At 48.5% G+C, this 122,493-nt stretch overlaps 1 protein-coding gene across 1 annotated transcript; it reads left to right on the forward strand.

The window, feature by feature from the left end:
* Window positions 1-41,546: 41,546 nt before the first annotated feature.
* LOC134909762 (cystatin-like) lies at window positions 41,547-94,252 on the forward strand. The gene is made up of 3 exons (XM_063917009.1): window positions 41,547-41,807; window positions 93,317-93,430; window positions 93,989-94,252. Exons 1-3 carry the CDS (start codon window positions 41,601-41,603, stop codon window positions 94,064-94,066), a joined length of 399 nt encoding a protein of 132 aa, XP_063773079.1. The 5' UTR covers window positions 41,547-41,600; the 3' UTR covers window positions 94,067-94,252.
* Window positions 94,253-122,493: the final 28,241 nt, after the last annotated feature.

A 122,493-nucleotide genomic window follows, 5' to 3' on the forward strand; every position in this document is an offset into this window, starting at 1 on the left:
TAGGCAAATGTCCCTCTGGGCATCCCTCATATATAGGACAGCGTCTTTTATATGCCCCAGGGTCAGTAAAATGGTATCCTTGTCTAAGATATCCATTTCCTCAGACAGATTATCCGTCCATGCTGCTACAGCACTACACATCCAGGCCGACGCAATAGCCGGCCTCAGTATAGTACCTGAGTGTGCATAAACAGACTTCAGGATACTTTCCTGCTTCCTATCTGCAGGATCCTTTAGGGCGGCCGTATCCTGTGACGGCAGGGCCACCTTTTTAGATAAGCGTGTCAGAGCTTTATCTACCCTAGGGGAGGATTCCCAGCGCATCCTGTCAGTTGGCGGGAAAGGGTACGCCATAAGTAACCTTTTGGAAATCAGCACTTTCTTATCGGGGGAATCCCATGCTTTTTCACATAATTCATTTAACTTATGTGAAGGGGGAAAAGTCACCTCTTCCTTTTTCTCCCCATACATATATACCCTTTTGTCAGGGACAGGGTTTTTCTCCGGTATGTGCAATACATCCTTCATTGCTATAATCATGTATCGGATGGCTTTAGTCATTTTAGGCTGCAACTTTGCCTCATCGTCATCGACACTGGAGTCAGAATCCGTGTCGACATCTGTGTCAACCAACTGGGATAGTGGGCGCTTTTGAGACCCTGACGGCCTCTGAGCTGCAGAATCAGACACGGGTTGAGACCCTGACTGATTATCCAACCTTTTATGCAAGGAGCTTACATTATCATTTAACACCTTCCACATATCCATCCAATCAGGTGTCGGCGCCGTCGGCGGCGACACCACAGTCACTTGCACTTGTTCTGCCTCCACGTAACCGTCCTCGTCAAACATGTCGACACAAACGTACCGACACACCGCACACACACAGGGAATGCTCTAATTGAGGACAGGACCCCACAAGGCCTTTTGCGGAGACAGAAAGAGAGTATGCCAGCACACACCCCAGCGCTATATAACGCAGGGATTACACAGTAACTTAGTGTTTACCCAGTAGCTGCTGTTTATGATAATTTTGCGCCTAAATTTATGTGCCCCCCCTCTCTTTTTACCCTTTTTCTACCTTGATACTGCAGGGGAGAGCCTGGGGAGCTTCCTCTCAGCGGAGCTGTGAAGAGAAAATGGCGCTGGTTAGTGCTGAGGAAGAAGGCCCCGCCCCCTCAGCGGCGGGCTTCAGTCCCGGGTCTGTGTAATAAAATGGCGGGGGCTCGTACATATATACAGTGCCCAGCTGTATATATGTGTCTTTTTGCCAAGAGGTATCCTAATTGCTGCCCAGGGCGCCCCCCCCTGCGCCCTGCACCCTACAGTGACCGGAGTGTGTGGGTAGTGTGGGCGCAATGGCGCACAGCTGCAGTGCTGTGCACTACCTCATGTGAAGACAGGAGTCTTCTGCCGCCGATTTCGATGTCTTCTTGCTTCTGCCGGCTTCTGACTTCTGGCTCTGCGAGGGGGACGGCGGCGCGGCTCCGGGAACGGGCGACAAGGTCAGGTCCTGTGTTCGATCCCTCTGGAGCTAATGGTGTCCAGTAGCCTAAGAAGCGCAACCTAGCCTCAGTTAGTAGGTTTGCTTCTCTCCCCTCAGTCCCACGTAGCAGAGAGTCTGTTGCCAGCAGAAGCTCTCTGAAAATAAAAAAACTTAACTAAAATACTTTCTTATTAGCAAGCTCAGGAGAGCTCACTAAAAGCACCCAGCTCTGGCCGGGCACAGATTCTAACTGAGGTCTGGAGGAGGGGCATAGAGGGAGGAGCCAGTGCACACCAGGTAGTACTAAATCTTTCTTTAGAGTGCCCAGTCTCCTGCGGAGTCCGTCTATTCCCCATGGTCCTTACGGAGTCCCCAGCATCCACTAGGACGTTAGAGAAATATATATACACATATACATACATACAAATATATATATATATATATACACATATACATACATACAATTGGCAAAAATATTGTAATGCATACACCATGTACTAACCCCATGCACATGCCCGCTGCGCGTGCACTTACTTCGCCGTGCATGCACATATCCGCAATTTGCGTATGATCGCTCCCGCGTTCCTGCGCGTGGTATGGGTATTTACGGCGGAGTTTGTGAGCGCATAGAGGGTTATTAGAACATTACATATTTAACCCAAATAGTGTACATTTTAGATATAACTCCCTTGCACCACATCAGCGAGTATCAATAGTTTAAACAGTTCCAGGACTAAGGGATTCGCCTTTGCATGATAGGAAGGGTCAGACTAAGGTTAGAAGGTGATGTCTAGTATCCAGCTGTAGGGTATTTTAAGGGTAACATTCCGGTGTTGGTTAGAGAAAGATCGCATGTTCCAGCGTATAGTTATGTGCAAAAGTAGAATATAGATATTAACTGTATTTACTGTATATTATGTATGCGGCGGGAATCCAGAGGATACCACCCCCAAGAGCAGTTGAGAAAGACATCGCCCACCTTTTCAAATCAACCTATGACCTCTCCTGTAATGTAGAGACACATCTCTGTGTCCAATGGACAATGAAATTACAGTGACCATTGTATTGTGCATGTAAGTTGTGTATAAAAAGCCTGTTGTTGCCTGGCCGGTCAGAAGACTCTGAACGCTTTCCACCTGATAAGCGGAGGACTGGTCCAGGTTGCTCTTGCGAACATTCTCACGTATGTACATTTTCTGTAGCCATTATTCTGTTGTAGATTTGTCTTGTTAGCCTGTAGTGTATGATTTGTACTGTTTTACCTTCTGAAATAATCCACTGTGGCCTTAGAACCCTGTGCTTCAACTACATATCGGTGTTGTGTCCTCACTTTCCTGCAAGGGTCTAAAGCGTATTTAACTGTATAAGGTTTATAAGTATTGATAAGGTGTACGCACTGCGGGTACTTTATACCGCCAGCGCTACTTAAGGTTTAAAGTATAACATCATTACAGTGCTTTGCGGCACATGGTTTAGAGTGTAAGAATAACATTGCATTACATTACGAATAAGGTTTAAAGGTTATCAATTGTGTGCGCGCGCTGTGCGTACTCTGTACACTCAGCGCGGCGTGTGTACGCCAAGTACGTACCACGTACGGGACTCTGTACGCAAACAGCGTACAAAGTGCGTAACGCGTGTATTCAGTCTAGCGGCTCCACGGTAAAAGTGTATCTAGAGGTATAGCTTTATGGTTTAAGATAATATCGACATTATCAATTGGGGGCATCGTCTGGTTTTTCCTCATACCCACACCCTAGCAGGTTAAAGCAGACTTTATCTATCAGCAAAGGGCGGAAAGGTATCCCATATAAGCCTTCTCCTGGTTGGTGGATACACTAGTGCTGATTAGATAAGCGTCTGCCCTGCATGGTTTGTAGGGATGCTGGAGGGATCCGTAAGGTAAGAACGCAAAAGCTATTTTTAAAGTCTGTAAATTTCTGTTTGGCGCCAAATGCGCACACAACACACGCATACACCTGTATTTTGTACTTTGCATATCTGCTCGCATTATTGCCATAAGTAGCGATTATTAGATTCATTTTGACCTGTACTGAGAAAATTTGTTGCTATTTAGTTAAAATATAGTTAAATATTTAAGGAAGTAAGTGTAAGACGCACACGCAGCCTGGCCTAGTTGTAAAGGTTTATACAGAAGAAACTGTGTGTTGTGTTAAATGAGCGATTATAGTTAAATATCGCTTACATTTATGGAAGTGTGGGATTTGTAGTACTGCGGACGTACGGCCTTTGTACACGTGTCTCGGACAAAGTATGGGACTGCGTACGCAACGTAAAGGTATACACACGTGGCGTGTTTACGCAACGTGCGTAAAGGTACGACCGCTAAGTACAAATCACACAATAGCATTGTTTTAGTTTAGGCGCGAGAGGGTAGCCACGCGATAATAGCACAAATTGATCAGTTTCCGATATTTAGTTTAAAAACCTTTTTTACTGTATTACCTCTGGAACTAAGGCTGTTTTATCTGAATGAAAGTTCATTTTCTGTACAGAAAAACCAAAGTGTACATGAGTGAAAGAGCGTGAGTGTGCAAACAATAAAGGTTTTGTGAACCCAGGGAATTCGGGATCCCGTAGGAGACCACACCAGGTGAGTGGACACTTGGTGGCGTGAGACTGGCTTGCTCACGTTAACATTGATTAAAGTACAAAGGAGCAAAGTAGTAGATATCGCAGACCAAAGGTCAGCGAAGGTTTAGAGTACCGCAGACCAAAGGTCAGCAAGGTTTTTGTTTAGAGATCGCAGCCCAGGTGGTTGGCGAAGAACCCATATAGGCCCGTTCAGATACGCTCCAGCTGAGGTTTCGCAGCCTAAACAATCAATTCCATTGGTCGTACGGCGGATAAGTAACAGTTACCTATACGCTGTGCGATTGGACCGCGCGTTCGTGGGCGCAATACTTAGCACAACGTGATACCCTTTTACGAGCTTTGCGTAAAATCGCGGGATCATACGCGTTAGGTGTAGCATACGCAAATGTTATTTGTGTAACATTTTTTTTAATTTGAGGGAGTTTCTCTGGTCACTCAGGAAATCTCCAACGACCAATATTTACTGGGAAGGGTAAGTCACTCCCATATACTTCCAGTGAATAGAGGTTACACAGGGGCCCTAGGTTGGGTACGTACCGGCCCTGAGGACAGTGTTTAGGTGTATTGGCCAACGTGGGCGTGAGTGGGTGAAAGCACTCGTTGAACTTTCACCGTTACCTTATTTTGAGTGTTTTGTTTTTTTGTAGGAATTAGCTGAGAAGGCAATACCTGCAAAAGATGGGGGCCAGTTGCTCAAGTAAGGGACGATCAACCAGGGTTCAGGTTGATATTCCGCGGCCCAAGGGGTCGGCGAGGTACATAATGTGTGAGAAATATGGATCACACACAGAGGTTTTATGCAATGAATGGGAACGTATGACTGCGGAAGATAGGGAACCATTCCCTAGGGTAGGCAGTTTTAATCCAGAGGTGTTGCAGAATTTAAGGATTAGGATATGTCTGTTAAAATCCCGAAAACAAAGGGTCAGACACGCAAACTGTTTACATTTATGGCAACAAGAGGGCGATATGCAGAGGGAACTAGCTCACGCAGCCGGTTCCAACCCTAGCAGGAAACTGATGGCAACCGCACCACCACCACCGTATATTACCGGGGAGAAAGTGGCTACAGACAATGGCTTACTGATATATGATAAGAGTGAACTTGATAAATGTATTAATGCTAACCCGTGCAAGTTGTATCCCATCTTAAACTTCCCTCATGACTGCGAGCAAGAAGATGAGCCCAGCACGATATTGGCACTCTCTCTAGCAGCCACCATACAAGACACACAAGTGGGCACAGCCCAACCAGTAAGAGCAGTAGCAAAGGCCCCTAGCGGAGGGACAGGTGAAGTCGTGTCCACAGGTAAGTACGGTACCGTACATTGGAGGTCATTCCGAGTTGTTCGCTCGCAAGGCGATTTTAGCAGAGTTGCTCACGCTAAGCCGCCGCCTACTGGGAGTGAATCTTAGCATCTTAAAATTGCGACCGATGTATTCGCAATATTGCGATTACACACCTCGTAGCAGTTTCTGAGTAGCTCCAGACTTACTCGGCATCTGCGATCAGTTCAGTGCTTGTCGTTCCTGGTTTGACGTCACAAACACACCCAGCGTTCGCCCAGACACTCCTCCGTTCCTCCGGCCACTCCTGCGTTTTTTCCGGAAACGGTAGCGTTTTTTCCCACACGCCCATAAAATGGCCTGTTTCCGCCCAGTAACACCCATTTCCTGTCAATCACATTACGATCGCCTGAACGATGAAAAAGCCGTGAGTAAAATTACTAAGTGCATAGCAAATTTACTTGGCGCAGTCGCAGTGCGGACATTGTGCATGCGCATTAAGTGGAAAATCGCTGCGATGCGAAGAATTTTACCGAGCGAACAACTCGGAATGAGGGCCATTATGCAGAGACAACAGCACCTCAGATTGTAGAATCAACACAGAATGATGTAATTGAAATAAATCCTGTCAGGGTGATCGCAGTCCCCAATGGGAAGACTGACGCTCAGGGAGTCACTCCTATCAGGAACATTGCTATGCATTGTCCTTGGTCCCGGACAGAATTGAGGACAATTATGTCTGAATTTCCCGATCCCAGATAGGATCTAGCCGCATGTCAGAGGTTTATTAGAGAATTAGGTAACGCCACCGAACCCACAAACAAAGATTGGCGAACAGTGCTACGGGCATGTTTACCCTCCAATATTGACCCTGTGAAATTCATTGCTGATTGTAAATTAGACGTAGAAGTACCTCTCACTGATGAATACACTCAGGAGAATGTACGACAGATCAATCTACAATTAGGAGTATATTTCCCTACTGTTGTCAAATGGAATAAAATCTTTTCCATAAGACAAAAAGAAGGTAAAACTGCTTCTGAATATTTCCATCGAGCACTGCAGGAAATGGCTAGATACACTGGGGTCGAGGACATTAAGGAAAATGTACATCATAGAGAGGTAGCTGTGTCAGTATTAATGGACGGGTTAAAAGAAACGTTGAGAACAAGGGTACAAACCACTCAACCTAACTGGAGAGGTATTTCGGTGGCTGCATTAAGAGAGTCCGCTATCGAGCACGATCGGAACATCATTAAGCACAGGGAGTCACAGGGGGATAAGCTGATGACAGTAAGTATAAAAGCCCTGACAACGAAGCCACATCAGCCAAAACCCCAGACCCCTGATGGTAAGTCGTTTATAGTAAAATGTTATAACTGCCAGAGGGAAGGACATTACGCACGGAACTGTAATTATAAAGGCACATATAAGGTATATCGACCCCCTAGACCAGAACATGACTCACAGCATAACACACGTAATTGGGATCAGGGATCGCATAGGAGGAGTTATGAGCCACATGCAGGGGAAACAAGAAGGTACCCACCTAGGAGGGACTGGCAGACCTCTGAAAATACTCAGCTACCTCCCTCACATATTATAGCTGCCAGCGCGCTGCGGGAGGGCCACAATATACAATAGGGGTTAGGCCACACCTGTAGTCTGCAGCCAGTGAAGTTGATTGCTAGCCTTGGAAATGAACCCGAGGTTACAGTTGATTTAGCTGGTAGATCACTACCTTTCCTTGTAGATACAGGGGCGGCCAGGTCAGTGTTAAATTCAACGGTAGGTATGAAAACCACGGGTAAAACAATTTCAGCAATGGGGGTAACAGGAATAGTGCAACACTACCCTTTAAGTAGACCAGCAGAGATTAGGATAGGGCTTTTTGCAGACCAGCACTCCTTTTTGCTAGCTGCATCGGCTCCGACTAATCTACTTGGGAGAGATTTATTGTGTAAGATGAGGTGTGTCATATATTGTACTCCTGAGGGTGTCTTCTTAGATATACCTGAGAATCACGTTCAGGAAGTGCAGGATATGTTAGACACCCCACAAAGGTTAATGTCACACTCTGCTGTTATAGACAGGTGTCCATCCAAGGTAGAGGAAATGATCTCCCAGATACCGGAATCCCTCTGGACCAAAGATGGACAAGACACTGGATTAATGGCAAATGTAGCTCCTGTAGTAGTGCAAGTAAAAGATGGTAGGATAGCTCCAAAAATCCCACAGTATCCTCTAAAGCCAGAGGTGGAATTAGGAGTGTACCCAGTCATAGAGCGCTTGCTACAACAGGGCATTCTAGTTAGGACGTCCAGCACCGCCAATAGTCCCATCTTCCCTGTGAAAAAGAGTGGGGGGAGGGGTTACAGGCTAGTGCAGGATCTAAGGGGGATAAACAAGATAGTTGAGAGCCAATTTCCCGTAGTGCCAAATCCAGCTGTCATTCCCATGCAAATTCCCCCTACTGCGAAATTTTTCACTGTCATTGACCTCTGTTCTGCTTTCTTTTCGGTCCCTCTGCACCCTGACAGCCAATATTTGTTTGCATTTACATACAGGGGAGTACAGTACACCTGGACTCGTCTACCCCAAGGTTTCATTGACAGCCCAAGTATTTTCTCCCAGGCTTTGCATGACTGTTTACAGTCCTTTCAACCTGAGAGCGGGTCAGTATTAATACAGTATGTAGATGACTTACTGCTGTGTTCTGATTCACTCGAAGCGTCCTTGAAAGACACGAAACAGCTTCTGTTTCACCTTTCTAATACGGGACACAAGGTGTCAAAGGACAAGTTGCAGTAGTGCCAGACCAAGGTAAAATATTTGGGACATTGCTTGACACAAGGATTTAGACATCTCACCGCTGATAGAATACAGGCGATTCGCGACATGACTCTGCCACAAACCCAGCAACAGATCTGCACTTTCCTTGGAATGTGTGGGTACTGCCGAAACTGGATCCCAGGGTTCTCCATACTGGCTTTACCTTTGCAGGAAATGGTCTCCTCGAACAAACCAGATTGGATCTCTCACACAGATGAGTCCGAACTGGCATTTGAGAGACTTAAACAATGCCTATCACAGGCACCTGCATTAGGCCTGCCAGATTATGGGAAACCCTTCGAATTGTACGGTACGGAAAGTGCTGGGTGTGCGGCAGGTGTCCTAACCCAGAGACATGGTGATGCCAGCAGGCCGGTAGCTTACTACAGTGCACAGTTGGACACCGTAGCACGGTCTCTCCCCACATGCTTGCGGAGTGTTGCAGCGATAGCTTTGCTAGTAAGTAAAAGCGAAGACGTAGTGTTAGGACACAACCTGACCATCCATACACCTCATGCAGTGTCAGCCTTACTGAACTCTGCCCAAACCAGACATGTCTCATCAGCACGGTTTACAAGGTGGGAATTAGCACTAATGGCCCCTGTAAACATCACCATAAAGAGATGCAGCGCACTAAATCCTGCAACTTATTTGCCAGGTGTGCCTGGACAGGCACAAAGGGTGGAGGATGAGAATGATGGTGAAGGAGGATTTAGTATAGACACTGACACACATGATTGTAATGAATATCTGAACCAAACTTTCACTGCAAGACCCGACATTTATGTGACAACCCACTGGAAGGCGTAGATTTTACTTTTTACACTGACGGTAGTTGCCACAGACAGACGGACTCGGGAGACTTGTGTACTGGATACGCAGTCGTAGATGACAGAGGTATCATAGAAGCTGAACCCCTGGGCCCACCGCACTCAGCACAAGTTGCTGAGCTGGTCGCCCTAACCAGAGCGTGTGAATTGGCTAAGGGTAAGTCAGCCAATATATATACAGATTCTAGGTATGACTTTGGAGTAGTGCATGATTTCGGGGCCCTATGGCGCCTCAGAAATTTCATGACAGCAGCTGGCACACCTGTAGCGCATGCATCCCATATAAAAAGACTTCTAACAGCGATACAGGAACCTGACAGAGTGGCTGTTATCAAGTGCAAAGCCCACACTTACAGTCAAGACCCAGTGTCACTTGGTAACACCCGGGCAGACGAAGCTGCTAAATCAGCAGCCAGCACCCCCATACAAACAGATATCACACCACTGATGGTATTCAACACCGTCAACACACAAAAATTAAGTGAAATGCAAAATTTGTGTTCTCCACAGGAAAAGGCAGTCTGGAGGTCAAAAAGGTATGGCCAGGAGTCCTCAGCACTCTGGACAGATGGACAAGGTAAGCCAGTAGCCCCCAGAGCATATCTTCCAAGCTTAGCTGAGGCGGCACACGGTCTGACTCATCTGGGCAAAGAGGGTATGTGTAAGCTGGTGAGAGCCTACTGGTGTGTGCCAGGATTCTCTTCTCATGCGGGTAAGAGAGCAATGACATGTCTTATCTGCTTGAGAAAGAATATTGGAAAGTCAATACCAACAGAACCATCCCATATCCCGCCAACAGACGGCCCGTTCCAGGTAATACAGATTGATTTCATACAGTTACCACCCTGCAGAAATTTAAAATATGTGTTAGTCTGTATTGATGTGATTTCAAATTGGGTAGAAGCGTTCCCCGCTGCCACAAATACTGCTACGTTCACTGCACAGAAAATTGTGCAGGAATTTGTGTGCAGATATGGTATCCCAAGGATAATTGAAAGTGATAGGGGTACCCATTTTACAGGTGAAGTCTTTCAGGTTATGTGCAAACTGATGGGGATTAATAGCAAGCTGCATACTCCGTACCGCCCACAGGCGAGTGCGAAGGTGGAAAGAGTAAACAGCACTATTAAGAACAAGTTGAGCAAAGTGATGGCTGAAACTGGATTGTTATGGCCAGAAGCTTTGCCACTTGTATTGTACAGCATCAGAACCACTCCCAGGTCCCCCCTTAACTTATCTCCCTTTGAGATTCTTTTTGGTCGACAACCCCATGTAATGATTGAACCCCAGGATGATTTGAAATGCAATAACTGTAAAATATTTGGTTAAGATGAGCAAGCAGTTGAGGAATCAAAACAGAAATCTAAAGCTGGTGATTCCTGACCTACCAAACAGCAATTGTCATGACATTGAGCCTGGGGATTATGTAATGATTCGAAATATTCTACGCTCAGGTTGCCTCATTGACAGGTGGGAAGGACCGTACCAAGTCTTACTAACCAGCACGACAGCATTAAAGATTGCCGAAAGAGAGACTTGGGTCCACTCGTCCCACTGTAAGAAGGTCGCTGACCCAGAGAGAACCCGTGACAAAGAGCAGAGTGTAGAGGAAATCGTATCACTGGAGTGTCTGTTCCGGGAAGGTTGAGAGGCAGGACTGTTGAGCACGGAGAACTACAAGACCAGAGGCGGTTGTCGCACCAAATTTCTTTTTCCTTTTTATTATTTTCTCCATCTCCTATTACCCTCCTCCCCCCCCCCCCCCTTCTTGCTCCCTTTTCTCTCCCCTTAACAAGATGGACTTACCCCAAGAGACTGCGTTCCGGGTTTTCCTGTTGACCCTGTTGTTGACCAGAGCAGTCTGTTTCGGTGAGAGTACCAGAGAGGTCGAGAAAGGATCTGGAATGGGTTCTGATGACAAGGACGGATTTGTAGAATTCCAAGAGCAACACATCCACCGAGCAAAGGCGAGTATCAGAAAACGATCTGGTAGTCAAGAAACTAGGAGGCACTGTGAAGGGTTATTGGCTGAGGAAAATTGTATTTGTAGAAACTGTGAAAACATAGTTGAGGACGGGTGCATCCAGAGATGTCAGTCCAGCCTTAATATCAACATGGACCGTCATCCATTGAGTGATTATCACTCATTAGTGGGTAAGGTTTTAAACCAAACAGAATGCTGGGTGTGCTCACAAGTACCTCAAGGTCAGAGCAAGTCAGGACTAGTACCGTATCCTTTAACAATAGATGAGGTACTTGAATTACGGGGTGGGAGACCGGTGGACAAGAAATTTAATATTTCTAGGCCCCCTAGTTTGAAGCTCCACCAATATCATGTGGATAGATCCTTAGTATGTTTCAACATTTCCAATTCCCGAAAGCCGGGAAATTGGGAAGTGACATGGAATAACCAAACCATGGCATTTTCACACAGAGCTGACAGAATGCCCGTAGACTCTGAACTTATACGCCAAATAGCCGACGGTGGAAGGTATTTTCGGTATAGGTATACTCTAGGAAGTAAGACCATGCGGGTTGGAGAAGTATCACTAGGGTACTGTGCGCATATCATACAGCCTGATACGTGTACTGAACAGATGAGAGAGTCACTTGGAAGGTTTGCAATATGGTAATGTCATATTCTGTCCCATATGTTCTCCCCGATGATGCTTATTTCATATGTGGGAGGAAGGCGTATAAGTGGCTTGCCCCAAACTCAGAGGGATTGTGTTACATTGGAAGAGTGTTGCCAGAGGTTATGACCATAATCCATGATAAGATGAAAGACGTTCACCGCAGTGCTCAAGCTCCTTATACTCATACTCATTATGAACACATCGTTAAGAGACACCTTATAGATAGGACAGAGCACGTAGCCTCTGATTTGATCCACGAATCCACCGGGATTCAATTCCTACTCGCGTTAGACATCACCCGTACCGCCAGAGGAAATATAAATTATAGGTATATCTATGCGCTAGCGAACCTGATAGATAATATCACCAAGATGTATGATGACACCTTCAGGTATACAGGGAGGGAGTTGCAAGCTTACAAAACGGAACTGATCCAGCACAGGATGGTCCTCAATTATATCACAGCGGTGACAGGCGGGTACTGTGTCACTTTGGCAACTCAGTATGGTGTGAAGTGCTGCACGTATATTACAAACAGCACTGATGACCCAACAGAGGTCATAGATCAAAAGATGGACGATATCTTGCAGTTGAAGTGGGAGTTCCGAAGGAGACACAACCTTACCCTTACTGCTGTGAGTAATGAACTGACCGGCTGGGTCTCATGGTTGAACCCACGAAATTGGTTCTCAGGTTTAGGAGAGTGGGCCCAAAATTTTATCATGAGTGTGGGAAAGTTTCTCCTTTGTATCCTGGGAGTCGTCATAATTATTGGCTTGATATTTAGGTGTGTTCGAATTTTAACGCGGCGCAAGCACGGTACCAAAGTGATGAGTTTAAGGAGCGGGGGCATTGTTACAGCAACTGATTTAATTTATGACCCATCAATAGAGACAATGTTGTGATAAGACGTGAATCCACGGTCCGTTTCTTTCACCCGTTTCTCCTTTGTTTTCCCTCAGCAAAAATACACCCATCCGGAGAAGACTTCAATCAACACCCAAGAATGCGACGCAAATGTTATGTGAATGTATTGTACATATGTGTCTTATCTTCATCTCTACAACCTTCAGGTAGTGACACACATAGTCGACAGGTGATATCCACATATTAGCATTCACATGTGTTCCCCCTCCATGTATCATCAACTAAATGTGCACCCCATTTGTTGGAACAAGAAGCCGAAAAGAGCTCGGTAGTGTTTGTTGGCCCACTTACAGACCCTTAATACGTGATAAGAAGGATTTAATGTATACTTCGCAATACCTCAAAGCTTATCTAGAACATGTACGGCACAATGATACATGCCACTCAGACATGGATTTCATACATACATGCTTTTACTATCCCACTAGGTCCTACATTTCCCACCTACACCTCTCCTCCTACCATCCAATCATCTGTAGATATTGTATTGTATATTTTTCTGTTTAATGTTTAGATAGTGGCAGTTATTGTTGACTGCCAAAGGGTGGACTGTCAAAGTCGAAAAATATTGTAATGCATACACCATGTACTAACCCCATGCACATGCCCGCTGCGCGTGCACTTACTTCGCCGTGCGTGCACATATCCGCAATTTGCGTATGATCGCTCCCGCGTTCCTGCGCGTGGTATGGGTATTTACGGCTGAGTTTGTGAGCACATAGAGGGTTATTAGAACATTACATATTTAACCCAAATAGTGTACATTTTAGATATAACTCCCTTGCACCACATCAGCGAGTATCAATAGTTTAAACAGTTCCAGGACTAAGGGATTCGCCTTTGCATGATAGGAAGGGTCAGACTAAGGTTAAAAGGTGATATCTAGTATCCAGCTGTAGGGTATTTTAAGGGTAACATTCCGGTGTTGGTTAGAGAAAGATCGCATGTTCCAGCGTATAGTTATGTGCAAAAGTAGAATATAGATATTAACTGTATTTACTGTATATTATGTATGCGGCGGGAATCCAGAGGATACCACCCCCAAGAGCAGTTGAGAATGACATCGCCCACCTTTTCAAATCAACCTATGACCTCTCCTGTAATGTAGAGACACATCTCTGTGTCCAATGGACAATGAGATTACAGTGACCATTGTATTGTGTATGTAAGTTGTGTATAAAAAGCCCGTTGTTGCCTGGCCGGTCAGAAGATTCTGAACGCTTTCCACCTGATAAGCGGAGGACTGGTCCAGGTTGCGCTTGCGAACATTCTCACGTATGTACATTTTCTGTAGCCATTATTCTGTTGTAGATTTGTCTTGTTAGCCTGTAGTGTATGATTTGTACTGTTTTACCTTTTGAAATAATCCACTGTGGCCTTAGAACCCTGTGGTTCAACTACATATCGGTGTTGTGTCCTCACTTTCCTGCAAGGGTCTAAAGCGTATTTAACTGTATAAGGTTTATAAGTATTGATAATGTGTACGCACTGCGGGTACTTTATACCGCCAGCGCTACTTAAGGTTTAAAGTATAACATCATTACAGTGCTTTGCGGCACATGGTTTAGAGTGTAAGAATAACATTGCATTACATTACGAATAAGGTTTAAAGGTTATCAATTGTGTGTGCGCGTGCTGTGCGTACTCTGTACACTCAGCGCGGCGTGTATACGCCAAGTACGTACCACATACGGGACTCTGTACGCAAATAGCGTACAAAGTGCGTATCGCGTGTATTCAGTCTAGCGGCCATAGCGGCTCCACGGTAAAAGTGTATCTAGAGGTATAGCTTTATGGTTTAAGATAATATCGACATTATCACAATATATATATATATATATATATATATATAAAGATACAGACAGGCGGCACTCAGAAGACTTTCTCCAATTTCTTTTATTCCAGGTGAAACATCCGTAGGATGTTTCACCTGGAATAAAAGAATTTGGAGAAAGTCTTCTGAGTGCCGCCTGTCTTTATCTTTGTATTTGGGCTACGCACCCCTGGAGGGCACCGAAGCAACTACTATTTACATCACGTAAGTGCCGGGTGTGTATGAAGGATTATATATATATATATATATATATGTGGCCGGAGAGCCCAAGCCACGAGGGAAATGGCCGCCTGCAGCACTGAAGGGGTTAACCCCTAGTGCCCGGCGCCATTTTTTCAGACAATGGGCGCTTGGCGCCAGATTTGAAAATGTATTGGGCGCTAGGCGCCGTGTTGTATTAAATGTTTAAATCCTGTATTTTTAAGTGTGCCGTGGTCCCGGACCCCTCCGGAGACCACGGCAGTGAGGGCAGCCCCCAGCGCGCTCAGCAGAGTGTGCGCGCCGGGGGAGAGGGTAGCCGCTGACCGCCGGAGACCGGGAGCTCCGCTCCCGGCAGCAGTCAGTGTAGCCCCGGGCGCACTGGAGTGTGCGCGCCGGGGAGAAGGGTGAGCGCTGCGGCTGGGAGCTCGGCTCCCGCTGCAGTGCTCTCTGTGAGAGCCGCCGCTGGGGGCCGGGGGCTCTGCTCCCGGCGCCTCAGCCCAGCACAGGTGGCCAGCCGCAGCAGCTGGGACGGACGTCCCGGGCTGCTAGCCGGCGAGGGGGGGTGCACCGCAGCCCGGCTCCCCGCCGGACGCTGCGGCGAGACCACAAGTCAGCGCCGCTCAGGGGGGACCGGGCTAGCCGGCTCCCTAGCGGCGTGGGTGAACTAGGATGGTGAGCGCTGGGGTCCGGGAGCTACGCTCCCGGCACCTCAGCGCTGAAACAAGCCAGAGTCACGGCGGCCGGGACAAGTGTCCCGGGCCGCCGGGCTTTCGGTACAGGGGGGTGCGCCGCACTGTGCGGTGAGGCCACTGAGTAGTGCCACCCTGGGGGGACAGGGAGAGTCAGCTTCCTGGATCCCAGTGGCAGGCAGGCAGGCTGGAGGGTGGGGGAAGCCAGCCCCATACCTCCAGCACTGAGAGAGAGCCCTAGCAGCCAGGCTGCAGGGCTAGGGAAGCCCAGTGCTGAGCGCTGGGCACAGTAGTTAAACAACAAGACATTGTGTAAAAAATGTAATGACATACAGTGTGTTGTAAGGCACTGCAGTGCCTGAGTATGTAGAGTCTGTGCGGGGCACAGGCTCAGTGTATATTTAAAGGGAAATGTACAGTGTGATTTAAATGTGATGTATTTAAAGGTAAATTGCACTTACTTGATTGTGTGTCCCAGAAAAGGGGAATCCATGGCTGTGCAGGCTGATGGATTCTCCCAGACCTTTTCCCCAAAAAACGGAATGCTTTCCCATCCAGCCTCACATTTCCAAGGGGCACAGGGAGAAAGAGAAGCAGCTCAGCTAGGAAACAGGCTGAGTGGTTTCTTGGAGCTCCATGGAGATCACCCGTAGTGCCAAGAAACCTGGACCGGGGAGCCAGGCTGCCCAGCTCTGGAGCCCAAATCCAGGCTGCAGCCAGTGGGCTGGGCCCCGGGCAGGTTTCTGGAAGTCAGTTTAGGAGGGAAAACCTTCCCCCAGCCAGACTGAACGGCACCGGGGAGTATCCGGACTCTCCAAGATGGGAGAGTCAAAGGAGACCGACCACTCCCCTCTGTCCATAGAGGACAATGTTAGGTGTGCATGAGACCAGGGCATGCACAGCTCATGGGTAAACATTGATTGGTTGTGCACCACAGGGCGGGCTTACCCCCTGTGGTAAGGGGTCTTGGAGAGGGATAAAAGGAGGGCAGCTGGCCCATAGGAGAGTGTATTATTCCATCTTATTCTGCTGAAAACATCTGATTGTATGCTGTTACCCCTAGCAATAGGGAGGAGCCTTTTTAAAGGTTATTTGAGCAATAAACATCTTTGCCTCAAGAAGACTGCTTCATCTTGTGACCAACAGGGTTAGGCCAAACCTAGCCCCGTCCTCCGGCTGTCCAGGGAAGTACCTAGCGTCTCCAAGCTCCGCCTTCCGCCAGCTACCGGTAGAGGCCTAGCAAGTGGCTAGTGGGGATTCGTCAACACCACACAGGTGTGGTAAGGCAGTGCGTCGGCACATACAGAGCAGAACCGTGGTTCCAAACGCCACGGCAGGTTAGGAGTTTGGTGGTGGCAGCAAAAACCCGCCCACAACGCAGTGGGTGGAGTCCGTAACAGGCAGTTACTGACGGTAAGCGGGAATCCCCTATGTGGTCAGGCCTCGTGCGGCTTGACCTTCCATTCTGTGCGCAGCCAACGGGACGCGAAAGCGGCGAGTGCTTTCGTACGGTACCGTCCTGTCACAGAAATTGGTGGCATAGTGGTGGGATATTCCCAGGCGGCTTTTCATCACCCGATTGGTGAAGCCGAGTTACTCAGGAGAGGAGTAACTGCAGCGCAGGAGAACGCACAAGATGGCGGAATTCAGCGGAATGTCCAAGGAGGATCTGGAGATCGTATGCCAGGGGAAGGGTGTGGATATCCCTTCCAACGCGTCCAGAAGCATCATGAAGGCGGCGCTCAGGAGCGTGGAGGAGTCTCATCGGGCGGAGGTGGAAAGCACTGACGGCGTCAGCATCGCAGAGGACGGCCCAACAGTGGACCTTCGTAAGGAACCGGTGAGAACCACAAGCCCCGCCCTCTCTCACAGCAGCAATGTTTCCCAGCAATCCCTAGCAGGGCCAGGATCCCAACGTCCCAGGGGGGGCGGCCCGGATACCCTAGCAGATCGGCTAGCGGAATTGGGGGAAAGGGCAACGGAGCAAGAGCGCTTGATCATCATCCAGATGTGGCGTGATGAGCGGGCACCACAGGCCGTGGTACCCCGGGAGCCGTTGTCAGCTGTTGTACACAGATCAGGACGTATACAGTTTGCCAAGTTTGCAGACAGTGATGGGGACATTGATGGACATTTGCAAGTTTTTGAAAGGACTTGTAAACTACACGATCTACCCAAGTCAGAGTGGGTGAGACACCTTGTGCCCAATCTGCATGGAGAGGCCTTGGAGGCCTATCGAGGAGTGGCGACGGAGGACTGTGGGAACTACGACGAAGTCGCAAAGGCCCTCCTCCAGCGATTCTTCATCACTCCAGAGTCTTACAGGAAGAAGTTCAGAGACTTGCCCAAGAATCCTAGCAGCACCCATGAGCAGTTCGCCACCCAGCTGCGGCAGTACGTGGTGAAGTGGGTGAAGGATTCGGAAGCCACTACATGGGACGCACTGATCGACCTGATCTGCAGGGAGCAGTTCTACCGCAGGTGCGCCCAAGAAGTGAAGGAGTGGGTGCTAGATCGGGAGCCACCCAGCTTAAAAATGGCTGCCCAATTAGCCAACAAATATGTGGCAATTCGGCCACGGGGGCAGAAGCGCCCCGCCAGCAGCCAGCTCCAACAGACTGTACCACCAAGGGGACCACCCTCTTCAGCTCATCACCCCCAAAGACAAGCATCTTCCAACCCGGGTGCTCTTGGCCAGCAACCGCACCGCAGCGTCCCTGCAACTGATCAGAGATCATCGGTGCCACGACTGGAGAAGAAGTGCTACGGCTGTGGGAAAATCGGACATCTGAGGATGAACTGTCCTGCATCCCAAGCACCCCAGACTCGTGCCCCAAATCCGAGTGCTGGAGCCCGGATCGCTTGTTTGACGAGAGGAGATGAGCCTACAGAGACTGTTCCCCCTCCAGTCAGTCCGATGGAGTGTGGCGAGAGACAGGTGCACTCTGCGGAGAGAGTCACCTGCATGGCCAAATAGCCCCTACACAACATGTGGAGGCACCTGCAGCCAGTCCACGTGGGACCCCTGCAGGGAGAAGGCCTAAGAGACTCTGGGGCCTCAATCACTGTGGTGAGCCCCCACCTTATAGATCCTGCTGCAGTATTGCAGGGTCGCACTGCCACGGTCACCCTGGCAGAAGGAACAGAAAAAGCGGTTCCCATGGCAAGAGTCTACCTGGACTGGGGAGCTGGACCAGAGTTGCGAGAAGTTGCCGTCATGGATGGTCTCCCAACTGATGTGGTCCTAGGAAATGATCTGGGTGGTGGGATCGTCACTATGTTTGTTGGCGCCATTCCCCGGAGTCAAGTTCCAAAACCACCATTGACATCAGCTACTCCAGCACCGCCCAGCCCAGAGGAAAAGACTACAGCTGCTAGACAACTGCCAGCACAGCCAACCACAGCATCAACCAGCCCAGAGGAAAAGATCACAGCGGCTAGATCAGTACATCGACCCCGCATGCCTTTTGCCTCTGGTATGCCTACGTCCCCTAGCAACGCAGAGGATGTCGGTTCCAGCTCGTGTGATCCTGTGGGGGTGCCCAATGATGCTCCTGACCCAAGTGGTTTGCCAACTCCGGCGGTGAGTATGAGAAACCACACTGACTTTTCCATGACTGACCCCTACCAGACTGACCCTAGTAATCCCCACCTAGATCCCCCTGTAGAGTGTCCCAATTTAGGAGAGATTGAGGGCCACAGGCAGGAGTTTAGGGAGGCTCAACTCTCTGACCCATCCCCGAAAGGCATGAGGCGCCACTCTGGCAGTGGCCTTGACAGGGTTGGGACGTAAAGTTTGACCTGGCGGGAAGGGTTAAGGTACAGGGTAGACCGGAAAGTGGGAGGGGATAGACCAGATAGGGAATGTGTCCAACTGGTCCCCTCAGGGAACGTTCCTGCGCAACCGGTGTCGGTTGCCAGTGAAACCCCTTTGGACAGTAACCCGGGGACAGACCGTACCCTGACGTGCCTGACACAGAGCTTACCCTGGTCTGGAATGTCGGATGACGCCCAGACCAACTGTAAGGCTGGTGCAATGCGTTGGCAGCCGGGGCACTCCAGCAGTTGTGTTGTCTCTAGGCCTCTGCCCATAGGAGAACCCTTGCAGCAAGTTGCTGTGGACATAGCAGGTCCCCTGCCTGTGCGCAGTAGATCGGGGAAGACACGCAGCCTCCCTGTAGTGGATGCCACACAGGATCCAGAGGCTGGTGGTCTGGCCGCCCTCACTGTGGCACAGGTAGCGGACAAGGAGGAAGGAGTAGGCCTAGGTGACAGGGTAGGTTTCCCGAGTCATAGGTCGACGGAGGAGGATTGGAGGGCAGGTCTGACAGTTAGGGCAGACAGTTGCCAGATAGGTATGGCGGAGGTGCAGTGCCTGGGGCACCATGTGGGAGGAGACAGGGGTAGGCCCAACCCAGAGGGGGTGGAGGCAACCAGAGGCTGTCCCCGACCCACATCACCCAGACCGGTACTGACCTTAGAACCTGTAAGGCCCTACGGACATGTTGTCATTGACTTTAGTCTTGTAGTGAACCCCTTGACAGAGATGGCTAGGAAGGGCATTCCCAAGTCAGTGGACTTTGCACCCGCTTGCGAGTTGGCATTCCAGTCATTGAAAGAGGCTCGGGTACCCGCTCCAGTGCTGATGGCGCACATTCTTGACCAGGACTGTGTGTTACGAACTATTGCGCCACTGCACGGACTGGGAGCAGTACCGAGCCAGAAAGAGCCATATGGGCAGGAGCACCCTGTGGCCTGGTTGAGCAGGATACTGCTATTGTGGGAGGTGGGGTATGCCACAGTTGGGACACCGTGGGTGGCACTTGTTTGTAACCGGCCCCCCCTACGTGGTGACTTACCACCTACCTGTTAGGTGGCTGCAACCTACCTTGGGGGAATTGGACAGACTTTTGTGGTGGAGCCTTGAACTTGGACTTCAGGTGGACTATTTGAACATTGTGCACCCACGAAGAGAGGCCCACTACACTATGGATGAACTGTCTAGGCCAGAGCCTACACCCCCCAGGTAGCGTCCTCTTCACCCCAACGGACTGCGGGACCAGGACCCAAATCGTTGGGACATGGGTCCCTGGTTGACCCGCTTGAATGGGGGGGGGGAGTGTGGCCGGAGAGCCCCAGCCACGAGGGAAATGGCCGCCTGCAGCACTGAAGGGGTTAACCCCTAGTGCCCGGCGCCATTTTTTCAGACAATGGGCGCTTGGCGCCAGATTTGAAAATGTATTGGGCGCTAGGCGCCGTGTTGTATTAAATGTTTAAATCCTGTATTTTTAAGTGTGCCGTGGTCCCGGACCCCTCCGGAGACCACGGCAGTGAGGGCAGCCCCCGGCGCGCTCAGCAGAGTGTGCGCGCCGGGGGAGAGGGCAGCCGCTGACCGCCGGAGACCGGGAGCTCCGCTCCCGGCAGCGGTCAGTGTAGCCCCGGGCGCACTGGAGTGTGCGCGCCGGGGAGAAGGGTGAGCGCTGCGGCTGGGAGCTCGGCTCCCGCTGCAGTGCTCTCTGTGAGAGCCGGCGCCTCAGCCCAGCACGGGTGGCCAGCCGCAGCAGCTGGGACGGACGTCCCGGGCTGCTAGCCGGCGAGGGGGGGTGCGCCGCAGCCCGGCTCCCCGCCGGACGCTGCGGCGAGGCCACAAGTCAGCGCCGCTCAGGGGGGACCGGGCTAGCCAGCTCCCTAGCGGCGTGGGTGAATTAGGATGGTGAGCGCTGGGGTCCGGGAGCTACGCTCCCGGCACCTCAGCGCTGAAACAAGCCAGAGTCACGGCGGCCGGGACAAGTGTCCCGGGCCGCCGGGCTTTCGGTACAGGGGGGTGCGCCGCACTGTGCGGTGAGGCCACTCAGTAGTGCCACCCTGGGGGGACAGGGAGAGTCAGCTCCCTGGATCCCAGTGGCAGGCAGGCAGGCTGGAGGGTGGGGGAAGCCAGCCCCATACCTCCAGCACTGAGAGAGAGCCCTAGCAGCCAGGCTGCAGGGCTAGGGAAGCCCAGCGCTGAGCGCTGGGCACAGTAGTTAAACAACAAGACATTGTGTAAAAAATTTAATGACATACAGTGTGTTGTAAGGCACTGCAGTGCCTGAGTATGTAGAGTCTGTGCGGGGCACAGGCTCAGTGTATATTTAAAGGGAAATGTACAGTGTGATTTAAATGTGATGTATTTAAAGGTAAATTGCACTTACTTGATTGTGTGTCCCAGAAAAGGGGAATCCATGGCTGTGCAGGCTGATGGATTCTCCCAGACCTTTTCCCCAAAAAACGGAATGCTTTCCCATCCAGCCTCACATTTCCAAGGGGCACAGGGAGAAAGAGAAGCAGCTCAGCTAGGAAACAGGCTGAGTGGTTTCTTGGAGCTCCATGGAGATCACCCGTAGTGCCAAGAAACCTGGACCGGGGAGCCAGGCTGCCCAGCTCTGGAGCCCAAATCCAGGCTGCAGCCAGTGGGCTGGGTCCCGGGCAGGTTTCTGGAAGTCAGTTTAGGAGGGAAAACCTTCCCCCAGCCAGACTGAACGGCACCGGGGAGTATCCGGACTCTCCAAGATGGGAGAGTCAAAGGAGACCGACCACTCCCCTCTGTCCATAGAGGACAATGTTAGGTGTGCATGAGACCAGGGCATGCACAGCTCATGGGTAAACATTGATTGGTTGTGCACCACAGGGCGGGCTTACCCCCTGTGGTAAGGGGTCTTGGAGAGGGATAAAAGGAGGGCAGCTGGCCCATAGGAGAGTGTATTATTCCATCTTATTCTGCTGAAAACATCTGATTGTATGCTGTTACCCCTAGCAATAGGGAGGAGCCTTTTTAAAGGTTATTTGAGCAATAAACATCTTTGCCTCAAGAAGACTGCTTCATCTTGTGACCAACAGGGTTAGGCCAAACCTAGCCCCGTCCTCCGGCTGTCCAGGGAAGTACCTAGCGTCTCCAAGCTCCGCCTTCCGCCAGCTACCGGTAGAGGCCTAGCAAGTGGCTAGTGGGGATTCGTCAACACCACACAGGTGTGGTAAGGCAGTGCGTCGGCACATACAGAGCAGAACCGTGGTTCCAAACGCCACGGCAGGTTAGGAGTTTGGTGGTGGCAGCAAAAACCCGCCCACAACGCAGTGGGTGGAGTCCGTAACAGGCAGTTACTGACGGTAAGCGGGAATCCCCTATGTGGTCAGGCCTCGTGCGGCTTGACCTTCCATTCTGTGCGCAGCCAACGGGACGCGAAAGCGGCGAGTGCTTTCGTACGGTACCGTCCTGTCACAATATATATATATATATATATGTGTGTGTTTATAAAATCACATATCTGTAAACCTTTCCTGTGTTTGTCCTTGACAGAGACAGCAGCACTCATTCTCTTCACGCACAGCCCTCTCTTCCCGGCCCCCAGTACCTGCAGAAGCCCTCGGCTCAGGTAAGCTGCACCTCCTCTAGGTTCTCCTCCTCTTCCCCCTCAAAGTGTACATTACTGCAGCAGCGGTGGCTCTGAAAGATATTGGCGGCGGCAGCAGCGGCACGGAGACCGCACAGTCTCTCTGTGGAGCGGGAAGGAGCCGGAGGGACCGTCTTGCATGAGGAGCCGCGTTACACGCTGCCGGCGACGCTGCCTGGCTGTCATCCACTTTGACAGGCGCAGCGGCAACTGACAGCATCAGTAGGGTAGCGGAGCGGGGTAAGCGCCTCCCTGCACTGCATACCCTTGCTTTGCAGGTAGCGCCGGCTCTGCAGGCGCAATCCAGGGGGAGCGATGGTGGGCTGAAAGAAGGGGGAGAGTGTGTGGGCCCCTAATGTGTGGGAGCACGGGGACGACCACCCGTGTTGCCCCTAGTTGGATCCGGCCATGCATCTAATATATGCACAGCTGGCAAGGGTTCAAATGGACTCTGGGGTTTTTTAAGTGCCAGTATAAAAGGACCCTGGAAGAAGACTTATTGGACAGTCCAAAACTTACCAATGTTTGGAAACCTGCATTTCTGCTGCGGGGTACACTGGGCTTCACAAGTCTGGACAATGGGGTGTAGAGTAGGATCTTGATCAGAGGCACCATCAGGCACAAAGCTTTGACTGTTCCCAGAATGCACAGCGCCGCCTCCTATATCACCCCGCCTCCCAGCACAGGAGCTCAGTTTGTCAGTTGGTGCTGCAGTAAGCAGGCACTTAACAGAGGGGCTGCTCCAATCAGCCCTGAAAAAAGCTTTTTATGAGGTAAAAAGTGAAGACTTCAAGGGCAGCAGCGGTGGTAAATGTCTTGTGACATTCACTGCTGCAGCTCCAGCTCTCCCCAGCGGCGCTGTACACTCCCGAGCCCTGGTTGCCGGGTACCTACAGCGGAGGCTCTGGTTTTCTTCATGTTAGACACACACGGCTGGGGCTCTCCAGGGTCGCGTGGCCGTGCTTCGGGAGGTGGTAAGTGGGTCCCGCTCGCGGGACCCGGTCTTTATCATGTTCCGGCGCGGTCAGTGGGAGACGGGCCGCGTGCGCTGGCTGTGGACACTGTGAATACAGGCGATCCCACTAGATTACCAGGGCATGGGCGCAGGTCAGGTTTTCTCTTAAAACCGATTTTAATATCGCCCACAGTACCCGGTGGTTTTGCCAGCAAGGGGGATAAGGCTTAGACCTGAAGCCCCTCCCCCAGCCCCAGGGCGCCATTTCCAGCAAGTGTTCCCGCCCTGGAGCTGCATCTCTGTCTTTTCCTCACTCCCTGTCAGTGTCTGTGGCGCCATTACTCCTCAGCTCACTGTTCCTGGGACTGCTTGGGCAAATCCTCCTATGTAAAGCCACCTGGTTGTCAGCGCTGTGCCTTTACATGACACTTAAGTATTCTACCTGCCTTTTTGGTCAGTGTTAGTAAGAAAGAGTGCATTTAGTCAGGGGTTTATAGTATAATTACCCTGTGATATACATCCAGTTTCTTACTGTGTAGTGTTATATCTATTGACTATATAGCTGTGTAAGCTAGTCCAGTGCAGTATTATTGTCTGTAATAACCTCTGCATTGTACAAACTGTGTGTGCATTGATAGCTGAGTGGTGTCCATCTCGTGTCTTTCACTCAACTTGCTATCCCTATATTCTATAACCTGAGGGGGCTTGGTGCGTCAGGTGTTATTTAATATAGGATTTCACAAAGATATACTGTATTACGTACTTTTCTCTGTGATTTAGTCACCATATCTCTCCTTTATCTCTGCTGGTGCTGACTACACTGCGCAGGGGTTTGGGTTTAGGGATATAGTGCTGCTAATAATTGTACTGTGTTACCTCATACTGCAAGTTATATCATGTCTGCTTCTGAGGGTAACGGTTCTGGGGCGGAACACACTGCTGGTGTTGCTGAAGCCACAGGCACATATGGGGAGAATATAGCAGCTGTGGGCTCTGGTTCTGGGGGCTCCTTGCCCCCCAGTGGGACTGTGGCAACGGAGGCACATACTGACCCTCCGTGGGCTGCTTTTTCCACGCTTCTGCATACGCCAGTTCATAAACTAACACCCCCTATGGGACCCCCAATGCCGGTACAACCGTATGTGGTCCCTGCAGTTAACCCGCCATGGACGGACGATTTATCTGCTCAATTAAAGAAGTTGAACCAATCCCTGACTACTAAAATGTCTGACCATCGCTCGCCTAAGTCTAAGAGGTCCTCTAAGCGAGCGCTCGTCTCGTCACAATCCACTACTGTCACTGACACCTCGTCTGATGAAGACAGCACATACACTGACCCCACAAGTTCTGACTCAGATACGGCCGATGGGGAGGGTAGTTCACATGTGGATGTTCCTGATCTTTTGGAGGATATTAAGTTAATTCTGCAGATTACAGATGATCCCGAGCCATTCGTTCCTCCTAAGAAACCAGATAGGTTCAAGCGTCAGAAGGTGATTAAACAAGTTTTACCTCACTCTGACCACCTAGTGGATATACGTCAGGAACCCTGGCAAAGCCCGGGTACGAAGTTTGTGCCTTAAAAGATGATGCTGGCTCGCTATCCCCTAGCGCCAGAGCTGTCTAAGAATTGGGAAACTCCTCCTCCAGTAGACTCACATGTGGCTAGGATGGTGGTTTCCTCAGCTCTACCTGTCACTACCTGTCTCTAAAAGAGCCTACGGATAAACGTGTCGAGGGTTGTCTAAAAGCGATTTACACCCTCACGGGTGCTGCACAAAGGCCCACTATTGCAGCTACATGGGCGGCAGAGGCTATTGAAGCATGAGCCTTGGAGTTAGAAGCTGAAATCTCATCTGACTATGCTAGACAATGTTTTTCATATATTGTCACAGCTTCTCGCTATATTAAAGAGGCGGCTTCTGATGCCGGTATCCTAGCAGCCAAGGCCTCTACTACGTCAGTCCTGGCTCGTAGGATATTGTGGCTGAGATCCTGGTCTGTGGATCTGGACTCTAGAAAAACCCTGGAGCTACTCCTTTTCAAGGGGGATATTCTGTTTGGGGAGGACTTAAATAAGATAGTGGCTGACTTGGCTACTGCCAAAACTGCCTGTCTGCCTAATACAGCTCCTTCTGTGTCGAAGGCCAAAGGCACGTCCTTTCGCCCCTTTCGTCCTTCAGGTAAAGCAAAAGGTCAGGCGCACCAAAAGCAGGCCCGCACTTCCAAACCTGGTAAGCCGAAGCCCAAAAGAGCCTGGGCTGCCCGTCAGCCAGCAGCCAAGACCGATAAGCCTGCGGCATGATGGGGCAGGCCTCCCCCTGGGGGATCCCAGGGTGGGGGGCCGGCTTCTAGGGTATACCCAGGAATGGTTGAAGACCACTTTAGATGCCTGGGTACGGGAAGTCGTCGCTCGAGGTTACGCCATAGCATTCAAAAACCGACCCCTCATCGATTTTGCCAGACAGACGTCCTGTCGGACCAGACAAAGGCAAACACTCTGCATTCGGTGGTACAGACCCTCCTGAATACAGGAGTCGTAGTACAGGTGCCTCTTGCACAGAGGGGCCGGGGGTACTATTCTCCGCTGTTTCTAGTCCCGAAACCGAATGGGTCCTCCCGGCCCATTCTCAACCTCAAGGCACTGAACAAGTTTGTGAAGGTTTCCAAATTCCGTATGGAAACCCTTCGCTCTATAGTTCTGGCCTTGGAACCTGGGGACTACATGGTCTCCCTGGACATACAGGATGCTTACCTGCATATTCCTATAGCAGTGTCACATCAACAATACCTGAGGTTCGCTATTGGCAACCTCCATTACCAGTTTCGGGCGTTACCTTTTGGTTTAACAACGGCTCCGCGAGTCTTCACCAAAGTTATGGCGGTGGTGACGGTGGTACTCCGCTGTCAAGGGGTCAGGATACTGCAGTATCTGGACGACTTGTTAATCCTGGCAAATTCCCCAGATCTTCTCCTGCGTCACCTGGATATGACGGTCCGGTTTCTACAAGCCCACGGGTGGCTCATCAACTGGAAGAAATCCTCCCTGGTCCCTGCTCACAACCAGAGGTTGTTCTTGTCTCAGGAGAAAGTCCTGAAACTTCAGGACAGGATTCATTGCTTCCTTTCTCGTCCGCAAGTGTTGATACATTCGGCAATGCAGGTGCTGGGCCTCATGGTATCAGCATTCGACATGGTGGAGTATGCTCAATTCCATTCTCGCCCCCTCCAGAAGCTGATTCTAGCCAAGTGGGACGGCCTGCCTAACCGAATCAGGTCTCAAATGATCTCTTTGACTCCGGAGGTCCGTCTGTCGCTGCTCTGGTGGCTCCAGGACCGACAATTGTGCAAAGGCTGTCCCTTCTGGATATCCAACTGGGTCTTGTTGACGACAGATGCCAGTCTAAGAGGTTGGGGCGCGGTGCTGGAGCAGCACTCCTTGCAGGGTCGGTGGACCAAGAAGGAATCTCTCCTCTCGATCAACATTCTGGAATTGCGGGTGGTCTTCAATGCGTTGAACCTAGCCCAGCATTTGATTCAGAACCGTCCTGTTCAAGTACAGTCGGACAACGCCACCACAGTGGCTTACATAAATCATCAAGGCGGCACTCTAAGCCGTTTGGCAATGAAGGAAGCTGTTAGGCGCCGGGGTCCGCTTGATGGTCTGCCTAGCACGTACAGCCGCCGGCTCCCTAGCAACGCTAGACGCCGGGCGCGCTGAGCCGCACGGACCCTAGCAACGGGGACGCCACTGGCGGACCGCGTTCCCCGTTGCTAGGCTTTAGGAAATTAAGATATTCACCTGCTCTCTGGCCGTGCAGCTGCCTTGCCTTGGCATTTATTCTAATCAGCCTTTAGCAGCTGATTGGAGGACTCCTTGTTAAATACACTCCCAGGGCTTCTCACAGACGCCGGTAATAGCTTCCTGCATGCTGCCTTTGTTTGCTGAGAGTCTGTTTCCTGTCCTGCTGTATCCGGTCGTTCCAGTCCTCAGAAGTCCGGTATTCGGGAGTTGTCATCTCATCCCAAGAGGTCGTTTGGTTCCCTGGAGTCCTGACTGATCACCGTTTTATATCCAGTAGTGTTCGTGAGTTGCGGCTCTGCCGTGTGTTGCGGCTCAGCCGTTTTACCTTTTATATTTGTGTTTGGAGCATTTGCGGAGGGTTCCGCTTCCACAAGTCCTCTCTGGTACTCGGCGGTGCCGGGTAGGAGAATTGGACAAGTGGATATTTTGGTTGTCCTTTTCCCTGGCGGTTTCTCCGCACGTATTATAGTTTTGAGTTTGCTTAGCCCCTGGCCTGGTTGTTTAGTTAGAGGGCCTCTTGTTTTCACCCTGTCCCGGGTTTCCCTTTGTCTCTCATTAAGACCGGGGGGCATCGAAGTTGGGCAGACATAATCCGCCCTTCAAACGCGGCTGCCAAGGGCTCAAGAAACCATAGTCTCGCAGGGGATTTCTGACAACACGGGTGAGACAACAGAGTTAGGGTGCCAGGGGCTATTTTCCTGTCCTGCTCCCTTCCCCAGCATTCCGTTCCAGTGCTCCGGTCCTTGCCATAAGATCTCCTCTGACCAGAGTGCTGGAATCATAACATTATTACCGGCCATACCAAAACTTAAAATTAAACGGGGTTTAATTTTTTCTCATTCAGTTTTGTGAGAGTTTATCGGCCTCATGAATCCAACAGGTTTAGGGCCAAATCCTGGTCAGCTCTTAGTCAGCCAGATTCAAGAACTTACTCAGATGGTTCAGGATCTTTCTCTTCGGGTGAAGTCGCAGGAAGATCTTTTGCGAGCTTCCCCAAGGGTAGTCCCTGAACCAAAGATGCATTTGCCTGACCGTTTTTCTGGTGATAGAAAAGTGTTTTTTAATTTTAAAGAATCCTGTAAACTTTATTTTCGTTTAAGACCGACTTCCTCGGGTACTGAATCTCAGCGGGTCGGGTTTATTATTTCTTTGCTCCAGGGGGATCCTCAGACCTGGGCATTTGGTTTAAGAGCAGAGGATCCGGCATTGTTGTCAGTTGACGCTTTTTTTGAGTCTTTAGGGCTCTTGTATGATGACCCTGATAGAGAGGCGTCCGCTGAAAGTCAGTTGCGCGCTCTCAGACAGGGTAGAAATCCTGCGGAGGTTTATTGTACGGAGTTTCGCCGTTGGTCGAACGACTGTGGCTGGAATGACCCAGCCCTGCGCAGTCAGTTTCGCCTCGGCTTATCAGAGTCTATAAAAGACAGTCTCCTTCAGTACCCCGCTCCTGAGACTCTCGATAAACTCATGGAGCTTTCTATTAAGATTGATCGTCGTCTCAGAGAGCGGAGGGCTGAAAAAGGAGCACCTGTAAGGTCAAGTTCGTGTGTATATTCCATTCCTGAAGACGTAGAGGAGCCCATGCAGATGGGTCTCTCCCGGCTGTCTCCTGAAGAAAGAGCCAGAAGGCAAAATTCTGGTCTTTGTCTGTACTGTGGGGGTAAGGGACATTTTGCTCGTAATTGTCCGAACAAGTCGGGAAACGCTTTGACCAGGTGAATTGTGAGGGGGTTCACCTAGGTCTGCAGCTTATCTCCTCGAATAACTCCCTTTTAGTCCCAGTTAAAGTTTCCTTTGGCAGCCTCAGTTCTTCGGTGTCGGCTTTTGTTGACAGTGGAGCTGCAGGAAACTTTATGGATTTAACTTGGGCTAAGGCCTTAGGCATTCCTCAGTTACCTTTGGGTAGGTGTGTCACCATGCATGGCTTAGATGGGAGTCCGCTGTCTAATGGGATTATTTCTCTCCGTACACCCCCTGTACTACTTACAGTAGGAGCTCTACATTCCGAGAAAATCGAGTTCTTTCTTACACATTGCCCAGCAGTTCCAGTTGTTCTGGGTCACCCTTGGCTGGCCTTTCATAATCCCACCATTGATTGGCGGTCGGGGGAGATTTCACATTGGGGTACTTTTTGTGATAAGGAATGTATCACGTTTCCAGTCAGAGTAGCAGCTATCATTCCAGAACTCATTCCGGTGGAATACCAGGAGTTTGCTGATGTTTTCTCCAAAGGCAATGCGGACATTCTGCCTCCCCATCGGCCTTATGATTGTGCTATTGAGTTAATTCCTGGTGCCGCATTGCCAAAGGGAAGATTATATGCATTATCCGGGCCAGAAACTGCGGCTATGAATGATTATGTAAAGGAGAGCCTTGAGAAAGGATTTATTAGACCATCAAAATCTCCTTTAAGTGCAGGCTTCTTCTTTGTGGAGAAAAAGGATGGCTCGCTTAGACCTTGCATTGATTTTAGAGCCCTGAATAAGATCTCAGTTAAAAACACCTATCCTTTGCCGTTGATTTCTGTACTCTTTGATCAGTTACGTTCTGCTGTGATTTTTTCTAAAATTGACCTTAGAGGAGCGTACAACCTCATCCGAATTAAATCTGGAGATGAGTGGAAAACGGCCTTCAGTACTCAGTCGGGTCACTACGAATACCTGGTGATGCCGTTCGGCCTGTCCAATGCTCCGGCAGTTTTTCAAGACCTCATTAACGATGTGCTCCGTGACTTCCTAGGGAAATTCGTGGTCGTTTACTTAGACGACATCCTGATTTTTTCTGAATCAATGGAACAACATGTTACCCAGGTGCGTCTGGTTCTTCAAAAGTTACGTGAGAATCATTTATATGCCAAGCTGGAGAAGTGTGAGTTTCATGTCACGGAAGTATCTTTTTTAGGGTACATAATTTCCCCTCAGGGATTTTCCATGGAACCAAAGAAACTCCAGGCCATCCTTAGTTGGGCGCAACCCACCAATTTAAAAGCAATTCAGCGCTTTTTAGGGTTTGCGAATTATTATAAGAGGTTCATTCATTCTTTTTCTGACCTGGTTGCTCCCATTGTAGCTCTGACAAAGAAAGGAGCGGATCCTACCAACTGGTCGCGTGAAGCTGAGTTGTCCTTCCGGGCCTTGAAACAAGCCTTTGTCTCGGCTCCAGTCCTCAGACATCCTAATCCGGAATTGCCCTTTGTGGTGGAGGTTGATGCCTCGGAGGTTGGAGTGGGGGCTATCCTTTCTCAAAAGGATCCGGAGTCTCTGGAGTTACATCCTTGTGCCTTTATGTCCAGGAAATTCTCCTCCGCTGAATCCAACTATGACGTTGGTAATCGGGAGTTACTGGCGGTAAAGTGGGCTTTCGAGGAGTGGAGGCATTGGCTGGAGGGAGCAAAACATACTATTTCGGTATTGACTGACCATAAGAACCTGCAATACATTGAATCGGCTAAGCGGCTTAATGCCCGGCAGGCACGTTGGGCATTATTTTTTACACGTTTCAAATTTATAATCACTTTCAGGCCTGGTTCCAAGAATACTAAGGCTGATGCCCTGTCACGTAGCTTTCTTCCGGTTCACAATAACAATCCTGTTACCCCCATACTTCCATCTTCGGTCATCTGGGCGGGCCTCACACAAGATTTATTTACCCAGTTAAAACAGCTTCAACACCAAGCTCCTAGAATTACTCCTGCTGGTCGTCTTTACGTCCCTGAGTTTTTGAGAGCTACTGTTTTAACGGAATTCCATGATAACAAAGTTTCAGGGCATCCAGGAGTCTCTAAGACAATGGAGTTAGTCTCTCGCTCAGTATGGTGGCCTGGTCTTTCTAAAGACGTCAAGGAATTTGTTTATTCATGTCAGGTTTGTGCACAGCATAAGGTTCCCCGTTCCTTGCCCATCGGGCAACTTATGCCCTTAAATGTTCCTCTCAGGCCGTGGTCTCATATTTCCATGGATTTTGTGGTTGACCTTCCCCTTTCAGCCGGATTCCGAGTCATATGGGTGGTAGTGGACCGTTTTAGTAAAATGGCTCATTTTATTGCTCTTCCCCGATTGCCTTCTGCCCAAGGGTTGGCAGTTTTGTTTCTCCGCCATGTATTCAGGTTTCATGGGTTGCCTACTGATATTGTTTCTGATCGGGGTCCACAATTCATCGCACAATTCTGGAAATGTTTTTGTGCCTCATTGAAGATGAAATTGTCGTTAACATCCGGTTACCACCCACAATCCAACGGGCAAACCGAACGAGTTAACCAATCATTGAAACAATATTTGCGCTTGTATTCAGCCAAACTCCAGAATGATTGGTCCGAGTTTCTTCCGTTGGCTGAATTTGCTTACAATAATTCTTGTCACTCCTCCACTAAAGAGTCTCCATTCTTTTCAGTTTTTGGTTTTCACCCCAGAGCTAATTCTTTTTTTCATCATTCCTCAGTCTCCTCGCTTACCTTAACCTCCCATCTCAGAGCCATTTGGAAAAAGGTGCACCTTGCTCTCAGAAAAGCGGCCTTTCGAGAGAAGAAATTTTCTGACAGGCTCCGACGTCCTTGCACTTTTAAGGTGGGAGATAGGGTGTGGTTGTCGACTCGCAACATCAGGCTTCAACAATCCTCGGCTAGACTGGGACCCAAATTTATTGGGCCATTTCTTATTATTAAAAGAGTCAAACCAGTTGCCTTTCGGTTACGTTTACCAAGATCTCCCAGGATTGGAAATACGTTTCATTGTTCCCTGTTGAAACAATACGTTTCTTCCAGTAGATTTCCTCGGAAGATCTCTCAGGGTAGATCTCCAGTGGATGTACAGGGACAACAGGAGTTCTTGGTAGAGAAGGTTCTCGATTCCAAATTGTCCCGGGATCGGCTGTATTTTCTGGTTCACTGGAAAGGCTATGGTCCGGAGGAAAGGTCTTGGGTCCTGGATAAGGATCTTCATGCCCCGAGGCTCAAGAGGGCATTTTTTCGGGAATTTCCTCAGAAACCTGGCTTTAGGGGTTCCTTGACCCCTCCTCAAGGGGGGGTACTGTTAGGCACCGGGGTCCGCTTGATGGTCTGCGCGGCCCGGCGCCTAGCAACTAGAGACGCCGTGCACGTACAGCCACCGGCTCCCTAGCAACGCTAGACACCGGGCGCGCTGAGCCGCACGGACCCTAGCAACGGGGACGCCACTGGCGGACCGCGTTCCCCGTTGCTAGGCTTTAGGAAATTAAGATATTCACCTGCTCTCTGGCCGTGCAGCAAGGCAGCTGCACGGCATTTATTCTAATCAGCCTTTAGCAGCTGATTGGAGGACTCCTTGTTAAATACACTCCCAGGGCTTCTCACAGACGCCGGTAATAGCTTCCTGCATGCTGCCTTTGTTTGCTGAGAGTCTGTTTCCAGTCCTGCTGTATCCGGTCATTCCAGTCCTCAGAAGTCCGGTATTCGGGAGTTGTCATCTCATCCCAAGAGGTCGTTTGGTTCCCTGGAGTCCTGACTGATCACCGTTTTATATCCAGTGGTGTTCGTGAGTTGCGGCTCTGCCGTGTGTTGCGGCTCAGCCGCTTTACCTTTTATATTTGTGTTTGGAGCATTTGCGGAGGGTTCCGCTTCCACAAGTCCTCTCTGGTACTCGGCGGTGCCGGGTAGGAGAATTGGACAAGTGGATATTTTGGTTGTCCTTTTCCCTGGCGGTTTCTCCGCACATATTATAGTTTTGAGTTTGCTTAGCCCCTGGCCTGGTTGTTTAGTTAGAGGGCCTCTTGTTTTCACCCTGTCTCGGGTTTCCCTTTGTCTCTCATTAAGACCGGGGGGCATCGAAGTTGGGCAGACATAATCCGCCCTTCAAACGCGGCTGCCAAGGGCTCAAGAAACCATAGTCTCGCAGGGGATTTCTGACAACACGGGTGAGACAACAGAGTTAGGGCGCCAGGGGCTATTTTCCTGTCCTGCTCCCTTCCCCAGCATTCCGTTCCAGTGCTCCGGTCCTTGCCATAAGATCTCCTCTGACCAGAGTGCTGGAATCATAACAGAAGCCTCACGGATTCTACGTTGGGCAGAACGCCATCTACCGGCAATATCGGCAATATTCATTTCGGGAGTCCTGAATTGGGAAGCGGACTTTCTCAGTCGTCAGGACGTGCATGCCGGCGAGTTGGGCCTTCATCCAGAAGTGTTTCAACTCCTCGTGGAAAGGTGGGGTCTTCCAGATGTGGATCTGATGGCGTCTCGACACAATCACAAGGTTCCGGTCTTCGGAGCAAGGACAAGGGATCCTCAAGCAGCATTCGTGGATGCGCTGGCAGTGCCGTGGAGGTTTAGGCTGCTGTTCGTGTTCCCTTCGGTGTCACTCCTGCCCAGGGTAATTCGGAAGTTCAAGCAAGAAAAAGGAAATCTGCTTCTCATAGCTCCGGCGTGGCCCAGACGGCACTGGTTCTCAGACCTGCAAGGCCTATTGTCAGAGCGTCCACTTCTACTTCCCCAACGCCCAGATCTCCTCGTTCAGGGCCCCTGTGTCTACCAGGACCTAGCCCGGCTGTCTTTGACGGCGTGGCTCTTGAAGCTTCCGTCTTAAGAGCTAAGGTTTTTTCTGAAGAGGTCATTAAAACTATGTTGCTCAGATTTATCATCGGGTCTGGCATTCCTACTTTGTTTGGTGCGCATCTAACCATTATGACGCTTCCAAGTTTAGTACAGCCAAACTTTTGGCTTTTCTACAGCAGGGCCTAGATTTAGGCCTGCGTCTGGCCTCCCTCAAGGTTCATATTTCTGCCTTGTCGGTGTGGTTTCAGAGAAAAATTGCGACTTTACCTGATGTTCATACTTTCACTCAGGGTGTGTTGCGTATCCATCCTCCCTATGTCCCGCCTGTGGCTCCTTGGGACTTGTCGGTGGTTTTGGAGGCGTTGCAGGAGCCTCCATTTGAACCTCTTGGTTCAGCTGACCTTAAGTGGCTTTCCCTTAAGGTGGTGTTCTTGCTGGCTATTGCCTCTGCTAGAAGAGTGTCGGATTTGGGTGCCTTGTCTTGTAGTTCCCCATATCTGATTTTTCACCGTGACCGGGCGGTTCTTAGGACTCGTCCCGGATATTTACCTAAGGTGGTTTCTTCGTTCCACCTTAATCAGGAGATTGTGGTTCCAGCTTTTGTCTCTCCTGATTTGTCTCCCAAAGAGCGGTCTTTGGATGTGGTACAGGCTCTCCGTATCTATGTGAAGAGAACTGCTTCTATTCGAAAGTCTGATTCTTTCTTTGTTTTGTTTGGATTTCACAAACGTGGCTGGCCTGCTCACAAGCAGACCCTGGCCAGGTGGATTAGAATGGTGATTGCGCATGCTTATGTGAAGGCTGGTCTGTCAGCTCCTGTTCATATTACGGCCCATTCTACTCGGTCTGTTGGACCTTCTTGGGCGGCCCAACGTGGTGCGACCCTTGATCAATTGTGCAAGGCGGCTACGTGGTCCTCCGGGAACACGTTCATAAGGTTCTATGCCTTCGATACTGCCGCTTCCCAGAATGCTTCCTTTGGACGCCGGGTTCTTGTGCCCGCTACAGTGCGTCCCCTCCCATAAGGAACTGCTTTAGGACATCCCCATTGTCCAGACTTGTGGAGCCCAGTGTACCCCACAGCAGAAAACGAGTTTTATGGTAAGAACTTACCCTTGTTAAACCTCTTTCTGCTAGGTACACTGGGCTCCACAAGGCGCCCACCCTGACGCACTTAGCTTCTTTGGGTTTATATGGCATTAGCCGCTGACACTTCTCTTGTCGTGAGAGTGTGCTGTATGTGGCTACTAACCGTTGTTGTCTCTTTTCCTGCTACTGCATTGGGCTGGTTAACTAAACTGAGCTCCTGTGCTGGGAGGCGGGGTGATATAGGAGGCGGCGCTGTGCATTCTGGGAACAGTCAAAGCTTTGTGCCTGTTGGTGCCTCGGATCAAGATCCTACTCTACACCCCATTGTCCAGACTTGTGGAGCCCAGTGTACCTCGCAGAAAGAGTTTTAACAAGGGTAAGTTCTTACCATAAAACTCGTTTTCAGATGGTGGTATGACTGTATATAACATGAAAAGGCCAATAATAGGTAAATGAAAAGTTTACTTCTGGAAATAATGAGGAAACAGCTGTTTTTGCATGATTAAAACAATCTTACTTTTTACCACTACTTAGCACCAGCTGAACACTTTAAACAAAGCAACTATGAATACTAGTGCCCTAGATCGCAACAGATCTATTTACCAATTTTCTTACATCTCTTATGTGATTGTGCTTAAATAGGTTTTACATATAAACCCTCTTTTTTTTTTTTCTTACTGTAGGTATACATATTTACTAAGTAGGACAGCTTATAAGGGCAGTATGTGCATGTTCTATCCATTTATACCCCTTTTCCACCTACGTACCGTGTCCGATCCGGGATGTTTAACACGGCTACAACCCGTGTCGGCTCCCCCGTTTCCACTACACTTCGACACGGGTTATTCCCGTGTCTGATCTGTTTCCACCTAACCCGGGTAAGCTCTGTAAAAGCCTATTGCTGTCATTACAAATTGACTTTTTACTGTCTCATCAAGATGATGTCATCAAAAGGACCAAAACAGAGGGGTGGGGCCTGCTCACAGCATTGCAGCAATGGACGCCGGTGCAGTAGCTGTGTCTAGCATGGAGTCGCAGACTGTTTGCAGTTTACTGCTGCTTTCTGCTACAGACAGCTTGATGCAGCTTTTCACCTTGTGCTACCTACTGCAGAGCTGGAGAAGGAGAGCTCAATTCTTTGCAGAGAGGGCTACCTATCGACGCAAATATTTGAAAAGGAGGAGAGCGCCTATATCATCCACTGTTGTTATTTCTCTCATAGCAATGAACTCTACACCAAGCCGAAGAATGTGGATGAGAGATCGCAGACATGGGGAAGCATTCATGCAGACTATTCTAGCATATCAGGAGGAGCAGTGGATGGCAAACTTCAGGATGTCTCGCGCTACATTCGAGTATGTTTTGGAACTACTGTCCCCCGCAATAACCATGCAGACCACCAGGTTCCGTAAGCCCATTGAGCCAGCCAGGAGATTAGCGATTGCTCTCTGGTGGTATGCTACCCCTGGAGAGTATCGCACAGTTTCCAGTTTATTTGGAGTAGGGATTGGCACGGTCTGCAAGATTGTCTACCAGGTCACGCGGGCATTGCTGGATACCATGTACCATCGCTTTATTTCCTTGCCACAAGGACAGCGGCTAGATGAGACTATAAAAGGGTTTAAGAAGCGTGGCTACCCACAGTGTGCTGGTGCCATAGATGGGACCCACATCCCCATCATCGCCCCCGTGACAACCCAGCAGACTATTATAATCGTAAGGGTTGGCATTCCATTGTTCTGCAAGCGGTAGTGGACCACAAATACTGGTAAGCACTGTTTCACTAATGTGTTTGAAATAGGCTTGGCCTGTTTTATGATAATGCATAAACCTTTATTTTTAGTTTCACAGATGTCTTCATAGGGTGGCCCGGACGGTCACATGATGCAAGGGTTCTCGCCAACTCCGATCTTTACAGTATTGCTGAGGACAAGCTTGGTGGATGGCTTTTCCCTCGAGAGGTAAGATTATTTACTACTTAAACTGAAATGTTTGCCCATAAACCAATAGTCAAGTTTTACCCCTGTAATAATATTAATGTTTTATTAACAGAAATCGGTGATCGTACATGGTGTGGACATCCCGGTCCATCTCATTGGTGATGCAGCATACCCATTACAGCGCTGGCTAATGAAGGGCTACACCCAGCATGTTCACTTATCCCCCGAACAGACATCATATACCCATGCCCTAAGTTCGGCCCGTATGGCAGTGGAGAATGCGTTTGGGCGTTTAAAAGGACGCTGGCGCTGCCTCATGAAGAGGAATGATGTGGACTTGAAAATAATGCCAGATATAGTAGCGGCCTGCTGCATTCTCCATAACATATGTGAGATTCAAAAGGAAAACTTTCTCCCCGAGTGGAATATACATGATCATGGGGCGGGGGTCGCTGTACATGATGCACCAGGCTTGGTGGGGGGGCATGACGCTGCCAGCGAGTGCATAAGGGCCACCATTGCAGCTAATCTTCAAACAATGTTGCAGTAGAGAAGACAGACAAGTTTTTGTGTGCAAACAATTTTTGTTTATTTCGATTTTCAGTTAAAAAAAATTTGGTTCAAAAGTTGTTATTATATTTTTTCTTTTAAACAGTTGGCACACATTTTCTGAGGTAACAATATAAAATATTTAAGTGCAAACATGTCACTGTAAAATTCCACATAACGCAAGGGGTCTTCAACATGTGTCCCTCCAGCTGTTGTGGAACAACATGTACCAGCATGTGTTGCTATGTGTTTCCACAACAGCTAGAGGGCCACATGGTGAAGACACCTGCCCTGAGGTAAAAGAGTAAAGTGCAAACAGGGCACTCTGTAAAAAAAACCCCCTAATGTTTGGTTTGGCAGGTATCGGGTTACCCCCAATATTTGGATCACACTGCCGCACATTTTCTGAGGTAACAATATAAAATATTTAAGTGCAAACATGTCACTGTAAAATTCCACATAACGCAAGGGGTCTTCAACATGTGTCCCTCCAGCTGTTGTGGAACAACATGTACCAGCATGTGTTGCTATGTGTTTCCACAACAGCTAGAGGGCCACATGGTGAAGACACCTGCCCTGAGGTAAAAGAGTAAAGTGCAAACAGGGCACTCTGTAAAAAAAAAACCCTAATGTTTGGTTTGGCAGGTATCGGGTTACCCCCAATATTTGGATCACACTGCCGCACATTTCCTGAGGTAACAATATAAAAAGGTAGCCCCAATATCTGGATCCCACTGCCTATTTTCTGAGGTATCAATATAAAAGTTTAAAGTGCTTACAGGGCACTCTGTAAAATCAAAATAATGTTTGCATTTGTATGTATCAGGGTTGAGGATACAGTGCAAACAGAACCTTAAAACACAAACATTGTTTTATAACCCGCTGCTCTAAGGCAGTTGTCTATATACTCGAAATTCTGAGGATTGCGGGATTTGTGTTGGGGGATTTGAGGGAGGTTCATAGTTGTATGGACCATATGGGTGCTGTGGGTAGGCTGTGTCTTGCTGTTGTGTTTGTGTGGTATTCCCTATGGTACGTGCAAACGTGCGTTCAAAAAATGTCATCTGCCTATCATGCATGGTCATTAACTGACTCATAAAAGTTTGATGCATTTCTTTTTCTGACGCAAGAAATCTCTCAAGCCGTGCATCTTCCTGGGCATTGAGCTCACTATCTGCCTCACGCAGGTGATCCACGATAATGGACTTCATTGCTTTGACCGTTTGTTCTGTTTTGTTCAGTTTCTTTTTCCGCTGTGGAACGTTGTAGACTGTGAAGGAGATGAAACAGAATGTAAGCAACAATATAAAAATAGCAGTGGTAGCATATACGTGTTTGTGGCCTTCTCCCACCTGCACACTAGCTATACTCTGCAACATTACCATGATTCTATAAAAAAATAGCAGTGGTAGCATATACGTGTTTGTGGCCTTCTCCCACCTGCACACTAGCTATACTCTGCAACATTACCATGCCTTTACATATAGGGACTGCTGCAACTGTATTTGTAATGGTAATACTTACTATTTGAGCGCAAAGTCGTGGTCTTGGGGGGTTGCGACGTCTCCGCCTGAGACTGTGGTACGTCCTCAATAGTGGCACTGATGGAATCATCATTGACGGTCGAGTCTTCGAAACTGCTGTCCGATATAAGCAGCGGGGATGATGGGCTGCATTGTGAGCTGGGAAGGCTGTGCTGTGTTTCGTCACAGTCCTCGTCGACTGACATCTGGCGACTGGCAGAGCTGGATGACGATAGTGCTATGGGATTTGTTATCGCAGTTTTGCCGAAGACACTATAGCATAGGTCATAATATGGCCATTCCATACGCCCAGCACCACTTTTCTTGCGGTTATGGTCGTGTACTTTGGTGAATTGTTTGCGTAGTGCCTTCAATTTGTTAACGACTTGTTGCTGGGTTTTTTGGATGCCCCTTTCTGCCAGCATAAGGGATATGTTCTTGTAGACGATAGCATCCTTAACTGTTCCAGTCACCTGCCTTCTTATTTCTTCCTCTCCCCGAATATTAAGCAGCTCTTTGATCTCTGTGTCTGACCAGGTATGGCTAGCCATGTTGCTGTGCTGGAGCTTCTGCTGCTGTATATTGTCTGTTTGTTTGGAAGCTGCTGCAATAAAAATATCTGTATGTACCCAGCGCGACTTCAGAGTGTTTTGTTTGCTGCCTCAATGCCTGCATGTGCCCAGCGTAGTGTTGTTTGCTGCTACGGTGCCTGCATGTGCCCAGCGTGTCTCCCAGGGATGACATCATCTTCCAGTGCCCCAGAAGCAGCCAATCAGCGTCTCAGAGTGTTACTCGGGTCTGAAAACACGTGTAATGACCGTTTCCACTGCACCGCTATCCGTGTCATTACCGTGTTCTACCCAGGTAAATAGCCGGGTTGGATTCCCGGGTCACTCAACCCGTGTTGACCCTTTTCCACCTACTAAAAATCCGTGTCGATGCGCGCCCCCGTGCAAAAACACGGGTAAAAACAGCTAGTGGAAAAGGGGTATTACACTCCATGTAAATGGGTAGGACATGCAAATCCTGCCCACTGGCGTATTTCTAATAGGTGCAGTGTGTGCAGTGCACACGGGCCCCCGGGGGTCCCACACCACACACCCTGCACCCATTAATAGAAATACTTACCCTCCGGAGTCCCATCGGCGCAGCAGCAGCGCTGTTGAAATCTCTGGGAAAATGGCGCGCCACCATTTTCCTGATGTTTCGCACATGCACAGTAGGTAAATCACTGGGAAAATGTCCGTCGCACCATTTTCCCGGAGGTCTGTGCATGCGCTGTAGGCTCTGGGACAGTGCTAGGGACCCTAGTGCCCAGAGTCTACACAGCACAGCCGAAGCCTGCACACGGGCCGCCTCCTCTCTAGAAATGCCCCTGATCCTGCCTAATGGGAAATTTGCCACTGGTGAGGTGAGTTGCTTTTTCAATCGATTACACTCTATTTCAATGGCATCTCGACCTTGACTCACCTTGAGACAGATGAGCATTCCCTTAAGGCCAGTACTCACGGCCCGACTGAGGAGAGATGTTCGCTCAGCACACATCTCTCCCGGCGCTCAGCACAGCGCGATGTGTGCTGAGCGTGCGTGGGGAGACGGGGGGGTGCGGCGCTCATTTCACCCAGCGGGTGAAGTGAGCGACCTGCTAATCTAGCACCAGCTATAGCGATGCGCGGGGCTGTGCATCGCTATCGCTGTTAGGGCTACACACGGAGCGATCATGCCTAAAATCTACTCAGATTGCTTAGATTATCACTCCGTGTGTACCCCCCTTTACATTTTCCCACGGGTGTTTTAGGGAATGAGTTGCATGGATGACATAGTTTTCCTTTGCAAGAATGCAAATGCTTCTTGTGTTTTGCAGTATGTATTTCCATTTGGTATACAATATTGGCTAATTCAGTACAGAATATGCATACTAACCACATTGCTATTTTTCTGTAAAGACAAAAATTAAATGAATGTGTGCAAAATAAAAAGTACTAGAAAATGATGGCATTGATCCACCAAACCCCAACTTCTATGTAAAACTATTTACAGTGCTACTGCTGTCTGAAATAAGTTATCACAGTTTATTACTCACTGTGCTATCATGCAAATTGCAAAATCCCAGCCTAGAACACAAGCCCTATGATTTATGTCACGTGACTTATCCGAGAGCCCAAGACCCCTGCCCCCTCCCTCCATCCTCTGCAGACATACTTACTTTGGGCAAATCTAAAGCAACTGTATTTGTAGCAGTAATATTTCAGTGTAAACTACATTAATAAAGTTCATGAGAATTCAAATTGCACCCCCTGGTCGATTTGGTTACTTTCTTTCAATTAAGGATTATTAAACCAGCTAAATGCCCACAAGAAAGATGGTGTTTACAATGCGATCATCAATTCCTCCCCCTATCTCCCTGTGCATAGCAGGATAAAAAAAATCTCTAGACTCAGCTCAGCGGTCATGGCGAAGCTCTGTGTGTTGGCTGCGATACTTGCGGTGTTCATTGCAGTTACCCAAGCAGAGAGGTTTCTGGGCGGGAAGACAGATGCGAATGAGAATGACGACGGGGTGAAACGGGCGCTGAAGTTTGCAGAGAACGAGTTTAACAAACGCAGTAATGATCTGTATATGTGCCGGGTGAATGATGTGCGCCGGGCACAGAGACAGGTGAGTGTAGGCGGCGTCACCCGCACCGTTATCTCTACTGTTTCCGTGGGCAGAAACAGCAAGCGTTCCCCTGCATCACTCATGGTGTGTCCTCATCATGCTGATACTCCGTATTGCTGCGGCCTGGTGACGTACACACGGTCTAACGGGTGGTCTTCAGTATGCCGACTGACGGGATCCCGGCGCACAGTATACCGGCGCCGGGATCCCGACAGCCGGCATACCGACACTTATTCTCCCTCGTGGGGGTCCACGACCCCCCTGGAGAGAGAATAAAATAGCGTAGCGCGCCACCGTGCCCGTAGCGTGGCGAGCCCGCAAGGGGCTCATTTGCGCTCGCCACACTGTCGGTAAGCCGGCGGTCGGGCTCCCGGCGCCGGTATGCTGGTCGCCGGGAGCCTGACCGCCGGCATATCGTAGTGAACCCGGTCTAACCGCACATCTACACTTTCATCTTACATTAGTGGTAAATGTATTAATCTTCGTTATAGGGGAGAAATGGTATGTACGCACACACCTTCTCCCCACTCTCGACCACTACTATTTTAAAGTCGTTGTGCATTAGGTTGACAGTCTTTAGGTCGACATGATCAGTAGATTGACATGGTAAAGGTCAACATGGGGTTGTTTTTAAGAAAAATCTTTTTTATTTTTTATCTTTCTCATACGTCCTAGAGGATGCTGGGGTCCACTTCAGTACCATGGGGTATAGATGGTTCCGCAGGAGCCATGGGCACTTTAAGATTTTTCAAGGGTGTGAACTGGCTCCTCCCTCTATGCCCCTCCTCCAGACCTCAGTTTTAGAAATGTGCCCAGGCAGACTGGATGCACTCCAGAGGAGCTCTACTGAGTTTTTCTGAAAAGACTTATGTTAGGTTTTTTATTTTCAGGGAGAACTGCTGGCAACAGTCTCCCTGCTTCGTGGGACTGAGGGGGCAGAAGTAGGAACCAACGTCCTAAAGCGTTTCATGGCTCTGCTTCTGGCTGACAGGACACCCATTAGCTCCTGAAGGGAACTGAACGCTAGCCGTGCCTAGATGCTCACTCCCACAGCACGCCGTCACCCCCCTCACAGAGCCAGAAGTCAGAAGACAGGTGAGTGTTAGAAGACAGATCTTCAATCAAGAAAGTGACAGCTAAAGGTACCGTGCGGCTGGCGGGAGCGCAGCGCGACATGTTGCCCACACATACACAGGCACTGCAGGGTGTGCGTGGGGGGGGGGGGGGGGTGTGCCCTGGGCAGCATGAAACCCATGGAAACTGGCATAAATAAGGGGCATAAGTTGCTGAGGCACAGTCCTACCCCCGCCAGTATAAAAAATTGCCTCATAAAAGCTGAGGAGAAACACCATTGAAGAGTAGAGCTTCCTCCCCAGTCAGCCAGCACACTGCTCAGCGCCATTTTCTCTCTCTCCTCAGGCTGCAGAGACTACGCTGGTCCTCCACTACTGAACAAGTATCAGGGTGCAAAACAGGGGGGGGGGGGGCACAGTGAATTTGGTGCTATATAATTGTGTGATTATCATTATAAAAGCGCTGCATGTCAGTGGGCATTTTGTGTTCACAGACATTGTTACTGGCCCTGGGTTGTGTACTGGCAAATCCTATCTGTGTCCCTCTGACAGATTTTACTGTGGGTCTGTCCCCTATAAGTCCCGGCGTGTCTGTGGTGTGGTTGTGCATGTCTGTGGCAGGGAACTCTGTGGAGACATGTTAGGGACACACAGGTGTAATATGACACCAAGAGCCTGACTGGGTGAAAGATTACATGATAGTGTGAATCATATCAGTAAGAGGTTGGACTGAATCTCATACAGAAAATGAAAATAATCTGTTGAAGATGTGATTTTTAATAGTTCTGCCTTTCATCCACAGGGACCTTTCTGGGTCACATACAAATTTGTACAAGTAGTACAAACTGATACCGACACGGACTCTGATTCCTGTGTCGACACTAGTGATTCCAGGGGAATAGGTCCTAAGTTAGAAAAAAAGCATTCAAAACATGTTTTCGCTATAAAGGAGGTGTTAGAAGTTACGAAGCCCCCTCTTTTACCACAAGGAGAGGGTTTACTTTAGTAAAGAAGTAATGTCATTTTCCCTCCACCTCAGTTGAACAGTCTCTTGGAGGGAGTCTGATTTAACCTGAAAAGAAATTTCAGATTCCCAAAAGGAATTCAGGCAGCTTACCTTTTTCCAAAAAAGGTGGGAGTCACCCCACATTTTAGACAGGGCCCTGTCATAAAAGAGAAAAGGTGTTTCTCCCTGCGCCTGGAATGGCTTCACTTAAGGAGCCAACAGACCGCAAGTGAGTGAGGTGATCTATTGATGTGGCCAATGGGACACTACTCAGGCCTACCATTGTCTGTGAGTGGGTGAGTAGTGCTATTGAAAAGTGGTCAGAAAACTTGTCATTAGACATTGACACAATAGATGGAGACGAGATACTCCTAACGTTAAGTCATATCAAAGACGCTGCTGCGTACGTACTAGAAACCATGAAATATATTGGTTTCTTGGGATCAAGAACCGCTACCATGGCAGTATCGGCTCGAAGGGCGTTGTGGATTCGCCAGTGGAATGCTGATGCAGATTCCAAAAGAAATATGGAGGCTCTCCCGTATAAAGGTGAGGCCTTGTTTGGTTAAGGGCTGGATGCGTTAGTCTCGGTGGCTACCGCAGGTAAGTCGACATTCTTGCCTTATGCTCCTACACCGGCGAAAAAGACACATCACTCTCACATACAGTCCTTTCGTACAAACAAATATAAAAAGGCCAAAGGTTCCCCCTTTTTTGCAGGTAGGGGAAGGGGAAAAGGAAAGAAATCCGCAGCGTCTCCCGGATCGCAGGAGCAGAAGTCCACCCCTGCTTCTGCCAAATCTGCAGCATAACGCTGGGGCTCCCTTGCGGGAGTCCGCTCGGGTGGGAGCACGTCTGAAACTTTTCAGCCAAATTTGGATTCAATCTGGCCAGGACCAATGGGTCTTACAAATAGTGTCCCATGGGTACAAACTAGAGTTTCAAGACGTCCCACCATGCCGATTTTTCAAATCGACCTTGCCAGCTTCTCTTCCGGGAAGAGAGGCAGTAACAACGGCAATTCAAAAATTATGTCAGGATCAGGTCATTGTCCTGGTAGCCTTGGCACAGTAAGGAGAAGGTTTTTTTTATTCAAGCCTCTTCGTAGTTCCGAAGCCGGATGGCTCGGTCAGACCGATTTTAAACCTGAAAAATCTGAATCTTTACCTGAAAAGGTTCAAGTTCGAATCCCTGAGGGTAGTGATTTCCAGTCTGGAAGAGGGGGACTTCATGGTGTCAGTAGACATAAAAGATGCTTACTTGCATGTTCCCATTTAGCCTATTCATCAAGCTTATCTGAGATTCGCAGTACAGGATTGCCATTACCAGTTTCAGACGTTGCCGTTCAGACTCTCCACGGCACCGAGGGTATTCACCAAGGTGATGGCGGAGATGATGGTCCTTCTTCGTTAAAAAGAAGTCAATAAAATTCCTTATCTGGACGATCTCCTGATAAAAGCGAGATCCAGGGAACAGTTGGTGCAGAACATCGCACTCTCCCTGTCAATACTCCAACAACACGGTTGGATCATGAATTCCAAAGTCGCAGTTGGAACCGACGACAAGATTGTCCTTTTTAGGGATTATTCTGGACACAGAAGTACGGAGAGTATTTCTTCCAGTGGAAAAGGCTATGGAAATCCAGAAAATGGTCAAACAAATATTGAAGCCAACAAGCGTGTCGATCCATCAATGCATTCGGTTGTTGGGGAAAATGGTAGCGGCCTACGAGGCCATACAGTTTGGCCGATTTCATGCCGGAGTATTCCAGTGGGACCTGTTGGACAAGTGGTCCGGATCCCACCTACACATGCACCGGAAAATAATCCTGTCCCCCAAAGCCAGGATTTCGCTCCTGTGGTGGCTACACAGTTCTCACCTACTAGAGGGACGCAGGTTTGGGATTCCCGACTGGGTCCTAATAACCACGGATGCAAGTCTCCGAGGCTGGGGAGCTGTCACACAGGGGGAAAGCTTACAAGGAAAATGGTCAAGTCAGGAAGCTTGCCTTCACATAAACGTTCTGGAATTGAGAGCCATTTACAACGGCCTTCTACAAGCGGTACATCTTCAAGATCCCGTGCAGATCCAGTCGGACAATGTAATAGCAGTCGCGTACATAAACAGGCAAGGCGGAACGAAAAGCAGAGCGGCAATGGCAGAGGTGACAAGGATTCTCCTCTGGGCAGAAAGACATGTTAGAGCTCTGTCAGCAATTTTCATTCCGGGAGTGGACAACTGGAAAGCAGACTTCCTCAGCAGACACGATCTCCATCCAGGAAAGTGGGGCCTCCACCAAGAAGTCTTCGCAGAGGTGACAAGTCTTTGGGGAGTTCCTCAAGTAGACATGATGGCATCTCTTCTAAACAAGAATCTTCAGAGATATTGTTCCAGGTCGAGAGACCCTCAAGCAATAGCAGTGGATGCACTGGTGACCCAGTGGGTGTTTCGGTAGGTATATGTTTTCCCTCCACTTCCACCGATTCCAAAAGTTCTCAAAATAATAAGAACAAGAGTTTGAGCAATCTTCATTGCCCCAGACTTGCCAAGGAGGGCTTGGTATCCAGATCTTCAGGAGTCGCTCATAGAAGATCCTCGGCCTCTTCCTCCTCGAGAGGACCTACTACAGGAGGGGCCGTTTGTGTATCAAGACTTACCGCGGCTACGTTTGACGGCATGGCTGTTGAGCGTCTGATCCTAGCCCGAAAGGGTATTCCCAAGGAAGTCATTCCCACTCTTATTCAGGCCAGGAAAGTAGTAACGTCTAAACATTACCACCATATTTGGAGAAAATGTGTTTTGGTGTGAATCCAAGAAGGCTCCTACGGAAGAGTTTGAGTTGGGACAATTACTCCATTTTCTGCAGGCTGGTGTGGATGCGGGCCTTAGATTGGGGTCAATCAAGGTACAGATTTCGTCCTTATCAGTTTTCTTTTAAAAACAATTGGCCTCCTTTCCAGAAGTTCGTGAAAGGGGTTCTGCACATCCAGCCTCCAGTGGCACCATGGGACCTTAATGTGGTGTTGCAGTTCCTTCAATCAGATTGGTTTGAACCTCTGCAGGAGATAGAATTGAAGTTTCTCACTTGGAAAGTGGTGATGCTTTTGGCCTTGGCATCCACAAGGCGGGTGTCTGAGTTGGGTGCCTTGTCTCACAAGAGCCCTTAACTGATCTTCCATGAAGATAAGGCAGAGTTGAGATCTCGCCAACATTTTCTTCCAAAGGTGGTTTCATCTTTCCACATAAACCAACCTATTGTGGTGCCAGTAGCTACTGACACTTTCTCTGAGTCAAAGTCTCTAGATGTAGTTAGAGCTTTGAAGATTTATGTCGCAAGAACTGCTCGGATACGGAAAACAGAGGCTCTGTTTGTCCTGTATGCTTCCAGCAAGATTGGGTGTCCTGCTCCTAAGCAGACTATTGCGCGCTGGATCAGAGGGACAATTCAGCACACTCATTCTACGGCAGGCTTGCCGGTACCGAAGTCGGTGAAGGCCCATTCTACTAGGAAAGTGGGCTCATCCTGGGCGGCTGCCCGGGGCATCTCGGCTTTACAACTTTGCCGAGCAGCTACTTCGTCAGGGTCAAACACATTTGCTAAATTTTATAAGTTTGACACCTTGGCCGATGAGGACCTTTAAGTTCGGTCAATCGGTACTGCAGGGTCATCCGCACTCTCCCGCCCGTACTGGAGCTTTGGAATAACCCCATGGTACTGAAGTGGACCCCAGTGTCCTCTAGGACGTATGAGAAAATAGGATTTCTCTAACGTCCTAGTGGATGCTGGGGACTCCGTCAGGACCATGGGGAATAGCGGCTCCGCAGGAGACAGGGCACAAAAGCAAGCTTTTAGGATCACATGGTGTGTACTGGCTCCTCCCCCTATGACCCTCCTCCAAGCCTCAGTTAGGTTTTTGTGCCCGTCCGAGAAGGGTGCAATCTAGGTGGCTCTCTTAAAGAGTTGCTTAGAAAAAGTTTTTAGGTTCTTTATTTTCAGTGAGTCCTGCTGGCAACAGGCTCACTGCATCGAGGGACTTAGGGGAGAGAATTTCAACTCACCTGCGTGCAGGATGGATTGGATTCTTAGGCTACTGGACACCATTAGCTTCAGAGGGAGTCGGAACACAGGTCTCGCCCTGGGGTTCGTCCCGGAGCCGCGCCGCCGACCCCCTTGCAGATGCTGAAGATTGAAGAGGTCCGGAACCAGGCGGCAGAAGACTTTTCAGTCTTCCTCAGGTAGCGCACAGCACTGCAGCTGTGCGCCATTGTCTGTCAGCACACTTCCCACAGCGATCACGGAGGGTGCAGGGCGCGGGGGGGGGCGCCCTGGCAGCAATGTAGAATACCTGTATGGCGAAAAATACATCACATATAGCCCTTGAGGCTATATGGATGTATTTAACCCCTGCCAGACTTCACAATCTCCGGAGAAGAAGCCCGCCGAAAAGGGGGCGGGGCCTATTCTCCTCAGCACACAGCGCCATTTTCCCTCACAGAAAGGCTGAGGGGAAGGCTCCCAGGCTCTCCCCTGCACTGCACTACAGAAACAGGGTTAAAACAGAGAGGGGGGGCACTGATTTGGCGATATACATATATATTAAATGCTATATGGGAGGAACACTTATATAAGGGTTGTCCCTGTATAATTATAGCATTTTGGTGTGTGCTGGCAAACTCTCCCTCTGTCTCCCCAAAGGGCTAGTGGGTCCTGTCCTCTATCAGAGCATTCCCTATGTGTGTGCTGTATGTCGGTACGTGTGTGTCGACATGTATGAGGAAAATGTTGGTGAGGAGGCGGAGCAAATTGCCTGTAATGGTGATGTCACTCTCTAGGGAGTCGACACAGGAATGGATGGCTTACTTATGGAATTACGTGGTAATGTCAACACGCTGCAAGTGGGTTGACGACATGAGACGGCCGGCGAACAAATTAGTACCGGTCCAGGCGTCTCAGACACCGTCAGGGGCTTGTAAAAACGCCCATTTACCTCAGTCGGTCGACATAGACCCAGACACGGACACTGATTTCAGTGTCGACGGTGAAGAAACAAACGTATTTTCCTTTAGGGCCACACGTTAAGGGCAATGAAGGAGGTGTTACATATTTCTGATACTCCAAGTACCACAAAGAAGGGTATTATGTGTGAGGTGAAAAAACTACCTGTAGTTTTTCCTGAATCAGATAAATTAAATGAAGTGTGTGATGATGCGTGGGTTTCCCCCGATAGAAAATTATTGGCGGTATACCCTTTCCCGCCAGAAGTTAAGGCGCATTGGGAAACACCCCTCAGGGTGGATAAGGCGCTCACATGCTTATCAGAAAAATATCCTAAAAAGTATACACACACATGCTGGTGTTATACTGTGACCAGCGATCGCCTCAGCCTGGATGTGCAGAGCTGAGGTGGCTTGGTCGGATTCCCTGACTAAAAATATTGATACCCTTGACAGGGACAGTATTTTATTGACTATAGAGCATTTAAAGGATGCATTTCTATATATACGAGATGCGCAGAGGGATATTTGCACTCTGGCATCAAGAGTAAATGCGATGTCCATATCTGCAAGAAGATGTTTATGGACACGACAGTGGTCAGGGGATGCAGATTCCAAACGGCACAAAGATGTATTGCCGTATAAAAGGGGAGGAGTTATTTGGGGTCGGTCCATGGGACCTGGTGGCCACGGCAACTGCTGGAAGATCCACCGTTTTTTACCCTAAGTCACATCTCTGCAGAAAAAGACACCGTCTTTTCAGCCTCAGTCTTTTCGTCCCTATAAGATATCTGCCCAGGGATAGAGGAAAGGGAAGAAGACTGCAGCAGGCAGCCCATTCCCAGTAACAGAAGCCCTCCACCGCTTCTACTAAGTTCTCAGCATGACGCTGGGACCGTACAGGACCCCTGGATCCTACAAGTAGTATCAAAGGGGCACAGATTGGAATGTCGAGGCGTTTCCCCCCTCGCAGGTTCCTGTAGTCTGCTGTACCAATGTCCCCCTCCGACAGGGAGGCAGTATTGAAAACAATTCACAAGCTGTATTCCCAGCAGGTGATAATAAAATTACCCCTCCTACAACAAGGAAAGGGGTATTGTTCCACACTATAGGGTGGTACTGAAGCCAGAAGGCTAGGTGAGACCGATTCTAAATCTGAAAAATTTGAACACTTACAAGGGTTCAAATCCAGATGGAGTCACTCAGAGCAGTGATAGCGAACTGGGAACAAGGGGACTATATGGTGTCCCGGGACATCAGGGATGCTTACCTCCATGTCCCAAAATTTGCTTTTCTCACCAAGGGTACCTCAGGTTCGTGGTACAGAACTGTCACTATCAGTTTCAGACGATGCCGTTGGAGTGTCCAAGGCACCCCGGGTCTTTACCAAGGTAATGACCGAAATGAGGATTCGTCTTCAAAGAAAATGGACGACCTCCTGATAAGAACAAGGTCCAGAGAACAGTTGGAGGTCGGAGTAGCACTATCTCAAGTAGTTCTACGACAGCACGGGTGGATTCTAAATATTCCAAAACCGCAGTTGTTCCGACGACACGTCTGCTGGTCCTAGGGATGATTCTGGACACAGTCCAGGAAAAGGGTGTTTCTCCCAGAGGAGAAAGCCAGGGAGTTATCCGAGCTAATCGGGATCCTCCTAAAACCAGGAAAAGTGTCAGTGCATCATTGCACAAGAGTCCTGGTAAAAAATGGTGGCTTATTACGAAGCGCTTCCATTCGGCAGATTTCACGCAAGAACTCTTCAGTGGGATCTGCTGGACAAATGGTCCGGATCGCATCTTCAGATGCATCAGCGGATAACCCTATATCCAAGGACAAGGGTGTCTCTCCTGTGGTGATTACAGAGTGCTCATCTTCTAGAGGGCCGCAGATTCGGCATTCAGGATTGGATGCTGGTATCCACGGAGGCCAGCCTGAGAGGCTGGGGAGCAGTCACACAGGGAAAAAATTTCCAGGGAGTGTGATCAAGTCTGGAGAATTCTCTCCACATAAATATACTGGAGCTAAGAGCAAATTTGTAATGCTATAAGCTTAGCAAGGCCTCTGCTTCAAGGTCAGCCGGTATTGATCCAGTGGGATAACATCACGGCAGTCGCCCACGTAAACAGATAGGGCGGCACAAGAAGCAGGAGGGCAGTGGTCAAAACTGCAAGGATTTTTCGCTAGACGGAAAATCATGTGATAGCACTGTCAGCAGTGTTCATTCCGGGAGTGGACGACTGGGAAGCAGACTTCCTCAGCAGGCACGACCTCCACCCGGGAGAGTGGGAACTTCATCGGGAAGTTTTCCGCATGATTGTGAACCGTTGGGAAAGACCAAAGGTGGAAATGATGGCGTCCCGCCCGAACAAAAAACGGGACAGGTATTGCGCCAGGTCACGAGACCTTCAGGCGATAGCTGTGGACGTCCTGGTAACACCGTGGGTGTAACAGTCGGTGTATGTGTTCCCTCTTCTGCTTCTCATAACCAAGGTATTGAGAATTATAAGACGTAGAGGAGTAAGAACTATACTCGTGGCTCCGGATTGGCCAAGAGGGACTTGGTACCCGGAACTTCAAGAGATGCTCACAGAGGACTAATGGCCTCGGGAGCTAAGATGGGATTTGCTTTCAACAAGAACCATGTCTGTTCCAAGAGGAACCGTGGCATCTGCCTCTAAGAAAGGACCTGCTCCAGCAGGGACCTTGTCTGTTCCAAGACTTACCGCGACTGCGTTTGACGGCATGGCGGTTGAACGCCGGATCCTAAGGGAAAAGGCATTCCGGAAGAGGTCATACCTACCCTGGTCAAAGCCAGGAAGGAGGTGACCGCACAACGTTATCACCACATGTGGTGAAAATATGTTGCGTGGGTGAGGCCAGGAAGGCCCCACGAAAAAATTTCAACTAGGTCGATTTCTGCACTTCCTGAAAACAGGAGTGTCTATGAGCCTCAAATTGGGGTCCATTAAGGTTCAAGTTTCGGCCCTGTAGATTTTCTTCCAGAAAAAATTGGCTTCAATTCCTGAAGTCCAGACGTTTGTCGAGGGAGTATTGCATATACAGCCCCTTGTGTGCCTCCAGTGGCACCGTGGGATCTCAACGTAGTGTTGGGATTCCTCAAATCATATTGGTTTGAACCGATCAAATCTGTGGATTTGAAATATCTCACATGGAAAGGGACCATGTTGTGGCCCTGGCCTCGGCCAGGCGATTGTCAGAATTGGGGGCTTTGTCTTAAAAAAAGCTCATATTTGTTTTTCCATTCGGACAGGGCAGAACTGCGGACTCGTCCCCAGTTTCTTCCTAAGGTGGTGTCAGCGTTTCGCCTGAAACAACATATTGTGGTGCCTGCGGCTACTAGGGACTTGGAGGACTCCAAGTTGCTAGACGTTGCCGGGGCCCTAAAAAAAATATATATATATATATTTCCAGGACGGCTGGAGTCAGAAAGTCTGACTTGCTGTTTATATTGTATGCACCCCAAAAGATGGGTGCTCCTGCTTCTAAGCAGACTATTGCTCGTTGGATTTGTAGTACAATTCAGCTTGCACAGTCTGTGGCAGGCCTGCCACAGCCAAAATCTGTCAATGCCCATTCCACAAGGAAGGTGGGCTCATCTTGGGCGGATGCCCGAGGGGTCTCGGCTTTAAAATTTTGCCGAGCAGCTACGTGGTCAGGGGGGAACACGTTTGTAAAATTCTACAAATTTGATACCCTGGCTGAGGAGGACCTGGAGTTCTCTCATTCGGTGCTGCAGAGTCACCCGCACTCTCCCGCCCGTTTGGGAGCTTTGGTATAATCCCCATGGTCCTGACGGAGTCCCCAGCATCCACTAGGACGTTAGAGAAAATAAGATTTTACTTACCGATAAATCTATTTCTCGTAGTCCGTAGTGGATGCTGGGCGCCCATCCCAAGTGCGGATTGTCTGCATTACTTGTACATAGTTATTGTTACAAAAATCGGGTTATTATTGTTGTGAGCCATCTTTTTTAGAGGCTACTTCATTGTTATCATACTGTTAACTGGGTTCAGATCACAAGTTGTACGGTGTGATTGGTGTGGCTGGTTTGGGTCTTACCCGGGATTCAAGATCCTTCCTTATTGTGTACGCTCGTCCGGGCACAGTACCTAACTGAGGCTTGGAGGAGGGTCATAGGGGGAGGAGCCAGTACACACCATGTGATCCTAAAAGCTTGCTTTTGTGCCCTGTCTCCTGCGGAGCCGCTATTCCCCATGGTCCTGACGGAGTCCCCAGCATCCACTACGGACTACGAGAAATAGATTTATCGGTAAGTAAAATCTTATTTTTAATACCTACCGATAAATCCTTTCTCTGACGTCCTAGTGGATGCTGGGTACTCCGTAAGGACAGTGGGGAATAGACGGGCTCCGCAGGAGACTGGGCACTCTAAAAGAAAGATTAGGTACTATCTGGTGTGCACTGGCTCCTCCCTCTATGCCCCTCCTCCAGACCTCAGTTAGAATCTGTGCCCGGCTCGAGCTGGTTGCACACTAGGGGCTCTCCTGAGCTTCTAGTAAAGAAAGTATTTGTTAGGTTTTTTATTTTCAGTGAGATCTGCTGGCAACAGACTCACTGCTACGAGGGACTTAGGGGAGAGAAGCGAACCTACCTGCTTGCAGCTAGCTTGGGCTTCTAGGCTACTGGACACCATTAGCTCCAGAGGGATCGAACACAGGCCCAGCCTCGGTCGTCCGGTCCCAGAGCCGTGCCGCCGTCCCCCTTGCAGAGCCAGAAGCAAGAAGACATCCTGGAAATCGGCGGCTGAAGACTCCGGTCTTCATTAAGGTAGCGCACAGCACTGCAGCTGTGCGCCATTGCTCCCTATGCACACCACATACTCCGGTCACTGATGGGTGCAGGGCGCTGGGGGGGGCGCCCTGGGCTGCAATTAGAGTACCTTACATTGGCAAACAGCACATAATATAATCTAAAAAACTATATATGTGCAAAAATCCCCCGCCATAATATAAATAAAAGAGCGGGAGAAGTCCGCCGAGAAGGGGCGGGGCTATCTCCCTCAGCACACTGGCGCCATTTCCTCTTCACAGCTCCGCTGGAAGACAGCTCCCCAGGCTCTCCCCTGCAGTTTCCAGGCTCAAAGGGTAAAAAAGAGAGGGGGGGGCACTAAATTTAGGCGCAAAACTGTATATGTAAAGCAGCTATAGGGAAAAATCACTTTGTGTTAGTGTAAATCCCTGATTATATAGCGCTGTGGTGTGTGCTGGCATACTCTCTCTCGGTCTCCCCAAAGGACTTTGTGGGGTCCTGTCCTCAGTCAGAGCATTCCCTGTGTGTGTGTGCGGTGTGTCGGTACGGCTGTGTCGACATGTTTGAGGACGCTTACGTGGAGGCGGAGCAGGTGCCGATAAGTATGATGTCGCCCCCTGCGGGGCCGACACCTGAGTGGATGGATATGTGGAAGGTATTAACCGACAGTGTCAACTCCTTGCATAAAAGGTTCGATGACGCAGCTTTTGGGACAGCCGGCATCTCAGCCCGCGCCTGCCCAAGCATCTCAAGGGCCATCAGGGGCTCAAAAACGCCCGCTACCTCAGATGGCAGACACAGATGTCGACACGGAGTCTGACTCCAGTGTCGACGAGGATGAGACAAATATACAATCCACAAGGGCCATCCGATGTATGATTACGGCAATGAAAAATGTGTTGCACATTTCTGACATTAACCCGGTTACCACAAAAAAGGGTATTATGTTTGGGGAGAAAAAGCAGCCAGTGACTTTTCCCCCATCTGATGAGTTAAATGAATTGTGTGAAGAAGCGTGGTGTTCCCCAGATAAGAAACTAGTGATTTCTAAACGGTTACTAATGGCGTACCCTTTCCCGCCAACGGATAGGTTACGCTGGGAGACATCCCCTAGGGTGGACAAGGCGCTCACACGCTTATCAAAAAAGGTGGCACTGCCGTCTCAGGATACGGCCGCCTTAAAGGAGCCTGCAGATAGAAAGCAGGTGGCTATCCTGAAGTCTGTGTATACACACTCAGGTACTATACTGAGACCTGCTATTGCTTCAGCATGGATGTGTAGTGCTGCAGCAGCGTGGTCTGATTCCCTGTCAGATAACATTGATTCCCTTGACAGAGATACTATTTTGCTAACTATAGAGCATATTAAAGACGTAGTCTTATATATGAGAGATGCACAGAGGGACATTTGCCGGCTGGCATCTAGAATTAATGCAATGTCCATTTCTGCCAGGAGAGTATTATGGACTCGGCAGTGGACAGGTGATGCTGATTCTAAAAGGCACATGGAAGTTTTGCCTTATAAGGGTGAGGAATTGTTTGGGGACGGTCTCTCGGACCTCGTGTCCACAGCAACAGCTGGGACGTCGACTTTTTTACCTCGGGTCCCCTCACAGCCTAAGATAGCACCGTATTATCAAGTACAGTCCTTTCGGCCTCAGAAAGGCAAGCGGGTCAGAGGCGCGTCCTTTCTGCCCAGAGGCAGGGGTAGAGGGAAAAAGCTGCACCAGACAGCCAGTTCCCAGGAACAAATATCCTCCCCTGCTTCCACTAAGTCCACCGCATGACGCTGGGGCTCCACAGGTGGAGCCAGGTGCGGTGGGGGCCCGTCTCCGGAACTTCAGCGACCAGTGGGTTCGCTCACAGGTGGATCTCTGGGCTCTACAGGTATCTCAGGGATACAAGCTGGAGTTCGAGACGTCTCCCCCTCGCCGTTACCTCAAATCAGCCTTGCCTGCTACTCCCAAGGAAAGGGAGGTAGTACTGGCGGCAATTCACAAGCTGTACCTCCAGCAGGTGATAATCAAAGTTCCTCTCCTTCAACAGGGACGAGGTTACTATTCCACAATGTTTGTGATACCGAAACCAGACGGTTCGGTGAGACCCATTCTAAAATTGAAATCCTTGAACACTTATATAAGGAAGTTCAATTTCAAAATAGAATCGCTCAGGGCGGTTATTGCAAGCCTGGAAGAGGGGGATATTATGGTGTCACTGGACATCATGGATGCTTACTTTCATGTCCCCATTTACCCACCTCACCAGGAGTACCTCCAGGGTTGTGGTACAGAACTGCCATTACCAATTCCAGACGTTGCCGTTTGGTCTGTCCACGGCACCGAGGGTGTGTTCCAAGGTAATGGCCAAAATGATGATACTCCTTCGAAAGAAGGGAGTTATAATTATCCCGTACTTGGACGATCTCCTTATAAAGGCGAGGTCCAAGGAGCAGTCGTTGATCGGAGTAGCACTATCTCAGGAAGTGCTACAACAGCACGGCTGGATTCTGAATATCCCAAAGTCGCAGCGGGTTCCTACGACGCGTCTGCTGATATTGGGCATGTTTCTGGACACAGAACAGAAGAAGGTGTTTCTCCCGGAGGAGAAGGCCAAGGAGTTGTCATCTCTGGTCAGAGACCTCCTGAAACCAAAACAGGTGTCGGTGCATCATTGCACGCGAGTCCTGGAAAACATGGTAGCTTCTTACGAAGCAATTCCCTTCGGCAGGTTCCATGCAAGGAATTTTCAGTGGGACCTGTTAGACAAGTGAGGATCGCATCTTCAGATGCATCGGCTGATCACCCTGTCCCCGAGGGCCAGGGTGTCTCTGCTGTGGTGGCTGCAGAGTGCTCATCTTCTCGAGGGCCGCAGATTCGGCATTCAGGACTGGGTCCTGGTGACCACGGATGCAAGCCTCCGAGGTTGGGGAGCAGTCACTCAGGGAAGAAACTTCCAAGGACAACGGTCGAGTCAGGAGACTTCCCTACACATAAATATTCTGGACCTAAGGGCCATTTGCAATGCCCTCAGTCAAGCAGAATCCCTGCTTCAAAACCAGCCGGTGCTGATTCAGTCAGGCATCACGGCTGTCGCCCATGTAAACCGACAAGGCGGCACAAGAAGCAGGATGGCGTTGGCAGTAGCCACAAGGATTCTCCGATGGGCGGAGTATCACGTGCTAACACTGTCAGCAGTGTTCATTCCGGGTGTGGAAAACTAGGAGGCAGACTTCCTCAGCAGGCACGACCTCCACCCGGGAGAGTGGGGACTTCATCCAGAAGTCTTCACGCAGATTGTGAACCGTTGGGAACGGCCACAGGTGGACATGATGGCGTCCCGCCTCAACAAAAAGCTAAAAAAGTATTTGCGCCAGGTCAAGAGACCCTCAGGCGATAGCTGTGGACGCACTAGTGACACCGTGGGTGTACCAGTCGGTTTATGTGTTCCCTCCTCTTCCTCTCATACCCAAGGTACTGAGGATAGTAAGTAAGAGAGGAGTAAGAACTATACTCGTAGTTCCGGATTGGCCAAGAAGAACTTGGTACCCAGAACTACAAGAAATGATCTCTGAGGACCCATGGCCTCTGTCTCTCAGACAGGACCTGCTACTGCAGGGGCCCTGTCTGTTCCAAGACTTACCGCGGCTGCGTTTGAAGGCTTGGCGGTTGAATGCCGGATCCTAACGGAAAAGGGCGTTCCAGATGAAGTGATTCCTACGCTGTTAAAGGCTAGGAAAGACGCTGCCTGAAGTTCAGACGTTGTTAAGGGAGTGCTGTATATTCAGCCCCCTTTTGTGCCTCCTGTAGCACCTTGGGATCTCAACGTAGTGTTGGATTTCCTAAAATCACATTGTTTTGAGCCACTTCAGACCGTGGAGTTGAAGTATCTCACGTGGAAAGTGGTCATGTTTTTGGCCTTGGCTGCGGCTAGGCGTGTGTCAGAATTGGCGGCTTTGTCATGTAAAAGCCCTTATCTGATCTTCCATATGGACAGGGCAGATTTGAGGATTCGTCCCCAATTTCTCCCTATGGTGGTATCAGCGTTTCATTTGAACCAACCTATTGTGGTGCCTGCGGCTACTCGGGACTTAGAGGATTCCAAGTTGCAGGACGTAGTCGGGGCCCTGTAAATCTATGTTTCCAGGACGGCTAGAGTCCGAAATACTGACTCGCTGTTTATCCTGCATGCACCCAACAAGCTGGGTGCTCCTGCTTCTAAGCAGACTATTGCTCGCTGGATCTGTAGCACGATTCAACTTGCACATTCTGCGGCTGGACTGCCGCATCCTAAATCAGTAAAAGCCCATTCCACGAGGAAGGGGGCTCTTCTTGGGCGGCTGCCCAAGGGGTCTCGGCATTACAACTTTGCCGAGCTGCTACCTGGTCGGGGTCAAACACGTTTGCAAAATTCTACAAGTTTGATACCCTGGCTGAGGAGGACCTTGAGTTTGCTCATGCGGTGCTGCAGAGTCATCCGCACTCTCCCGCCCGTTTGGGAGCTTTGGTATAATCCCCATGGTCCTTTACGGAGTACCCAGCATCCACTAGGACGTCAGAGAAAATAAGAATTTACTCACCGGTAATTCTATTTCTAGTAGTCCGTAGTGGATGCTGGAAACCCGTCCCAAGTGCTTAACTGAAGGGTTATTGTTATGAGCCATCTATTCAGTTAGGCTCAGTTGTTATTCATGCTGTTAACTGGGTATAGTTATCACGAGTTGTACGGTGTGATTGGTGTGGCTGGTATGAGTCTTACCCTGGATTCCAAATCCTTTCCTTGTAGTGTCAGCTCTTCCGGGCACAGTTTCCCTAACTGAGGTCTGGAGGAGGGTCATAGAGGGAGGAGCCAGTGCACACCAGATAGTACCTAATCTTTCTTTTAGAGTGCCCAGTCTCCTGCGGAGCCCGTCTATTCCCCATGGTCCTTACGGAGTACCCAGTATCCACTACGGACTACGAGAAATAGAATTACCGGTGAGTCAATTCTTATTTTTCTCCTAGTCCGTAGAGGATGCTGGGCACCCGACCCAGTGAGTACTTTACCTGCAGTTTGTTACACAAGTTGTTTCATTTGGTTGCAGCATGTTGCTGTAAATGGTTAATGCTTGTTGGCGTGTGTCATGTTGAATGCCATGTTGTGCGGCATGGTTGAGGTGTGAGCTGGTATGAATCTCACCATTAGTATAAAAGTAAATCCTTTCCTCGAAATGTCCGTCTCCCTGGGCACAGTTCTTATAACTGAGGTCTGGAGGAGGGGCATAGAGGGAGGAGCCAGTTCACACCCTTGAAAAGTCTTAAAGTGCCTATGGCTCCTGTGGAACCATCTATACCCCATGGTACTGAAGTGGACCCCAGCATCCTCTACGGACTAGGAGAAAAGGATTTACCGGTAGGTATTAAAATCCTATTTCTCTTACGTCCTAGAGGATGCTGGGGACTCCGTAAGGACCATGGGGTATAGACGGGCTCCGCAGGAGACATGGGCACCTAAAAGAACTTTCTAGTATGGTGTGCACTGGCTCCTCCCTCTATGCCCCTTCTCCAGAGGTCTGTCTATTCCCCATGGTCCTTACGGAGTTCCCTTCTCCAGACCTCAGTTAGATCTTGTGCCCAGAGGAGATAGGGTGTATTACAGGGAGCTCTGGTGAGTTTTCTGTAAAAATAATTTTGTTAGGTTTTTTATTTTCAGGGAGCTCTGCTGGCAACAGACTCCCTGTATCGTGGGACTGAGGAGAGAAGCAGACCCACTTCTTAAGAGTTTAAGGGCTCTGCTTCTTAGGCTACTGGACACCATTAGCTCCAGAGGGAGTCGGAACACAGGTCTCACCCTGGGGTTCGTCCCGGAGCTGCGCCGCCATCCTCCTCACAGATGCCGGAGAAAAGAAGCCGGGTGAGTATAAAAGACATATGAAGACGTCAGACGGCAGAAGACTTCAGATCTTCATGAGGAACGCTCGCAGCAGGAAGCTGCGCGCCATTGCTCCCACACTTACACACACACACTGGGCACTGATGGGTGCAGGGCGCAAGGGGGGCGCCCTGGGCAGCAATAAACCTCGTTTTGGGCATTAAAGCATGTAGTTAGGGTGCGGAGGCAGTAAACTACAGATCCCCGACATTTTTTTTCATATTTACGAGCGGGACCGAAGCTTGCCGCGCGAGGGGGCGGAGCTTTATACCTCAGCACTAACCAGCGCCATTTTCTCCACAGAGGCTGCAGAGAACGCTGGCTCCCCGGACTCTCCCCTGCTGAACATCAGAGGGCTGAAAAAAAGAGAGGGGGGCACATATTTGGCGCAGTGAGTGGGGGAAATCTATATATATATATATATATATATATATATATTTCTCTGACGTCCTAGTGGATGCTGGGAACTTCGTAAGGACCATGGGGAATAGACGGGCTCCGCAGGAGACTGGGCACTTTAAAGAAAAGATTAGGTACTGTCTGGTGTGCACTGGCTCCTCCCTCTATGCCCCTCCTCCAGACCTCAGTTAGAATCTGTGCCCGGCCAGAGCTGGGTGCTCCTAGTGGGCTCTCCTGAGCTTAATAGTAAAGAAAGTATTTATTAGGTTTTTTATTTTCAGTGAGCTTCTGCTGGCAACAGACTCACTGCTACGTGGGACTAAGGGGAGAGAAGCAAACCTACCTGCTTGCAGCTAGCTTGTGCTTCTTAGGCTACTGGACATTAGCTCCAGAGGGTTCGAACACAGGCACCTGTCCTCGATCGTCCGTTCCCGGAGACGCGCCACCGTCCCCCTCGCAGAGCCAGAAGAACAGAAGCTTGAAGACGACGAAATCGGCGGCAGAAGACTCCTGTCTTCATTTAAGGTAGCGCACAGCACTGCAGCTGTGCGCCATTGCTCCCAGCACACTTACACACTCCGGTCACTGTAGGGTGCAGGGCGCTGGGGGGGGGCGCCCTGGGCAGCAATTGAAGTACCTTTTGGCAATAAAAATACATATATACAGTCTGGCACTGTATATATGTAAAAACCCCCGCCATTTTTTCACAGAAAGCGGGACAGAAGCCTGCCGCTGAGGGGGCGGGGCCTTCTTCCTCAGCACACCAGCGCCATTTTCTATTCACAGCTCAGCTGGAAAGAAGCTCCCCAGGCTCTCCCCTGCAGTATCCAGATACACAAAGGGGTATATTCAATTAGCAGTGATAACGGACTTTTCACGTGAAAAGTCCGGTTTTCGGGTGAAAAAACAGACTTTTCACGTGAAACGCAATTACAGCCTATTCAATTATCCTGGAAAATTTATCGTTGATCATTTTTTCACTAATTTCACTTCACCTTCTCTGAAGCAGGTGAAAAGTTGGGAAAAGTCACTATTTTAAGGTAAAAATGTTTGGATATGATACAGAACTCCTGGGACACCCCCCTTAATTACTAATTAGGCACGTTGAAGTTTTTAATTATTTTTAATTGGTCAATAATGACATGTCATTTTTGGGGTGAAAAAGTAAAAAGTGATGGAAATTGGGGTTCAAGGTATGGGACAGGTATATTGGGGTGCTTTATGAGTGGGACAGCTGTTTTTTAGGCTTGCAGATGGGAGTAATCGGTCTGTTTCCACTTTTTTTTAAAGTACCCTAAAATGACCCAAATATATACTTATACCCATTTTCATGTACCCCAAATTTAATGAGAGCATTTATTTTGCTCAAAAAAACTTGCTTTCTATAATTTTTTTGCATTTTAAAAAAAATGCATATAACAGCCATTTCACACAATTTAAGTCCCCAAAAACTCTCTAATGTAATCTCTAACACACTTCTCTTCTGTTTTCCTATGTTAGTTTAGCATTTTTTGGGGTACAGGCTGATTTCCCCATTTTCACCTGCACTTTTCACTGCAAGAATTTTCACGTGAAACCCGGTCGGAATTGAATAGGTCGAAAAACGGAGCGTTTTCGCGGCAATTTTCGGCCGATTGCCGCGAATTTGCGGATAATTGAATACCCCACTAAGGGTGAAAAGAGGGGGGGTCACATAAATTTAGGCACAAATTTGTATATACAGCAGCTACTGGGTAAACACTGAGTTGTAGTGTAATCCCTGGGTTATATAGCGCTGGGGTGTGTGCTGGCATACTCTCTCTCTGTCTCTCCAAAGGGCCTTGTGGGGGAACGGTCTTCAAATAGAGCATCCCCTGTGTGTGTGGTGTGTCGGTACGCGTGTGTCGACATGTCTGAGGTAAAAGGCTCCCCTAAGGAGGAGATAGAGAAAATATGTGTGTGAGAGGGTGTTTCCGTCGACAACGCCGACACCTGTTTGGATATGTGTAAGTGCTGAGGTGAATTTATTGCACAAAAGATTAGAGAACAGACAGGAAATCTACCCATGTCTGTCCCTATGTCGCAGAGACCTTCAGAGTCTCACAATGATCACTATCCAAAATAATACACACTGATATCGACACGGAGTTTGACTCCAGTGTCGACTACGATATTGCAAAGTTACAGGCAAAATGGCTGAAAGGTATTCAATATATGATTATTGTAATAAAAGATTATTTGCATATCATTGATGACTCATGTCCCTGACACAAGGGTACACATGTTTAAGGGGAAGAAAGCTGAGGTAAATTTCCCTCCTCTCATGAGGAAAAAGGGCGGGAATCTCCAGACAAGAAACTGCAGCTTCCCACAAGGAATTCTCAGGCAGTATCCTTTCCCCACTAGGGCCAGGATGTGATGGGAATCTTCCCCTAGGGTGTCAGTAGTTGCTGAACAGCGTATCACTTTCTCTGGAAGTGTAACGGCAACACGGCTGGATTCTATATATTCCAAAGTCGCAGTGGGTTCTTACAGCTCATCTGCTTCTCCTAGGCATGATCCTAGACACAGACCAGAAAAGGGTTATCTCCCGATAGAGAGAGCTCAGGAGCTCGTGACACTGGTCAGGAATCTATTAAAACCAAAACAGGGGTCAGTGCATCACTGCACTCGAGTCCTGGGAAGGAGGGTGGCCTCATACGAGGCCATTCCCTTCGGCAGGTTCCATACGAGGTCCTTCCAATGGGACTTACTGGACAAATGGTCCGGATCACATCTTTAGATGCATCGGGTAATCACCCTGTCCCCCAGGGTCAGGGTGTCTCTTCTGTGGTGGCTGCAGAGTGCTCATCTTCTCGAGGGCCGCAGGTTCGGCATACAGGACTGGGTCCTGGTGACCACGGATGCAAGCCTCCGCGGATGGGGGGCAGTCACTCAGGGAAGAAACTTCCAAGGGCTGTGGACAAGTCAGGAGACTTGTCTGCACATAAATATACTGGAACAAAGGGCCATATAAAACGCCCTGAGTCAAGCGGAGCCCCTGCTTTGAGACCAACCAGTGCTGATTCAGTCAGACAACATCACGGCGGTCGCCCATGTAAACCACCAGGGCGGCACAAGAAGCAGGGTGGCAATGGCGGAAGCCACAAAGATTCTTCGTTGGGCGGAGAATCACGTGCAAGCACTGTCAGCAGTGTTCATTCCGGGAGTGGACAACTGGGAAGCAGATTTCCTCAGCAGACACGACCTCCACCCGGGAGAGTGGGGACTTCATCAAGAAGTCTTCACACAGATTGCAAATCGATGGGAACTGCCACAGGTGGACATGATGGCGTCCCGCCTAAACAAAAAGCTAAAAAGATATTGCGCCAGGTCAAGGGACCCTCAGGCGATAGCTGTGGACGCGCTAGTGACACCGTGGGTGTTCCAGTCGGTATATGTGTTTCCTCCTCTGCTTCTCATACCAAAGGTGCTGAGAATTGTAAGAAAAAGAGGAGTGAGAACAATACTCATTGTTCCGGATTGGCCAAGAAGGACTTGGTACCCGGAACTGCAAGAAATGCGCACAGAGGACCCATGGCCTCTGCCTCTCAGACAGGACCTGCTGCAACAAGGGCCCTGTCTGTTCCAAGACTTACCGCGGCTGCGTTTGAAGGCATGGCGGTTGAACGCCGGATCCTAGCGGTAAAAGGCATTCCGGATGAAGTTATTCCTACGCTGATAAAGGCTATGAAGGACGTGACAGCAAAGCATTATTACCGTATATGGCGAAAATATGTTGCTTGGTGTGAGGCCAGGACGGCCCCTACGGAGGAATTCCAGCTGGGTCGATTCCTGCACTTCCTACAGTCAGGAGTGTCTATGGGCCTAAAATTAGGGTCCATAAGGGTCCAGATTTCGGCCCTATCCATTTTCTTTCAAAAAGAACTGGCTTCACTGCCTGAGGTTCAGACGTTTGTTAAGGGAGTGCTGCATATTCAGCCCCCTTTTGTGCCACCAGTGGCACCCTGGGATCTTAACGTTGTGTTGGATTTCCTGAAATCCCACTGGTTTGAGCCACTTAAGACCGTGGAACTAAAGTCTCTCACGTGGAAAGTGGTCATGCTGTTGGCCTTAGCATCGGCTAGGTGTGTGTCGGAATTGACGGCTTTGTCATGTAAAAGCCCATATCTGATCTTCCATATGGACAGGGCAGAATTGAGGACTCGTCCCCAATTTCTCCCAAAGGTGGTATCATCGTTTCATTTGAACTAACCTATTGTGGTGCCTGCGGCTACTCGGGACTTGGAGGACTTCAAGTTGCTGGACGTAGTCAGGGCTTTGAAAATATATGTTTCCAGAACGGCTGGAGTCAGGAAGACTGACTCGCTGTTTATCCTGCATGCACCCAACAAGCTGGGTGCTCCTGCTTCAAAGCAAACTATTGCTCGCTGGATCTGTAGCACGATTCAGCTGGCTCATTCTGCGGCTGGATTGCCGCATCCAAAATCAGTAAAAGCCCATTCCACAAGGAAGGTGGGCTCTTCTTGGGCGGCTGCCCGAGGGGTCTCGGCTTTACAGCTTTGCCGAGCGGCTACTTGGTCGGGTTCAAACACCTTTGCAAAGTTCTACAAGTTTGATACCCTGGCTGAGGAGGACCTTGTGTTTGCTCATTCGGTGCTGCAGAGTCATCCGCACTCTCCCGCCCGTTTGGGAGCTTTGGTATAATCCCCATGGTCCTTACGGAGTTCCCAGCATCCACTAGGACGTCAGAGAAAATAAGAATTTACTCACCGGTAATTCTATTTCTCGTAGTCCGTAGTGGATGCTGGGCGCCCGTCCCAAGTGCGGACTTTCTGCAATACGTGTATATAGTTATTGCTTAAATAAGGGTTATTGTTATGAGCCATCCGTTGAGTGAGGCTCAGTTGTTGTTCATACTGTTAACTGGGTAAGGTTATCACAAGTTGTACGGTGTGATTGGTGTGGCTGGTATGAGTCTTACCCTGGATTCCAAATATCCTTTCCTTGTAATGTCAGCTCTTCCGGGCACAGTTTCCCTAACTGAGGTCTGGAGGAGGGGCATAGAGGGAGGAGCCAGTGCACACCAGATAGTACCTAATCTTTTCTTAAGAGTGCTTAGTCTCCTGCGGAGCCCGTCTATTCCCCATGGTCCTTACGGAGTTCCCAGCATCCACTACGGACTACGAGAAATAGAATTACCGGTGAGTAAATTCTTACACTGGCAAACTGATCAACATTCGATATAAGCTTCATTGCAGGTTAAGCCATGTTGTCTATATGCTCCTATGCCCATGTGGTCTGGCATACGTTGGGATGACGACCTGCACTTTTAGAGAACGGATGGCAAACCACAGGAGTTCGATTCATCAAGCAATTACATCTGGTACATCTGATAAACCGGTTGCACAGCACTTCCTTAAAGCGGGACATCAGGGTTCAGCACTTAGATGCCGCATGATTGATTGGGTGCCGGAACCCGAGAGGGGTGGAGACCGTGCTCTCATTCTGAGGAAATTGGAGGCGAGATGGATTTTCAAACTAGGAACTCTAGCCCCTAACGGGCTTAATGAGAACAATCATCTGGGGATTTTCCTTAGATAATGGACATGTTTTTTGTCCTTTAAGACCAGTGCACTGTATAGTGTTAATTATGTATATTTCTTATATATGCATATTTTTAATAGGTGTTGATATATGTATGTGTTCTAGACGTATACACATATTTATGTGTGTTTATGTATTTGTGTGTTTTGTTGTTCGTCATGATTGATTGTCGGCCGCACCTTACTGGCTCCTTACTGCCCACATCTTTTTAAACTGAGCAACCATAATTGGTCACCTATAAACCATAGTGATTAGGTGATTAGTCTTTAGTCCAGTATTTAAATAAAAAAAATTTTTTGCTCGAATATGAGCATCCATCCCATAGTGCTATGGCCATGTTGTTGTATATTATGGGCTGTATAGGTTGTGGATTTCCCTGTCTGCATCTAGGACTTTCTTGGAGGCATTTGACAGGTTGCCTGGCAACCACATGTAAATGTCACCACTTCCCACTGTATAATCAATGCGGTGTGACGCTTGGAAGGTTGCCTAGCAACTATTCATTTACATCACTTCCGCCCAGGTGGTCATTGGCAGACTGTGGAGTGGCGCTCGGAGGTTGCTTGGCAACCAACCCGATACGTCATCTCCGTTCAGGCTCTCATTGGCGGCTGGCGGACAGGGGACGGCCCCGTGGTGGTTGCTAGGCAACCACTACGAGATGTGAGGTTCGCCCGTGATGTTTGTCCGTCCAGGCACGCCGAGTGTGGGGTGAAATACGTAAGGCTCCCCTATTCGTGGTAATATATTTAATACTGGTGACATTAATAGAAAAGGGAGACGTTTGCATTAGCACTTTTTTGCACTATTACCATGGTTGTTCTTGTATAGAGTGATGAATACAATGGGCTAACTCCGCCCACATAATGACGCAATTTTGGCGCGTTTTTTTGAATGGTGGGTATATAGGGAGCCGTTGAGGCATGGTCATTTAGGCTGCTGGTGTTCTAATTGTGATGTGACAGCTCTCTGAGGTTCTTTGTGTCCCCTGATGACGGTCTGGATATGGCCGAAAACGTTTGGGCTTTATACAATCATATTGGACTGTAACAAACAGTCATGCTGTGCTGTCTGGAGAAATAAAATTCCGTTTTGATATTCAAATTAATGAAAGGACTGGTGAGTGCTCCATTTGTCTCTTTCTATATTTGGATCTCCTGGAGGGGATCCGTGGATGACACCCCAGCTGCTGCATTGAGGATTTAAACGTGAGTGCGACCTTCCTTTTATATATATATTTATATATATATATATATATATATATATATATATATATATATATATATATATATATATATATATATATATATATATATTGTAACACTGTAGGGGTGCAAGGTGCCTTTTCCTGGGGAATATGGCAGCACGCAGCAGCTGAGGAACAACACAAGTCCAGTTTCTGGTACAACTGACCCCGGCCAGTTTTATTGAAACAGAAAATAAAACAAACCCCAAAATAAAAATACCTTGCCTGTCCGGCACTAACTAAACATAAGATGTTCCTAACTGTCACTAAACAAAACACAGAGTTCTTCAGTACATACTGTATAGCTTACTTGCATCAGAAAGCGTGTCTCTCACACACAGATCCTGCAGCCTTCCCAGGCAGTCTGCCCATACTAATCAGGTTAGAAGCACTATATCACTCTTACACAGCTGAAACCCTGATTAGCCCTCTGTGAGGCCAAAGACCCGAACTGGGCCCAATGTCTAGAACTCGCCTTATCTCTCTCTCAGAGCCTTTACCCAGCTTTTACAGCAAACTGAAAAGGTTCAGACAAAACAAAAAGCATTTTTCCTAGAAGTTAACATTTTCTAAAACATGTAAGACAAGAACCTGGGACAAATATACCTGCCCTCAAACACTATCCCAGTGTTCTTGTCACATATCCCCCTCCCCTGTTTCGACCTAGGGGCCGGAACACTTGTAGCCCCCAAACAGAAGATGCGAGACAATGCATCTGCGTTGGCCAATTGTGTTCCCGGTCTATGTTCGACAGTAAACTTAAAGTCCTGCAACGCTACCTCTATTTACATACATCCATTTTAAAGGGGCATGGTCTGTCACTAGTCTGAATTGTCTACCCAAGAGGTAATATCTCAAGGTATCTAGTGCCCACTTAATGGCCAAAGCCTCCTTTTCCACAATGGCATACCTTTTTTCATGCTCATTGAGTTTCCTACTCAAATAAATGATAGGGTGTTCGTCCCCATCTCTGGTTTGGGACAGCACAGCACCTATCCCTACCTCTGAGGCATCTGTCTGTACCACAAATTCTTTTGAAAAATCTGGTGTTATCAACACCGGTTGTGAACACAAAGCCACTTTTAACGCTTGGAACGCCTTTTCTGCATCAGGGTTCCATTTCACCACATTTGACTGCTTCCCTTTGGTAAGGTCTGACAACGGCACCGCTGTGGTCGCAAAATTAGGAATAAACCGTCTATAGTACCCAGTAATTCCCAAAAAAGCCCTTACCTGTTTTTTATTCACTGGACGAGGCCAGTTTTGAATAGCATCAACTTTATTCAATTGGGGCCTAATCAGACCTCTGCCTATGGTGAAGCCCAAGTATTTGACCTCCTCCATTGCGAGGCAGCACTTCTTTGGGTTAGCAGTTAACCCTGCCTCTCTGATTGAGTCCAGTACTGCTTGTACTTTAACCAAATGTGACCCCCAGTCTGTACTGTGAATTACCACATCATCCAAATAGGCAGCTGCATATTTTCTATGGGGCCTCAAAATTTTATCCATCGCCCGTTGAAAGGTTGCTGGAGCCCCATGCAACCCAAAGGGTAACATCTTATACTGGTACAGCCCCTCCGGAACCGAAAAGGCTGTTTTTTCTTTGGCGCTATCAGATAAAGGTATTTGCCAGTAACCTTTGGTCAGGTCCAATGTGGTGAGAAACCTGGCTGTTCCCAGCCTTTCTACAAGCTCATCCACACGGGGCATGGGGTATGCGTCAAACTTGGACACCTCATTTAACTTACGAAAGTCATTACAGAAGCGTATGCTACAGTCGGGCTTCGGGATGAGCACTATGGGACTGGACCACTCACTGTTAGACTCCTCTATGACTCCAAGTTCTAACATGGTTTTAACTTCCTTAGAAATAGCTTCTCGCTGAGCTTCAGGAATCCTATATGGCTTTAAATGAACCCTGACCCCTGGTTCTGTGACAATGTCATGTTTTATTATGGTCGTTCGGCCAGGCAGCTCTGAAAATACCTCCCTATTTTGGATGAGAAATTCTTTAACCTGATTGTTCTGATCAGCTGATAATGTCTCTGACACCTTCACTGCGGGAAGCAACCGGGGTGAAGACACCGAAGGGCAAGGCTCCGCTGACAGAGACAACCTATCTTTCCAGGGTTTGATTAAGTTAACATGGTAGATCTGTTCGGGTTTTCTCTTTCCCGGCTGGTATACTTTGTAATTAACCTTATTCACTTTTTCCCTAATCTCAAATGGACCCTGCCATTTAGCTAGGAATTTGCTTTCCACAGTGGGTACCAAAACAAGAACTCTATCTCCAGGAGCAAATTCCCGTATCTTGGCACTCCGGTTATAGACCCTCTGTTGAGCACTTTGGGCCTGTTCCATGTGCTCTCTGACAACAGGTACCACGGCTGCAATCCTATCCTGCATTTGTGTTACATGCTCAATAACGCTTCTATAAGGAGTGGGCTGTCCTTCCCACGTCTCTTTGGCAACATCCAACAGCCCTCTGGGGTGTCTACCATACAACAAATCAAACGGAGAAAACCCCGTAGAGGACTGAGGAACTTCTCTGATGGCCATTAACAAGTAGGGCAACAAACAATCCCAGTTTTTCCCATCTCTCTCAACAACCTTTTTTAACATACTTTTTAATGTTTTATTAAACCTTTCCACCAACCCGTCAGTTTGGGGATGGTAGATGGACGTCCTGAGGTGAGTGACCTTAAATAACTTGCACAATTCTTTCATGATCCTTGACATAAATGGAGTACCTTGGTCAGTCAAAATTTCTTTTGGTATTCCCACTCTACTAAATACCTGCACCAGCTCCCTAGCTATCGCCTTGGTTGTGATAGTGCGTAAAGGGACAGCCTCAGGATATCGAGTGGCATAGTCCATAATTACCAGGATATACTGATGGCCCCGAGCAGACTTTAACAAGGGCCCCACGAGATCCATGGCTATTCTGTCAAACGGGACCTCTATAATAGGCATGGGAACTAGTGGGCTCCTGAAATGGGGTCTAGGGGCATGATACTGGCATTCAGGACAGGAAGAACAATATTCAGACACTTCTTTATAAACCCCTGGCCAAAAGAACCTTTGTAAAACTCTTTCAGTGGTTTTTTCTGCCCCTAAATGTCCTGCTGTAACGTGACTATGAGCTAAATCTAGTACCGTTCTCCGATAAGGCTGGGGAACTACCAGCTGTTCCACCACATCCTCACCCCTTTTGACAATGTGGTACAAGAGCTCATTACAGATGGCCATGTGGGGATACGTAACCCTGTCACCTGGTACCACAGGTTCCCCATTAACAATCTTAACATTCTCTCTAGCCTTTATTAAGGTAGGATCCTTTAACTGTTCAGACGCAAACAGATCCTTCTTTACCTCCAGGTCAGGCACGCTTTCAGTTCTAACTACTATGTCTCTGTTCCCGGCAAGAGGGTCCTCACTGGACTCCCCATCTGTCACTTCCCCAGCCAAACTAGCAAAAGGCAAAGGGCCAGAAAGTTCCGAAGACCCACGTACATCCAAAAAATCACCGGTATTATCAACTGGCTTTTTACTTCTCACATCTGTTGATAACCGTGATTCCCACAGTTTCCAAAAATGAGGAAAATCCCTCCCTATTATGGCCTCATGCACCAAGGTAGGGACCAGTCCCACTTTAACCATTGCTGACCCACAACAAGTTTCTATATTCACCTCAGCAGTGGCATAATATTGGGTATCCCCATGTATGCAAGTTACCCCAATAGGTATTTGCTGGACCTTTAAGGGGTTCACTAACCCAGCTTTCACGAGGGTAACTAAACTTCCTGAATCTAGCAAGGCCTCTACCCGGTTACCTTCTAAGAACACATCACACATTTGTTTTTCCAGCTCAGGTGAAGGTACCACAGTACAGGCTAACCTAGCAAAGAAAGACATTCTGCGACATTCAAAGGCAGCATCACATTGCATGGGTTCTTGCGTGACTGGGCAATTGGCAATAACATGACCTGGCATACCACACCTAAAACATTTAACCACACGATTATCAACCCATTTGGGCAGCATAGACCGTTCTAGCCCCATTGGCCTGTTTCCAGGGCCAGTGTTTACAGTCTCTCCAGCCTTGCGTTCTCTTAACCGCCCAGCAACGTTTTCCCACGGAACAGTCTTACCAGTCTTTACTGAAGGGCGCTGTCGAGGATCTATGGGTTGCTGGGTGGTCATCAGTAGTTCCTCTGCTGCCAAATACCTCTCTACCATGTCCACTAATTGGTCAGCAGTACCCGGGTTTCCATGGCTCACCCACTTGCGCAGGACCATGGGCAAAGATCTCAAGTAGCGGTCCATGACGACTCTTTCCACCATCTGGGGACCAGTTAATGTCTCTGGCTGCAGCCATTTTTTTGTTAGCTGAATAAGGTCGTGCATCTGGGAGCGCGGAGGCTTCTCCATGGCGTACAGCCAACGGTGCACCCGTTGCGCTCGTACTGACAGCGTGACTCCCAGGCGGGTCAGGATCTCAGTCTTTAGTTTATCATAGTCCCGAGCCTCAGCAGGGCTTAAATCAAAGTAAGCTTTTTGGGGCTCACCTGACAGGAAAGGTGCCAGCAGACTGGCCCACTGTGCTTTCGGCCAGTTCTCACGCTCGGCAGTCCTTTCAAACGTGGTCAGATAGGCCTCCACATCATCAGCCTCTGTCATTTTCTGCAGGAAGTGACTGGCTCGTATAGAACTAGAGCTGGTTGGAGCACTGACGGCCACATCTCCAACCCGAGCTGCAAGTCTCTGCACCACTTCTGCTAAGGCCTCTCTATCCTGACGCTGTAGTCTCCAATTTTCCTCCATTGCCACCTGCTGCTGTCGGTTGGCCTCCTGCTGAGCCGCTGTAGCTTGCAGCAAGGCTTTAAGCAGATCCTCCATGTCAACAGATTGTTCAGGTGGCTTTGCAGCTGCTTTCACCCAGGACATATATCAAACCCTCAGGGGTGAGTCTCAGTAACTTCACACTGGGCTGTATCTGCATAAACCACCGTTTTCTGCAGGCCTCACAAAGCTGCTGCTTTCACTTATGCGCAGAACGGCCTGCTCGCATTCTCCACCAAGTTGTAACACTGTAGGGGTGCAAGGTGCCTTTTCCTGGGGAATATGGCAGCACGCAGCAGCTGAGGAACAACACAAGTCCAGTTTCTGGTACAACTGACCCCGGACAGTTTTATTGAAACAGAAAATAAAACAAACCCCAAAATAAAAATACCTTGCCTGTCCGGCACTAACTAAACATAAGATGTTCCTAACTGTCACTAAACAAAACACAGAGTTCTTCAGTACATACTGTATAGCTTACTTGCATCAGAAAGCGTGTCTCTCACACACAGATCCTGCAGCCTTCCCAGGCAGTCTGCCCATACTAATCAGGTTAGAAGCACTATATCACTCTTACACAGCTGAAACCCTGATTAGCCCTCTGTGAGGCCAAAGACCCGAACTGGGCCCAATGTCTAGAACTCGCCTTATCTCTCTCTCAGAGCCTTTACCCAGCTTTTACAGCAAACTGAAAAGGTTCAGACAAAACAAAAAGCATTTTTCCTAGAAGTTAACATTTTCTAAAACATGTAAGACAAGAACCTGGGACAAATATACCTGCCCTCAAACACTATCCCAGTGTTCTTGTCACAATATATATATATATATATATATATATATATATATATATATATATATATATATATATATATATATATATACACGCTATCTGGTTTTTTTTCCCTGGGTCAGTTTGGCGCTGGTGTGTGCTGGCATACTCTCTCCCTGTCTCTCCAAAGGGCCTGCTGTAGGGAATTGTCCCCTCATAGCTATATCCCTGTGTGTGTGGGGTGTCGGTATGTGTGTCTGCATGTCTGAAACGGAAGGCTTATCCAAAGAGGAGGTGGAACAGATGAGTGGTGTGTCTCAATCGGCGGTGCCGACTCAGGATTGGATGGATATGTGGCATATGTTAAATGCTAGTGTAGCTTCACTGCATAAAAGGCTGGACAAAGCAGAGTCCAGCGCGTCGGCAGGTAATCAATCTACAGATTGTACTGACTCACAGGACCCGTCGGGGTCTCAGAAACGACCCTTCTCACAAATAAGGGACACAGATACCGACACGGACTCTGATTCCAGTGTCGACTATGATGAAGCAAAATTGTACCAGGGTGACAAAAAGTATTCAGTGCATGATTATTGCAATAAAAGATGTGTTACATATCACTGATGAGCCCTCGGTGCCCGACACGAGGATACACATGTTTAAGGGAAAGAAACAGGTTATAAACTTTCCTCCTTCACATGAAATTAATAAGTTATGTGAAAAAGCATGGGAAACTCCAGATAAGAAGCTGCAGATTCCCAAAAGGGTTCTTATGGCGTACCCTTTCCCTACACAGGACAGGGTACGTTGGGAATCCACTCACACAGTGGACAAAGCCTTAACACGCTTTTCCAAGAAGGTGGTGCTACCGTCCCCTGACACAGCGGCCCTCAAGGATCCTGCGGACCGCAGGCAAGAGACTACATTAAAGTCTATCTACACTCATACTGGTACTTTGCTTAGACCAGCAATTGCGTCGGCATGGGTATGTAGTGCAGAAGCAGCTTGGACAGACACACTGTCAGCTGACCTTGATACCCTAGATAGGGATACAATTTTGTTAACATTAGCTCACATTAAGGACGCAGTCTTATATATGAGGGACGCTCAAAGAGACATTGGTTTACTGGGTTCAAGAGCCAATGCTATGGCTATTTCGGCAAGAAGAGCCTTATGGATCCGCCAATGGACGGGGGATGCAGACTCAAAAAGGCATATGGAGGTTTTACCTTACAAAGGTGATGTATTGTTTGGGGACGGCCTCGCGGACCTGGTTTCTACAGCTACCGCGGGTAAGTCGACCTTTTTACCTTTCTCTAACGTCCTAAGTGGATGCTGGGGACTCCGAAAGGACCATGGGGAATAGCGGCTCCGCAGGAGACTGGGCACAAAAGTAAAAGCTTTAGGACTACCTGGTGTGCACTGGCTCCTCCCCCTATGACCCTCCTCCAAGCCTCAGTTAGATTTTTGTGCCCGAACGAGAAGGGTGCACACTAGGTGGCTCTCCTGAGCTGCTTAGTGAAAAGTTTAAGTATAGGTTTTTTATTTTCAGTGAATCCTGCTGGCAACAGGTTCACTGCACCGAGGGACTAAGGGGAGAAGAAGCGAACTCACCTGCGTGCAGAGTGGATTGGGCTTCTTAGGCTACTGGACATTAGCTCCAGAGGGACGATCACAGGCCCAGCCATGGATGGGTCCCAGAGCCGCGCCGCCGGCCCCCTTACAGAGCCAGAAGACTGAAGAGGTCCGGAAAATCGGCGGCAGAAGACGTCCTGTCTTCAATAAGGTAGCGCACAGCACCGCAGCTGTGCGCCATTGCTCTCAGCACACTTCACACTCCGGTCACTGAGGGTGCAGGGCGCTGGGGGGGGGCGCCCTGAGACGCAATAAAAACACCTTAGATGGCAAAAAAAATACATCACATATAGCTCCTGGGCTATATGGATGCATTTAACCCCTGCCAATTTTTCCTTAAAAAAGCGGGAGAAAGGCTCCGCCCCCTTCTCGGCGGCCTATCTCCTCAGCACACTGGCGCCATTTTCCCTCACAGCTCCGTTGGAGGGAAGCTTCCTGACTCTCCCCTGCAGTCCTGCACTACAGAAACAGGGTAAAACAAGAGAGGGGGGGCACTAAATTGGCAGATAAATCTATACAGCAGCTATATAAGGGAAAAACACTTATATAAGGTTATCCCTTTATATATATATATATATAGCGCTCTGGTGTGTGCTGGCAAACTCTCCCTCTGTCTCCCCAAAGGGCTAGTGGGGTCCTGTCCTCTATCAGAGCATTCCCTGTGTGTGTGCTGTGTGTCGGTACGTTGTGTCGACATGTATGAGGAGGAAAATGGTATGGAGGCGGAGCAATTGCCTGTAATAGTGATGTCACCCCCTAGGGAGTCGACACCTGACTGGATGGTCTTATGGAAGGAATTACGTGATAGTGTCAGCACTTTACAAAAGACTGTTGACGACATGAGACAGCCGGCAAATCAGTTATTACCTGTACAGGCGTCTCAAACACCGTCAGGGGCTCTAAAGCGCCCGTTACCTCAGATGGTCGACACAGACCCAGACACGGACACTGACTCCAGTGTCGACGGTGAGGAAACAAACGTATTTTCCAGTAGGGCCACACGTTACATGATCACGGCAATGAAGGAGATTTTGAACATTTCTGATACTACAAGTACCACAAAAAAGGGTATTATGTGGGGTGTGAAAAAACTACCTGTAGTTTTTCTTGAATCAGATGAATTAAATGAGGTGTGTGATGAAGCGTGGGTTTCCCCCGATAAAAAACTGCTAATTTCTAAAAAATTATTGGCATTATACCCTTTCCCGCCAGAGGTTAGGGCGCGTTGGGAAACACCCCCTAGGGTAGATAATGCGCTCACACACTTATCAAAACAAGTGGCGTTACCGTCTCCTGATACGGCCGCCCTCAAGGAACCAGCTGATAGGAAGCTGGAAAATATCCTAAAAAGTATATACACACATACTGGTATTATACTGCGACCAGCAATCGCCTCAGCCTGGATGTGCAGTGCTGGGGTGGCTTGGTCGGATTCCCTGACTGAAAATATTGATACCCTGGACAGGGACAATATATTATTGACTATAGAGCATTTAAAGGATGCATTTCTATATATGCGAGATGCACAGAGGGATATTTGCACTCTGGCATCAAGAGTAAGTGCGCTGTCCATTTCTGCCAGAAGAGGGTTATGGACGCGACAGTGGTCAGGTGATGCGGATTCCAAACGGCATATGGAAGTATTGCCGTATAAAGGGGAGGAGTTATTTGGGGTCGGTCTATCGGACCTGGTGGCCACGGCAACGGCTGGGAAATCCACCTTTTTACCCCAGGTCACCTCTCAGCAGAAAAAGACACCGTCTTTTCAGGCTCAGTCCTTTCGTCCCCATAAGGGCAAGCGGGCAAAAGGCCACTCATATCTGCCCCGGGGCAGAGGAAGGGGAAAAAGACTGCAGCAGGCAGCCTCTTCCCAGGAACAGAAGCCCTCCCCCGCTTCTGCCAAGTCCTCAGCATGACGCTGGGGCCTTACAAGCGGACTCAGGCACGGTGGGGGCCCGTCTCAAGAATTTCAGCGCGCAGTGGGCTCACTCGCAAGTGGACCCCTGGATCCTGCAGGTAGTATCTCAGGGGTACAAATTGGAATTCGAGACGTCTCCCCCTCGCCGGTTCCTGAAGTCTGCTTTACCAACGTCTCCCTCCGACAGGGAGGCGGTATTGGAAGCCATTCACAAGCTGTATTCCCAGCAGGTGATACTCAAGGTACCCCTCCTACAACAGGGAAAGGGGTATTATTCCACGCTGTTTGTGGTACCGAAGCCGGACGGCTCGGTGAGACCTATTTTAAATCTGAAATCCTTGAACACTTACATACAAAGGTTCAAATTCAAGATGGAGTCACTCAGAGCAGTGATAGCGAACCTGGAAGAAGGGGACTATATGGTGTCTCTGGACATCAAGGATGCTTACCTCCATGTCCCAATTTGCCCTTCTCACCAAGGGTACCTCAGGTTTGTGGTACAGAACTGTCACTATCCGTTTCAGACGCTGCCGTTTGGATTGTCCACGGCACCCCGGGTCTTTACCAAGGTAATGGCCGAAATGATGATTCTTCTTCGAAGAAAAGGCGTCTTAATTATCCCTTACTTGGACGATCTCCTGATAAGGGCAAGGTCCAGAGAACAGTTAGAGGTCGGAGTAGCACTATCTCAAGTAGTACTACGACAGCACGGGTGGATTCTAAATATTCCAAAATCGCAGCTGATTCCGACGACACGTCTGCTGTTCCTAGGGATGATTCTGGACACAGTCCAGAAAAAGGTGTTTCTCCCGGAGGAGAAAGCCAGGGAGTTATCCGACCTAGTCAGGAACCTCCTAAAACCAGGCCAAGTGTCAGTGCATCAATGCACAAGGGTCCTGGGAAAAATGGTGGCTTCTTACGAAGCGATTCCATTCGGCAGATTCCACGCAAGAACTTTCAAGTGGGATCTGCTGGACAAATGGTCCGGATCGCATCTTCAAATGCATCAGCGGATAACCCTGTCTCCAAGGACAAGGGTGTCTCTCCTGTGGTGGTTGCAGAGTGCTCATCTTCTAGAGGGCCGCAGATTCGGCATTCAGGACTGGGTCCTGGTGACCACGGATGCCAGCCTGAGAGGCTGGGGAGCAGTCACACAGGGAAGAAATTTCCAGGGCTTGTGGTCAAGCATGGAAACGTCACTTCACATAAATATCCTGGAACTAAGGGCCATTTACAATGCCCTAAGTCAGGCAAGGCCTCTGCTTCAGGGTCAGCCGGTGTTGATCCAGTCGGACAACATCACGGCAGTCGCCCACGTAAACAGACAGGGCGGCACAAGAAGCAGGAGGGCAATGACGGAAGTTGCAAGGATTCTTCGCTGGGCGGAAAATCATGTGATAGCACTGTCAGCAGTGTTCATTCCGGGAGTGGACAACTGGGAAGCAGACTTCTTCAGCAGACACGACCTCCACCCGGGGGAGTGGGGACTTCACCCAGAAGTCTTCCACATGATTGTGAACCGTTGGGAAAAACCAAAGGTGGACATGATGGCGTCCCGCCTCAACAAAAAACTGGACAGATATTGCGCCAGGTCAAGGGACCCTCAGGCAATAGCTGTGGACGCTCTGGTAACACCGTGGGTGTACCAGTCAGTGTATGTGTTCCCCCCTCTGCCTCTCATACCCAAGGTACTGAGAATCGTAAGAAGGAGAGGAGTAAGGGCTATACTCGTAGCTCCGGATTGGCCAAGAAGGACTTGGTACCCGGAACTTCAAGAGATGCTCACGGAGGACCCGTGGCCTCTACCTCTAAGAAAGGACCTGCTCCAGCAGGGACCCTGTCTGTTCCAAGACTTACCGCGGCTGCATTTGACGGCATGGCGGTTGAACGCCGGATCCTGAAGGAAAAAGGCATTCCGGATGAAGTCATCCCTACCCTGATCAAAGCCAGGAAGGATGTAACTGTGCAACATTATCACCGTATTTGGCGTAAATATGTTGCGTGGTGTGAGGCCAGGAAGGCCCCTACAGAGGAATTTCAACTGGGTCGTTTCCTGCATTTCCTGCAAACAGGACTGTCTATGGGCCTAAAATTAGGGTCCATTAAGGTTCAAATTTCGGCCCTGTCGATATTCTTCCAGAAAGAACTAGCTTCAGTTCCTGAAGTTCAGACGTTTGTCAAGGGGGTACTGCATATACAGCCTCCTTTTGTGCCTCCAGTGGCACCTTGGGATCTCAATGTAGTTTTGGGGTTCCTAAAATCACATTGGTTTGAACCACTCACCACTGTGGACTTAAAATATCTCACATGGAAAGTGGTAATGCTGTTAGCCCTGGCTTCAGCCAGGCGTGTCTCAGAATTAGCGGCTTTATCCTATAAAAGCCCTTACCTAATTTTTCATACGGACAGGGCAGAATTGAGGACTCGTCCTCAATTTCTCCCTAAGGTGGTTTCAGCGTTTCACTTAAACCAGCCTATTGTGGTACCTGCGGCTACTAGGGACTTGGAGGATTCCAAGTTGCTGGACGTAGTCAGGGCCCTGAAAATATATGTTTCCAGGACGGCTGGAGTTAGAAAATCTGACTCGCTGTTTATCCTGTATGCACCCAACAAGCTGGGTGCTCCTGCTTCTAAGCAGACTATTGCTCGTTGGATTTGTAGTACAATTCAGCTTGCACATTCTGTGGCAGGCCTGCCACAGCCAAAATCTGTAAAAGCCCATTCCACAAGGAAGGTGGGCTCATCTTGGGCGGCTGCCCGAGGGGTCTCGGCTTTACAACTTTGCCGAGCAGCTACTTGGTCAGGGGCAAACACGTTTGCTAAATTCTACAAATTTGATACCCTGGCTGAGGAGGACCTGGAGTTCTCTCATTCGGTGCTGCAGAGTCATCCGCACTCTCCCGCCCGTTTGGGAGCTTTGGTATAATCCCCATGGTCCTTTCGGAGTCCCCAGCATCCACTTAGGACGTTAGAGAAAATAAGAATTTACTTACCGATAATTCTATTTCTCATAGTCCGTAGTGGATGCTGGGCGCCCATCCCAAGTGCGGATTGTCTGCAATACTTGTACATAGTTATTGTTACAAAAATCGGGTTATTATTGTTGTGAGCCATCTTTCAGAGGCTCCTCTGTTATCATGCTGTTAACTGGGTTCAGATCACAAGTTGTACGGTGTGATTGGTGTGGCTGGTATGAGTCTTACTCGGGATTCAAAATCCTTCCTTATTGTGTACGCTCGTCCGGGCACAGTATCCTAACTGAGGCTTGGAGGAGGGTCATAGGGGGAGGAGCCAGTGCACACCAGGTAGTCCTAAAGCTTTTACTTTTGTGCCCAGTCTCCTGCGGAGCCGCTATTCCCCATGGTCCTTTCGGAGTCCCCAGCATCCACTTCGGACTATGAGAAATAGAATTATCGGTAAGTAAATTCTTATTTTTGTTCCCCAACAGCAAAGGAAACCCCCACAATATCAGATGCAGTCCTTTCGGTCGCATAGATCCAGAAGAGGTCGGGGCTCCTCTTTCCTCGCCAGAGGTAAGGGTAGAGGCAAGAGGACACCTGCTGCGGCTGGTTCCCAAGAGCAGAAGTCATCCCCGGCTTCCGCTAAGTATACCGCATGACGCTGGGGCTCCCCTGCGGGAGTCCGCACAGGTGGGGGCACGCCTTCGACTATTCAGCCAAGTCTGGGTTCAGTCAGACGTGGACCCTTGGGTGATAGAAATAGTCTCCCAGGGCTACAAGCTGGAATTCGAAGAGGTGCCCCCTCACCGATTTTTCAAGTCAGCCTTACCAGCTTCTACCCCAGAGCGGGAAGTAGTGCTAGCTGTAATTCAAATGCTGTGTCAACAGCGAGTGATTTTCAGGGTTCCCCTGAGCCAACAGGAAAAAGGGTATTATTCAACCCTATTTGTGGTTCCGAAGCCGGATGGTTCGGTCAGGCCCATTTTAAACCTAAAATCCCTGAACCTGTACCTGAAAAGATTCAAATTCAAGATGGAATTGCTCCGAGCGGTGATAGCCTGCCTGGAAGGGGGGATTTTATGGTGTCACTGGACATAAAGGATGCTTACCTTCATGTCCCCATATATCCCTCTCATCAGGAGTTCCTGAGATTCGCGGTACAGGATTGTCATAATCAGTTTCAGACGTTGCCGTTTGGGCTGTCCACGGCCCCAAGGATTTTCACCAAGTTAATGGCGGAAATGATGGTGATCCTGAGCAAGCAGGGAGTCACAATTATCCCATACTTGGACGATCTCCTGATAAAAGCGAGATCAAGAGAGCAATTACTGGAGAACGTGTCACTCTCTGAGAGTGCTTCAGCAACATGGGTGGATTCTCAATCTACCAAAGTCACAGTTGGTTCCGACAACTCGACTAGCGTTCCTAGGCATGATACTGGACATGTAACAAAAGAAAGTTTTCCTCCCGTTGGAAAAAGTCCAGGACCTCCAGAACATGGTCCAAGTACTACTAAAGCCAAAAAGAGTGTCAGCTCATCAATGCACTCGGGTTCTGGGGAAAATGGTGGCAACTTACGAGGCCATTCCCTTCGGCAGGTTCCATGCAAGGACGTTTCAATGGGATCTTCTGGACAAATGGTCCGGGTCCCATCTACAATTACATCAAAAAATAACACTGTCCCCCAGGGCCAGGGTGTCTCTTCTATGTTGGCTGCAGAGTGCTCACCTTTTAGAGGGTCGCAGGTTCGGCATTCAGGACTGGATCCTGATAACCACGGACGCGAGCCTCCGAGGATGGGGGGCAGTCACCCAAGAAAGAAATTTTCAGGGACTGTGGTCAGACCAGGAGTCCTGTCTACACATCAACGTGTTGGAGCTAAGGGCCATATACAACGGCCTTCGACAAGCGGAGAATCTTCTTCGCAACCTACGGGTTCTGATTCAATCAGACAATGTCACAGCAGTAGCTCATGTGAACCGCCAAGGCGGGACAAGAAGCAGAGTCGCGATGGCGGAAGCCACCAGGATTCTTCGCTGGGCGGAAAATCACGTAAGCGCTCTGTCAGCTGTCTTCATTCCGGGAGTGGACAACTGGGAAGCAGACTTCCTCAGCAGACACGATCTCCATCCAGGAGAGTGGGGACTTCATCAAGAAGTCTTTGCAGAGATAACGGGTCTCTGGGGAGTTCCCCACATAGACATGATGGCGTCACGCCTCAACAAGAAGCTTCGGAAGTATTGTGCCAGGTCCCGGGACCCTCAGGCAATAGCAGTAGACGCTCTGGTAACGCCATGGGTGTTCCAGTCGGTCTATGTGTTTCCTCCTCTTCCCCTCATCACAAAAGTGTTGAGAATCATAAGACGAAAAAGAGTACAGACAATACTCATTGTTCCAGACTGGCCTCGAAGGGCCTGGTACTCAGATCTTCAGGAGATGCTCACGGAAGATCCCTGGCCTCTTCCTCTAAGGGAAGACCTGTTACAGCAGAGGCCCTGCATGTTCCAAGACTTACCGAGGTTACGTTTGACGGCATGGCGGTTTAACGCCGGATCCTAGCGGAGAAGGGTATTCCGGAGGAGGTCATACCTACTCTAATAAAGGCTAGGAAGGAGGTGACGGCAAAACATTATCACCGTATCTGGCGGAAATATGTCTCTTGGTGTGAAACCAAGAATGCTCCTACGGAAGATTTCCATCTGGGTCGTTTTTTCCACTTCCTACAGACAGGAGTGGATATGGGCCTAAAGTTAGGCTCTGTTAAAGTACAGATTTCGGCCTTGTCAATATTCTTTCAGAAGGAATTGGCTTCTCTCCCAGAAGTCCAGACGTTTGTAAAGGCAGTGCTGCACATCCAGCCTCCTTTTGTGCCCCCAGTGGCACCATGGGACCTGAACGTGGTGTTGCAGTTCCTTAAATCACACTGGTTTGAACCCCTTAAACTGGTGGAGTTGAAATTTCTCACCTGGAAGGTGGTCATGTTGTTAGCCTTGGCATCTGCGAGGCGTGTCTCAGAATTGGCGGCCTTGTCTTACAAGAGCCCTTACTTGATTTTTCATGTGGATAGAGCGGATATAAGGACTCGTCCTCAATTTTTACCTAAGGTGGTGTCTTCGTTTCATATGAACCAACCTATAGTGGTGCCTGTGGCTACGAGTGACTTGGAGGATTCCATGTCCCTGGATGTAGTCAGGGCCTTAAAAATTTATGTAGCCAGGACGGCTAGAATTAGGAAAACAGATGCATTGTTTGTCCTGTATGCTGCCAACAAGATTGGCGCGCCTGCTTCGAAGCAGACGATTGCTCGCTGGATCTGTAACACGATTCAGCAGGCTTATGTTACGGCTGGATTGCCGTTACCGCATTCAGTAAAGGCCCATTCCACTAGGAAGGTGGGCTCTTCTTGGGCGGCTGCCCGGGGCATCTCGGCATTACAGCTTTGCCGAGCAGCAACTTGGTCGGGGTCAAACACTTTGGCTAAATTCTACAAGTTTGATACCCTGGCTGATGAGGACCTCATGTTTGCTCAGTCGGTGCTGCAGAGTCATCCGCACTCTCCCGCCCGATTGGGAGCTTTGGTATAAACCCCATGGTCCTTACGGAGTCCCCAGCATCCTCTAGGACGTAAGAGAAAATAAGATTTTAAACCTACCGGTAAATCTTTTTCTCGTAGTCCGTAGAGGATGCTGGGCGCCCGTCCCAGTGCGGAAAATCTGCAAGACTTGTATATAGTTATTGCTTACATAATGGTTATGTTACAGTTAGAATCGGTCTTGGACCGATACTGTTGTTTTGTTCATATTGTTAACTGGTTGCGTGTATTCCAGGTTATATGGTATGATTGGTGTGGGCTGGTATGTATCTCGCCCTTAGATTAACAAAATCCTTTCCTCGTACTGTCCGTCTCCTCTGGGCACAGTTCTCTAACTGAGGTCTGGAGGAGGGGCATAGAGGGAGGAGCCAGTGCACACCATACTAGAAAGTTCTTTTAGGTGCCCATGTCTCCTGCGGAGCCCGTCTATACCCCATGGTCCTTACGGAGTCCCCAGCAGCCTCTACGGACTAGGAGAAAAAGATTTACCGGTAGGTTTAAAATCTTATTTTTTTTCTTTCCGATCCACTTGGACTACGATTGGGAATGGTAACCTGTGCCGAGTGCAGCAAGGCACCTTGCCCGAAGCATGACGAGCGAACACTGTGCACTAATTGGGGTTCCTGGTCACATTACAAAGAAAGCACCATTTAAAAAAAAAAAAATCATGTTGACCTTTTTCCATGTCTTTATTTTCAGTGTCTACCTCATAACCATGTCGACCTATCTCAAGTGTCGACCTACTTATTGTCGACCAATAGTGGTCGACCTAATCAGTGATCGCACTGAGCCCCAAAAAAGTGGGTCCTCACTTTTAAAAATTGGGCTCCCATCGGAATGAAGGTTCATATTAATCTTATTAATTATTCAAATATAAAAACAGAATTGACTTTGACACTACAAAAGTGGTGCAAGGGGGGGGGGGGGAGGCAATACTGCTGGGCTGTGTAGCATACAGGACACTCTGCACCAGAGCTGCAACTAGACATTTCACCAGGTGGAGCACATTACACACATTCGCCACGTAGAGCACCTTATACACATTGCACCAGGTAGATCATGTTATACACATTTTATATGGCAGCAGGGAGTAGGGACAGAGAGAGGCAGCAGGGAGTAGCTACAGAAAGAGGCACCGGGGAGCAGGGACAGAGACAGAGGCACCAGGGAGCAGGGACAGAGAGTGGCACCAGGGAGTAGGGAAAGAGAGAGCAGGGACAGAGAGAGGCACCAGGGAGTAGGGAAAGAGGCAGGAGAGAGTGCAGCCAGAAACCCCCCACCAGTATAGTGGTCGGAGCACCACTATACCAACACCCTCCAGGGACCAGGCTCCCACCGCATACCTGTAAAAAGGCACTCCGGGCTCTTCCATGGATACTGCCAGCAGCAGCGGAGTCAAGCCGGGGGGTATAGTCCGGGGATTGGCTTGAGGCCTACACCGCCGCCAGGGGGGAGCGGAAAACGCGGAAGGGGCGGCTGCCTTGGGTGGGGAGGGAGAAGAGGGGAATCGGCGGGGAGAGCAGTGGCGGCATCCAGCCGGGGGTTCTGGGACCGAACTGCCCCACCTATACAGCAGCGGAGTCAGCCGGGCGGGTGTCCAGTTGTCTGCCAGGGAGCAGCGGTTGAGTCACAGCCATGCTACTTGCAGAGGGAGGGCACCTGCAGCCGTTATTCGTGGGGGAGGGGGGGCATGCGGAGCAGAGGATGAGGGGATGGCGGGAGATCACACTTTTCATGGTCTCCGCCTCTTCCAAGTTCCTCCCGCTGTTGTGGAGACCTGAGTGACTGCACAGGACAGCGCTGCTGGTCACAGCGCGTCCTGAGGGACCCAGCGTTTTTTTATTTGTGTGTCCCCCACCATCAATTCTGGGGTAAAATACGCGCTATAGCGCGTTTTTGCGATCACTGCTAATGACTGTTGACCTAGTTAGGGTCGACCCAATGAACCACACCCGATACCCCTTCTCCCCATGTAAGACACCGGCGGTGTGTGCACAGTGACAGGGGCGCATCCATAGCGGCACTGCTATCTAAAAGATAACAGACCGATATGAGGGGGCAATGTATGAACGGTCGACACCTGCAGCTGTTGATTTTGACAGCTGCAGGTGGCGATGCCTATAGGCTACAGCAGGGACAAACCTGTCTCTGGCTGTGGCTGGTGACGGCTCCAGACAGCGCAGGGGATCTTGCGTGAGTAGAGAGATTCCGTGCATGCGCAGTGGAGCCGGGGGGCAGGGAGACACAGCGTGTCAGCCCTGAGCTGATGCACTGTGTGCTCAGGGGGCATCGACGGAGGGGGGAGTTTTCATTTCCCCGCTTTGGCAGACAAGCTGTTAATACATCTTGTCGATGTCCCTTCCTGCTTCACCTCGGCAATGAGGTGAAGCAAGAAGTGTTATAGCGGCACGATCCATGCCACTATAATACATTTACCCATACATTCCTTAACCGGCTAATTTTTTTCTTTCTAAAAATTGTAATGTCATTTGTTTTTATTATGAGTGAATTGGGTGAAGAACATGTATATAAACTTATCCAAAACGATTTTATAAAAAAATAAAAATAAATGTTTTCAAATATTGGAACATTGGAATGTCACCATTGGAACATCGGTAACATTGCAACTTTGATATTCCCAGCTGCTGCTCATCTGAGTCAAAAGCATGCTATTCCTGTCTAGGGTATCCATCTCAGATGACAAGTTATCTGCCCATTTTTAAATAGCTCTACTCACTTATGCCGAAGCAACGGCAGGTCTGAGTAGCGACCCTGTAGTGACATAAATGGATTTTAGAGTATTTTCCTGCTTACGATCCGCAGGATCTTTTAGGGCTGCCGTGTCAGGAGACGGAAGCGCCACCTTTTTGGATAGACGCGATAAAGCTTTGTCTACCGTGTGGGTTGACTCCCACTTTTCCCTGTCCCCAAATGGAAACGGATATGCCACTGGAATTCTTTTGGGAACCTGTATCTTCTTGTCAGAATTTTCCCAAGCCTTTTCAAAAAGCGCATTCAATTCATGAGAGGGAGGGAACGTTACCTCAGGTTTCTTTCCTTTATACATACAGACCCTTGTATCAGCGACAGCAGGGTCCTCTGTTATATGCAATACTTCTTTTATTGCCACAATCATGTACTGAATGCTCTTAGCCAGTTTTGGATTTAATCTGGCATCACTATAGTCGACACTGGAATCAGTCTGTGTCGGTATCCGTATCGGCTATCTGGGTAAATGTACGTTTCTGTGACCCAGAAGTGGTCTGAGCTTGTGACAATGCATCCTCCATGGATTTCCTCCATGTCTGGTTCTTAGACTCAGATCTATCAAATCTCTTGGTCAACCGAGTCACATTTGCATTTAAAACACTCAACATATTTACCCACTCATCCGTCGGCGGAGCCGACACGGTCACTCACAGTATTTTCTGTCCCCACTCCAGCCTCCTCCTGGGTAGAGCACTCAGACATGTCGACACACACGTACCAACACCCACAACCACACTGGGGCTATAGGAGACAGACCCACAACAGAGCCTGTAAGAGAGACACAGAGGGAGTTCTGCCAGCTCACAACCCAGCGCCTATCCTGGTACTGAAGCGAGTAAAAAGACTGCCCAGACCTGTTAGCGCTTTATATATAAACAATTTTGCACCAAATCACGTGTGCCCCTGTTTTGCACCCTGTTACTTGTACAGCAGTGTGGAGGTCAGGGCCAGCGTCTTTGCAGCTTCTGTGAAGAGAAAATGGTGCTGGTTAGAGCTGTGAGGGCTAAGCCAAGCCCCCTACATGGCGCGCTTCAGTCCTGCTTAAATGTTATATTTATACTGGCGGGGGTCCCTTAACTAGTGCCCAGGCACTGTTTTTACTTTTGCCAGTGCCATTTGAGGGTCCATTGCTGCCCAGGGAGCCCCCCCTGCGCCATGCACCCTGCAGTGCCGTGTAATGTGTGGGAGCATGGCGCGCAGCGCGACCGCTGCGCGGTACCTCAAATGCCATCTTCTGCCGTCACTGAAGTCTTCTGATCTTCCTATACTCACCCGGCTTCTGGCTCTGTGAGGGGGGTGACGGCGCGGCTCCGGGAACAAGCAGCTAGGCGCACCAAGTGATCGAACCCTCTGGAGCTAATGGTGTCCAGTAGCCTAAGAAGCAGAGCCCTTGAACTCAGAGAAGTAGGTCTGCTTCTCTCCCTTCAGTCCCACGATGCAGGGAGCCTGTTGCCAGCAGGACTCCCTGAAAATAACAAACCTAACTAAGTCTTTTTTCTGAGAAACTCTGGAGAGCTCCCCAGTGTGGTTCCAGTCTCACTGGGCACAGAATCTAACTGGAGTCTGGAGGGAGGAGCCAGTTCACACCCATTCAAAGTCTTATAGTGTGCCCATGTCTCCAGCGGATCCCGTCTATACCCCATGGTTCTTGAAGCATCCCCAGCATCCTCTAGGACATATGAGAAATAATATTATGCTCCACCTGTAAAGAAAAATAATAAATGAAGGACGGCATACGAAGAGTATTGTTTTTTGTTGTTTTGTTGTTTTCTTATTTTACACACACACACACACACACACACACACACACACACACACACACACACTTGTTTTCACCCCCAAATGGTACCTTTTGTGATCGCGTCCATGACTTTAGTCTGGTATAGCCGCTTTACTTGGCTGAACCCAACTGCTATGGGTGTGATAGGGGCAATAATGAGGACAATTGAATATCGCCCCTCGATCTCCTGCCACTTTAGATGGGAGATTGGACGCAATATATCAATTGAATATTGCCCTAAGTGTCGGTGTTCAAGCTAACTTCGGTCCATGTAGCATCCCTGAATTTTGGCAAAACAATAAAATGTTACTGCTCCTCCTAGAGCCCCGTCGTGAATGAGAGGTCACTTGGGGGTCACTCTCCATAGGACAAAATGGGGAATGTCTGCTAGTACTTTACAATCTGACATAGATTGACATTAAATTATATTGTAAATATGTAATCCGATGGGGGTTTTAGACAGAAAATATGCGATGGACATGGCCATTGGACTTCTATTGACGCTCAAATCTTGGTAAATACAGTTGTTGTTTTTTAGACTGCAAATTAACTGTGATGTCCATGGAATTGCTGTTGATGGCAAAACTGATCCTTAGTAAATTTGCCCTTAGGAGAGGGAAGAACCCTACAGTGCAGGTACAGCATATGGTTAAGTATAGCAGGCTAATTGAATTGAACCCAAAGTGTTTTACAGATAAATGTTTCAGAAATTGTCAGTCATTTTCCTTTTTTTATTAATGTGAAGTGCTCTGTGTTTAAATAGCACATTATTGTTTATTTCTAGTTTTATTCACGGAGGTTGCACTGGTGGGCCACCGTTTGGTGAAGTCATGGTGGATATGACTTGGGTATACTTCAAGATTAGCACACTATGTAGGTAAACATGCCACTGCCAGCAAAAAGTTCAGATTTTATGGATGCCAGTACTTTTGTATGTCCAACACGTGCTGTGATTACTGCAAACACCCTTATTGGCAAATTGTCCACAAGTTCCTGGACAACAGAAGGCAGTATGTTGTGCCATTCTGCCTTAAGGGGGTAATTCCAAGTTGAACGCAGCAGGAACATATTTAGCAGTTTGGCAAAACCATGTGCACTGCAGGGGAGGCAGATATAACATGTGCAGAGAGAGATAGATTTGGGTGTGGTGAGTTCAAACTGCAATCTAAATTGCAGTGTAAAAATAAAGCAGCCAGTATTTACCCTGCACAGAAACAAAATAGCCCACCCAAATCTAACTCTCTCTGCAAATGTTATATCTGCCCCTTCTGCAGTGCACATGGTTTTGCCCAACTGCTACAAATTTTCCTGCTGCGATCAACTTGGAATTACCCCCTAAGTACAGTGACCAACTGCGACACTGAAAAAGGTTGAGTCGGCCTAGAACGCTCTTGTCACTCCAATTCGGGGAGGATTCCAATCATTTTTGTCTACATAGTTTAGTTCTCAACCTGAGGAACTTGAAAACTTTTCTGTAATAACAGAATTAGACACATAGGGAAAGAATTGTTCTATGGATCTCTGGCACCATGCTTTCTAGTGGTAGCCCTGCTGCCAGCATACTGGTGGCCGGGATCAGGTATGTATTCCGGGTAACCATATCATACAGCGCATTAAGATTCTTTGCAACCTGGCTGGACCAGTAGCACCTATCCTTGTGTATCAATACCTATTTCCCTATAGATTGTAAGTTTACAAGCATGGCCTTCCTACCTCTGTCTGTCTGTTATTACCCATTTTGTTTTATTCTATTACTGTTTTCTCTTACGTCCTAGAGGATGCTGGGGTCCATTTAGTACCATGGGGTATAGACCTTTGGGAGCCACCAGACTCCGTTTAGAAAATGTGCCCGGAGGAGCCGGTTACAGCTAGGGGAGCTCCTAGGGGTTTTTCTAGTTTTATTTTTTTCTAAGAGTTTTTAGGTACAGGAAGGCTGCTGGCAACAGCCTCCCTGCTTCGTGGGACTTAGGGGGGGGTGGGGAGTAGAAACCAACTCTTGATGTTAATGGTTCTCTATCTCCGCTGACAGGAAACTGAGCTCCTGAGGGTGCTGATCGCAAGCCCGCGAGGCGACCGCTCACTCCCGTAGCACGGCCGCCAGCCCCTAACAGAGCCAGAAGAAAGAAGAGTGGTGAGTACAGCGCCGGCGGCCCGGTTAGCTGGTCATCGGCGGGAATGGCGGCACAAGGGTGGGAGCGCAGCTCTGACAGGCTGCGCTCCATAAAGGCTCAGCAACATGCATATGTAGACGCTGCTGAGGGGCGTCCTGGGCCAGCGCGATCACCCTAAGACTGGTAAATACAGCTAACGGGCTAATCCCGCTGTTAGCATCAAAGACCTCACACCAGTATAATCTAATAGTGCGGGAAGCCGCGTGCCATTACAGGGGGCGGGGCTTCTCAGAGCGTATCCAGCACTCACCAGCGCCATTTTCCTCCTGCAGATCACTGAAACAGGACGCTGACGGGGAGCGCTGACCCCTACATAACTCCAGTTATCCTCTGCGGTACCAGGGTGTTATAGACAGGGGGGGGGGGGAGAGTGTAGTTAGTACTAATTAACCTATTAAGGTTAGTTAGTCAGCGCCGGGCGTTTATCATAATAACTGCCCACAGCATCGCTGTGTGGCTGGCGGCTCATACTCTGTGACTCTCTGAAGGTACTCTGGGGGAAACTGTCTGACATTTTCCTGTATGTGTGTGTAAGTGTATATAGCCACATTACCATGTCTAAGGGCTCTGTGTCATGTGCTGCAGAGTGTGTATCTTCTCCTGAGGAGTCTATTCCATGTACTCAGGACTGCAATGTGCTTTCCCAGCCTTCTGAATCCGAACCCCCATGGGTGTATTCTTTAAGGGAATGATATCCCAGATTTCATCAAGGATGTCACATAATGAGAAAGAGACGTAGTTTTTGTGAAAATCTGTAGAGGGTTTGAAGTATTCGGCTCCCACTACTTCCTCAAATACCCCACCTACATACCTGAAAAAACGTACAATTGCCCAGATAATGCAAGTTGACACTGATACCGACTCTGATACAGGGGACGGTGATGCGGATATGCAAGGGGGTGATGCATCCCTTGCTAAAGGGGTGCAGCTAATGATTGAAGCCATTAAGGATGTTTTATATATTTCTGAGAAGGTACCTGAACAAGTAGAGGAATTTTATTTTACAGAAAATAAGAAATCCTCCCTTACCTTCCCTGCTTCTAAGGATTTAAACTCTTTATTTGAAAAATCCTGGGAAAACCCAGAGAAAAAATTCCAGATCCCTAAAAGAATTCTCATTGCTTTTCCATTCCCTGAAGAGGATAGAATAGAAAGACTTGGGAAAACCCACCTATAGTAGACGCTTCTGTATCTAGGTTGTAATAAATGTGGTTTTACCTGTCCCTGGTTCAACCGCCTTAGAAGAGCCGGATGACTGCAAGATTGAGACTACGCTCAACTCACTATACACTGCTACAGGCGTGGCTTTAAAGGCCCACTATAGCTTGTGCATGGATTTCTAAAGCCATAGTAAAGTGGTCAGGCACATTACTAGAGGACTTAGATACTATGAATAGGAGTGACATTGACTTGTTTTTACGTTGCATACAGGATTCTGCTGGCTTCATGGTGGAGGCCATGAAGGATCTTGGCATGCTGAATGCAAGGGCTGCTTCCATGGCGGTCTCTGCACGCAGAGGACTCTGGCTACGCCAATGGACTGCGGATGCAGAATCCAAGAAAAGTGTGGAGAACCTACCCTTCACAGGTCAGGCTCTGTTTGGGGACGCATTGGATGCGTGGATCTCCACGGCAACTGCAGGTAAGTCAACCTTTCTCCCCTCAGCAGCACCACCGACTAGGAAATCTTCTCCTACGTCTACCCTGCAGTCCTTTTGGACCGCAAAATTTAAAAAATCCAAATCCCCTTCCACCTTCTTTAGGGGTGGTTGGGGAAAATCCAGAAAACCTGCACCAACAGGTTCTCAGGAACAGAAACCAGGCAAGGGGTGAACATAATTCCATATCTGGACGATCTGCTGATAAAAGCATCTTCCAGGGAGAGGTTGTTGCAGAGTATTGCTCTCTCAACTCCTCCAGGATCATGGGTGGATCCTGAACCTTCCAAAGTCACATTTGGAGCCGACAAAGACTGCCCTTCCTGGGGATGATACGCGACACGGAAGTGCAGAGGGTATTTCTACCGGTAGAGAAAGCGTTGGTGATCCAGTCAATGGTAGCTTCCTTCCTATACAACGGCCTTCTACAAGCGGCACATCTTCTGCAAGATCAAGCCATTCAGGTTCAGTCGGACAATGTAACGACAGTGTCCTACATAAACCGACAGGGCGGAACAAAGAGCAGAGCGGCAATGTCAAAGTTAACAAGAATCCTCCTCTTGGCAGAAAAGCATGCGGTGGCGCTATCAGCAATCTTCATTCCGGGAGTGGAGTGGACAACTGGGAAGCAGACTTCCTCAGCAGACACGATCTCCATCCAGGAGAATGTGGCCTCCACCCCGGAGGTGTTCGCAGAGGTAACAAGCTGATGGGGTGTACCTCAGGTAGATATGATGTCCTCTCGCCTCAACAAGAAGCTTCGGAGGTACTGTTCCAGGTTGACAGACCCACAGGCAGTGGCGGTGGACGCACTGGTAACTCCGTGGGTGCTCCAGTCAGTGTATGTGTTCCCTCCACTTCCACTCATCCCAAGGATTATCAAACTAATAAAAAGAACAAGAGTTCAGGCGATCCTCATTGCTCCGGACTGGCCAAGGAGGGCTTGGTATGTGGATCTTCTGGAATTACTGCTGGAGGATCCAAGGCCTCTTCCTCTTCGCGAGGACTTTCTGCAACAGGGGCCGTATACGTATCAAGACTTGCCGCAGCTATGTTTGACGGCATGGAGGTTGAGTGCCAGATCTTAGCTCGGAAGGGAATTCCGAAAAAGGTCATTCCTACGCTGATACAAGCTAGGAAGGGGGTTACGTCTAAGCATTACCATCGGATTTGGAAAAAGGTATCTGCCTTGGTGTGAATCCAAGACGTTTCCTATGGTGGAGTTTCAACTGGGACAGTTTCTCCTCTTTCTGCAAGCAGGTCTGGATGTGGGCCTATGCTTGGGCTCCATAAAGGTCCAGATTTCGGCCTTGTCCATTTTCTTCCAGAAACAATTGGCTGCCCTCCCTGAGGTTCAGACATTCTTAATGGATCAGGTTTACTATCCAGAATGCTTATTCAATGGCAGGCTTGCTGTGTCCAAAATCTGTTAAGGCCCACTCTACTCGTAGGGTGGGTTCTTCCTGGGCGGCTGCCCGGGGTGTCTCGGCTTTACAGCTTTGCCGAGCAGCTACTTGGTCTGTGTCGAACACGTTTGCTAAGTTCTACAAGTTCGATACTTTGGCCTCTGAGGACCTACAGTTTGGTCAATCTGTTCTGCAGGAACCTCAGCACTCTCCCTCCCGTACTGGGAGCATTGGTATATCCCCATGGTACTAAATGGACCCCAGCATCCTCTAGGACGTAAGAGAAAATAGGGTTTTAATTACCTACCGGTAAATCCTTTTCTCGTAGTCTGTAGAGGATGCTGGGCGCCTGCCCAGTGCTTTGTATTTCTGCATTGTTACTTGGTTCAGTATTGTTGTTTCAGCCATTGCTGAATTGTTCCAAGTTGGTTAGCTTGGCTTTCCTTTTTGTTAAGTGTGAGCTGGTGTGAATGTCCGTCTCCTCGGGCACAGTTCTAGACTGAGTCTGGTAGGTGGGGCATAGAGGGAGGGGCCAGCCCACACTATTAAACTCTTAAAGTGCCAGTGGCTCCCAAAGGACCCGTCTATACCCCATGGTACTAAATGGAACCCAGCATCCTCTACGGACTGCAAGAAAAGGATTTACCGGTAGGTAATTAAAATCCTATTATTCCAATTGTATAGCGCAACGGAATATGCTGCGCTATATAAGAAACTGTTAATAAGTAAATAATATTAAAAGTATTTTGTGGAAAATCCTCTGAAATACCTTTAAAATATTAAGTATCCCCAGAAAGTTTTAAATTGCAAATACAGTTTCCATAGACTTTCCTGCTAAAATATCAAAAGTTTACATAGAACCAATATAACAGGCACCGAGTACATTAACGCCTTTGGAGGGCTGCCAATTGTACAGCCATGTACTGTACTTGTAGAATATTAGAGCTGTAAGTAAACAAGTGTCATTTTCTATATCTCATTTTGATTTCATTTTTTTTCAATTAAGCTTGTATCTGGGATTTCATACACTCTGGATGTGGAAATGATTCGAACACTGTGTAGAAAGCCAACCACAGACTTGACTACCTGTGCACTCCATACAGATCCCACCATTGCAAAGGTATTATACAATATATTTGTGTAGTAAATAAATAAATAAATGTCACTGTAGTTTAAATTCACTCTTACTATATATATTTTTTTTTTCACAAGACACTAAAGGACTGATGGAGAGTTGAACGCTAGTTTTGTGACTGTGGCATGTTTCACACTGCATATGCTCTGGATACGAGTATACACAATTTAGTGCGATCCGGAGATGCATTTCCAATTGAGGCATAATTGGTGGTAATGGAGCGATCGCACATAAGCAAGTTAAGTGAGGGTATGTGCATAGTTGTGCTTGCTTCTTATGTCTGTTTTCAGACATTTCTTTTGCTGCACAGAGGGAGCTGCAAGTGTACCTTGATAAGTGATGACTGCTATGAAACCAAACGTACGGATGGGAATGATAAAGTCACAGAGATGCATACGCATGGTACCATGCATGCAGTGCAGGTGCAATTACGTCGGACGTGCTTTCAACTCTGCATCAGGCCATACATTTTACTTCTGCATACATAATAACATATAGTCTATTAAAAATGTAAATGCTAACCAATTTGTTTATTTCTTATAGAAACAAAATTGCATCTTTGAAGTGAACCATGTTCCCTGGAAGGACAGTACTCAGCTGATTAAAATGAAATGTGAATAACTTGCTACTTGGCGTACTATAGGCCTTCAGAATTTGAATAATGTTTTACAACATAGCAAACTACTAACACTGCTATGTGCTTCTAGTTTTTAATATTGACAGTCTGCTTGGATAACTTACAAAATAGTCCAATGTATTAATTCTAATAATAAAATACATTCAGTATATTTCATTTACAAAAATAAATCTTTGTCGTGTGGTTCTTCATTGGACTGCAAGTGCATTTTCGATGATGACACTTATACAACACAGAAAACAAGTTGGACTGTATTATGCTATAACATGGACCCTAAATAAACGCAATTATATATCTTAAATTCATAAATACAGCGGGGGGATGTAATGCCGGAGTCAGCCGAAGGTGCAGGTTGCTGGCTGAAGGCAGACGTTTTTGTTTTAAACCAGCAATCATTTACAAGGTACAACTATGCCTTGTAATTGGTGCTTAAACAAGCAGAATATCACGTCCAGCAACTTACAGGATCCCAAATAGCATGGATTTACTATGGTGAGATCATGTCGAACAAATATTTTTGACTGGGGGACAAAAGTAATAGATTAAGGGGGCTAGAGATGTACCTTAGCTAGAATTTAGTAAGGTATCTGACACTGTGCCACGTCACAGACTGTTAAATAAACTTGAAAGCTTGGGACTGGATTTTAAGATGGTTGAATCTATAATATCTTGGTTGAAGGATAGAAAAGTTACCAGTGGAGAACCCCAGGGGTCTGTACTTGGACCAGTGCTTTTAATATCTTTGTTGGTGACAATGCAAATGGTATTGAAGGGAAAGTATGCCTTTTTGCAGATGACACAAAATTATGCAACAAGGTAGATACACCAGGAGAAGGTAAAACAAATGAATGATGATCAAGGTAGACCAGAGGAATGGTCAGGAGCGTGGCAACTACAGTTTTTTGCCGAAAATGCAAAATCATGCACTTGGGTTTCAAATCAGGCTAAATGTAGTATTAATGGCACTATACTGTAAACTATTGAGGAGGAATGGGATCTTGGTGACACTTTCAGGTGACTTAAAGGCAGGTAAGCAATGTATCAAAGCAATGGTTAAGGCTAGTCAGATGCTTGGCTGCATTGGGAGAGGAATCGGCAGCAGAAAGAAGTAGTAATGCCACTGTATAGGTCATTGGTATGGCCTCATCTGGAATACTGTGTTCAGTTCTGGAGGTGTAAATTTCTAATTATTTCTCTATAAACATTTGAAATGCCAGCGTTTAATATATGCTGCGGGCGCATCTTAGTACCATATACGATAAAAGTGCGCTGTACTTCGCAAACACTACATCCCTTAAGAGAAAGCAAGTACACGCACACATTGGCTGAGGTCCAACGCTCAGAGATGTATATATTTGATATTAAAAGGGTATGCATACAATATAACATGTACAGTATATCATTCAGTTATACAGGTTGAGTATCCCATATCCAAATATTCCGAAATACGGACTTTTTTGAGTGAGATAGTGAAACCTTTGTTTTTTGATGGCTCAATGTACACAAACTTTGTTTAATACACAAAGTTATTAAAAAAATTGTATTAAATGACCTTCAGGCTGTGTGTATAAGGTGTATATGAAACATAAATGAATTGTGTGAATGTAGACACACTTTGTTTAATGCACAAAGTTATAAAAAATATTGGCTAAAATTACCTTCAGGCTGTGTGTATAAGGTGTATATGTAACATAAATGCATTCTGTGCTTAGATTTAGGTCCCATCACCATGATATCTCATTATGGTATGCAATTATTCCAAAATACGGAAAAATCCCATATCCAAAATACCTCTGGTCCCAAGCATTTTGGATAAGGGATATTCAACCTGTAATATATATTAGTTACAGAGTTACAATTACACAAGAAGCAGTTGTAGTTACAAAAGAATCCGTTACAGCCAGCATACATCACCCTGTCCCATGCTCAGTGAACAGTCGTCTCCATTTTAGAATCTGCACCAACAGCAACGAAACAGAGCTTCCTGGGTGAAGGGAAATACCTATATACTGTGTATTGGGGGAGGTACATGTCTGGGACTGAGTCTTCTGTTACTGGTCCAGGAGAGGGAGATCTCTCATTCATGATGTGTCATTGGTCAGTTCATATGCAAGCAACGTCCAGTCTTGAAGAAGCCATTATAGGGATTAGCCATGCTGTCTTTCAGGAGATTCTTTTGTTCACTTTAGAATGTGGCTTCATATTCATACATTTTAATCATAACTAATCGTTGCTATAATCTAACCATAGCTATCAAATTAACACACCCATTCTCCTGATCATTTTGACACTAAGCATGATATGTTTAACTTGTTCCGTTCCAATAATACATATATATCTGATGTTAAACTCTATTACAGGTTGAGTATCCCATATCCAAATATTCCGAAATACAGAATATTCCGAAATACGGACTTTTTTTGAGTGAGAGTGAGATAGTGAAACCTTTGTTTTTTGATGGCTCAATGTACACAAACTTTGTTTAATACACAGTTATTAAAAATATTGTATTAAATTACCTTCAGGCTGTGTGTATAAGGTGTATATGAAACATAAATTAATTGTGTGAATGTACACACACATTGGGGGTAATTCCAAGTTGATCGCAGCAGGATTTTTGGTAGCAATTGGGCAAAACCATGTGCACTGCAGGGGAGGCAGATATAACATGTGTAGAGAGAGTTAGATTTGGGTGGGGTGTGTTCAATCTGCAATCTAATTTGCTGTGCAAAAATAAAGCAGCCAGTATTTTCCCTGCACAGAAATAAAATAACCCACCCACATCTTACACTCTCTACACATGTTATATCTGCCTCCCCCACATTGTTTAATGCACAAATTTATTAAAAATATTGACTAAAATGACCTTCAGGCTGTGTCTAGAAGGTGTATATGAAACAAATGCATTCTGTGCTTAGACTTGGGTCCCATCGCCATGATATTTCATTATGGTATGCAATTATTCCAAAATACGGAAAAATCCGATGTCCAAAATACCTCTGGTCCCAAGCATTTTGGATAAGGGATACTCAACCTGTATATAATTTAATACATAATGATGCTAAACATGTTTTGTCTATGTGTTGTATGAATATGTTGTATATGTCTTTGTGGCTTCTACCGTATATGCGCAAAACGCACGAACAGAGACCCAACTGTTTGGAGTTTGTATGTGGTGTGTATGTAATATTTTTGACTTCGACACAGGCCATATCTCCTGATGGATAGTAATACAATAGAGACTGTACAAAGGAGGGCAGCTAGGTGCATGGCCTACATCTCAAAACTTACCTGAAAATAATAATAATATTAATAATTAATAAAGGGGGGCATGATAGAAACACACAAATATATGAAGGGTTTTAACAAGGTATAGGAGGGAAGCATTCTTGTGATAAACATAAAAATATCTTTACAAAGAAATAAGGTTTGTTGTAACAATATGGATAGAAAAAAAAGGGTCAGATAGCAAAGTTGTTCTTATTGCTGTCAAATTGTATGTTTCTATAAGATTAACCTATTGAGGGGGTTAGGTAGTCCTTGATCCTTTCTAGGAGACTTTGATAGAAGACTAAGATTAAGGCTACATCATTCCAGTGTGTGTGTCTCAGAATCAGGTTCATTGCGTTTTGTCATGTATTTCTCTAACGTCCTAAGTGGATGCTGGGGACTCCGTCAGGACCATGGGGAATAGCGGCTCCGCAGGAGACAGGGCACAAAAAGTAAAAGCTTTTGGACCTAGGTGGTGTGCACTGGCTCCTCCCCCTATGACCCTCCTCCAAGCCTCAGTTAGATCTTTGTGCCCGGCCGAGAAGGGTGCAATCTAGGTGGCTCTCCTGAGCTGCTTAGAAGTAAAAGTATACTTAGGTTTTTTTATTTTCAGTGAGTCCTGCTGGCAACAGGCTCACTGCAGCGTGGGACTAAGGGGAGAAGAAGCGAACTCACCTGCGTGCAGAGTGGATTGGGCTTCTTGGCTACTGGACATTAGCTCCAGAGGGACGATCACAGGCCCAGCCATGGATGGGTCCCGGAGCCGCGCCGCCGGCCCCCTTACAGATGCTGAAGCAAGAAGAGGTCCATAAATCGGCGGCAGAAGACTTTCCTGTCTTCATAAGGTAGCGCACAGCACTGCAGCTGTGCGCCATTGCTCTCAGCACACTTCACACTTCGGTCACTGAGGGTGCTGGGGGGGGGGGCGCCCTGGGAAGCAATGAATTTACCTTATTTGGCAAAAAATACATCACATATAGCTCCTGGGCTATATGGATGTATTTAACCCCTGCCAGTTTTCCAGAAAAAAGCGGGAGAAGAGCCCGCCGTGAAGGGGGCGGGGCCTATCTCCTCAGCACACAGCGCCATTTTTCCCACACAGCTCCGCTGGTAGGAAGGCTCCCAGAATCTCCCCTGCATCCTGCACTACAGAAACGGTAAAAAAGAGAGGGGGGCACTTATTTGGCAAAATAACAGATATAAGCAGCTATAAGGGATAGACACTTATTGTAAGGTTGTCCCTATACATATATAGCGCTCTGGTGTGTGCTGGCAAACTCTCCCTCTGTCTCCCCAAGGGGCTAAGTGGGGTCCTGTCCTCTATCAGAGCATTCCCTGTGTGTGTGCTGGGTGTCGGTACGTGTGTGTCGACATGTATGAGGAGGAAAATGATGTGGAGGCGGAGCAATTGCCTATAATGGTGATGTCACCCCCTAGGGAGTCGACACCTGAATGGATGGCCGTAATTAAGGAATTACGTGACAGTGTCGGCACGTTACAGAAAACTGTTGACGACATGAGACAGCCGGCAGCTCAGTTAGTGCCTGTCCAGGCGTCTCAAACACCGTCAGGGGCTATAAAACGCCCGTTACCTCAGTGGGTCGACACGGACCCAGACACTGACTCCAGTGTCGACGGTGAAGAAACAAACGTATTTTCCAGTAGGGCCACACGTTACATGATCACGGCAATGAAGGAGGTTTTGCACATCTCTGATACTGCAAGTACCACGAAAAGGGGTATTATGTGGGGTGTGAAAAAACTACCCGTAGTTTTTCCTGAATCAGATGAATTGAATGAAGTGTGTGATGAAGCGTGGGTTACCCCCGACAAAAAACTGCTAATTTCTAAAAAATTATTGGCACTATATCCCTTCCCACCAGAGGTTAGGGCTCGTTGGGAAACACCCCCTAGGGTAGATAAGGCGCTCACACGCTTATCAAAACAAGTGGCGTTACCGTCTCCAGAAACGGCCGCCCTTAAGGAGCCAGCAGATAGGAGGCTGGAAAATATCCTTAAAAGTATATACACACATACTGGTGTTATACTGCGACCAGCAATCGCCTCAGCCTGGATGTGCAGTGCTGGGGTGGCGTGGTCGGACTCCCTGACTGAGAATATTGATACCCTGGATAGGGACAGTATTTTATTGACTATTGAGCAATTAAAAGATGCATTTTTATATATGCGAGATGCACAGAGAGATATTTGCACTCTGGCATCAAGAGTAAGTGCGCTGTCCATTTCTGCCAGAAGAGGGTTATGGACGCGACAGTGGTCAGGTGATGCGGATTCAAAACGGCACATGGAGGTATTGCCGTATAAAGGGGAGGAGTTTTTGGGGTCGGTCTATCAGACCTGGTAACCACGGCAACGGCTGGGAAATCCACATTTTTACCTCAAGTCACCTCTCAACAGAAAAAGACACCGTCTTTTCAGCATCAGTCCTTTCGTTCCCATAAAGGCAAGCGGACAAAAGGACAGTCATATCTGCCCCGGGGTAGAGGAAGGGGAAAAAGACTGCAGCAGACAGCTTCTTCCCAAGAACAGAAGCCCTCTTCCGCTTCTGCCAAGTCCTCAGCATGACGCTGGGTCCTTACAAGCAGACTCGGGTACAGTGGGAGGTCGTCTCAGAAATTTCAGCGCGCAGTGGGCTCACTCGCAAGTGAACCCCTGGATCCTGCAAGTAGTATCTCAGGGGTACAAATTGGAATTCGAGACGTCTCCCCCTCGCCGGTTCCTGAAGTCTGCTTTACCAATAACTCCCTCCGACAGGGAGGCGGTATTGGGAGCCATTCACAAGCTGTACTCCCAACAGGTGATAATAAAAGTACCCCTCCTACAACAAGGGAAGGGATATTACTCCACACTGTTTGTGGTACTGAAACCAGACGGTTCGGTGAGACTGATTTTAAATCTAAAATCTTTGAACACTTATATCAAAAGGTTCAAATTCAAGATGGAATCACTCAGAGCAGTGATAGCGAACCGGGAAGAAGGGGACTATATGGTGTCTCTGGACATCAAGGATGCCTATCTCCATGTCCCGATTTGCCCTTCTCACCAAGGGTATCTCAGGTTCGTAATACAGAACTGTCATTATCAGTTTCAGACGCTGCCGTTTGGATTGTCCACGGCACCCCGGGTCTTTACCAAGGTAATGGCCGAAATGATGATTCTTCTTCGAAGAAAAGGCGTATTAATTATCCCTTACTTGGACGATCTCCTAATAAGGGCAAGGTCCAGAGAACAGTTAGAAGTTGGAGTAGCACTATCTCAAGAAGTACTACAACAGCACGGGTGGATTTTAAATATTCCAAAATCGCAGCTGATTCCGACGACACGTCTGCTGTTCCTAGGGATGATTCTGGACACAGTCCAGAAAAAGGTGTTTCTCCCGGAGGAGAAAGCCAGGGAGTTATCCGAGCTAGTCAGGAACCTCCTAAAACCAGGAAAGGTGTCAGTGCATCAATGCACAAGGGTCCTGGGAAAAATGGTGGCTTCTTACGAAGCGATTCCATTCGGCAGATTCCACGCAAGAATTTTTCAGTGGGATCTGCTGGACAAATGGTCCGGATCGCATCTTCAGATGCATCAGAAAATAACCCTGTCTCCAAGGACAAGGGTATCTCTTCTGTGGTGGCTGCAAAGTGCTCATCTCCTAGAGGGCCGCAGATTCGGCATTCAGGACTGGATCCTGGTGACCACGGATGCCAGCCTGAGAGGCTGGGGAGCAGTCACACAAGGAAGAAACTTCCAGGGAGTGTGGTCAAGCCTGGAGACTTCACTTCACATAAATATACTGGAACTAAGGGCAATTTACAATGCTCTAAGCCTAACAAAGCCTCTGCTTCAGGGTCAGCCGGTGTTGATCCAGTCGGACAACATCACAGCAGTCGCCCACATAAACAGGCAGGGCGGCACAAGAAGCAGGAGGGCAATGACAGAAGCTGCAAGGATTCTGCAATGGGCGGAAAATCATGTGATAGCACTGTCAGCAGTGTTCATTCCGGGAGTGGACAACTGGGAAGCAGACTTCCTCAGCAGACACGACCTACACCCGGGAGAGTGGGGACTTCATCCGGAAGTCTTCCTCATGATTGTGAACCGTTGGGAAAAACCAAAGGTGGACATGATGGCGTCACGCCTCAACAAAAAACTAGACAGGTATTGCGCCAGGTCAAGAGACCCGCAGGCAATAGCTGTGGACGCTCTGGTAACACCTTGGGTGTTCCAGTCGGTGTATGTGTTCCCTCCTCTGCCTCTCTTACCCAAGGTACTGAGAATTATAAGACGGAGAGGAGTAAGAACTATACTAGTGGCTCCGGATTGGCCAAGAAGGACTTGGTACCCGGAACTTCAAGAGATGCTCACAGAGGACCCGTGGCCTCTGCCGCTAAGAAGGGACCTGCTTCAGCAGGGACCCTGTCTGTTCCAAGACTTACCGCGGCTGCGTTTGACGGCATGGCGGTTGAACGCCGGATTCTGAAGGAAAAAGGCATTCCAGATGAAGTTATTCCTACCCTGATTAAAGCTAGGAAGGATGTAACCGCACAGCATTATCACCGTATTTGGCGAAAATATGTTGCGTGGTGCGAGACCAAGAAGGCCCCGACAGAGGAATTTCAACTAGGTCGTTTCCTACATTTCCTGCAAACAGGACTGTCCATGGGCCTAAAGTTAGGGTCCATTAAGGTTCAAATTTCGGCCTTGTCGATTTTCTTTCAGAGAGAATTGGCTTCATTTCCTGAAGTTCAGACTTTTGTAAAAGGGGTACTGCATATACAGCCTCCCTTTGTGCCCCCAGTGGCACCTTGGGATCTCAATGTAGTTTTGGGATTCCTAAAATCACATTGGTTTGAGCCACTTGCCACGGTGGAATTAAAATATCTCACATGGAAAGTGGTAATGCTGTTGGCCCTGGCTTCTGCCAGGCGAGTATCTGAATTGGCGGCTTTATCCTATAAAAGCCCTTACCTGATATTTCATTCGGATAGGGCGGAATTGAGGACTCGTCCTCAATTTCTTCCTAAGGTGGTTTCAGCGTTTCACCTAAACCAACCTATTGTGGTGCCTGCGGCTACTAGGGACTTGGAGGACTCCAAGTTGCTGGACGTAGTCAGGGCCCTGAAAATATATGTTTCCAGGACGGCTGGAGTCAGGAAATCTGACTCGCTGTTTATCCTGTATGCACCCAACAAGCTGGGTGCTCCTGCTTCTAAGCAGACTATTGCGCGTTGGATTTGTAGTACAATTCAGCTTGCACATTCTGTGGCAGGCCTGCCACAGCCAAAATCTGTAAAAGCCCATTCCACAAGGAAAGTGGGCTCATCTTGGGCGGCTGCCCGAGGGGTCTCGGCTTTACAACTTTGCCGAGCAGCTACTTGGTCAGGGGCAAACACGTTTGCTAAATTCTACAAATTTGATACCCTGGCTGAGGAGGACCTGGAGTTCTCTCATTCGGTGCTGCAGAGTCATCCGCACTCTCCCGCCCGTTTGGGAGCTTTGGTATAATCCCCATGGTCCTGACGGAGTCCCCAGCATCCACTTAGGACGTTAGAGAAAATAAGATTTTACTCACCGATAAATCTATTTCTCGTAGTCCGTAGTGGATGCTGGGCGCCCATCCCAAGTGCGGATTGTCTGCAATACTTGTACATAGTTATTGTTAACAAAATCGGGTTTTTGTTGTAGTGAGCCATCTTTTCAGAGGCTCCTCTGTTATCATACTGTTAACTGGGTTCAGATCACAAGTTGTACGGTGTGATTGGTGTGGCTGGTATGAGTCTTACCTGGGATTCAAAATCCTTCCTTATTGTGTACGCTCGTCCGGGCACAGTATCCTAACTGAGGCTTGGAGGAGGGTCATAGGGGGAGGAGCCAGTGCACACCACCTAGGTCCAAAAGCTTTTACTTTTTGTGCCCTGTCTCCTGCGGAGCCGCTATTCCCCATGGTCCTGACGGAGTCCCCAGCATCCACTACGGACTACGAGAAATAGATTTATCGGTGAGTAAAATCTTATTTTTATACACTGTTCCATAAGGTTCTCATGCACATACAGTACCAATGCCCACCACTGGCCAGCACCAAACTACCCTGTGTAATTTAGACACTTTCAAATACATGCATTTGTGCAGGGCAAATACCAGAGATGCCTACACATCCTAATCATACACATTCATATCGCTGTAACTTCCATCAACATAAATGTAAACAGTTACCAAAAACACACAACCATTGATTGTGATAAACATGGCCTTTCGCCATTGATGGCAGAAAATATTACCAATCAACTGCAATCGATGATGTCCAATTCGTTCTGCAGACTAAAGATGGGTACACACTACACTACACACTGTTGTACAATCATGGTACTTACAACCATTTTGCATGACAGTCATGTAGTGTGTGCACATTGTTTTATTAAACACTGAATTGTGTGGTCTCATCATCCCATATTATATGTTGCACATCAGATGGGGAAATGCAATGTGTTAGTGTTCTGCACACATACAGTAATATTGTGTCAGCATACAGTGGATTGTGCAGTGTGTACACTGTCATAAAATATTGCAGGAGGGAGGAGGCTCATAACAGCACATTACCTGGTAGAGGATTGGATGGGGAAGATGCAGCCTGACACTGTGCAAGAACATCATTGATACTGGAGCTCGACTAACATCTGTCTGAGTGCTTCCTATGGATTTGGTGGTAATCAGGTGTAGCCCTCCTCTCACACAACTAAGGGCCTAATTCAGCAAGGATTGCAAAAGCAAAATATGGGCAAAACCATGCGCAGTGCAGGTGGGGCAGATATAACGTGCAGCGAGAGTAATGGTGAGTACACACTGTGAGATTTTTTTCTTACGATTTTGACTATAAAGTCAAAATCGTAAGAACAGTTAGTGCAGATCGCAAGGTGAAAGTCACCTTGCGATGCCGATGTGCGGTCGGCATCACAAGCCTAGATAGACTGTGCAGGCAAGTCAATTTTGACTATCTCATAGAAAAGATAGTCAAAATTGACACTTAGCCAAAATTGCACATAGTCAGTATCGCAAGCACAGTCATTATATGCTTGCGATACCAACTTAGTCCCTGTTGCATATTGAGAATCGGGGTTAGCCCGAATCTCACCTGTGTACACACCTTTAGATTAGGGTGGGGTGTGTTTTAAACTGAAATGTAAATTGCGTGTAAAAATAAAGCAGCCAGTATTTATCCTGCATAGAAACAATATAACCCACCCAAATCTAACTCTCACTACCTATGTTAATTCTTGCCCCCCCCCCCCCCCCCCCCTGCAGTTCACATGGTTTTGCCCATTAGAGAAAGATTTTGCTTTTGTGATCCATACTGAGTTAGGCCCTAAGACCCTAAATACAGTCATAAATAAGATTTTACTTACCGGTAAATTTATTTCTTGTAGTCCGTAGAGGATGCTGGGACTCCGTAAGGACCATGGGGAATAGACGGCTCCGCAGGAGATAGGGCACTTTAAGAAAGCTTTGGATTCTGGGTGTGCACTGGCTCCTCCCTCTATGACCCTCCTCCAGACCTCAGTTAGGGAAACTGTGCCCAGAGGAGATGGACAGTACGAGGAAGGATTTTTGTAAATCTAAGGGCGAGATTCATACCAGCCACACCAATCACACAGTATAACTTGTGATAAACTTACCCAGTTTACAGTATGAACAACAACATAGCCACGGTATCACCGAAACTATAACATAACCCGTATGTAAGCAATAACTATATACAAGTCTTGCAGAAGAAGTCCGCACTTGGGACGGGCGCCCAGCATCCTCTACGGACTACGAGAAATAGATTTACCGGTAAGTAAAATCTTATTTCTCTGACGTCCTAGTGGATGCTGGGAACTCCGTAAGGACCATGGGGAATAGCGGCTCCGCAGGAGACTGGGCACAAAAGTAAAGCTTTAGGACTACCTGGTGTGCACTGGCTCCTCCCCCTATGACCCTCCTCCAAGCCTCAGTTAGATTTTTGTGCCCGAACGAGAAGGGTGCACACTAGGGGCTCTCCTGAGCTGCTTAGTGAAAAGTTTAGTTTTAGGTTTTTTATTTTCAGTGAGACCTGCTGGCAACAGGCTCACTGCATCGAGGGACTAAGGGGAGAAGAAGCGAACTCACCTGCGTGCAAAGTGGATTGGGCTTCTTAGGCTACTGGACACCATTAGCTCCAGAGGGATCGAACACAGGCCCAGCCATGGAGTCCGGTCCCAGAGCCGCGCCGCCGGCCCCCTTACAGAGCCAGAAGCAAGAAGAGGTCCGGAAAATCGGCGGCAGAAGACATCCTGTCTTCACCAAGGTAGCGCACAGCACTGCAGCTGTGCGCCATTGCTCCTCAGCACACTTCACACTTCGGTCACTGAGGGTGCAGGGCGCTAGGGGGGGGCGCCCTGAGCAGCAATAAAAACACCTTGGCTGGCGAAAATACATCACATATAGCCCCCAGGGCTATATGGATGAATTTTAACCCCTGCCAGATTACACTGAAAAACGGGAGAAAAGGCCGCCGAGAAAGGGGCGGAGCCTATCTCCTCAGCACACTGGCGCCATTTTCCCTCACAGCTCCGTTGGAGGGAAGCTCCCTGGCTCTCCCCTGCAGTCACTACACTACAGAAAGGGTTAAAAAAGAGAGGGGGGCACTAATTAGGCGCAGTATAAACAATACAGCAGCTATAAGGGGAAAAACACTTATATAAGGTTATCCCTGTATATATATATAGCGCTCTGGTGTGTGCTGGCAAACTCTCCCTCTGTCTCCCCAAAGGGCTAGTGGGGTCCTGTCCTCTATCAGAGCATTCCGTGTGTGTGTGCTATGTGTCAGTACGTTTGTGTCGACATGTATGAGGAGGAAAATGATGTGGAGGCGGAGCAAATTGCCTGTAATAGGGATGTCACCCCCTAGGGGGTCAACACCTGAGTGGATAAACTGCTGGAAGGAATTACATACAGTGTCAGCTCTTTACAAAAGACAGTGATTGACATGAGACAGCCGGCTACTCAGCTTGTGCCTGTCCAGACGTCTCATAGGCCGTCAGGGGCTCTAAAGCGCCCGTTACCTCAGATGGCAAATACAGACGCCGACACGGATACTGACTCCAGTGTCGACGGGGAAGAGACAAATATGACTTCCAGTAGGGCCACACGTTACATGATTGAGGCAATGGAAAATGTTTTACACATTTCTGATAATACGAGTACCACCAATAGGGGTATTATGTTCAGTGAGGAAAAACTACCTGTAGTTTTCCTGAATCTGAGAAATTAAATGAGGTGTGTGATGAAGCGTGGGTTTCCCCCGATAAAAAACTGATAATTTCTAAAAAGTTATTGGCATATATCCTTTCCCGCCAGAGGTTAGGGTGCGTTGGGAAACACCCCCTAGGGGGGATAAAGCGCTCTCACGCTTGTCAAAACAAGGGCTCTACCCTCTCCTGAGATGGCCGCCCTTAAGGATCCTGCTGATAGAAAGCAGGAGGGTATCCTAAAATGTATTTACACACATACTGGTGTTATACTGCGACCAGCAATCGCCTCAGCCTGGATGTGCAGTGCTGGGTTGGTGTGGTCGGATTCCCTGACTGAAAATATTGATACCCTAGATAGGGACAGTATATTATTGCCTGTAGAGCATTTAAAAGATGCATTTCTATATATGTGTGATGCACAGCGGGATATTTGCCGACTGGCATCAAGAGTAAGTGCGCTGTCCATTTCTGCCAGAAGAGGGTTATGGACACGACAGTGGTCAGGTGATGCGGATTCCAAATGGCATATGGAAGTATTGCCTTATAAAGGGGAGGAGTTATTTGGGGTCGGTCTTTCAGACCTGGTGGCCACGGCAACAGCTGGGAAATCCACGTTTTTACCCCAGGTCGCCTCTCAACATAAGAAGACGCCGTATTATCAGGCGCAGTCCTTTCGTTCCCATAAGGGCACGTGGGCAAAAGGTTCCTCATTTCTGCCCCGTGACAGAGAGGGAAACGGCTGCAGAAATCAGCCAGTTCCCAGGAACAGAAGCCCTCCCCCGCCTCTGCCAAGCCCTCAGCATGACGCTGGGGCTTTACAAGCAGATAGGGAGGCAGTGTTGGAAGCCATTCACAAGCTGTATTCCCAGCAGGTGATAATTAAGGTACCCCTCCTGCAACAGGGAAAGGGGTATTACTCCACACTGTTGTGGTACCGAAGCCGGACGGCTCGGTGAGACCGATTTTAAATCTAAAATCTTTGAACACTTACATACAGAGGTTCAAATTCAAGAGAAGGGGACTACATGGTGTCTCTGGACATCAAGGATGCTTACCTTCATGTCCAAATTTGCCCTTCTCACCAAGGGTACCTCAGGTTTGTGGTACAGAACTGTCACTATCAGTTTCAGACGCTGCCGTTTGGATGGTCCACGGCACCCCGGGTCTTTACCAAGGTAATGGCCGAAATGATGATACTCCTTCGAAGGAAGGGAGTTTTAGTTATCCCTTACTTGGACGATCTCCTGATAAGGGTAAGATCCTGGGAACAGTTGGAGGTCGGTGTAGCACTATCTCAGGTAGTGTTGCGACAGCACGATTGGATTCTCAATATTCCAAAATCGCAGCTGGTTCCGACGACTCGTCTTCTGTTCCTAGGGATGATTCTGGACACAGTTCAGAAAAAGGTGTTTCTCCCGGAGGAGAGAGCCAGGGAGTTATCCGAGCTAGTCAGGAACCTCCTAAAACCGAGCCAAGTCTCAGTGCATCAATGCACAAGGGTTCTGGGAAAAATGGTAGCTTCCTACGAAGAAAAGCCATTCGGCAGATTCCACGCAAGAACTTTCCAGTGGGACCTGCTGGACAAATGGTACGGGTCGCATCTTAAGATGCATCAGCGGATAACCCTGTCTCCAAGGACAAGGGTGTCCCTCCTGTGGTGGTTGCAGAGTGCTCATCTTTTAGAGGGCCGCAGAGTCGGCATTCAGGACTGGGTCCTGGTGACCACAGATGCCAGCCTGCGAGGCTGGGGAGCAGTCACACAGGGAAGAAATTTCCAGGGCTTATGGTCAGGCCTGGAGACATCATTTCACATAAATATCCTGGAGCTAAGGGCCATTTACAATGCTCTCAGCTTAGCAAGACCTCTGCTTCAAGGTCAGCCGGTGTTGATCCAGTCGGACAACATTACGGCAGTCACCCATGTAAACAGACAGGGTGGCACAAGAAGCAGTCAATGGCAGAAGCTGCAAGGATTCTTCGCTGGGCGGAAAATCATGGGATAGCACTGTCAGCAGTATTCATTCCGGGAGTGGACAACTGGGAAGCAGACTTCCTCAGCAGGCACGGCCTCCACCCGGGAGAGTGGGGACTTCACCCAGAAGTCTTCCACATGATTGTAAACCATTGGGAAAAACCAAAGGTGGACATGATGGCGTCCCGCCTAAACAAAAAATTGGACAGGTATTGCGCCAGGTCAAGGGAACCTCAGGCAATAGCTGTGGACGCTCTGGTAACACCGTGGGTGTACCAGTCAGTGTATGTGTTCCCTCCTCTTCCTCTCATACCAAAAGTACTGAGAATTATAAGACGGAGGGGAGTAAGAACTATACTCGTGGCTCCGGATTGGCCAAGAAGGACTTGGTACCCGGAACTTCAAGAGATGCTCACGGAGGACCCGTGGCCTCTACCTCTAAGAAGGGACCTGCTCCAGCAAAGACCCTGTCTATTCCAAGACTTACCGCGGCTGCGTTTAACGGCAGGGCGGTTGAACGCCGGATCCTGAAGGAAAAAGGCATTCCGGATGAAGTCATCCCTACCCTGATCAAGCCAGGAAGGATGTAACCGCAAAGCATTATCACCGCATTTGGCGAAAATATGTTGCGGGGTGCGAGGCCAGTAAGGCCCCGATGGAGGAATTTTCAACTAGGTCGATTCCTGCATTTCCTGTAAACAGGAGTGTCTATGTGCCTAAAATTGGGGTCCATTAAGGTTCAAATTTCGGCCCTGTCAATTTTCTTCCAGAAAGAACTAACTTCAGTTCCTGAAGTTCAGACGTTTTGTAAAAGGGGTACTGCATATACAGCCTCCTTTTGTGTCTCCAGTGGCACCTTGGGATCTCAATGTAGTTTTGGGGTTCCTAAAGTCACATTGGTTTGAACCACTTGAATCTGTGGAGTTAAAATATCTCACATGGAAAGTGGTCATGTTGTTGGCCCTGGCCTCGGCCAGGCGCGTGTCAGAATTGGGGGCTTTATCCTTTAAAGGCCCTTATCTGATCTTCCAAACAGGGCGGAATTGAGGACTCATCCTCAATTTCTCCCTAAGCTGTTTTCAGCGTTTCACGTGAACCAGCCTATTGTGGTACCTGCGGCTACTAGGGACTTGGTGGACTCCAAGTTGCTGGACGTAGTCAGGGCCCTGAAAATATATGTTTCCAGGACGGCTGGAGTCAGAAAATCTGACTCGCTGTTTATCCTGTATGCACCCAACAAGCTGGGTGCTCCTGCTTCTAAGCAGACTATTGCTCGTTGGATTTGTAGCACAATTCAGCTTGCACATTCTGTGGCAGGCCTGCCACAGCCAAAATCTGTAAAAGCCCATTCCACACGGAAAGTGGGCTCATCTTGGGCGACTGCCCGAGGGGTCTCGGCTTTACAACTTTGCCGAGCAGCTACTTGGTCAGGGGCAAACACGTTTGCTAAATTCTACAAATTTGATACCCTGGCTGAGGAGGACCTGGAGTTCTCTCATTCGGTGCTGCAGAGCCATCCGCACTCTCCCGCCCGTTTGGGAGCTTTGGTATAATCCCCATGGTCCTTACGGAGTTCCCAGCATCCACTAGGATGTCAGAGAAAATAAGAATTTACTTACCGATAATTCTATTTCTCATAGTCCGTAGTGGATGCTGGGCGCCCATCCCAAGTGCGGATTGTCTGCAATACTTGTACATAGTTATTGTTACAAAAATCGGGTTATTGTGGTTGTGAGCCATCTTTCCAGAGGCTCCTCTGTTATCATGCTGTTAACTGGATTCAGATCACAGGTTGTACGGTGTGATCGGTGTGGCTGGTATGAGTCTTACCCGGGATTCATAAATCCTTCCTTATTGTGTACGCTCGTCCGGGCACAGTATCCTAACTGAGGCTTGGAGGAGGGTCATAGGGGGAGGAGCCAGTGCACACCAGGTAGTCCTAAAGCTTTACTTTTGTGCCCAGTCTCCTGCGGAGCCGCTATTCCCCATGGTCCTTACGGAGTTCCCAGCATCCACTACGGACTATGAGAAATAGAATTATCGGTAAGTAAATTCTTATTTTTCTCTAACGTCCTTGAGGATGCTGGGACTCCGTAAGGACCATGGGGATTATAACAAAGCTCCCAAACGGGCGGGAGAGTGCGGATGACTCTGCAGCACGGATTGAGGAAACAGGAGGTCCTCCTCAGCCAGGGTATCAAACTTATAGAACTTTGCAAAGGTGTTTGACCCCGACCAAGTAGCTGCTCGGCACAACTGTAATGCCGAGACCCCTCGGGCAGCCGCCCAAGAAGAGCCCACTTTCCTAGTGGAGTGGGCCTTAACCGATTTCGATAACGGCAATCCTGCCGTAGAATGCGCCTGCTGAATCGTGTTACAGATCCAGCGAGCTATAGTCTGCTTTGAAGCAGGGGCGCCAACCTTGTGGGCCGCATACAGAACAAACAAAGCTTCAGTCTTCCTGATCCGAGCCGTTCTGGTCACATAAATCTTCAAAGCCCTGACTACATCCAGGGACTCAGAATCCTCCAAGTCCCTTGTAGCCACAGGCACGACAATAGGTTGGTTCACATGAAAAGATGAGACCACTTTTGGCAGAAAGTGAGGACGAGTTCTCAACTCTGCCCTATCCACGTGAAAAACCAAGTATGGGCTCTTATGCGATAAAGCCGCCAATTCCGAAACACGTCTCGCCGAAGCTAACGCGAACAACATGACCACTTTTACATGTGAGGTATTTCAACTCCACAGTTTTGAGTGGTTCAAACCAAGGTGACTTGAGGAAACGTAACCCCACGTTAAGATCCCAAGACGCCACCGGAGGCACAAAGGGAGGCTGAATATGCAGCACCCCCTTCACAAAAGTCTGTAACTCAGGAAGAGAGGCCAATTCTCTTTGAAAGAAAATGGATAAGGCCGAAATCTGGACCTTTATGGACCCTAATTTTAAGCCCAAGGTCACTCCTGTTTGAAGGAAGTGAAGTAGACGGCCCAAATGGAACTCCTCAATAGGAGCAGCTGTGGCCTCACACCAAGAAACATATTTCCGCCATATACGGTGATAATGTTTTAACGTCATGTCTTTCCTAGCCTTGATCATGGTTGGAATGACTTCCTCCGGAATTCCTTTTTCCGCTAGGATCCTGCGTTCAACCGCCATGCCGTCAAACGCAGCCGCGGTAAGTCTTGGAACAGACAGGGCCCCTGCTGCAGCAGGTCCTGCCTTAGAGGAAGAGGCCACGGATCTTCTGTGAGCAACTCTTGTAGTTCCGGATACCAAGTCCTCCGTGGCCAATCTGGAACAATGAGGATTGTTCTGACCTTGCTTCTTCTTGTAATTCTCAACACCTTGGGTATAAGAGGAGAGGAGGAAACACATAGACCGATCTGAACACCCAAGGTGTCACCAGAGCGTCTACCGCTACCGGCTGAGGGTCCCTTGACCTGGCGCAATACCGCTTTAGCTTTTTGTTGAGACGGGACGCCATCATGTCTATTTGAGGCAGGCCCCACCGATCCACGATCTGTGCAAAGACTTCTTGATGAAGTCCCCACTCCCCCGGATGCAGGTCGTGCCTGCTGAGGAAATCCGCCTCCCAGTTGTCCACCCCCGGGATGAACACCGCGGACAGCGCGCTTACATGGCCTTCCGCCCAGCGTAGAATCCTGGTCGCTTCTGCCATGGCCACTCTGCTCCTTGTTCCGCCTTGGCGGTTTATATGAGCCACTGCCGTGACATTGTCTGACTGAATCAGAACCGGTCTTCCCTGAAGTAAGTTCTCCGCTTGGCGCAGGGCGTTGTATATGGCCCTCAACTCCAGGATATTGATGTGGAGGCAAGTTTCCAGGCTTGACCAGAGACCTTGGAAATTTCTTCCCAGTGCCACTGCTCCCCAGCCTCGGAGGCTTGCGTCCGTGGTTACCAGGACCCAGTCCTGAATGCCAAACCTGCGACCCTCTAGAAGGTGAGCACTGTTCAGCCACCACAGGAGAGATACCCTGGTCCTGGGAGACAGGGTGATCCTTTGATGCATTTGTAGATGGCACCCGGACCACTTGTCCAAGAGGTCCCATTGAAAAGTCCTCGCATGGAATCTGCCGAAAGGGATGGCCTCGCATGAAGCCACCATCTTCCCCAGGACCCGCGTGCACTGATGCACTGAAACCTTCTTTGGTTTCAATAGGTTCCTGACCATGGTCATGAGTTCCTGAACCTTTTCGATCGGAAGAAAAACCTTTTTCTGGTCTGTGTCTAGGATCAGGCCCAGAAAGGTCAGCCGCGTTGTAGGAACTAGCTGGGACTTCGGTATATTGAGAATCCAGCCGTGTATCTGCAACGTCTTCATGGACAGAGACACGCTGTCCAGCAACTTCTCCCGAGATCTCGCCTTTATTAGGAGATCGTCCAAGTATGGGATAATCGTGACCCCTGCCTGCGCAGGAGCACCATCATTTCCGCCATTACCTTGGTGAAAATCCTCGGGGCCGTGGAAAGCCCAAACGGCAACGTCTGAAATTGGTAGTGACAGTCCTGCACTGCAAACCTCAGGAATGCCTGATGAGGGGGGAATATTGGAACATGAAGGTATGCATCCTTTATGTCCAGGGACACCATCTAATCTCCCCCCTCCAGGCTCGCGATGACCGCCCGGAGTGATTCCATTTTGAACTTGAACCTTTTCAAATACAAGTTCAGAGATTTCAGGTTTAAAATGGGCCTGACCGAACCGTCCGGTTTCGGGACCACAAACAGGGTTGAATAATATCCCTCTCCCTGCTGGAGATGAGGAACTGTGACAATCACCTGCTGAACATACAATTTTTGGATTGCTGTCAACACTGACTCCCTCTCTGACGGGGAAGTCGGTAGAGCCGATTTGAAAAATCAGCGAGGAGGCAAGTCTTCGAATTCCAGCCTGTATCCCTGAGCAACAATCTCTATTGCCCAGGGATCCACCTGCGATTGAACCCAGACGTGGCTGAAAAACCGAAGACGAGCCCCCACCAGATCTGCCTCCCCCCGGGAAGCCCCAGCGTCATGCGGTGGATTTTGCAGACGCAGGGGAGGACTTCTGCTCTTGGGAACTAGCTGTGTGCAGCTTCTTTCCCCTGCCTTTTCCTCTGGTAACAAAAGATGATCCCCGCACCTTCTTGTTTTTATTGGAACGAAAGGACTGCATTTGATAATGAGGTGCCTTCTTAGTATGCTGCGGGGGGACATAAGGCAAGAAATTCGACTTACCAGCCGTAGCCGTAGAGACTAGGTCCGAGAGGTCGTCTCCAAACAACTCCTCCCCCTTGTACGGCAAGGACTCCATGTGCCGCTTAGAATCGGCATCTCCCGTCCACTGTCGGGTCCACAGGAGTCACCTAGCAGAAATAGACACAGCATTTATTCTGGAGCTTAATAAACAAATGTCTCTCTGAGCATCTCTCATATACAAGGCAGCATCTCTGATATGCTCTATGGTCATTTGAATAGCATCCCTATCTAAGGTGTCAATCTCTGCAGATAAGGAATCTGCCCATGCCACAACTGCACTACAAACCCAGGCCGACGCCATAGCCGGTCTAGCAATAGTACCGGAGTGAGTGTAAATGTGCTTCAAGGTAATCTCCTGCCTGCGATCAGCCGGTACCTTGAGGGAAGCCGTATCCTGAGAAGGCAGTGCCACCTTTTTGGACAAGCGTGTCAGCGCCTTGTCCACTTTTGGTGAAGATTCCAATCGTATCCTCTCCGTTTGTGGAAAAGGATACGCCATAAGAATCCGTTTGGGAACTTGTGGTCTCCTATCTGGAGATTCCCAAGCCTTTTCGCACAATTCACTTAACTCAAATGATGATGGAAAAGTGACTTCAGGCTTTTTCTCTTTATACATGTGAACCCTCGTGTCAGGGACAGGGGGTTCCTCAGTAATATGCAAAACCTCTTTAATGGCCATAATCATGTACCGTATACCCTTAGCCACCTTCGGCTGTAATTTTGCATCTTCATAGTCGACACTAGAATCAGAATCTGTGTCGGTATCTGTGTCATCGATCTGGGATATGGTGCGCTTCTGAGACCCCGACGGGCCTGGCGCTACAGGGACAGGCATGGACTGGCTACCTGACTGATCCCTAGCTTCTGCCTTGTCTAACCTCTTATGCAATAGATTTACATTTGCATTCAAGACATTCAGCATATCCACCCATTCCGGTGTCGGCGTTGCCGACGGCGATCTGACATTCAAGCAGTCCCCCTCCACATTAAGCGAGCCTTCCTCGTCAAACATGTCGACACACGCGTACCGACACACTTCACACACACAGGGAACCACTTTTCTGAAGACCGTATCCCTGTCAAGGCCCTTTGGAGAGACAGAGAGAGTATGCCAGCACACACCCCAGCGCAATACCCCTGGAGACCAACACAAAATGTTTTTCCCAGCAGCGCTGTGTAATATGTAAACTGCCAATTATGTGCCCCCCCCCCCTCTCTTTTAAGCACCCTTTCACCGTGTAAGCATGGGAGAGTCCGGGGAGCTTCCTCTCAACAGTGCTGTGGAGAGAAAATGGCGCTGGTGAGTGCTGAGGGAGAAGCCCCGCCCCCTCGGCGGCAAGCTTCTGTCCCGCTCAAACTTAGGAAAATATGGCGGGGGCTCCTTTATATACATGTACAGAGCCCACCTGTACATGTATATAGTCCTTTTGCCATGCAGAGGTTTATATTGCTGCCCAGGGCGCCCCCCCTGCGCCCTGCACCCTTACAGTGACCGGAGTGTGTGAGGTGTATGGGAGCAATGACGCACAGCTGCAGTGCTGTGCGTTACCTCAGTGAAGCTGAAGGCTTCTGCCGCCTGAGACGTTTTCTGACTGTGGTGCTTCTGGCTCTGTGAGGAGAATGGCGGCGCGGCTCCGGGGGTGGACGCCCAGTAAGAAACTGCGTTCACCCCCTCTGGAGCTAATGGTGTCCAGTAGCCGAGGAAGCAGAGCCTATCTTTGACAAGAAGGTCTGCTCCTCTCTCCTCAGTCCCTTGATGCAGGGAGCCTGTTGCCAGCAGTGCTCCCTGTTAAAAAGTAGTAAAAAAGTAGAAGAAAAATCCAAACAAAAATGCTTTCAAGTAGAGAAGGGTCATAGAGGGAGGAGCCAGTGCACACCCAGAATCCAAAGCTTTCTTAAAGTGCCCTATCTCCTGCGGAGCCCGTCTATTCCCCATGGTCCTTACGGAGTCCCAGCAACCTCAAGGACGTTAGAGAAAATAATGTGACCTCATGCTGCCTATGGTGAACACAAGCAGAGATCTATGATATGTAATTAGTAAGAACTCCCACCCCAACAAATAATATTTTAACGATTACTGCCTTCTGGATTGCCAAGCACTCCTGTTCATTTGCGTTCCCTGGGCAGCAATTTCTGGATAAGGCAGAGGATGGGTTTTTCTTCCCCTTCTACCACTTGGGAAAGGACTGCCACCACTCATGTACCTGAGACATCTGTCTTCAATGTAAATTGTTTCTAGAAATCAGGAGCCTGCAGAAAAGGCTCAACACACAAGGGATGCCTTAAATCCTGCCATGCAGCCTCTGCTGGACTAGACCACATTATCTTTTCTGGGGACTGATTTTTCGGACACCACCCTTTTCATCATCTGTTTAAGGGTCTGGTTAAAGCTTTCTACCAGGCCGCCGGTTTGCGGGTGGTAAACTGAAATAGTAATCCTATCCACCTTTAGCAGTCCGCACAAATCCTTCATTAAAACAGACAAAAGGGGTACCTTGGTCCGTTAAGACCTCTTTCGGTATTCCCAGGCTGGTGTACAGTGTCAATAATTCCCGGGCAATGGTGCTAGATTTCATATTAGGGTCATTCCATGTCGGTGCAACCAGGCATGTCCACCACCCATCTCAGATTTTTTTTGAATTTTTTTTTAGTTAAGAGAGGATGTCAAAAAAACTATTTCTGCCACATATCTCAACTGTCTGACAATTTGTTTATTAAATATTGATTTTTCAATTTATTAAATTATTTACTAATCGTGGCTTCTTTATCCAGTTTATTTGACGTTTTTTATTATGGAATCACCACAAAATTTGCCACCCTTAAGGTAACTCTTCCTCCTGATTCCAAAAATCCAAACCAAATCACTTTATCTGCCTTATGTTTCGAGTTACGGCAAAAACGCACATTTTTCGAAAATACTTAAAAACGCTAGGTTTAATTAACACTAGATATCCCAAATTTGTTTAGGTGCTTAAGAAAGGTATACATTATTACCACACAAAAAAATCAGCATGGTACTCTGTTTCATAGTGAAGAAAAAAAATCATGAAGTGGATGTTCAATTACTGTTGTACCGCATACATAATTAACACAAGAAACTGAAATTTTAAAACTGAAACATAACTTGAGCCCATAACTTAAGTTGAAACAACAATGAACAGTCTGGGACCTAGGTCACAGGTTGTTCTATACCGGCGCTTTAAATATATGCTTAATGTCAAACAGTGTTTTAGCGGCTGAGTGGACACAGCTTGCCAAGCTGCAATTATAATGGTAAAACAAAAAAAGAGAAAATCACTCTGCGCTTCGAACACTTAGTATATAGGGGGTCATTCCGAGTTGATCGCAGCCAGCAACTTTTTGCTGCTGCTGTGATCAACTAATCCCCGCCTATGGGGGAGTGTATTTTAGCATAGCAGGGCTGCGATCGCTTGTGCAGCCCTGCTATGCTTAAAAAGTTTCCTGCAAAACAAGACCAGCCCTGCAGCTACTTACCCTGTTTGACGGATCCAGCAATGAAGGTCCCGGTCCTGACGTCAGACATCCGCCCTCCGTTCTCCTGGACACGCCTGCGTTCTTACCACTCCCCGAAAATGGCCTCCAACGGTGAGTATCCGCCCCGGAACGCCTCTCTGCTGTCAATCTTCTTCCGTCCAGTGCTGCGTCTTTTTTTTGCTGGACGCACCATTGCCTGGAGACGTCCGTCGCCGGGCAAAGATGCGCATGTGCAATACGCAGGCCGCGCATGAGCAGTTCCGACCCGTTCGCACCGCAGCGAAGAACCGCTGCGTGCGAACAGGTCGGAATGACCCCCATAGTCCTAAATGACTGAATGTGCTATCTGTCAGAATGAATTGATTCAGGGAAACGCAATATAAAATAAAATATTTTATCAACATAAATCAAAAAACCACATATGTAAAATATATATAGATAGATAGATAGATAGATAGATAGATAGATAGATAGATAGATACAGCAGCAGCCGGCACTCCTAAGAACTGTCAACTTGCTCAGGTGCCAGAACACTCAATGGCCCTCATTCCGAGTTGTTCGCTCTGTATTTTTCATCGCATCGCAATGAAAATCCGCTTAGTACGCATGCGCAATGTTCGCACTGCGACTGCGCCAAGTAACTTTGCTATGTAGAAAGTAATTTTACTCACGGCTTTTTCATCGCTCCGGCGATCGTAATGTGATTGACAGGAAATGGGTGTTACTGGGCGGAAACACGGCGTTTCAGGGGCGTGTGGCTGAAAACGCTACCGTTTCCGGAAAAAACGCAGGAGTGGCCGGAGAAACGGTGGGAGTGCCTGGGCGAACGCTGGGTGTGTTTGTGACGTCAAACAGGAACGACAAGCACTGAACTGATCGCACAGGCAGAGTAAGTCTGAAGCTACTCTGAAACTGCTAAGTAGTTAGTAATCGCAATATTGCGAATACATCGGTCGCAATTTTAAGAAGCTAAGATTCACTCCCAGTAGGCGGCGGCTTAGCGTGTGTAACTCTGCTAAATTCGCCTTGCGACCGATCAACTCGGAATGAGGGCCAAAATGTAGAAGTCCAATCACAGAACGGCACTCAGAGACAGCAGCAGGTCAAAAAATATATTTCATGTCAACGACCGTTTCGGAGCTCAAAGCTCCGTCATCAGGACAAATACAATGGCAGTATATATATAAAAAAAAATTATCACTTGTCTATCAACTTGCAAGGATCTAGTATCAATTGTTAAAATAATTCGGTCCCCAGAAGCGTGGTTTACCTGCTCTATTATCTGATACTGATGATGATATACAAGATAGTGGAGATGACCTGGATCCCTTTAGTGGGGATTCCGATCCCACTTAGGGTATTGAACCCCTCATTTTGGCTATAAGGGATGTGTTAAAGCTCCCTCTAGAGGACACTGCATCACAGCAGTCGTTTTTCTTTGTACAAAATAAACCCAATGTCACTTTCCCTGATTCTCCAGAGTTAGATGACTTATTCAAACAGGCCTGGAAAAATCCAGACAAAAAATTCCAAATGTCCAAAAAGTTTTTGTGCACTTTCCCATTTGCTTAGAAAGTTTTGGGAGGAACCCCCTGGTGTGGATGTCTCAGTCTCTCGCCTGTCTAAAAAGGCAGTAGACCTGCCCTGGGCTCCTTTACCATGAAGGATCCTGGGGATCGGAAGATAGAGACTTCCCTAAAGTCTATACACTGCAGCCGGCCTCTCACAAAGACCGGTTATTGCGGGTTGCTGAATGACCCATACCATTCATTCTTGGGCTATTCAAATTCAGGGGGGTCTCTCGGGGGATATGCCCGTAGTTACTATGGTCACCCTACTGAAACACATTCAGGACACTTCACGTGTCCTCTGTGATTCCCTCAAGGAGATGGGGAACATTAATGCTCGGACGTCTGCCATGGCAGTGTCGGCGCACAGGGCCTTGTGGTTGCATCAGTGGATTGTGGACACAGAATCCAAACGTAGTGTGGAATCTCTCCCCTTTTCTGGGGAATGGCTTTTTGGGGTCAAATTGGATATCTGGATTTCCAAAGTTATGGCTGGGAAATCAACGTTTCTCCCCTCTGGGGCCCTGCTGGCAAGATGCTCCTGTCCGGGGCCATCTGTCCAGTCCTTTCGGTCTCACAGATTTTGATCGAGGGCCAGAGGTGCCTCCAACGTGGCCAGAGGTACCAGAGGTAAGTCCAGAAAACCTGCAAGCACCAGTTCTCAGGAACAGTCCACCGGTTCTGTTTCCACTAAGGCCTCAGCATGATGGTGCCCACCCACCCGAGGGGATCTCGAGGTGGGAGCTCGACTGCGTCACTTCTGCCGCATCTGGGAGACCTCCTGCCAGGACGCCTGGGTCAAGGAGCTCGTTTCTCAAGGCTACAAGCTGGAGTTCGACAGAACTCCTCCCCATCGATTTTTCAAATCAAGCTTACCAGCTTTGGAGGATATGCAGGTTACGTTGCAACAGGCTATCCGAAAATTGGTCCAATCCCACGACATTATTCCAGTACCACTACCACAATGCGGCAAAGGGTTTTACTCAAACCTGTTTGTGGTACCGAAGCCGGACGGTTCGGTCAGGCCCGTTCTGAATGTGAAATCCTTGAATCCTTTTTTGAGGGTGTTCAAGTTCAAAATGGAATCTCTGTGAGCAGTAATTGCGGGCCTCGAAGAACAGGAATTTATGGTCTCCTTGGATATCAAGGACGCCTATCTCCATATTTCGAATTGGACTCCTCATCAGGTGTACCTGCGGTTTGCCCTGCTGGACAATCACTTCCAGTTCCAGGCACTACCCTTCGGCCTGTCAACAGCCCCGAGGGTATTCACGAATGTGATGGCGGAGATGATGCTTCAGCTCCGGATCCAGGATTAAATGTGGTCCCTTACCTGGACGATTTTCTGATAAAGGCAAGATCCAAGGAGCTTTGTTGCTCCATATCAACTGCACCATCCATCTTCTGTCCCACCATGGGTGGATCCTCAACTTACAGAAGTCCCACCTGGAGCCAACTCAGAGGCTCCTGTTCCTGGGGATGTTGCTAGATACTTTGGCCCAGAAGGTATTTCTACCAGAGGACAAGGCGAAAACACTTCAGGAGATGGTCCACATGGTGCTCCAACCTATTCGAGTGTCCGTACATCTCTGCATAAGATTGTTGGGAAAGATGGTTGTCTCTTACGAGGCAATCTAGTATGGGAGGTTCCATGCCAGAACGTTTCAGTTGGATCTCCTGAGCGAGTGGTCCGGATCACATCTCCAGATGCACCGGATGATTCAGCTGTCACCCCAGGCCAGGATTTCCCTCCTGTGGTGGCTACAGTCCTCCAATCTCCTGGGGGGGGGGGGGCAGGAGTTTTCGGATTCAGGATTGGACCCTCCTTATGACGGATGCGAGTCTGAGAGGATGGGGAGCTGTCACCCAAGGGGCGCAGTTCCAGGGCAGGTGGTCAGCCCATGAAAGCCTCCTTCCATTCAACATTGTGGAACTTTGGGCGATCTACAATGCTCTACTTCAGGCCTGGCCAACCTGTGGCTCTCCAGATGTTGTGAAACGACATATCCCAGCATGCCCTGCCACAGCTTTAGCATTCCCCTATAGCAAAACTGTGGCAAAGCATGATGGGACTTGTAGTTTTACAACATCTGGAGAGCCACAGGTTGGCCAGGCCTGCTCTACTTTAAGCCTCTCCTCTGCTCAAGGATCACGTGATCCAAGTACAGTCGGACAACGCAACGGCGGTGGCATATGTCAATCGACAAGGAGGGACAAAAAGCAGAACCTGCATGCGAGAGGTGTCAAAGATACTCCTCTGGGCGGAAATAAATGCAAGAGCCATGTCAGCAATCTTCATTCCGGGTGTGGACAACTGGGAGGCGGACTTCCTGAGTCATCACGATCTCCACCCGAGGGAGTGGGGGCTCCACCATCTGGTGTTCCAGCAGATCATCGACTGGTGGGGTTGCCCACAAATAGACATGATGGCGTCTCAACAAGAAACTTCCCTGGTATTGCTCAGGGACCCTCAGGCGAAGGCAGTGGACGCACTGGCGTCGCTGTTGCTGATCTACCTGTTTCCACCGATCCCATTACACCCAAGGAGGGTGCTAAAGCGAATCAGGAATCAAGGTGTCCAGGCAATTCTAATTGCCCCGGATTGGCTTCGGAGGGCGTGGTACACGGATCTTCCGGACATATCCATCGAAGACCCTTGGCCTTTTCCACTCAGAAGAGATCTTCAACAAGGATCGTTAATCTACCTGGATTTACGGCGACTTCATTTGACGGCATGGAAGTTGAGCGGAATATCCTAGCTCACAAGAGCCTTTCCAAGATGGTTATTGCAACCATGGTTCAGGCCAGGAAAGCTGATACGTCAAAACACTATCATCATATCTGGAGGAGATATGTCTCTTGTTGCGAGGAACGCACGTATCTGTCTGCAGAGTTTCGCTTGGGACATTTCCTGCAGGCTGGTGTGGATAAGGGCTTACGTCTGGGTTCCATTAAGGTCCAGATTTCAGCTCTTTCCATTTTCTTTCAGAAGAAATTGGCAGTGTTGCCAGAAGTTCAGACCTTCTTGCAAGGAGTACTCCACATACAACCTCTCTTTGTGCCGCCTACGGCACCCTGGGATTGGGATGTAGCGTTGAACTTTCTACAGTCCTCCTGGTTAGAACCTCTGATGATGTTAGAAGACAAGTACCTCACGTGGAATACAGTGATTTTACTGGTCCTGGCTTGTGCTTGACATGTTTCAGAATTGGGGGCCTTATCGTGTAAAAGTCCCTACTTGGTATTTTACAAGAACATGGCAGAGCTCCAGACTAGACAGCAGTTCCTGCTGAATGTCGTCTCTGCGTTCCACTTGAATCAACCTATCGTGGTTCTGTCCAGTTCTGATGCTTCTGCTCTTCCGGAGGCATTGGATGCTGTGCGAGTATTGAAAATAAATGTCAAGCGTTCAGTTCGGGTCAGAAAGACGGATTCCTTGTTCGTGCTCTATGATGCACAGAAGAAGGGTTGCCCTGCTTCAAAGCAGTCTATTGCTCGTTGGATTATGCTTACTATCAAACAGGCCTATGTGTCAGCAGCCTTAAGCCTGTTCCTAAGTCTCTGAAGG

Source organism: Pseudophryne corroboree, chromosome 4 (assembly GCF_028390025.1).
Source record: "Pseudophryne corroboree isolate aPseCor3 chromosome 4, aPseCor3.hap2, whole genome shotgun sequence".
Taxonomy (NCBI): Eukaryota; Metazoa; Chordata; class Amphibia; order Anura; family Myobatrachidae; genus Pseudophryne; species Pseudophryne corroboree.

Coding starts and splice junctions, on each gene's coding strand:
- LOC134909762 (XM_063917009.1), top strand. CDS start 41,601: ATGGCGAAGCTCTGTGTGTTGGCTGCGATACTTGCGGTGTTCATTGCA. Junction 41,808..93,316: donor TGCGCCGGGCACAGAGACAG/GTGAGTGTAGGC, acceptor TTTTCAATTAAG/CTTGTATCTGGGATTTCATA. Junction 93,431..93,988: donor CAGATCCCACCATTGCAAAG/GTATTATACAAT, acceptor TATTTCTTATAG/AAACAAAATTGCATCTTTGA.